The 144179-nt window shown below is 43.3% G+C and overlaps 2 protein-coding genes across 4 annotated transcripts; both read left to right on the top strand.

The window, feature by feature from the left end:
• The first annotated feature begins 7094 nt into the window (after positions 1-7094).
• SPRYD7 (SPRY domain containing 7) lies at positions 7095-17509 on the top strand. Of its 2 annotated transcripts, none has more exons than XM_005287116.5 (5): positions 7095-7281; positions 9950-10066; positions 11168-11334; positions 13501-13603; positions 16527-17509. In XM_005287116.5, the coding sequence occupies exons 1-5, from the start codon at positions 7176-7178 to the stop codon at positions 16622-16624; spliced, it is 591 nt and encodes a 196-aa protein (XP_005287173.1). In that variant the 5' UTR covers positions 7095-7175; the 3' UTR covers positions 16625-17509. The 2 variants fall into 2 exon arrangements, with proteins under 2 accessions (XP_005287173.1, XP_065450074.1); XM_065594002.1 differs by lacking the exon at positions 7095-7281 and adding an exon at positions 7391-7626.
• A 42754-nt stretch (positions 17510-60263) lies between these two features.
• Positions 60264-143953, top strand: KPNA3 (karyopherin subunit alpha 3). Of its 2 annotated transcripts, XM_065593992.1 has the most exons (18): positions 69287-69513; positions 71761-71873; positions 78395-78439; positions 110134-110223; positions 110496-110525; positions 110616-110668; positions 110757-110852; positions 114862-114947; positions 120361-120447; positions 120834-121003; positions 122364-122408; positions 124223-124354; positions 128389-128517; positions 133265-133369; positions 133499-133570; positions 133663-133825; positions 135351-135445; positions 141392-143953. In XM_065593992.1, the coding sequence occupies exons 3-18, from the start codon at positions 78398-78400 to the stop codon at positions 141488-141490; spliced, it is 1494 nt and encodes a 497-aa protein (XP_065450064.1). In that variant the 5' UTR covers positions 69287-69513; positions 71761-71873; positions 78395-78397; the 3' UTR covers positions 141491-143953. The 2 variants fall into 2 exon arrangements, with proteins under 2 accessions (XP_005287175.1, XP_065450064.1); XM_005287118.4 differs by lacking the exons at positions 69287-69513; positions 71761-71873 and adding an exon at positions 60264-60600.
• Positions 143954-144179: the final 226 nt, after the last annotated feature.

Here is a 144179-nt window from a genome sequence, read left to right as displayed (position 1 = left end):
GTGCCCTAAGCAGAAGCACAGGTAGGTTTGGTACCCTATGCAATTGAGGCTTTTCTCAGCACTCTTCCAGATGTCCATGGTGAACAGAGACATGTAAAAGTAGGGGGGCTTCTGGGAGGGGTCCAGTTTCTCAGGTCTCTTTTTGAGGTTCTGCTCATCTTTGATTCATTCTGTCTCCTTGTTGGAATTGGTGTCACAAGCCACCAGAGTCACGGTGTCCTCTTCAGGATCCTGGTAGATGACCATCCTGGTACCCAAGTTCACCCTTCTTCCCAGGCAGACAAAAACCAGCTTTCCTGCTTACTCAGCTGCTGAAGTCCAATCCCACTATCAGCTTTTCAGAGCCAGTCACTTATTTGTATTCAATCAGCTCACACTTGTGTCCAGAGCCAGCTGAGACTCAGTGCCCCTGTCCCTGAGGAGCTGGTAAAGTTCTCTAAACCTTGCCTGCTTTTCAAAAGCCAGCAAAGTGTTTCTGGCTGAGGAGGCTCAGATATCCAATGCACTAACTTACTTGCTCTTTCCAGCCAGTTCTGCTTTGAGCAGGAAGTCTTTCCCCTATCGCTGTGGAGCCAACTGGGCACCGTCAAGTTCATTTCTAAGTCACATTTCGTAAATACAAGTGATTAGCCTACTTAGCAAATGTTTCCCAGAGCAAAAGAAGGGGTTAGATTTAAAAAAATTAATCAGACTGCCATTTATATTTAAACTAAATATTCATATATTTCATATTAGATTTTTTTCAAAAGTCTTCTCTGATCTTTCCCTGCCAGTTTTGAATAATTATCTCGTTTGGGTATTTGGGGAAAGATCTGGTGGACAGATCTGATCTCTCCGTGAAAGGTGGATGAGTTATTATTCCTGATATCCAGTTAAATGAAAAAAAACAAATCTAAATCCTGTGGTGACCTAAGGTTCTGAAGGCTACCTGATTGTCAACATTAAAAGGAAGCAACCAAATCTCATTGCAAACTTACTATGTTATTAGGGCGTGGCTGGCACTCATTCAGGTACAGGCATTCATTTTCAAACTGAGCTCAACCCTGTGTGTGCGTGTTCAGTGAGCTGCAAACATCCACTTCCAATGGAACCAAAACCCTGGTCCTACACTGAAATGAACAGGTAAAAGAGGGATAGGATTGTGATGCAGGATGCTCTCTCTCCCCAATTCTCAGATCTGTCTATCTCTCTCTGTATATACACATTTGCATTTATAATTGCAAGAGTCTTGGCAAGCTGATTACATATTATGCAGTTACACACATTTATAAATGGCAATTATTCTCATATTTACAGACTGTGTATCGCATGCTCTGTTTAGTTTAAGGAAGGTGGGGAGGACCCCAATTTCCATAGCATGAGGGAGCACAAAATTCTTTAATCCAGCCCTGGGGATGTTCCCCTTCTCGACTCAAGTGGATAGTCAGCATTTGAGGTTCTGTGGGTGATCCAGTTAGGAGCAGAAACTAGTGATAGTCAGGTCTTTCTTTGAAGCAGTATTGTTTATTTACAAAGAATGCACAAAGTCCTGTTTCTCTGAATGAGGAGGGAATCAAATAGCAGGAAACAGATTCTTTTGCTCACAGCAGCAAGAGCACTCTTTTCAGCCTGCACCCTGACCCAAAACAACTCTCCCCAGTTTTCTTCCAGAGTCAGCCACTACACTGGGGTTTCAGGTGCTCCTTCAGGCTGTCTCTCTCTCACTCAGGCCTGGTCTACGCTAGGAAATTAGGTCAGTATAACTGTTGCTCAGGGGTGTGAGAAATCCACACCCCTGAGTGGCGCAGTTAAACCGACCTAGCCCCCAGTGTAGACAGCACTGTCAGGGCTTGTCTACACTTAAAGTGCTGCAGTGGCGTAGCTGCACTGCTGCAGCTCCACCACTGCAGCACTTCAGTGAAGACACTACCTATGCCAACGAGAAAGGGTTCTGCCATTGGCGTAGGTAATCCATCTTCCTGAGGGGGTAGCTAGGCTGACAGGAGAATTCTCCCATTGACCTAGTGCTGTCTACAGTGGGGGTTAGGTCGGTTGAACTGCGTCTCTCAGGGGAGTGGATTTTTCAAATCCACAAATAAATGCTGGACATATCCGCATAACCTGTAAAAGTTTAGGAACAGGGGACTCACTGCCTTAAAATATAACTATTTTGAGATATATTAAAGTTGCTCTTAAATTCTAGTTGTTTTAGGCACAGTTTTGAGCAAGATGACATTTCACTTCATATTTTAACTAAGGAGCTGGATGTGGCTGGCATATCTGGTCCGGACCCATCAGCTAATTTGTGCAATGTGTATTTTCTTTATCAACATTGTTTTAATACTCACTTTAAAAAAAGTTGATATGTAACATTGTGCTGCACCGCATGAGTTACATTAGTTGCATCACATTATACAGTGCAATAAAATGTCAAAGGCGCTTTCCAGGTGAAAAGCCATGAGATGACTCATCAACTGAAAATCATGAAAAGCCACAATTTCCCCCAAATTGTGGTTTGGAGCTAAATATAGCATTTAAAGAAAAATATTTTTTTAAATAACCGGCAGTCTGCAAAACACTGTAGATCAGTTGTTCACTACAAAAACCTCTTATTGTTATTGGAGATAGTGCTGTGGATGTTAAAAATATCTTCACTATCTGCAGGTCACTGGTATAACCATATTGTTGTTTTTATTTATTTATTGTTTTTTTGTATTGTGATCATGCTAGGAACCCTGGTTACAGACCAAAATCCCACTGTGCTAGGTGCTGCCTGTTCTAAAGCTCTAGATTTTTCGCTACACTACTTAAGTATGGGCCTGATCCAAAGCCCATTGAAGTCAACTGTGTTCTTTCCATTGACTTCAGTGGGCTTCAATCAGGTCCTCTGTCTCTTGAAACATTTCCAAAAAAGCCTAAGATAGAACCAGATGTAAGTGTAAAATGTCTACTGTAGTTTAGATTACGCTAAAGCTGCATCCTCCGCACCCAGTCATTCCAGCTACAATGGACCTAATCCAGCTACCACTGATTAATGGGAGTTTTGCCACTTCCTTAAATGGAAGCAGAACTGGCCCCAAAATGTGGTAATCTATTTCTGAATAAAGTAACAGGTATAATAGACAATTCCTTTTCACAAGCTCCATGCAGCTATCTATACTGTCTATTAATTTGAGCAGTCCTGATTCTCTTTTCAGTTAGACTTGTGTAAATCAAGAGAAACTCCACTGAAGTCAACAAAGTTAGGCAGTGAAAAAATGATGCAAGAAGAGACTGAGGTTCGTAGAACTAAAATTGACTGTGGAAGACAAGTTCTGGGGGATGCATTCATAAAAGCTGGAATAAATGACTAAATCCAATTGATCGGGCACCCATATTGTTTGGTTTAAGAAACATTTAATCTTTTTATTTTAAGGAACCATTCTTGCCTATATAAAACAATGTGGTGTAGGTTCTGTACTCTGCTAAGATCCTTTTATGTCACCTCACGGAGTGGAATAGCAAATATCCCAGAGCAGTTGTGGCACAGGGTTATCTAAACTGATTTCTTGCATGCAGAGAGACAAGGGAGGTGAGATAATATCTTTTGTTCGACCAACTTCTGTTGCTAAGAGGGACAAGCGTCTTCATGCATGCAGTTGGGAGTGGCTGGATTGGGATGGGGAGTGGCTGGAACACACCAGTTATTCTGAGCTATCGAAGAGCTACTCTAACTTACATCAGGCCGCATTGGCCCCTATAGCAGCTCAAAATATTGGAAGTGCAGTATAGAATCTGGCCCTATGTCTTCTTAATGTTATAGTCATCTGCTATTTTAGTCTGAATGCCCTGCATTATACTGTTTCCACTGTAGTGAAATATGTACAGCTGAGAGATTGATCTACTTATGACCATCATGAAACTGGATGTATATCTCATGAAGACAGCTGGCTCCAGCCCCTTGGTGGAGCAGCTGTATACATCACTCTGCTGTGACATTCCCCTCCCCCTAGTAGAATGGCCTTCTGTCACTAGGGGCCCACACCTAGGGCCCAACTAAATCAATCCCTCAGTATTCATATGCTAGGGTACAACAGAGGACAGAACATGCTACTCTGAAAATGCTAGTCTAGTGACCACCTTTGGCCAGATTGAGGACATTGACTAAAACATGGTTCGATCCTGTTCGATCTACAGTAAAAGACTGATCCATTTTTTAACGTTTTGTGCTACTATTTTGTAACTCAATTCCCCAGCAACTCTCTGTAGTGTAGATGGGCCTAAACTGCTAATGAGGGGAAAGAGAGAAACCAGTAGAAAAATGCAAACGCACTGGGAACACAGAAACAGATGTAAGGCCCCAGCAGATTGAAAACATGCCCACTGTCTGACTAGATCCTAGAACACTTTCTGTTTGGAGGAGTCTGATATTTTTTTTTTTTTTTTTTTTACTTTTCTGATAAAAAAAGAGAAATGTGGTTCTGATTACTCTGAGCAGTGAATAACTGACCAGTGAATTTCTAAGTAGGATTCCATTTTCACATCGCCCAATACAATGTTGTGAAAAGTTAATTGACATGATGTCTACCATCTGCCAAAAATATATATATTAAAAATAGTAGAGAGGATACTGAACATGATTTTAAAATGTGAAACACATGCTGTACATTGTTGTCCTATCAGCGATCAAGTTCCTGGCATGTATCATGAAGTTATTAGACTTGTGGGGTTTTTTTTAAGTAGTCATTCACTGTGATTATGTTTGACTTGAAGAGTGCAGTGTTACAACAAGTGAACAAGAAACTTAGGCATTATTCTTCAATTGTTAGGGAAAGGAGTACATTTATGATAGATTATTCAGATGGTTTAAAATTTTTCCTTCCCCCAAAAAGAGAAATAATTTCTGAAAGGAATATTTCTTACAATGTCTTTAATTTCATGACAACCTAGCAACTTAGAATGCAAAAAATATTTCTAGTGTCCAAGCATGTAGAATGCACATTACAGGACAAAGAGAAAGACAATGGCTCAGCCTCAAAGAAATTACAATCTAATTTTAGATGTGGCATGATGGCAAAGAAGGTAATGAAAAGTAGGGAAAGAATTGGTGAGGTCGGACAAGGGTTATGCTAATAAGATTATGTGGTTATGTATATCGTTAGAGGATTCAATTCAAAGTTTTTATTTTCGTTTAAGTAATGATGATTCTTGAGTCACTTCCTGTGGGCATCGCAGAAGTGAGTCATAAGGAGAGATTTGAATAAGCACATAGTGACTTGGAAGACCAGAAGTGGGAGATCAGTTCATGTGAAAGGGTCACAGTGGAGAAAGACAAGGAGAAGGTTCAGTGAGAATCAAACAAATGAGGCATTGTTGATAACTTTAGATTCCTGAAGTTTTTAACTACCACTGGTGTTCCTGATCAGCAAAAGTACATAGGATATTACCTAGATATTGCCATACTAGATCAGACCTTTCTGCAGCAGAGGCCAATTCCTTCGAAGGGTGAAAAATATCTCATCGGCCAATGGTGCAATTCTATACATTTGCAGAGACATTCCTTCCTTCCTGACCTCTGCTGCTCTGAAGCATGAGATTTTATTAGCTCATTTTAACATGTATCATAGGGTTGGCCACAGGAACCGGCCTCCACCACAGGGCCCTCGCTGTGGGGACCGATCCCCCTCTCTCTGCCCTGATTGGGCAGGCTCTGCATCAGCTCCTCCCAGCGTGGCTCTGCAGGCAGCAGGCGAGTCCCTGGAGAGGGGGGAATTAGCAAGGGGGAGAGCAAGCGAGGGGGGGAGAGGAGTGAGCAGAGGGCGGGGCCTTGGAAAAAGAGGCAGGACAGGGGGCGGGGCAAGGATATTCAGTTTTCAGCTATTAGAAAGGTGGCAACCCTAATGTACCACTACAGTTCTTATTATTAGTCATAAAATTACCCATCCCTTGCAAAAATCCTGAGGTGCAATTGATCTGTTTGGCAGAACGCAGCCAGGCCCTCAGTACCAGCTACGTGGTAAAATGAATGTTACCCTACAACTCTGGGGTGTCATTGGAAAGATCCTGCAAGGGGTCCTGTGCCCAGAGCGCCCAGGGATGGTCAGAGTGCTCAGCACCCTACACCACTGGGTCAAATGCTTGTTACTGTGAGGGACTGAGCTGGCTTGCGACTGAGCGTGTAGAAAACACCAGCCAAGCCCACGGGCGGGGAATTATATGGGTCCATGGTGACCATACTCCAGGAATATTCAGGGTCTGGGGGCCCAGCCCCAACAATGTTCGGGGCTGGGTCTCTCCCCGGCCCCACCTGCTGCCCCTGCATGCCTCCTCCGGAGCATCTCCCAGCCACCACTGGCAGCAGGGCTAAGGCGGCTTCCTGCCCGGCCTTGCTCTGCGCCTCTACCGGAAGCGGTTGGTGTGTCCCTGCAGCCCCAGGGGGGTGCGGTTGTCTCCGTGCACTGCCCCCACCCCGAGCACCAACTCTGCAGCTCCCATTGGCTGGGAACGGCGACCAATGGGAGCTGGGGGTGGTGGTGCCTGCGGACAGCGGTGCACAGAAACCTCCCTGCCCAGGAGCCGCTGCCAGAGGGGTGTGCTGCTCACTTTTGGAAGACGCCTGAGGTAAGCGCCTCACCCTCTCCCCAACCCCCTCCCCCCTGTGGCACCCCAACTCCCTCCCAGAGCCTACACCCAACCCCCCTCCTGCACCAGCCCAAAGCCGGCACCCCAACTCCCTCCCAGAACCTACACCCCAACCCCCCTCCTGCACCCCTGCCCCAGCCCAGAGCCTGACTCCTCTCCCCTCTTGTACCCCAACTCCCTCCCAGAACCTACACCCCAAACTCTCTCCTGCACCCTAGCCCCCTGCCCCAGTCCAGATCCCGCACCCTAACTCCCTCCCAGAGCCTGCACCTCAACTCCCCTCCCACACCCCAACTCCCTCCTAGAGCCTTATGCAGGTGGTGGGGGGGGTAGGACCTGGACCCGTTCTGGGCTCCACCAAAAATTATACAAGCCTCCGTGCGTGTGGCCGGGCTGCAGGCTGACAGGGCACCGCAGTCCCAGCTTCGCGCGCGCCGAGTCCTCCCAGCCTGCAGGGGGCGCGACGTCACCCTCCCTGCGCCCCGTGCGCTCTGCTCGCCGGCTGGCCGGCCGCCTCCTCGCTGCGCGCGAGCCGCCAGGCCCGGCCCGGCCCAGCCCAGCCCAGCCAGGGAGCGATGGCGGCCTCGGTGTTCTGCTGCCTGCGCTGGTGCGGGGACGGCGGCGCCGGGCACATCCCGCTGAAGGAGATGCCCGCGGTGCAGCTGGACACGCAGCACATGGGTAAGGGGGCGCGCGCCCTGCCCCGGACAGGGACCCCCGCAGCACGGGCCGGGGGACGTGTTCGGTCCCTCCAGAGCCGGGCCGGGGGCGCTGGGTCCGGTCCCCCGCCCCCGTGTTTGATTTGCTCCAGTTGCTGGGCTGTTTCACTGAGCGCTCGGGCTCGGCCAGTCTCCCCAGCTCCGGGGCGGGGTTGCACTTAGCCCTCGCCCCATGATCGCCAGGCTGCCCTCGCCCCTCTGCCTCACACCGGAGGGTCAGCGAGCACCAAGTGTCACCGCCTAATGCAGTTTGACACAACAGCAGCTTTAGCCAGGGTTTCTTCGTGGTGTGAGATGGGGGTGAATAGTGAGTGTTTATGTAGCACCTTAGATCCATGATTATTATTATTAATTGTAGGGTTGTGGTGCTTTCCTGGCAAATAAAAGACAAGGTGCCCCTGCTTTGAATCTTACCATTTATCTTGTTTATTTTTTCAGTTACTATATTGTGCCTATTGGATGTCTTTAGTTCCATGTACATGACAACATTTAAAAAACATATGTCATGGTGATTTGTTAACGGGGCTAGAAAATGATATTTAGAAGAATTTCCCCCAAACCCTGAGGGCTATCCCCGCTCAGATGACCCCATTAAAGAAGAAGCCTGACTGAATAGTTAGGTTTTATAGTATTCCACAAAGGTGACCACACTCAGGGTCTATCAGATCAACAAGGCACCAAATTCCACAGTTGATTTGCTTTCACTGAGAATGCCCTGTCCCCAGATGTGCCCAATCTGGAGACATTCAGCTTGAGTATTTATTATTATTTTACATTTATATTGCAGTAGCACCTAAAGGCCACAGCCAGGTTGGGCCTAATTATGCTAGGCACTATACAACTATATGACAAATGACAGTCCCTCCCCAAAGAGCTTACAGTCCAAAGTGATCTTAGTTATATAATTGTGAGGTTATGGCACAAAAAGAAATGATCTCTTAAGGCACACAGAGCCTAATAAAAGACTTAAGTCAAAAACAACACCTTGTGTTTCATTTGGAAAATAATTGGAATTCCGTAATCTCTGAAGTACTTGTGTAATATGATCCCAGCATGAAAATGTTGCTAAATAACCAGGCAGCAGTATTCTGCTCTAGGTTTAGTTCTAAAGCTTGGACTATAAACTGCTGGTCTACTAGTATGATTATGTTGGTTGGGAAGTGATTATTTATTTATTTATTTGCTGACATTGGTAATGGTACCTTAAATTACCCTTCCCATATGGGAATAAACTATACCAGTATAAGCCATTTTTTACTGTTATAACTGTGTCCACGCAAGGGTGTGTTTGTTGCGTTAACTATGTTAGTATAGTTAAAGCAGTACAACTTTTGTGTGAAGACCAGGGTGGAGTGGTCTTTCAGTGTAGTCCTACGTAAAGGGCATTGCAACAAACCAATTTAGAAAGGCTTACTCCTTGCCAAACAAATATTTAAAAAAATCCTCTTGGCTACAAAACATCCAGGCATCCTCAGAAATTATTGGACTGGCTTTTGAGGACTCTGTCTTGTCTGTGCCTATGCTGACAAATGCTTATTAGAGCTTTCGAGCTAAAATCTTCCACGGGAGAGTGTAGAATTTAGCAGTTCAATGTTACGTTGTGTGTGCTGGCAGGTACCTTTTTAAAGGAACCTCACAATCAAACCCCTTAAAAGGAATCTTACTATTGATTAATTCTTGGTGACCACAACTCATGAAAAGCATTCTGTGCCTATCCTTCAGTTCCAGACCAAGAAAAGGAGGTGGTTTAGAGAGAGGCCTGAGTCCTGCATCCCCTTTCTCATAGTGAGTGTCTTTCTAATTAAATGATTGTAAGCTATGCTGCTGGGATATTTGAGGAAATGTTGTAATCAACATGTTGCCTTAAAACCTGACAGGAGAAATTAAAGAATATAGATTTTAAATAGATGAACTTGTCGTAGAAATTTCTGTCTGTTCCAGCTGAGGAATAAGGAGAGACGGACACAGCTAATCAAGCAAGGAGCCCCGGGAGGGATGATCCGTTTATTTCAATTGCAATTGGGTTCAAACTCATAAGTCGGCAAGAACCCCGAAAACACTTATACCAAAGCATTATATTCAGTTGACTATAATAATCTATCGCTACATAATTGGACAAAATTTGGTATCATTACCATACATAGTTAGCAAGCTACATGTATCTGCTCCTCTTGTGACCCCTTATTGTTCATCTACTTGCCCCTCCCCCTTGTGTTATTTGCAAACCAAGCAATTAGTTATCTGCAGGAGGCAGGCACAGAAAGTTCCACTGTCTCCAGGTTTGGAGTTTGGTTACATTTCCTCTCGAAGGAACTTCCTGAGTTAAGACTATCTATAGCTAATGCTGCCTATCTCCCTTCTTCTTTCTCCCATGTGTACGTGACAAATTTGCCCCCTGCCAGTTAAGTAGAATAATTTTATTTCAAACTCTAGCTGAGAGATGAACTAGCCTATAAACACATCCTTTCTTTACTTGAAAGCACTGCACAACCTAATTCTGATAGATTAATGAAGCTCTTACTTGGTTGAAAGAGAAAATAGTTCTTGTTGTTCTTGGGGTTTTAATGGATATTTCCAAACTTAAAAAAACAACATTTTTTGAAGTTTGTGTATTTTATTTGTGTATGCAGGAACAGATGTCGTCATTGTCAAAAATGGCAGAAGAATATGTGGCACGGGGGGTTGCTTAGCCAATGCACCTTTACATCAGAACAAGAGCTATTTTGAGTTTAAAATCCAATCCACAGGTTAGTTAGCAAAATTATTTTCTACTTTAGATTGGTATTTGAGATTTGACTACAAGCAGGCAAAGCGTCTGCATCTTTTGGTAATTAAGTGCACTGCATTTTTGGATTACTACAATGAGAAATAACACACTTTACAAATATCAAACTTTTGTAAGAAGCTAAATTGTCATCTTGTAAGAAAGATATGTAATTTTTCTCTTTTGCTGCTTTGATTTATTAAAAATAATGGTAAACGAAATTACTAGAGTTGCCAGTATTAAAACACTACCATGTTTGAACACTCTTGCGTATATGTTTTTTCAATAAACATAATTTAGAGCTACTTTCTGCTAAATTAATTAATATTTATATCGCATTATGAGCATGTAAAATACTGTGTATATAGCTCTTGTACTTTTTGTCCAATAATATTTACTATCTGTCTACATTTATTTGCTATTTTAGAACGTATCCAGATTCTTCTCCTTTAGCTTCTTGCGGGCCATTGTGGGAATGATTCTGTGTTTAGAAATGCAGCAGAGAACTCGCAGCTTGGGGGTGAGGGGCTTAATGTGGTTTTAAGCCACCTTTGTGTCCTCCCAGTTCTGGGCTGCTTCCAGGACTGAAGCACCCCCAGCATAATTTAGACAGCCCCAGGCTGCCGTATGAGCTGCTGCATTGTCTGAAATCACTGGTGTGTATATTCTGTGGCCCTGCCCCCGGCATGGCCCCTATGCCAAGGCTTGCAACTGAGTCCTCAGAGACATCCTTTTGGTTATCTTCTGCAGTTCCTTTGCCCCAGGAATCCTCCCCTGGTGAGAACTGCTGCTCTAGTCATTTTGTGTAATAACTGGGTCAGAGTGAGGGCTAAGACTTTTACCCCTTAGTTTTTATATTGATGGCTAATAAAAGAAAAACACTAAGGTACAGCATGTTTTGGAAGGATATTTTTAAGTCGGTCTCAGCCTAGTGAATGTAATTGCTAATGCTTTTCAAATTAAAATTCACTTGTGATATTGCTGTCATTGGGGCACACACTTGGAATATATCCCTTATTCTCAGTCTGAGATTTCAAAAGAAACAAACAACAGTATTCTCAGAATATCATTATCATATTTTCAGGAGTTTGGGGTATTGGAGTTGCAACCCAGAAAGCAAATTTGAATCAAATTCCACTTGGTCGAGATGTGCATAGTTTAGTGATGAGGAATGATGGAGCTCTCTACCACAACAACGAGGAGAAGAACAGGCTGCCAGCAAACAGCCTTCCACAGGAGGGTGACATTGTGGTGAGTTTCCTTAGTTCTTGTTAATGTAAATTTGTCACTGTGTCTGAATAGTTCAGCAATCGATGTTTCTGGGATTTTCCAAAGCAGGTTTTGCTGTCAGCACCGATGCAAGGCAAAAGGGAATACAGTGAACCCTTGTTAAAGGCTAGCTTTCCATGCAAACAAGCAAATTAAACACAGAATTTTATTGAAGCCCTGAAAAGTCAATATCTGATAAAAGGATTAAACCTATTAAATTAATATGCTTACAGTGCATCAGAAGATAATATTCAGTAGGTATTGACTTGTAAAAAAATGTAGGCTTATTAAATGAGTATTTCTAGTATTTCATACTGAAAAACATAGAACAATGCAACCCTTCAGAATTGTAATCATTTAGTAAAACACAGTTATGTATTTATCATGAGGTCTTGTGCTAATAATGCACCCTAAGTTAGGCATGTTCCTTTCTCACTGTCTTTTCTAATCCACCTCACTAGCAGGGGCATAGTTGGAACAAAATTTGGCTCCAGTATTTTTTGGGGAGTAATGGGTAGAGGAAAGGTCAAATATTCCTTACTTCTCTTCTCCCCAACTATCTCTCCCTTTCATCGATTTTTCCATCCCCACACACCTTTTCTGGAGAAGTGAGATAGACATGAAGGGGATCATACCCTCTTGCCTGCCCTCTTGTTCATCAGAAGTACACTGGCCCTTTAAGTGTTTGCTCTCCTAGCCTTTCAGTTCAGCTCCCACTATCCTCAGATCCTTATGCTGTCTTCCTCCTAGGCGTGGCAGCAGGCCCTTACAGAGTCCAGTCTTCCTGCTACCTCATGGTGTGCAGGAGGAAGGATACCCATTTAGGCTGGCAGGTTTTCCCCTGCAGTCTCACCTCAGTCCTAAAGAGGTTTCTAGTCCTTCTCCTTCAGTGGCTTCCTGCCAGTTTGCTGCTGATGCAAGGTAGTCTTGTGCCTGGATTGCTTATTTCAAGTGTTGCAGGTCAATTAGCCACACCTGGGGAAGTAGCTATTCTGTCCCTTTAGCCCTTAGTGACTGTGACAGAATGGATTTTATATACCCCATCACAATAGTGCTTCATTGCTACCCACTGCTACTAGGGTTGATGAATTTGCTTATAAACTTGACAGGGGGCTGTCACCGTAGAGATCCCAAGCTCTTTGTGGCTGGGCTTCCCTGTTCAAAGATGTCCCAGAATGCACTGGAGATCGAGATGAGGTTGTACCCAGGGAGCATAAGAGCTCTTTGTTGGTTAGCAGGCAGAGAGTGGCCCTAGCAGCCTTGGAGGAAGATTTGTAGCAATGGTATTGGGATAAAGGGGGTTTATTTTTAGCCAAGCTGGGATACAATTTAGAAAAGGGAGAGGAAATTAGACTGGGGATAGGGAGAGAAAAAATTGTTGGAAAGACAATTGAATGAATGAGAGGGACTTGGGAATCTGTATGGATCATGCTCCCTCTCCCTCCTCAACACTCCTAAAATATATTTAAAATTACCCTGTATATTTAAAGGGGTCTACTGTATTACTAGTTTTTTAACATTATTAGAATTTTTTTTTAAATACACAGAAGTGATCAGATTAACATTGTTTCTAATACCAACTTTTCCAATATCTTTTATTAATTGCTGATGTTTGTGAGTTTCATGTACATAGATTATTGCCAGGTGTGTGAAGTTTAAAAAAAAAAAATCCCCTGCTGAGATGGTTTGCTTGAAAGAGAATCTTGCTGTGTTGCAGTCTCTTTAAAGGCTCACTCAATCTATTTAGTCTGCAAAGCTGAAGTTAAAACACTTGAAGGATAATAAGTAATAAATGCGTTACTTTGCTAACTGCCTGAGCTCTGTAAATTCACGATTTGAACTATGTTGGTTAGCTTCTGTTCGTCAAATAAGTCGATTGTTATTGCTGCTGTCCCCTGATTGGCTAAGCCTGCAAGCACTTCTGGTGCTTGCGAGTTCAAATATAATTAAATATTCTTAATTATTGACTTTTTAAGTGTCCGGAAAAATGGTCTAGTGAGTTCTTTTAGGAGACTGTGGTTTATGCCATCATATTAGAAACTGCCCATTGTGTTCAGCTAGACTAGCTGTAAAAAGAAATAGTAGTAAACATTCTCACATGTATCAACTTGATGATCTTATGTTAATATTTCCTACTTTGCCTTATAGGGTATTACCTATGACCATGTAGAATTAAATGTATATTTAAATGGAAAGAATATGCATTGTCCAGCTTCAGGAATCAGAGGGACTGTCTATCCTGTAGTATATGGTAAGTTGGGTTCTCAAACTTATTCAATGTGGTCAATCTTAATAGCAATATTCTCTCAAACCACCTATCCTACTCCCAATGATGTGGCTCACCTGTCTTCCCAGTCACAATCGAACAGTATCCTTTGGCAACTACAGCAATTGGTTATGGAAAAGTAATATTAGGAAAGTATCAGTATATATTTTGCTTCTTTCAATGCAGTTTAGTAGCTGGAAACAAGGAGTACCACCACCTAGCTGTGGACCACCAGTAATGGGTCCACAGATGACAGCTAGGGAATTACTGCAGTTAAAACAAGTCATGTAAACATACTGTCAAATCATCAGGTACTGATAAAGCCACACAAGGTTTTGCTGACTCACCCGCAGATAAATGGGTTAATCCAATTTCTCTGTGAAGTTTGTATTTATGCCCTTTCTTGCTCATGCAATACTAATGCAGTAGCATTTCAATTTTTAAGTCAGATTTGGATAGGATATACATTTTTATTATTTTTCATTTTTTATAGAGATATAAACTTTAATGTGGTAGCATCTTCCATCTCAAAATACTTCACAACTGTAACAAATTGATACCAAATGTTATATAAAATCATTTCACCTCTCAAAATGCAGCCATCTCTACAGTGAATCATGGCAACTGCATTGACAAAATACATTAGCACAACAGTTTTGAACAGGAAACAAATATCATATCCAGTCTGCTTAGGCAGCTTAAGAAAGAATGTATTAATTTTGTGAGTTGGAATTTGGCCACAATGTGAGTTAACCCTACCTTACTAAAATTCCAAGATACTCTTTGCAAATCCTAGGTACGTAGGAATTCTGATTGTCTCATCTGAAACGCTGCACCTCTGCTTGCACAGTGCCTCATCCCACCCTGCTGAGGGATTGGTTCAGTACTAAGAGAGAAGAGTACCACTGATTGAATCCCCAATATTACTACTAATATTTTTTTGTAAATCTCTCATCCAAGTACTGACCTATGCCAAACTTGCTTAGCTTGTGAGATGTGACAGAACGATCGTACCAAGTGGTATGGCTGTTTATTATTTCATTTCATATTTCATAATGAACTGTTGGCACGTTTCTGTGTCTGTCTAGACACTTTCTTAATACTACGCTTTCTGAATTAAACAATCTAAATTTGCTTTGGAAGTTCTGAATGTTACAAATTCAGGTGCCAATTTATCCCCTTTAAAACTGTTACAGTGAAGATTATTTCATATTGTCATTTTGTGTTATTTACCACATGGTGGCATTATTACAAATGGTTGCACAAACAGGAATAAAATACTTGCCACAGTTTTATTCCTATGAACGTTGTATTATTGGGATTCTGGCTGCCAGATACCACATTGGTGAGAATGGGAGAACAGACTTTTGTTAGCTACCTAACACGTCATCTTCCCTTTGCTTTGGAAATGGAGTTACAGTGGAGAGAATTTAGACCTCGGGAGTAGGTAGCTTTCATAAACAGTCTACTTGCTGCAGCAGGAACTTGGTCTCCCTGGTCTTCTGTACCTTTTTTTTTTTAACTTCCTCCTCCTTTCTCCATGCCTAATCCCACACCATTGAAGTTTTAGGCTTGGTTGTGAGGTGACTTTTTATTACCAGACTCCCTCTACTGTCATCATCCTTCAAGAGCTGACATAAATTTCCAAGAATTTCCATGTTTCACAATGGATTAGTTTATTGCTGTAACACCTGATGATTTGCAAATTACATTCAGGTGACACCTCCATGTTATAAGTTACAAGTAATAAAACCCTTAATTTAATGCTATGTATTCATAGGCATATGAAAGGAGAAATTACTCTCCACCATTTAATTTATTAATGTTTCATACCAGAATCTTAGAGATTTTTAAAATAGACTCAGTACAGAAGGTAAATGACGTCATGTTTGGGAACTTAAAACACAAGTCAAATTCAAAGTTGCTTCCTTCAGCAGCTGTACCCTGGGCACATCTGCACAAATATTAAAGTATAAAGTCAACACCACATATAACAATAAAAGATAGTACTTGTGAGCTCAGTTAAGGCTGCTGTGGGAAAAAACGAATATCTTGACTTCAGGATATCTAAATTCTTGACCAAAATATTGTTTTTTGGTTTTTGTTTTGTTTTGTTTTTTGGGGGGAGGGGATTGGCATTGATATACTGCTGTCACATGAGGTGTGGCTTAGAGGAATGTTTCTTTTAAAGACTCATTAACTAAATGGATCTGATTTTCTGAAGAGCAGTGCTACACTGTGTATTATACTTCACTAAAGCTGCACATGAAGTATTGCAGGAGTTAATGATCTGTCAGAATTTCCATTTTAATCCTCTAATCCTCCACCTAGAATTAGGCAGAAAGTCTCACGGCAATATTATTGTTTTGAAAAATACGGATTTATTTTTAAAATCCAGGTGTCTAAAAATAACAATCAAGCAGGGTTCTGATGTCATAACCTAAGCAGATGGCTTGACACCAAGCAGGGGAATGGGAAGCATGCCATAGAGATGCATCCTCTTTCATGTCTCATCATAACCATGCTTGGCCTGTGGGCTTCCAAAGTAGTGGAGGGGAAAATGTGGGCCCTAGAAGTTGAGGAGAGTTGCTTTAAGGCTTATTAGCATGCTCAGTAAAATAAATAGCAACATTTTCACTGATTTCAGCAGAGTGCTTTGCAAATTGTAGGAAATAAACTTGTTTTGGCCTGCTTGATTGTATTCTAGGATCTTTTCTACAGATTAACCAAGAAGATCTTATTTATCTCTACTGCATGGATGTAACTGATATATTGGAGAATATCCTTTGTGTTTCAGTCATTGTGAACACACAATGTATTGATGTATATAATCTAATTTGGTGTAATGTAGAGTCAAAATAAATGCTGTTCTCCTCTAATTATTTTTCTCTTTGCTTCTGTCCTACAGTTGATGACAGTGCCATCTTGGATTGTCAGTTCAGTGAATTTTATCACACTCCTCCAACAGGGTTTGAAAAAATACTCTTCGAGCAGCAAATCTTCTGAACGTCCTCATACTGAAAACTTGCACCCCTACACTGTTACAAAGCCTTTGCCATCTTAAGTAAAGCTTCACATTTACCTGTAGGAAACACATCTGTATTTTTTAGTAAAGTACTTGTGACTGTTGTCTGAAGAACCAAAATGTTAACTGCAACACCAGAAAATTGTGTTACAAATGGTAGATTTTGACAACCATTTTGTGATGTGAAAATCAGTGTTTTGGGGCAGTTTTTTCTGATTTGTATTTGATGTAAATGGAAACTAAAGGGTATAATTGCCACAGTATTAAATGAACTTTTGGTTTCAATTTGAGCTTTATAAAGGAAATAGTTCATATGTGTGACAGTATGTTTCCATAAAGTTACAGGGTAGATAGTTCTCATTGTGATTTTTCCTATTCCTTCCCTCTCAGAAGTTATGTACCTTGTAAAAAGAGAGCACTGTGCTAATAGTCTGTTTGGATTGCAATGTCCTTGTTCTGCACAATGACTAATGATACGATTGGCAGCTAGATTTTGTTTTTTCTTTTGAAACATGTAACCTACCCATTTCTAGTTGTTAAACAGCTAATATTCCTATTGAGTTTATATAAATCTCATAGCTTTTCATTTGCTTTAAGGGTGACAGAATACTTTTTAGTAACAGTCAAAGTATTATTTTCTTGTATGTAAAAAAGCAAACCCAAACACCAGATGTATTTATGAAGACCATCATGCTGTGTTACTCTGGTGGCAGATTGTTTAACTGTGATGTACACAATGGCAGGGAAGGTATGTTGGATATTACGATGAATCTTTACATCTAAACTGTAAATCAGATTATTCTTTATGGAATATTTTATTTAAATGTTTTTTTTCTGGAACCAGTAATAAAATGAATAATGATTAACATGCTGTTCTAAAACGTGATTCCGATAACTATAAAAGATCAGGTGATTCTTTTCATGTATGCAGTATGCTTTCTAGTCATATTTTTTGCAAAGAAAACCTTTTTGTATATCCTGATGTGTGTGTGTGTGTGTGTGTGTGTGTGTGTGTTTAAGAACTTTTAGTAAGATATTTTTTGGCTGTCCATGGACTAACGCATTTATATGATGAGTGACTGCTGTGATGCCTTTAAATATTTGAGGTTCTTTTATTCTGAACTTTTCAAATACAGCTGACTTTCTCTGAGCCTTTCACTTCATAATTTTCTGTATTTGTTTAAAGACTTCTTCTTGGCCTCAAAAGCCTAGCTTTTTCTTTACCATGCTGTGATCTCCCAGTGCTGAAATTGACACAGCAACAGATGATACCATAATACAGAGCTCCTATTTGGAGCATGTTGTCTCTTCTGTAGTATAGTATAAGATTAGGAATATTTGGGGATTGGGATGAGAATGGAGAGGGTTAATGCTCTTCCCCTGAAACTTGCAATATTAGCCACTGTTGGAGGCAAGTTCCAGGCTACGTGGAACGTTCTTTTGGGGCATGACCATGTCCTTGTGCCATATATGAGCTGAAACAAATCATGATGCTTCTGTAATCAAATTTGTGAACTCTTGAAATTAGAAATGAATCTATTGGGGGAGGAGTGTTAAATCTGGGGAGGGGCGTGTGTTCAATTTCCCCTCTTGTTGCTCTTCTTGAGTAATGTCTCCGTGGTCCTTTGTGCCATGTGAAAGAACTGAAAGAATTTGATATGGAATTAAACTTGCTGGTATTCTTGGGGGAAGGGAGAAGTATTTAAAGAAACTATAACCACTGTATCTAACTTCAAAGAACAAACAACTAAAAATGTATTTTTCATTTATTAAAGAATACTTAACATACAGGAAGCTGCCATCCTGAGTCTGATGTAGAGTAAGACAGAGAATCCAGGTTCTGTTTGAAAGCACAGAGAAGACAGTGGTCTTCAAAATTGTGAATTCTACTTTTATAATGTTTTGATAAATGTAAGTGTTTAAATCAGTTGTTAATTTTTTTGGGACAATTTAAGAGTTTACTCTTACATCTCAAAGTTGCTGATTTCCCATTATTTTAAATGGGATGTGAATTTTCTGTCCTATTGTACAATATGTCTTTCCTTCTCTTATAAAATAACAGCTCATCTCATTGTAGACAGACATATTGAGTCTCACTCGAATACCACATGAAGTAATGGAGAACATTGCACTTACTGTTTATGAATCTGTCAATATGTAGAAAGAGTGCACTTTTTACCTGCTAACAATAATCTTAAAGTACTTTGAACAAGTGGATGATACTGTTAACCCATTTTACAGGTGGGGAAAGAGGCACAGAGATTAAATGATTTGGCCAACATCTCATAGCAAGTCAGTTGACCTAGAAATAGAAGGATGCTTCCAGTCCTATGCCTTGTCCAGTGGAATGGGCTATAATGGACGTCTTTAAAAATTGCTCTGGTAATCAATTTTTAATAATAGTTAGCTAAATATTTACCAAGTAGTAAAGGTGTTAACCAGAAAGAATCATAGTCATTTTTAATTGAAAGTGTTAAGGCTTTTCCATTAACTATTGATTGCACCCGTGTTTGGTTAACCTTTGAAGGTTCTGACATAGACAGCCTGCTGTAGCAATGTGTAACACTTTATGATGTACATTTTCTGGTCCTTGGCAGCAAAATTTGTAGTCAATAGGTCTGGGCATCAGCTACTAAATAGGCTTCCCAGAGCATGTAATCCAGTTTACATGTTTATCAGCAGCGTTCTTATTTATACAGTACGATGGCTGTGTATGGTATTTTGCAGATAAATAAAATGAGGCTCCTATTTCAAGGATCTTAAAATCCAAATTAGACAGCATAAAGCTAGGAAGGACGAATGAGGAGAGGGTGGGAGGACAAAGATTGTAACCATGAATATCAGGAGATATCAGTGTTAAGTATGATGATCTAGATCTGATACAGTTGTTTGCAGTGAATAATTCAGTTGAACCCCTGTGTCTCTTGGTAAATTATCCATGATTTGATTTTCACAAGTTTACTCATTATTCAATGAAAAGTTTATGCAAATATACTTCAGCCTCTAGAATTTGTTGTTCACACTGTTCAATGGGTCTTTCCAGTCCCATGAGTGCTGCTTCTCCTAAATCCATACAGAGCCTTCAAAGATGGCTTTGCAAACCCTCTGGTGACAATGCTCATGTGAATATATACCTGCATGAGAATATATGCAATATTTTCCCTTTTTGTAAACTTACTTCACAAAAAAAAACAAGGAAAAGAGATCTGAATATGATTGATGTGAATTCTTGAATTTTATTTAAATGAATGTTTATATTTTTGCGGTGTTCTCAGCTCTCCTATCCATCCACACTGTGTTGATTCCTCTTTTCATAGCTGCAATTGATTAAACTGGAGATTGAGATTACAGGAATTCACAAGAGAACATACTACTCCTCTGTACTTGTATTCTTCTGCATTTCTTTACATATCAGCTCACTGTAGACTGAGCAAAGTCACAAATTATCCAGATCCATATGCATTTTTGATCTACCTACAACTGTAGTTGCCATTCCTTTTGGCTTTGTATTAACTAAAAATTGAATTTAAATTTACATTTCCTTTAGTTTGTTTAGGAAAATGTTGAATAATAGCTGCAGTTTTGAAGTGAGGATTCATTAGATAATATTTTGGTCAACCGAAGATTGTGGAAGCCCACGTAGCTGGAGCTTTCATTTGGCATTTATTGATAAGATTTTATACCTTGACCACTTTATCCGGAATGCACTGCTGACTTGCCTTTGACAAGCAATTTTCACCAACTCAAAAGTTTATTTTGATCCAGATACCTGTGTATTTTTGGCATAAAATACTCCCTAACAAAGCTAGTGAAACAGTTATCCAGTGTAACATTTTTTCACTCATGAAAAGAACACAAGTGACCCAATTCCAAATTCAGATGCTTTAAGGCTGAAGGGAATTTAGATTTCCCAACAACAGAGATTTTAACGTGCTACTCGCCAATTGTACTGGAGCATCTAAGAAATATGACTCAATCTTTGTTTCTTGCAGCTAGGAGCTCTTTTCTGCTAAACTGCCAGAGTTTTCCATGGAAGTGACTTGGCATCCACTCTTGCTTGCATTGTGAATATAATCTTGAGTTAGATTGTGTGCATGATTCAACCATATTACAACTTCTCTTAATTTGTCCTGGAAGTAGAGAGCAGTGATGTTAGATTTATTTATACAGCCTCTCATAAGAACGGCCATACTGGGTCAGACCAAAGGTACATCTAACCCAGTATCCTGTCTTCCGACAGTGGCCAGTGCCAGGTACCCCAGAGGGAATGAACAGAACAAGTAATCATCAAGTGATCCATTCCTTGTCACTCATTCCCAGCTTCTGGCAAACAGAGGCTAGGGACACCATCCCTGCCCATCCTGGCTAATAGCCATTAATGAACCTATCCTCCATGAATTTATCTAGTTCTTTTTTGAACCCTGTTATAGTCTGGGCCTTCACAACATCCTCTGGCAAAGAGTTCCACAGGTTGACTGTTGTGTGAAGAAATATTTCCTTTTGTTTGTTTTAAACCTGCTGCCCATTAACTTCATTTGGTGACCCCTAGTTCTTGTGTTATGAGAAGGAGTAAATAACACTTCCTTATTTACTTTCTCCACACCAGTCATGATTTTATAGACCTCTATCATATCTCCCCTTAGTTGTCTCTTTTCCAAGCTGAAAGGTCCCAGTCTTATTAATCTCTCCTCATACAGAAGCCGTTCCATACCCCTAATAATTTTTGTTGCCCTTTTCTGAACCTTTTCCAATTCCAATATATCTTTTGAGATGGGGCAACCACATCTGCAATATTCAAGACGTGGGCATACCATGGATTTATATAGAGGCAATATGATAATTTCTGTCTTATTATCTATCCCTTCCTTAATGATTGCCAACATTCTGTTCGCTTTTTTAACTGCCGCTGCACATTGAGTGAATGTTTTCAGAGAACTATCCACAATGACTCCAAGATCTCTTTCTTGAGTGGTGGTAGCTAATTAGACCCCCTCATTTTATATGTATAGTTGGAATTATGTTTTCCAATGTGTATTACTTTGCATTTATCAATATTGAATTTCATCAGCCATTTTGTTGCCCAGTCACCCAGTTTTGTGAGTTCCTTTTGTAGTTCTTTGCAATCTGTCTGGGACTTAACTACCTTGAGTAGTTTTGTATCATCTGCAGATTTTGCCACCTCACTGTTTACCCCTTTTTCCAGATCATCTATGAATATGTTGAATAGGACTGGTCCCAGTACAGACCCCTGGGGGACACCACTATTCCTCTCTCCATTCTTAAAATTGACCATTTATTCCTACCCTTTGTTTCCTATCATTTCACTAGTTACCAATCCACGAGAGGACCTTCCTCCTTATCCCATGACAGCTTACTTTGCTTAAGAGCCTTTGGTGAGTGACCTTGTCAAAAGCTTTCTGAGAATCATCTGAAGTGTATCTCATACTAAAATGCTGGAACTTCAGAAAATAATGGTTATTCACGAGAGATTTAAAGGGACTGTAAAGTTCCTTGAATCTTCTTATACCACAGCCCACCTCACTGATCACAATGAAGGATATCAAATGTCTAAGCAGCTCTTCTTTCTTGTGACTTGGGCTACGTCTTCACTACCCGCCTGAATCGGCGGGTAGAAATCAATCTCTTGGGGATCGAATTATTGCGTCTTGTCGGGACGCGACAATCGATCCCCGAATCAACGCTTGTACTCCACCAGCGCAGGTAGGAGTAAGCGTTGTCGATGGGGGAGCTGCGGAGGTCGATTTGCTGCCGTCCTCACAGCGGGGTAAGTCAGCTCAGATATGTCAAATTCAGCTGCGCTATTCGCGGAGCTGAATTTGCGTATCTTAAATCGACACACACACACCCCGAGTGAAGATGTAGCCTAAGTGCCAGACTTTAGGACCTTGTGGGGAGATGCAGATCTATTCTGCAGACTCATCTTGGCAACCAGATCAGATAGGTTTCTCAAGCTCCAACTCAGGGCTATAAAAGGCTCTGAGAGAAAGCTAGGAAGTCTGGATGGAGAGTAGGGAAAAAACAGCTCTGGTAGGAGCCAGCTCAGGAAGAAATTAGGTGCTAAGGTCTTAGGCTTTTACATATATATAAAGATTTGTAGCATGCCAGATTTGGTGGCTTCCCCAGTCTGATGCCTTTTGTAAAAGCTCAAGATAGCACCATTGCTTCACCTTTCTTTCTTGGTTAAATGAACCGCCTCTAAAAAACACAATTGAGCCTCATTAGTCTCAAGATCTTTTCGACACCTTTCGTTTTGAAACTTTTGTATAGGAAACTGTTATTTGATGTCAGTAATCTATTGTTTACTGCCTTTAGTCCCAAACTTGTTCCCATTGTGAGGGAGGATGGAAAGGGAGCTAACCTGGGGCTTGGGAGACTCAGGCTGGGTCTACACTACCCGCCTGAATCGGCGGGTAGAAATCGACCTCTCGGAGATCGATTTATCGCATCCCGTCGGGACGCGACAATCGATCCCCGAATCGACGCTCTTACTCCACCAGCGGAGGTGGGAGTAAGCGCCGTCGACAGGAAGCCGCAGAGGTCGATTTTGCCGCCGTCCCTACAGCGGGGTAAGTCGGCTGCGATACGTCGAATTCAGCTACGCTATTCACGTCTGTAGTGTAGATGTAGCCTTAGGTTCAATACTTTGCTGCTCCACAGGCATCCTGTGTGTTCTTGGACAAGTCATTTAGGCCTAGATTTTAAAGGTATTTACATATGGCTTTGCTCAGCATTGCAAAGTCTGAGTGACTTAAATGTCTGAAGCCCATTTTCAAACACAGTTTAGTACCCTAAGGGCTGATCCACACTGGGGCGGGGGATCGATCTAGGAAACGCAACTTCAGCTACGAGAATAGAGTAGCTGAAGTCGACGTTTCCTAGATCGAACTAAGTTTACTTACTGCGGGTCCACACGGCGCAGGCAAGCTCCCCCGTTGACAGCGCTTCCTCCTCTCGGTGAGCAGGAGTTCCGCAGTCGATGGGGGAGCGCTTCTGGGATCGATTTATCGCGTCCAGATGAGACGCGATAATTCAATCCCAGAAGATCGATCTCTACCCGCCGAATTGGGCAGGTAGTGTGGACCTAGCCTAAGTCTCATTGACTTTCAGTGAGACTTAGACTTCTGAGGGATGTCTACACAGCAAAGAAAAGCCCACGGCTGGCCCATGCCAGCCAACTGGGGCTCAGACTGCAGGGCTGTTTCATTGCTGTGTAGATTTTGGGGCTCAGGTTGGAGCCTGGGTTCTAGGGTGTGGGAGGGTTCCAGAGCTTGGGCTCCAACCCAAGCCCAAAAGTCCACAGAGCAATGAAACAGCCCCGCAGCCTGAACTTGAGTCAGCTGGCATGGGCCAGCCGTGGGTTTTTCTTTGCTGTTTAGACGTACCCTACATCATTTTTGAAAACAGAACTTTTAGTCCTTCTGTATCTCAGCTTCCCATTTTACAGATGGGGATAATAACACTTCCCTACCTCACAGAGATGTTGAGGATAAATGTATTGAAGATTGTGAGGTGCTCAGATACTACAGTGACGGGGGGCCATGTAAGTACCATAGTCTGTTTTGTCACTGACTTCTTTGGGAGGAGGATTGGGCCCCTGTTAAGCTGTTTCCCTATTTCAGATCTAGTTTAACTTAGACCTATTTTTCCGGCTACTTGTAAATTTATACTTCACCATCTTGTATTAAAGCAAGGAATGTGCCTATAATTTTGTGAGTGTGGATTGTTCACTCCAAATTTACTGGCTCACTTAGTAATTTGCTGTGGTGGTGTTGCCATTGATTCTCGGATATGAGAGAGACAAGATGGTGAGGTAATATCTGTTTTATTAAAGCAACTTCTGTTGATGAGAAAATAAGCTTTTGAACTCCACAGAGGTCTTCTTCAAGTCTGGGAAAAGTAATCAGTGTCACAGCTAAATCCAGGGTGGAACAGATTGCTAAGCATAAGGAGTTAACACATGTTGCAAGAAACCATTCAAAATCTCTTGCATGCACATATGGTATCTGCAGAGCAACGTTCTATAGATACAGTTGTAAGTCTATTAGCCATTACAAGGCTTCCTCTGTGATATTGTGTATATCCTCCAATTCACTTTTGAATCCATATTTGGGGCACTGCATTATGATGTGTTTGACGGTTTGGATGTTCACACCACAGTCGCATGAAGGGGAGTTTTTTGATTTTCCACTAGGGCATCAAGTACTTGCATCTTCTATGGCTTGTTCTGATGTGGTTCAATGTGGTCCGAAGTCTGCATGGCAGGTGGAAAGCGGGAGGGCAGCTTGTTGAGTTAGTAATAATGTGCTTGTTTGGAATGGTAGACAAGATCCAGATACTTTGCCATTCCTTGGCCAGATCCACATACATGAGGTGGTCACATGGTGGGAGGGATAGCTCAGTGGTTTGAGCATTGGCCTGCTAAACCCAGGGTTGTGAGTTCAATCCTTGAGGGGGCCACTTAGGGATCTGGGGCAAAATCAGTATTTGGCCCTGCTAGTGAAGGCAGGGGGCTGGACTCAATGACCTTTCAAGGTCCCTTCCACTTCTAGGAGATAGGATATCTCCATTAATTTAATTTAATTTATGGTCCATAGTGATTTTTGCAATTTCAGGCATTGTTGGGGTATATTATTCATAACCTGCTGGATGGGAAGTTCGGGGTAGTCGTCGGACTCCTCACTGTCAGTTTGTAGCTCAAGGAGTAACTCGACTGCCATTCATGGCATGCTGGTGAGACCCATCAGCATATTCCTCAGCAGTTTGGGATCCATTCCCGCAGACCAAAAGGGAAGACAGCGCGTGCAGTACAAAGAACGTTGAAAGATGGTACCAAATGTGGATGGAAGCACAGGGATTGCTGGGATGCGAAGCGATGCATCATGGGGCATTGGGACAAACAGGGCCCAGAATGCCCGCACCCCTCTCCCCCCTTCCAAAAAGCCACAGCCAGTGGCGTAGCCAGGATCTAAGAGCAGGGGGAGCAAACATAAAGAAAGGCACACCCCCCCTTGGCTCCTCCTCCAGCTGCTCCGAGCCCCCCCCTTGGCTGGCTCCTCCGGCTGTGCCGCCCCCCCCCCCCCATTGGCTGCCGGCCGCCATGCTGCACCCCCCCTCTCGCTCTGCCTCCTCCGGCTGCGCCCACCACTCCCCCATTGGCTGCGGGCCGCCCTGCTGCGCCCTCCCCCTCCCTCCTCTGGCCGCCCCGTCCCCATGGCTCCTGAGGCTGCCAGCCGCGCTGCGGGCTGCCTTGCTGCGCTCCCCCCCTCCTCCGGCAGCAGCTGCCAGCCATGCTGTGCGGGCTGCCATGCTGCGCCCCACCCCCCCTCGCTCTGCCTCCTCCAGCCACGCCCACCGCCCCCCCATTGGCTGCCGGCTGCGCTGTGGGCCGCTTTCTGTGCCCCCCCTTGCTCCTCTGGTTGTGCCACCCCCTCCCCATGGCTCCTCCAGCCATGCTGCCCCCCACTTGCTAGCAGGAGGTCAGCGCCGGCCGGTAGGCGCGCCTCTTTTTGAAAATGTGCTAAGGGGTAGCAGCTGCTTCCCCTGCACCCTACTAGCTACGCTACTGGCCACAGCACCAGAACGGGCAGCTGCCCATAATGCACCACTCCCAGTGCCGCAAATGTGGCTATGCCAGTGCGCTTGCAGCTGACAGTGTGAACACAATGCAACGCTTTCCCTACTGCGCTTTCCGAGGGCTGGTTTAACTCACAGCACTCTACATCTGCAAGTGTAGCTATGCCTGTAGCACATTAAAGGCAGCAGCCCAGAGCATCAACGATATTTAGGTTCCTAAGTCCTATTGAAATCAACAGAAGTTTGGGGCCTGAATACCTTTGCGGAACTCGGCCTGCATGTCTTGTCTACATTAGACTTTTCAACATGTTTTAACACCTTAGGGCTTGTCTGTGCTAGAAAGAGTATAACTATACCTGCCACTCCTCCTAGTGTGGACAGAGCTTATACTGGCAAGAGTTCTTTCACCGGTATAGTTTATACCAGCTCCCTAAACAAAATAAACTATAGAGGCAAAAAGACTTTTTGCCAGTAAAACTGTGTCTACACTAGGGCTTTTGCCAGCATGATTGTCAGTTAGGCGTGTGATTTTTCCTCTCACACACTCCTAACCAACACAGCTATGCCAGCAGAACTTTTAAGTTTTTATCTAGACTGAGGTCTGGTCTAGCTATCTGGTCTACTCTTAGGCCTGGTCTACACTGGGAGGGAATCGACCTAAGATACGCAACTTCAGGTATGAGAATAGCATAACTGAAGTTGACGTATTTTAGGTCGACTTACCCCGCGTCCTCACGGCGCGGGGTCGACTGCCGGAGCTTCTCTGTCAACTCCGCTTCTGCCTCTCGCCGCAGTGGAGTACAGGAGTCGATGGCAGAGCGATCGGCGATTGATTTATCGCGTCTACACTAGACACGATAAATCGATCCCCACTAGATCAATCACTACCCACTAATCCGGTGGGTAGTGTAGACGTACCCTCAGTGTTTGTGCTGGTTTAACTGTTGAGGTATTGGGTGCAATTTTTTACCCAAATAGGACTCTACCAAGTATATAAAGCCTAAGATGTCTTGAATTGGTATAGCCTATTCCCCTTCCCTTATGGAAATAAACTATAGTGGTAAAAGTACTCTTATACTGGTATACCTGTCCACTTGAGGGGTTTGTACCACTAAATATTGGTATTGTTAAAGTGGTACAACTTGTGTGTAGACAAGACCTAAGGGTGTTTATCAACAGGAACAGTACAATCCAATAAGGCCTGGTTTACATTTAAAACTTAAGTCAATATAGCTACAGTGCTCAGGGATATGAAAAATCCACATCCCTAAGTGTCATTGTTACACTGACTTAATCCCCAGTGTAGACACAGCTAGGTTGATGGAAGGCTGCATCTATTAACCCTTAAACTCAGGGTCTGAGAGATACATATTGCTTAGCACAGGCCCTCTGTACAAAGGTGAATTTTACCCTGAAATGGCTCTAGTAATATCAGTGATAATGCATAAAGATCCAGGATTCTATGTGAGTATTTTTTATTTAAATATAGGAATGATTTTCATACAGTGGGCTACATGCAAAGAGGAAGCTATTTCTTTCCCCTCATAACTGCAGCAAGTAAACAGCAATCCTGTTGGCTTTCTGTGCTATACTGTTTGCACCTGCATTTGCAAACAACATTGCGGTTTTCATCTACATTTTAACAAATATTTCTAATCACAATGACCAAACTGGGATAGTTATAGAAAAATATCCCTTCATAAACATTACATAATGCTAGAGGAGAATCTTCTTAATTGGCACTCTGATGGAAAGTGAAATATCCAAATTAAGAGATGTGCCTGATAATCAGTGGTTTGTGGGAATACATTGTCTTGGGAGAGATCACTTTTTTATTTCTTGAGTCACTTTTTAAAAAAGCTTTGTAGAAAACATTTAAGAACTATATTAAGGTACAATCAACTCATTTAGTACTCCATAATAGAGCACTGACACAGCCTGAAGTGAACAAAGGACCCCACTGTAGGAAATGAATCCCAGCAGATGCTAATTCACACCTGTAAAGTGCTGTGAATAGAGTAGTGATTGTAGAATTCTCCCTTCCTTCTCCCTCTGATTGACCATTAAGGGGTTGAACAAATTTGTAGTGATAGCAGCTTAATGACCCATTGAGGAAAGCTTTAAGTGGGAATTGATGCAGGAATGGAGAACGAACAAGGGAAATATGATGATTCAACTCCTGAAGCAGCATCAAGAAGCAGTCTGGCTATAGGGGCCAGGGAAAGTGCTAGTGGCTTTGATTTTTGGCCCCAGCTACGCTATTAATACATCTGTGTTATACAGCGCAGTTCTGCTTCTACAGTGTAATAGATGTAACCATACTTAAGGAATCTCACGAAGGCTTTGACATAGCAACTGTGTTTGTTCCAATTGTACTAACTCTCTCCTAGCTGTGTGTCCAGCCAATATGTGCACACTGGGGGTGTGTAAAGGCCCTTAACTGGGCCTCAATCCTCAGAAAGCCCCAGGTGTGCTTACATCAAAGAGAGGCTCAAGGCATCATTTTGATCTGAATACGGAATCTCCCAAAGCTCCGGGTGTCCAGATGCAGGGGCAGAATTGGGCAAACATTTTCAGACAAAACCTCTTTTTGCTGAAAAATGCAGATTTGAGTTGACAACCACATTTTGTGAATTCGTGTTCAATTTGCCAAATTGTTTCTGTCAAAACCACCCCTAACATGTCAAAAAAGAATTAAAAGGTTTTGTTTCAACATTTTCAAAAACAAAATATTTTGATTATTTGATTCAAAATTACTGTTTCAAATTTTACTTCAATTTTATTTTGAACAGTTACAAAAAATCAAAACCAAAATATTTTATTTGATCCTGAATGAAATTTGAGACTTTTCAGTTTGCTGAAAAAATTTAAACATTTTCATTTTGAGTTGACAAATCCCCCCACTCTTCCAGTTCAGCCAGCAACCCGAAAAATCAGTTATTCTCTTAGCTCTATTACAGGGGTTCTTATCTCCAGTTTTTAGATCGACTAATGAACACCCATTCTGTCAAGTGTTACAGCTTATGCTTGTACATCAACCTAGAGAATTCCCGTAGTTAATTTAAAAAAATCCCAAGTAACTAGCTAGCAATTTTCATATAACACGTGCTCCAATTAGCAACCCATCTCTTTGATCTAATGTAGTTAAGGTAGAAAGTGGGTGGGTGTACAACTTGTTGAAAAACCATACTACCATACATAAAGTAGTTATCAATGGGTCACTGTCAGATTATGGGGCTGTATCTAGTGGGGTCCCACAAGGGTCTGTCTTAGTCCAATACTATTCAATATTTTTATTAATGATTTGGATCATAGAGTGGAGAGAGTGCTTATAAAACATACAGATGACACCAAGCTGGGAGGGGTTGCAAGCACTTTTGAATTCTAATCCCGTTTCCAAAGAATTGTGACAAATTGGAGAATTGGTCTGAAATCCACAAGATTAAATTCAATAAAGACAAGTGCCAGGTACTGCATTTAGGAACAAAAAAAATCAAATGCACAACTACCAAATGGGGAATAACTGGCGAGGTGGTAGTACTACGGAAAAGAATCTGAGCATTATGGTGGATCTGGGGGTTATAAATTGAATATGAGTCAACAATGTGGTGCAGTTGCAAAAAAAAAAAAAAAAAAGCTGATATTCTGGGGTATATTAACATGAGGTCTTGGCTACACTTGCAGATGTACAGCGCTGTGAGTTAAACCTGACTTTATGCAGCTGAGTAGGGAAAGCGCTGCAGTCTGTCCACACTGACAGGTGCCCAGCGCACTGTCGTGGCAACATTTGCGGCAATTGCAGCGCTATTGGGAGCGGTGCATTATGGGCAGCTATCCCACAGAGCACCTCTTCCCATTCTGGCGCCGTGGGTTGTGGGAAGAGGGCATGGGTGCGGGGCATTCTGGGTCCTGTCCCAACACCCCGTGATGCATCGCTTCGCATCTCAGAAATCCCTTTGTTTCCGTCCACCTTTGGCGCCATCTTTCAACAGTTTCTGTGCAGCGCAATCTGTCTGCGGGAAATGGAGCCCGAACTGCTGAGGTGTATGCTGACTTATCTCGCCAGCACGTCACATTTGGCTGTCGAACTATTCCTTAAGATCCAAAGTGACAGTGAGAGTGAGGAGTCCGACGATGCTATCGAGCCGCGTAACGCATACGACATGAAATTGCTTGTGGCATTCACGGACATGCTCAGCACCGTGGAACGCCGCTTTTGGGCTCGGGAAACAAGCACCAAGTGGTGGGATCACATTGTCATGGAAGTCTGGGATGACGAGCAGTGGCTGCAGAACTTTGGGATGAGAAAAGCCACTTTCATGGGACTGTGTGAGGAGCTCGCCCCCACCCTGTGGCGCAAGGACACGAGATTGAGAGCTGCCCTGCCAGTGGAGAAGCGGGTGGCTATTGCAATCTGGAAGCTGGCAACTCCAGACAGCTACAGGTTGGTCACAAACCAGTTTGGAGTGGGAAAGTCAATCGTTGGAATCGTGTTGATGAAAGTTTGCAAGGCCATTAATCGCATCCTACTCAGAAGAACCGTGACTCTGGGTCACATGCAGGAAATAGTGGTTGGCTTTGCACAAATGGGGTTCCCTAACTGTGGAGGGGCGATAGATGGGACACACATTCCTATTCTGGCACCACCCCAGCTAGGATCCGAGTATGTTAATCGGAAGGGGTATTTCTCTATGGTTCTCCAGGCACTTGTGGATCACCGTGGGCATTTCATTGACATTAACACAGGCTGGCCCAGAAAGGTGCATGATGCACGCATCTTTCGGAACACTTAGCTGTTCAGGAAGATGCAGGCTGGGACTTTTTTCCCAGAGCGGAAGATCATGGTAGGGGAAGTCGAAATGCCCATTGTGATCCTTGGAGATCCCACTTACCCGTTAATGGCGTGGCTCATGAAACCCTACACAGGGAGCCTTAAAAGCAGCAAGGAACAGTTCAACTACAGGCTGAGCCGTTGCTGAATGACTGTGGAGTGTGCCTTTGGCCGTTTAAAGGCCTGCTGGCGATCTCTGTAGGGGAAGCTGGACTTGGCCGAAAACAGCATCCCCGCGACTATATCCACGTGCTGTGCCCTCCATAATATTTGTGAAGGGAAAGGTGAAAGCTTCACTCAGGCATGGACCTCTGAGGTTCAACACCTGGAGGCTGAATTTGCACAGCCAGAGAGCAGGGCTATTAGAGGGGCCCAGCGTGGAGCTGCAAGGATTAGGGATGCCTTGAGGGAACAATTTGAGGCTGAAAACCAGCAGTGATATCTGGTGCCCTGCACGGGAGTGAAGTGCAGTAGTTCCAATCTTTAGGAATCAGTGTTTGCTAAGCAGACAAGCAGACTTGCAGTGCCTGTTTATTTCCTGGGCTAAGGAGTCTTTTACTTTATGCAATAATAAAGAATGTTTTCAAAGCCAAAAAATCCATTTATCGAAAAGAAAAAAAAATATTTATTGAAAAGAAACAAGGGGGTGGAGTGGGGAACGGTACAATCACAGATTCACGTATGTCCTGTCTGGTGTTCTGTGCAGTGAGTGCTGCACTTCAGGATAGCTATACTGCATGGTGATGGGGGTTGAGTGCAGAGGATAAGGGTCGTGGTTTTCAGGGCTGGGTGGTGAAGATACTGGTGTTGGAGACAGAGGGTGGCGTGAAGAACACAGAAGTTGGGGAAAGTGGGTTGGAGGTGACAGTGGGGCACAACGGAAAGAGTTTTGGGACAAGGGCTGTAGGGGGGGGGATGGCGTTTGCGGTACTGCTCCTCTTTCTGCATGGCTACGAGCTCCAGGATAACGTCTGCTTGGCGCTCCAGGATGCTTATGAGCCGATCCGTGCTTTGCTGCTGGTGCTCTGTGCTTTGCCGCCGGTGCGCTGCGTATTCCTGGTGGATCCTGCTTGCTCTCTCCCTCCAGTTCTGTGCTTTCTCATTCTCTTTAATAGATTGCCGCATCACTTCTTGCAGCATGTCTTCTTTGCTTTTTCACCGTCTCTTCCTGAGTCTTTGCAGTCTCTGAGCAGGCGATAAGAGGGACGGCTGAGGTCTCAAGATTGATGCTGCTGTATAGGCAAAATGCAACATTTAACAGAGGCAGCATTGTTTATACCAGACAGAGTAATGATTTCCCCCTCACACAGAAAACACACAGGGTCTACACAATTGCATAATTTTCCCGTCCGAAACAGAGCACACATATCCCACGGGAGCCTTAAAATGGTGAGTAAGGGGGACTGATTGTTTCAGGGCTGCACTGTCCTCTGGCTTTCTGTGCCTTGGGGAGAGCCAACAGCTTCAGGGGACACCTACACTGAACACTGTCCCAACATTTTCCACAGGAGTTCGTCCTGGATGATATTTCGCTGCTGAGGGTGACCTGGGAAGCAAGGGAGGGTCTTCTACTGCAATGCGGCTTCCGCCCTGACCCATATGCAGCTTGCCTGTGTGCAGCAATGGTCCCCCCGCCCCTCACGGCACAGTGGCGCAGACACGTTAGCCTGGCTGGGACAAGGACCACGGTGGCTTTCCCGATAAACCTGCGCAAGCACATTGCACACGTTCTGGATGAGACATTCGAGGAGATTACTGAGGCCGATTACCGCGATGTGATAAACCACATCAATGCACTATTCCGCATCTAGACATGCATGCCTAACCCTCCTCTCCCAAAGAGCCCGCACCGAAAAAATTCTTTCCCGAAAAAAAAACGCTTACCGGGAACCTGCTCTTCTGTTTGTCCTCCACCAAGTACTGGCTGCTGTGACTGGCTACCTTCCTCCTGGCTCGAGAAGAGCTCCTGGCTGCATGGCTCCAGGGATTCCGGGGTGTCTCCATCCGGCCCACCATCATCACTCCCATTTTCCTCCTCCTCCTCTTCCTCCTCCCCCCCACACCCACACCGGCTCTGAAGTGTCCATGGTGGCGCTCGGAGTGGAGGTGGGGTTAACCCCAAGTATCGCATCCAGCTCTTTGTAGAATCGGCAGGTCGCGGGGGGAGCACCCGAGCGGCTGTTTGCGTCGCGGGCTTTGCGGTAGGCACTCCGCAGCTCCTTCACTTTAATCCTGTACTGTAGGGCGTCCCGGTCATAGCCCCTTTCCATCATGTCCTTTGATACCTTCCCGAAGGTATCGTAATTCCTACGGCTGGAGCACAGCTGGGACTGTACAGCTTCCTCCCCCCAAACACTGATGAGGTCCAGCAACTCGCCATTGCTCCATGCTGGGGCTCGCTTGGCGCGCGGAGGCATGGTCACCTGGAAAGATTCGCTGATAGCACTCCACGCCACGCCGGGCTGAGCGAACAGGAAGGGGATTTTCAAAATTCCCAGAGAATTTAAAGGGTGGGTCACATGGTTGGTTACCTGAGGCCAGGGCAGTAGAGTTTGAACTGATGACCAGAGTGGCTGGAATAGGCATTGTGGGATACTGCCGAATAATTCTGGAGGCCATTCACAGCGCATTGGGCGGCCACACTGGCGCCGCAGCACTGCAGCGGCAGCGCAATACTCGCTATTCCTCTCGGGGACGTGGCGTACATGCAGCGCTGCAACCATGGAGATACAGCGCTGCAAATGCCTTGCCAGTGTGGATGGGGAGTGAGTTACAGCACTGGGGGCGGCTTTACAGCACTGTAACTTGCAAGTGTAGCCAAGGCCTGAGTGTCATATGTTAAGGGCTGTTATAAAGAAGACAGTGATCAATTGTTCTCCAAGTCCATTGAAGGGAGGAGAAGTAGTAATGGGTTTAATCTGCATCAGGGGAGATTTAGGTTAGATATTAGGAAAAACTTTCTAACTGTAAGGGTTTCTAAGCTCTGGAATAGGTTACAAAGGGAGGTTGTGGAATCGCCATCACTGGAGGTTTTTAAGAACAGGTTAGACAAATACCTGTCAGGGATGGTCTAAGTATACAGCAGGGGTCGATAGTCTAGACGCGATAAATCGACCGCCGAGCAGTCTCCCGTCGACTCTGGTACTCCACTGGAACGAGAGGCGCAGGCGGAGTCGACAGGGGAGTGTCAGCTGTCGATTTACCACAGTGAAGACACCGCGGTAAGCAGATCTAAGTACGTTGACTTCAGCTACATTATTCACGTAGCTGAAGTTGCATAACTTAGATCGATTCCCCTCACCCACCCCCAGTGTAGACCAGGCCTCAGTCCTGCCTCAGTGTGGGGAAGGAGGGCTGGGACAGGATTAGATAACCTCTCACGATCCTCTCCAGCTCTACATTTCTATGATTCTACACCTTCAGGAACAAGGACAGAGTAAGTAAATGCAACAATACTGCTAAACAAATAGGAACTGTCTCTTTACATTGTGGCAGTTAACATGTATTGATTCATTCCTTAGGCTTGTAGACAATATAAAGCTTGCTATTTATAAATGGACTGTGCCATGTAGCCACTGATTATCATTAGACTAATTGAAATAGGACTAAATAAAGCTCCTACTCTGTGTCTGCCTGTGTGCTGTTTATCAATAAAGAACTAGTGTTCCGTAATTTCTTAGTACTATATGCTTCTTTATCACAAAGAAGTCTGCCTTATTTATTGGTCTCTCTCTGGTGACTAAACCAAACTGCATGAACAATGCATGAATTTACTTTCCTGTTTGTCTTAAATTTGTTAAAAAAGCAAACTCTTTTTCCATTAATTGCAGCATATTCCTTCAGCTTTGCAATTTCAAAATGGAAAGGTTGCTTAGGGGACAGCATAGGGATACGTATAAATCTGAAAATACATTGAACTCAGAGGGTGAAATAAATAAATACTCTCTCTCCAAGACCTGTAAAGTCCTTTCCAGTAGGACAACCTGAATCTCGCACAAGCTGCATCAGTGCCCGCTCTGTACCACAGATTCTAACATATGCAAAGTAACAAAAACATACCAGCAAACCACAATGGCTCTAGTACTTCTAACTGCCATCTTCTCCTGTTGCCCTCTCTAGTGTTCTCAAATATTTATAGCACCTACTTCGGCTCAGTAGCAGAGAAGGTCAAGAATTCTTTGATTAAACATTTTTTTGTCAGGAAATGCCAGTTTGTGACAACTGAAACTTTTTGCGTCAAAGGGTCTGTTTTAACGAAACTTTCATCCAGAAGGATTTCTCAGGTCCAGAAGAGAAGTTCTACTCAAATCAGGAGTGAGTGGGTGAGAGCACCCGCCAGCAGTTAAGGCGCACACCTGGGATGTGGGAGACCCAGGTTCAGGTCCCTGCTCCAAACCAGGTAGAGCAGAGACTTGGATCTCTGTCTCCCACATCCCAGGTGAGTGCCCTAACCACTGGGCTATTTGTTCTTCTGCGGTGTCTGTCTGTCTCACTCACACACACACTTTTCATTTTAAAAAATCTATTTCATTTCAATGTGCAAAGAGAAAGAATTCAAAAATTTTCCAGGGATAGGAAAACCGTTTTCCACCCAGCTCTACTCATTAGTTGGCATTAGGAATGATAGCAGCTGACCCACCTCCCTGGTACCATCAACTCCCCAAGCTCCCCTCCTCCCCCCTCCCCCCGCACACATAGGCACAGCAGAGCCTCGTGTGTGAGGTCCATGCTAGAGGGAGCAATGGGCAAGCCAAGGCCCTGTGGAATTTAGTGAGTTTTGTCAGCAGCCCCCCTAGAGTCTCAGGGCTCCTACAGTCAGGTGGGAGTCCCTAGTAGTTCAGCTCCAAAGGAGCAGCACTGACAGGGCCTGAGCCAGTGTGGGGTAGAGGGCCTTTGTGCAGTTGGCCCCCCTGGTCTCCCAGAGATTCTCCAGCATCTCCCAGTTTGGGAGCAGGCCCTGGACCCTTTTCCATGGGAGAGACTTGGGCAGGACAACATGAGGGAAATATTGCTGAGGTTTCTTCCCCAAAAGCTCTGTCCTGTGGTTTTTTACGTGGTAGGGAGAGATCTGGCCCCTTGTCTTATTAGAACAGCTGGTGCACCATGGCATTCCTACTCCTCTCTTCTGTAAGTTATCATTACCGCTGGAGCACCACCACCGTACATGGCATCCTCTCATCCAGGGGTTCTCAAACTTCATTGCACCGTGACTCCCTTCTGATAACAAAACTTACTACATGATCCCAGAAGGGGGGAACCAAAGCCAAAGCCCAAAGGCTTGAGCCCCAGGTGGGAGGCCTGTAACCTGAGCCCCACCACTCAGGGCTGAAGCCCTCAGGCTTTGGCCCTAGGTGGTGCAGCTCAGGCTTCAGCTTCATCCCCAGCAAGTTTAATGCCAGCCCTGATGACCCCATTAAAACAGGGTCACAATCCACTTTGGGGGCCCGACCCACAGTTTGAAAACAGCTGATCTAACCGGTGAGGTGTGGCAAATACCAAGCAGGTCCCTGCCCAAGGAGCTGACATGCTAAAGACCCCAATAATATCTCTCCCCCACTTTTATTTTTTAAATAAACCACTTTGTGCCTCAGAGTAAAAGAATGTACATTGCATGGAGCCCTCCAGCCAGCCACGCATACCCAAACCTGTCAAGTCTGAGGTTCATTGACTGTTAGAATATGTGGCAAAACCTTCTACTTCTCCTGCTGTGTTAGTCTCATCCTCACCCCTAAACTCCTCTGCAACTTTTGCCGCTGAAACCTCCACACAACATTTGCAAGAGGCATTGAAAGCTTCCCTCAAGGTGGATTAAAATGATGCAAGTCAGATCTCGCTTTCCCTTCCCCACACTGTGGGTTCTAAAAACTGTCAAACCCTTTTCACCCCAAACAAAAGGTGTGTTGTAGCACTTTGAAATGTATTAATAATCTAGACTGATAATTAAAAAAAAAATATTTGAGTCACTCTTTTTAGCACAAATAAGATGTATTCCAGCCTGCCTCTTTGTGGCATAAGTGATGTGGTCTAGAATGTTCCTTAGTGTTCTGTTTTCTTTTCTCTAAAATAAGTTCTTTGGACCAGATCCCCTCAGCTAGTGTAAACTGGTGTGGTGCCATTGACTTCAATGTAACAACACCAGTTTACAGCCTCTGAGCATCTGGCCCTCCAATTTTATTTTGGTTTCAGGTAAAGTTATCCATCCCCATCCTTACCTTGGCATGAAAACAGTGACTGCGTGATGTATTTTATCCCATATGTTAAAATAATTGTATTTATGTATAGGGCTATTGGCATGAATGCTGCATTTCAAAGAAGGTGGGAAGACAAATGACCACTTTCAGAACGGAGTCTAAACCTGTCTACACTGCCACTTTCAGCTAAAACTTTAGTTGTTCGGGGGTGTGAAAAAACACACCCCTGTGCGACAAAAGTTTTAGCGCTGAAAAGCACCAGTATAGACAGCGCTTTATACTGGGAGCTAAAGCCACCACCGCTCGTTTGGGGTGGGTTTTTGTTTTTTTTAAATCGCCGGGACAGATCTCCCCGGCGATAAAGCGTGTCTACACTGCCCATGTCACAGCACCACCACGACCGCGCTGTAACGTAGGCCATGTAGACATACCCTAAGATGGGGTAATTTAGGTCTTCTTCTGACCTCTCAGCATCTAATTAACTCCTGTTTAGATTCCCTTAAGCTCACAGCCACTTACCAACATAGAATTTATACCCCCTTTGCATCACTTCCAAATTTGGCCTATTGAATCTCAGAGCATTTAAGCTAGTGTAATTCACATGATGAGGGGCCAGAAGAAAGAGGTGAAGCTGAAAAGCAAGCAACGGACAGTAAAAAGGTACATATTAAAGTAGGCACAAATTACTTTTATGTACATCTTCTTCTGGGTCCTTAGCATGTCAAAATCAGAAAAGCTAAGGCACAAGATGGGTTACGCCTAGCAAAGGCAATAAGAAGAGGTTCTATAAATACATTAGGTGCAAGAGAAAGACAAAGGGAAAAGTAAGGCCTCTACTTAGTGAGAAAGGAGAGCTAATAACAGATAACATCAGGAAAGCTGAGGTGTTCAACGCCTATTTTGCTTCAGTCTTCACTAAAAGGGTAAATTGTGACCAAATACTTACCACAATTAATATTAGCGGGGTGGGGGGTGGGAGAGGAATGCAAGCCAACATAGGGGAAAAAACAGGTTAAAAAATATTTAGATAAGTTAGATGTATTCAAGTCGGCAGGGCCTGATGAAATTCATCCTAGGGTACTTAAGGAACTAGCTGAAGCAATCTCATAATTGTTAGCAATTATCTTTGAGGACTCATGGAGGATGGGTAAGGTCCCAGAGGACTGGAGAAGTGAAAACATAGTACCTATCTTTAAAAAGGGGAACAAAGAGGACCTGGGGAATTATAGATTAATCAGCCTAACTTCAATACTTGGAAAGATACTGGAACAAATTATTAAGAGATCAGTTTGTAAGCACCTAGAGGATAATAGGGTTATAAGGAATAGCTAGCATGTCTCAAGAACAAATCCATGCCAAACCAACCTAATTTCCTTCTTTGATAAGGTTACTGGCCTAGTGGATGGAGGAGGGGAACTGTACAAGTGAAATATCTTGATTTTAGGAAGGTTTTGGGGACAGAGCCAGATGACATTCTCATAAGCAAACTAAGAAAATGTGGCCTAGATGAAATTACTATACAGTGGATGCAAGACTGGTTGAAAGACTACTCAAAGAATAGTTATCAATGGTTTACTGTCAAACAGAGGATGTATCTAGTGGGGTTCCACAGGGGGTCTGTTCTGGGTCCAGTACTATGCAATATTTTCATTTAGGCCTTGGATAAATGGAATGGGGAGTATTTACATAAAGCTGGGAGGGGTTGCAAGTACTTTGGGGAACAAGATTAGTATTCAAAAGGACCTTTATAAATTGGAAGATTGGGCTGAATTCATCAAGATGAAATTCGGTAAAGACAAGTGCAAAATACCACCCTTAGGAAAGAAAAAAATCATATACTCAAATACAAAATGGAGAATAACTGGCTAGGCAGTAATACTACTGAAAAGGATCTGGGATTATAATGAACCACTGATTGAATATAAGTCAACAATGTGATGCAGTTGCAAAAAAGACTAATATCATTTGGGGGATATTAATAGTGTCTTATGTATGACATGGCAGGTAATTGTTCTGCTCTACTCAATACTGTGAGGCCTCAGCTGGAGTAATATCCAAATCTGGGTGCCACTCTTTAAGAAAGATATGAACACACTGGAGAGAGTCCACAGGAGAGCAACAAAAGTGGACAAAGTTTTAGAAAACCTGACCTATTAAGAAAGGTTAAAAAACTGGGCATGTTTAGTCTTGAGAAAAGAAGACTGATGGGTGGACCTGATAACAGTCTTCAAATACGTTAAGGGCTGTTTTAAAGAGAACAGTGATCAATTGTTCTTCATGTCCACTGAAAGTAGGACAAGAAGTAATGGGTTTAAACTGCAGCAAGAGAGATGTAGGTTAGATATTAGGAAAAGCTTTCTAACTATAAAGGTAGTTAAGGTCTGGATTAGGCTTTCAAGGGAGGTTGTGGAATCCCTATCTCTGGAGGTTTTTAAGAACACGTTGGACAAACGCCTGTCAGGGATGGTCTAGGTATACTTGCTCCTGCCTCAGCGCAAGGGACTGGACAAGATAACGTCTGCCGGCTGGAGCTGAGCCCTCGCCAGCTTCGGGACAGAGGGGGAGTGAGTCCGGGGCCTCAGGGTGGAGAGTGGGCCAGGCCATGGCCTGAGATAGGGGATGCATAGCCTCCCCTGGCCTTCGATATCCGCCGCTCACGTTAATAACATGATAAAAGTGCCCTGACTGGTTAATAACTTAGATTCGTTATTAAATCACATGTTTTAATATGTGCTGCAAAGAGCTGCAGGAGACACATTAAAGAGCCAGGTGCATCTCAGGATCCTTAGTCTGAGTATCACTGATCTAGTCCAATAGCCTGTCTCTGACATTCATCTGAAGCATCTGGTGCTGACCAAAGTGCAAGACACCCTGCAATAGGCAGATGTGGGATAATTTACCTCTAGGAAATTTTCCTCCTAGCCCCCAATAATTAGTGCTTATGCCCTGAGGCAGGAGAATTTATTTCCTTTACAAAACTCGTTGTTTTTAAATATATTACTGTTTTATCTGGGTATTCTTGTTATTCATAGAAATGTCAGATCCTTTTCTAAAATCTGCTAAGTTCTTGGTTTTAATGGCACATGTATTTGCATGTGTCAAGGTGGGCTTTTGAGGGGGGAATCAGATTTTGGTTAGAGCTGGAGTTTTGTGTTCTGCTGGCAGTTTAATTTAATGTAATTTATGGCAGGGGCACTTAGAGCCTTTAATAGATGTCCACTTCCACCACCACCCCTTTTTTTAAAAAGTCTAAATAAATCAATTTCCAGTGGCAATTAGTGTCACAGACTCCTTGTGTGTTGTGTGAAAGTGTATTTCTTTTCATCAGTTTTGAACTTGCCAGTTTCACTGAGTGTCCCCTTGTTATCGGATGATGAGCCAGGATGAACAGAAGATCTGTCTACCTTGTCCAAAATGCATGTGGCCACCTGGACCCTTCTCCATATGGGCTCCAAGAGTAGCTACCACTTCTGCAGCTGGACCAATGAGTTTTTGAGCAAAAAGTCTAATGTAGATACCCTCTAAGCATCAGAGCCAGGACATAGAGCCATGAATTCCTGCTTCACAACACACTCATCCCATACCTCTCTGATACCCCAGTGACATAGACAAGATCCAAGGGCTCACTGGGGGAAAACTGCTCACGCCAGAAGTACCTGCTTCAGTTTCTATACTAGAGCAAGCCCATATTGTACATGTACAAATGGAGGTATATTTACAAGCCACTAGCAGTTGCACAGGAAGCCAGCTGTTTCTCCCAGGGGGTTTGCCAAGATCCCTATTGAATTCTAATTCTGATAAAGGTCCTAATCTAGTATCGTGAATCCCAGGGACAGGAATACCTGAATGTGATTGGGCAGAAATTCCTTTCTCTCAGCTTCTTTGGACTGAGGGAAAGCAGCTGAACCATAATGGTGGCTCAGCAACTAAAGCCAGGTGGTTTCTTTAACCTTAAAATAAAACCCATGATGGGAATGCATAAGAGGTCTAGCTAGGTCAGAGAGGGAGTTGGTATGTCATGTTACAAAAGGTAACTGCTAATGAGAAGCAAAGACTGAGTGCTAGAAAAAATAGACTTTGCTATGGAACATGGGTTTGTTTAACTGCATGAGAGAAAACAGAGCTGGGGATTGTAGACTATATTTTAATTTTAAAAATGCTGCATCATGAAAAACTAAAAATAAAACCAGGAACATGAAAGGCTTTTTTAGCCTTGAACTTCTGCCAAATGAGTCTAGCCAGCTAGGCTGACCCCTGTCTTTCCTCCCAAACCTGCTAGTGTTAAGACAAACATTAGAACACCCAATAGTCAGAGAGGGAGGAAAACATAAGAAACAAAATAGCTGTCTTTTGCAGTTTCTGTTTTCTGAAGCATAAAGATATATTAACTAGAATGTCCTAAGTCTATACTCCCTCCCAAAGAGAGAAGCAATAAAGAAATGCTAACAAGTGTGTCGTAACTCCACTGAACATAGATTTGTTCTTTTCCAATTTCCCCCCATCTTTAACACCCATTGAGTTCTAAGTAGCTTCATATTTTCTGAAATTTCTATGCACAGTCTGCAATTATGACTTGTCTGGCAATTAACTTCCCTTTACAGCTCCTCATTAGTGGTGGTGAAGATTTGAATTCTCATACTGATTCATGTGGCATAAACTTAGATAAAACCGTTTGGAATGATAAGCTGCCACTAATGGAAAGTACTAATACTGGCCCAAATAGAGGTAGGAGGCAACAGTAATTAATTGTCCCCTCAGGATTGCCCTACCTTGCACCCTATTTGCCATGGGCCCTTGCAGCAGCTGGATCCTAGGAAATCCTTGGCCAGACCTTCTCCCTCCACAGCACACCCTGAACATGTCCCTTGCACTGGGGCTTCTGTGAAGGGAGGGAAATTTAGAGTATGCAGCTCTCACTCTGTACCTGATGGAAACAGTTCTCTATCGGGAACTGTAGAAGGAGCACTGTTGCTTCCCAACCAAGCTCTTGAGTGTGATGCTACTGTGGCTTGCCTCAGTTTCCCCCTCAACAAGGTAACAATGAGGTCACTTAAACAGCTGAGTCATGGAGAAGCAAGACATTTGACAGCAGTATATCTCCCTTTAGTTAAGCCTCCTGAAAAGAACACTTACGTGTTGGTGGTTTAAAGGCTCTTATCTTAGAGCCCAGATAAAACAAATTCCAACAACAAAAGTCTCTGGGTTCCAACTTCAGCTTCTGCTGCTGTTCAGGAAGTGGAGAAGCCTGAGGCCTTGAGAGCTCTGCAGTCTTCCCACTGCTTGCTCAGGATCATTCTCAGGCCTCCCTACAGATAGACCTTTGCAGTCCACTCAATATCCCTGCCCTAGAGCACAGCTTCTATCTACCTAGTTCAACCTTCCTGGCGCTCCCCTCCTCTAGAACTTCCTTTCTCCTCAGGAGCTTTTCCAACTGAGCTCTCCTAAGGGCAAGTTACACGTAAAACGCTGAATCATAGAAGATTAGGGTTGGAAGAGACCTTCAGGACATAGGCACTGCATTTTAATTTAATTTTAAATGAAGCTTCTTAAACATTTTAATAACCTTATTTACTTTACATACAACAATAGTTTAGTTATGTATTATAGACTTATAGACAGAGACCTCCTAAAAACATTAAAATGTATTACTGGCACGCGAAACCTTAAATTAGAATGAATAAATGAAGACTCGGCACACCACTTCTGAAAGGTTGCTGACCCCTGGTCTACACCATTCCTGATAGACATTTATCTAACCTACTTTTAAATATCTCCAGAGATGGAAATTCCACAACCGCCCTAAGCAATTTATTCCAGTATTTAACCACCCTGACAGTTAGGAACTTTTTCCTAATGTCCAACCAAAACCTCCCTTGCTGCAGTTTAAGCCCATTGCTTTTTGTTCTATCCTTAGAGGCTAAGGTGAACAAGTTTTCTCCCTCCTCCTTATGACACCCTTTTAAATACCTGAAAACTGCTATCATGTCCCCTCTCAGTCTTCTCTTTTCCAAACTAAACAAACCCAATTCTTTCAGCCTTCCTTCATAGGTCATGTTCTCAAGACCTTTAATCATTCTTGTTGCTCTTCTCTGGACCCTCTCCAATTTGAGGATACTCCAGTTGAGGCCTAACTAGCGCAGAGTAGAGTGGAAGAATGACTTCTCGTGTCTTGCTCACAACACATCTGTTAATGCATCACAGAATCATGTTTGCTTTCTTTGCAACAGCATCACACTGTTGATTCATATTTAGCTTGTGGTCCACTATAAGCCCTAGATCTCTTTCTGCCGTACTCCTTCTTAGACAGTCTCTTCCCATTCTGTATGTGTGAAACTGATTGTTCCTTCCTAAGTGGAGCACTTTGCATTTGTCTTTGTTAAACTTCATTCTGTTTACCTCAGACCATTTCTCCAATTTGTCCAGATCATTTTGAATTATGACCCTATCCTCCAAAGCAGTTGCAATCCCTCCCAGTTTGGTATTATCTGCAAACTTAATAATATAATAAACTTTCTATACCAATCCTTGTTCTGTTATCTGCTACAACTGAGAACAGCCGAGCTCTATCCTCTATGGAACACCCCCGCCCCCTTCAGGCAGTTGAAGGCTGCTATAAAATCCCCCTCACTCTTCTCTTTTGCAGACTAAACAAGCCCAGTTCCCTCAGCCTCTCCTCGTAAGTCATGTGCCCCAGCCCCCTCATCATTTTCATTGCCCTCCGCTGGACTCTCTCCAATATGTCCACATCCTGTCTGTAGTGGGGGGCCCAAAACTGGACGCAATATTCCAGGTGTGGCCTCACCAGTGTCGAATAGAGAGGAATAATCACTTCCCTTGATCTGCTGCCAATGCTCCTACTAATGCAGCCTATAGCGGGGCAGTTGCCCTGCTCCTGAAAAAGGTAGGCTGATCGGTGTGGCTGCAGCTGTGACCACTTTGCCAATCAGGCCACAGCTGACCCTGATAAAAGGGCTGAGCAGTGCTGGGTCAGCATCTCTTTCTTTCTCTGGAGAGAGAAGGACCTAGCTGTCTGGGTGTACAGGAGGCTGGGGAAGAGCAAAGGAGCTGGGGAGCTCTAGCCTGGCAACTCCTGAGGCTTGGTTAAGGCCTAAGAAGGTACTGGGGCTGCAGAGGGGCAGCCTAGGGATAGGCAGAGACAGCTGGTCCAACCCCCTTGCCAATTATGAGTGGCCATTATGGACTGCAGTTTGCCCCAGTGAGCGGGGACTAGATGACGACTGGCAGTAGCCACTGAGGCAAGGTGGAGATAGAGGGTTGGGGTTTCCCAGGGAGGGGAGACCCAGAGTGGGGGTACTGCAGAGGGCAGAACCTTGAGGTAAAGGGCACCGGGGTCTTGGAGGGACAAGGGAGGTGAGATACTGGCCTGCAGAGGGCGCTCCAGGCTGGACAAGAGCTAATTCCCAAGACGACCAGCAGGTGCCGCACTGTTGAGTCTCTCTTTGCTACACAGCCCAATATGCCGTTAGCCTTCTTGGCAACAAGGGCAAACTGCTGACTCATATCCAGCTTCTCATCTGCTGTAATCCCCAGGTCCTTTTCTGCAGAACTGCTGCTTGGCCAGTCAGTCCCCAGCCTGTAGCGGTGCATGGGATTCTTCCGTCCTAAGTGCAGGACTCTGCACTTGTCCTTGTTGAATCTCATCAGATTTCTTTTGGCCCAATCCTCCAATTTGTCTAGGTCACTCTGGACCCTATCCCCACCCTCCAGTGTATCTACCTCTCCCCCCAGCTTAGTGTCATCTGCAAACTTGATGAGCGTGCAATCCATCCCCTCATCCAAATCATTAATAAAGATGTTGAACAAAACCGGCCCCAGGACTGACCCTGGGGGCACTCCGCTTGATACCACTGCCAACTAGATATTGAGCCGTTGATCAATACCTGTTGAGCCGATGATCTAGCCAGCTTTCTATCCACTTTATAGTCCATTGATCCAATCCATACTTTAACTTCATGGCAAGAATACTGTGGGAGACCGTATCAAAAGCTTTGCTAAAGTCAAGATATATCACATCCACTGCTTTCCCCATAGCCACAGAGCCAGTTATCTCATCATAGAAGGCAATCAGGTTAGTCAGGCATGACTTGCCCTTGGTGAAGCCATGTTGACTGTTCCTGATCACCTTCCTCTCCTCCAAGCGCTTCAAAATGGATTCCTTGAGGACCTGCTCCATGATTTTTCCAGGGACTGAGGTGAGGCTGACCAGTCTGTAGTTCCCTGGGTTCTCCTTCCCTGCAGCTGTGCCGCAGTAAGCTTAAGCGAAGATGCTCCTATGCCAATGGGAGAGCTCTCCCGTCAATGTAGTTAATCCACCTCCATGAGCAGTAGTTATGTCAACAGGAGAAGCTCTCCTATCAATGTAGCACTGTCTATATGGGGAATTTTTCCACCCCCAGCAACACAGTTATACCAATATAGGCCTGTAGTGTAGACCTGGCCTCAGCCTTTCATCAGGCCCAGCTGCTCCTTACTTAATTAACTGCCTTCCAGCTAGTTAGGGAGTTAACTAGTAGGTCAGTGTTGGTTCATTCTCTTCAATGGAGCCTGTCTCCAGTAGACTGGGCATCTGATTCCCTGTAAAGGGCCAGCCCTGTGACAGACACAAATGAACTGGGGCCCATTATGGGTGGTCTTCTGAACTGAGTAGGTTGCAGAAGGTTCTGGATACTGGCTACGCAGCTGGGAAATCTGTTTATGAAACACACCGTCTTGCTGCAGAAAGGTATTCTAGCGAGTTGAAGAACTGCCAGGGTGGGAGAGGGTAAAGAGAACAGCTCATGCAAAAGAACTCCCTATGCCACCTACACCCCAGAACCTATATCTTGGACCTGTTTTACCGTCCCTCCCCAGCTACATTGCCTTTAAGACTCCCACAATCCTAGGGATAAAGCAATCCCCTTGCACAGCCTACATTTTAACGCCCCATATTTCTGTATTTTTCTTGTAGCCAGAAAAGTGAGTTGAATATATATATTCTGGGTATCCATTAAGGTAAACCTCACATGCTTAACAGTGTATAACATAAAGACCAATGTATAACAATGGATTGTTTTAATTTCAGAATTTTCCCTCATTCTGCCTTATTTTCACTCCCAATATTTATTTTATTCCTGAAGATGTCAATATTGAGAGAGCCAAATAAAAGATCAAAATATGAATTAATAAATGCAAAACGACTGTAATTGCAAATAAGATGAAAAAGAGAATAAATAGTGTTCTAGAAAATTATTTATAATAAAATGTTTTTTGTAGGAAATAGGCAATTAAATTGATCGTTCTAATGGCAAAGAGATTATGTTGGTTGAAATTAGTATATCCAGATTCGAAAATATTTTCTTATCAAGTGAAATAAACTCACAATTTGCTGAGCAATGTGATGTTATCCAAACAGAGTTTGGCAGGAACAATGGTTTGACGATAACTATTTTCACACAAACAGTGCCATAAGAGTCTGAATTTGAACTTTTTGAATGAGTTATGTCATCCCTATTTTTAGTGATTTCTGTACTTAAAGTTCTTTTCACAAATCGAGAGGAGTTCTAACAAGATTTGACCGTGACATTATTTAGGCTTATGTTTTCAGATCATACACTGAGTCTTAGGCCAGCTCTACATACCAAATTACTGATGTAACCAAAAGCGTGTTTTGAACTCAGTTATACAGACTGAGACACAGACTGGCTAACCTAGTGAGGAGGGCTTTAAACTAGGACACAGACTGGCTAACCTAGTGAGGAGGGCTTTAAACTAGGACACAGACTGGCTAACCTAGTGAGGAGGGCTTTAAACTAGGTTCGACGGGGACAGGTGAGCAAAGCCCACAGGTAAGTGGGGAACATGGAGAACGGGGAGATGGGTCGGAAACGAGAGGGAGTGTGGGCTATATTGGCAGAGAGAAAGGAGGGTCAGGACAAAACTGGGAGGAAAGATCAAACCAGTATCTTAGATGCCTAAATACAAATGCAAGAAGTATGGGGAATAAGCAGGAAGAACTGGAAGTGCTAATAAATAAATACAACTATGACATTGTTGGCATCACTGAAACTTGGTGGGATAATACACATGATTGGAATGTTGGTGTGGATGGGTACAGCTTGCTCAGGAAGGATAGACAGGGGAAAAAGGGAGGAGGTGTTGCCTTATATAGTAAAAATGTACACACTTGGACTGAGGTAGAGATGGACATAGGAGACGGAAGTGTTGAGAGTCTCTGGGTTAGGCTAAAAGGGGTAAAAAACAAGGGAGATGTCATGCTAGGAGTCTACTACAGGCCACCTAACCAGGTGGAAGAGGTGGATGAGGCTTTTTTTAAGCAACTAACAAAATCATCCAAAGCCCAAGATTTGGTGGTGATGGGGGACTTCAACTATCCGGATATATGTTGGGAAAATAACATAGCGGGGCACAGACTATCCAACAAATTCTTGGACTGCATTGCAGACAACTTTTTATTTCAGAAGGTTGAAAAAGCTACTAGGGGGGAAGCTGTTCTAGACTTGATTTTAACAAATAGGGAGGAACTCGTTGAGAATTTGAAAGTAGAAGGCAGCCTGGGTGAAAGTGATCATAAAATCATAGAGTTTGCAATTCTAAGGAAGGGTAGAAGGGAGAACAGCAAAATAGAGACAATGGATTTCAGGAAGGCAGATTTTGGTAAGCTCAGAGAGCTGATAGGTAAGGTCCCATGGGAATCAAGACTGAGGGGAAAAACAACTGAGGAGAGTTGGCAGTTTTTCAAAGGGACACTATTAAGGGCCCAAAAGCAAGCTATTCCGCTGGTTAGGAAAGATACAAAATGTGGCAAAAGACCACCTTGGCTTAACCACGAGATCTTGCATGATCTAAAAAATAAAAAGGAGTCTCATAAAAAATGGAAACTAGGACAGATTACAAAGGATGAATATAGGCAAACAACACAGGAATGCAGGGGCAAGATTAGAAAGGCAAAGGCACAAAATGAGCTCAAACGAGCTACGGGAATAAAGGGAAACAAGAAGACTTTTTATCAATACATTAGAAGCAAGAGGAAGACCAAAGACAGGGTAGGCCCACTGCTCAGTGAAGAGGGAGAAACAGTAACAGGAAACTTAGAAATGGCAGAGATGCTTAATGACTTCTTTGTTTCGGTCTTCACCGAGAAGTCTGAAGGAATGCCTAACATAGTGAATACTAATGGGAAGGGGGTAGGTTTAGCAGATAAAATAAAAAAAGAACAAGTTAAAAATCATTAGAAAAGTTAGATGCCTGCAAGTCACCAAGGCCTGATGAAATGCATCCTAGAATACTCAAGGAGCTAATAGAGGAGGTATGTGAGCCTCTAGCTATTATCTTTGGAAAGTCATGGGAGACGGGAGAGATTCCAGAAGACTGGAAAAGGGCAAATATAGTGCCCATCTATAAAAAGGGAAATAAAAACAACCCAGGAAACTACAGACCAGTTAGTTTAACTTCTGTGCCAGGGAAGATAATGGAGCAAGTAATTAAGGAAATCATCTGCAAACACTTGGAAGGTGGTAAGGTGATAGGGAACAGCCAGCATGGATTTGTGAAGAACAAATCATGTCAAACCAATCTGATAGCTTTCTTTGATAGGATAACAAGCCTTGTGGATAAGGGTGAAGCTGTGGATGTGGTATATCTAGACTTTAGTAAGGCATTTGATACAGTCTCGCATGATATTCTTATCGATAAACTAGGCAAATACAATTTAGATGGGGCTACTATAAGGTGGGTGCATAACTGGATGGATAACCGTACTCAGAGAGTTGTTATTAATGGTTCCCAATCTTGCTGGAAAGGCATAACGAGTGGGGTACCGCAGGGGTCTGTTTTGGGACCGGCGCTGTTCAATATCTTCATCAACGACTTAGATATTGGCATAGAAAGTATGCTTATTAAGTTTGCGGATGATACCAAACTGGGAGGGATTGCAACTGCTTTGGAGGACAGAGTCATAATTCAAAATGATCTGGACAAATTGGAGAAATGGTCTGAGTTAAACAGGATGAAGTTTAACAAAGACAAATGCAAAGTGCTCCACTTAGGAAGGAAAAATCAGTTTCACGCATACAGAATGGGAAGAGACTGTCTAGGAAGGAGTATGGCAGAAAGGGATCTAGGGGTTATAGTGGACCACAAGCTAAATATGAGTCAACAGTGTGATGCTGTTGCAAAAAAAGCAAACATGATTCTGGGATGTATTAACAGGTGTGTTGTGAGCAAGACACGAGAAGTCATTCTTCCGCTCTACTCTGCTCTGGTTAGGCCTCAGCTGGAGTATTGTGTCCAGTTCTGGGCATCGCATTTTAAAAAAGATGTGGAGAAATTGGAAAGGGTCCAGAGAAGAGCAACAAGAATGATTAAAGGTCTTGAGAACATGACCTATGAAGGAAGGCTGAAAGAATTGGGTTTGTTTAGTTTGGAAAAGAGAAGACTGAGAGGGGACATGATAGCAGTTTTCAGGTATTTAAAAGGGTGTCATAAGGAGGAGGGAGAAAACTTGTTCACCTTAGCCTCTAAGGATAGAACCAGAAGCAATGGGTTTAAACTGCAGCAAGAGAGGTCTAGGTTGGACATTAGGAAAAAGTTCCTAACTGTCAGGGTGGTTAAACACTGGAATAAATTGCCTAGGGAGGTTGTGGAATCTCCATCTCTGGAGATATTTAAGAGTAGGTTAGATAAACGTCTATCAGGGATGGTCTAGACAGTATTTGGTCCTGCCGTGCGGGCAGGGGACTGGACTCGATGACCTCTCGAGGTCCCTTCCAGTCCTAGAATCTATGAATCTATGAATCTATACTGGTACTAAGTCCAGTGTGGACGCTCATAATTTGATTTAATCATGGCTTATATTGGTTTAGTTGAGGGCAATTCCTTACGGACATAAACTAAATACACACAATAGATATATATGGAATTAAGGGGGCCCTCACAAGACTTTGCACCAGTTTAAATAAATTTAAATACACTCCTTTAGTTAAACCACTGCAATGTCTACGTGAAGACCAGGCCTCCAGCCCCAGTCCTACAAACCGTTCAAGCAGCCAGGCCTCTTTGCCTGCATGGAGCAAGTGTAGGATCAAGGCCTTATTGAGGTGCACAAGGCTGTGTGGATGCTCTCATTTCAATTTAAATCAGTTTTATTTCTGTTTTGCTATGCTTACGCTACTGAGCCTATGTCGTCATAGCTCCTTAGTGTAGACGCATAGTACGCGGAGAGAAGGAGTTTTTCTGCAAGCTTAAGAGGAACATTTCGCTGAATTATGTTAGCTACGTTGACAGAAGTGCTCTTCTGTTAACATAACTGTGCCTACACTGGGGTTTTTGTCACCATAGCTGTGTTACTCGGGGGTGTCCTTTTTTATACCCATCACCCTGGGCGGCAGGTGAAGCTTCCCCTTGGGGAGACTAGCCCCTGCCCTGACTCTTCTGACTGAGGCCCCACCCACTGCTCTCTGCCCCCCTCCCCATGGTCCTGGAGGGTGCAGACGCTGAGAGCTCAGCTCCAGCCAGGGTCAAGCTCTCAGCCCTGGGCCAGGACCGTGGCAGAGCTCTCAGCCCTGGCCAGAGCTTCAAGCCCAGAGCCCCTCCCCATGGCCCTGCCCCCATTCTGCCACCACTCCACCTCTTTCCCCTGAGGCCCTGCCCCCCATTTGCTCCTTTCTGCCCCCCACCCCCGCTGAGGCCCTGTAGTGAAGCAAGACTCAGTGGCGCGGTGCCTCCTGCTGGTTGTCTTGAGAATTAGCTCTCCAGCATACAGAGCGGCTTTTTTCTAGGAACAGGGTAACTGCCCCGCTACAGGCCCCAGCACTGGAAAAGCTCTGGGCTACAGCGGAGAGTTAAAGCTCCTTCAGCCCTGGGGCCCCCAAATTGGCGGGGGCCCATGAAGTAATCTGCCACTGCACCTCCCCCCCGCTCCCCCAGCAGCACAAGATTTGGGGGTCTTAGTCTCCCCCAGCCTCCATTATGCGCCGCCCATGCCCATCACCAACATAGCTATGCTAATATAAGTTTTAAATATGGACCGAGCCATAAGAACTGGTTTAAGCTAAACTGCAATAAGTCATTCCTAAACCAAAACTAGTGTCCACATAGGGGTTTGCTCTTATTTAAAATCATACTTTTGGTTAAAACAGTGCAATGTTTTCATATAGGCAAGCTCTTAGTGCCTTATCCAGCCCTACTCTTTCCTGTCTGCTCCCACTCAGGGACATACCCCTCAATTAAAATGATCATAAGACTTTCGTTTATTTAAATTTATCAAAACACAATAAAGGTGCCTGTCCTAAGCTCCGGCCACATTTGACAATTAAACATAAAAATCTGCCAAGTAACCAATGACGAAACCTGCAGCAACTGACCAGCCCTTACAGCAAAGGGAAAAAATGTATGGGGAAAATATCTCACCCTCCCAAAAAATTAACTCGCAAGCAACATCTTCCCAAATGACTACAGGTGTCAGATTGCCTTGGGATCCCTTGGCGATTTTATGAGATTACTAGTCAAGGATATATACACACTACAAAACTCTGAGCTAATAATAGATATATATGGGTGACTGCCAGATATGCAGACTCAGAGTTACAGAAAAGACAAGAGCTCCCAGATAAAACTGGGGGTGTTTCAGAAGAATTTGGGACATACTCTAAGGTCCCAATCATGCATTGGGCTCCGTGTGGGCAGAGAGTTCTACCCATGCTGAGCTCATTGCGGGATTGGGCCTAAATGACTGACAGATGGCTTGAGATTGGTACCTTGCACCAAGTGTGGCTACCTCATTTAGGACTTGAGAAAAGAGATAATTCAGATTCAACACAGAGACCAAAAGAACATACATTTCTCCTTATTATCGGTAAAGTCCAATTCTCAGTGTATACTAAAGATAAAAAATGACTTATTTAAGTTCAGTGGCTGGAATGTACTTACTTATGTACTACTTTTTGTCTGTGATGATACTCTCTATATGGAAAAAATTAGAAGTATAATTCTTGATGATTTTGTATAACTTTGTCACTAACCAACCTAAAATAAACAAAAAAAAAATGCTTTTAGAAAGCTTATACCATTTCCTGTTCTTGTTACAACCATTTGCCACTTTTTGTCCGAGATCCACTGATGTTTTCTATGCACCAGAAGAGGTCATCATACTGCAATTTATTCCTTGGTAAATTCATCTAAACACAAACATTGTCAATAGTTCCCTACATCAGCCTCTAGAGGGAACTCAGTCTCCAAAGCCAGGCAAAATTGTGAAAGGGTTTTGTCATGTAATTTAACAACTGCTATTGTATGCCTGTTCATTTAACCCTTATGTCCTATACTGCAGGAAGAAGGATGAACAAATTTAAGACATTGGCATTATGTACACTACCGCAATCTTCAAAGACACCCTCATCTCTTTACAAAAATTGAATACATGATTCATGTCCAATAACGCTAAACTTTATATATGCTACTTTGTTCATTGAATCTACAACATATAAAAATTCATGGGCACTGACGTGTGTGCATATATATTAAAACATTAAAGTTAACAGGAGTACAATGAACCTATGTTCATTGCTCAAGGAGGATGACTTACAATGGTTAGGGGAAGCATGCCTTTGAATTTCCTGCCTTTTCTGAGATTAAAAATCTCAGTTGTAGAGTTGCATAGTAGTCACTTACCTTGGACACCAGTCCTGAGCTTAAAGTAAAAATCTATTCAACTTTGTAGCATATCAAGAGCCTGCTAATTCTCTTGATGGTTGAAAGAAGGAAATGCTGCTGGTGGTGGCTGGAGTATCTTCACGCCTGTAAATGTGGCTTCTACTGTTTGGTAGCAAGGGAAGGCAACACTTGAGTCAAAAGGCAGAAGAAATCAACAATCAGAAGACTCCTGCTATAGAGAGCAGAGACCCTGAGGCCCACAGACAGCCAGGAGGAGGAAGGGAGACAAAGGCCTTCTCTACATGGGAAAATGCACCAGTTTAACTTAAATCAGTTTTTAAATATAGTTAAGCCAGTGCAAAAGACTGAGTAGACACTCTTTGAATCCTTCCACTCACTGGCTTCTCCTTCTCTATAGCATCAAACATTCACTTTCAAGACTCTTCACAGTCAACCCCCACCCTACCTATCATCTTCTATTCTCTCTAGAGCTGTCAATACCCGCCTCCAACTGGCCTGTGATGCCAGCCTCAACTGCTCACTTGTTACATTTTCAAACATCTTCATGCTTTCTCCCAGGCTGCCCTTCACACCTGGGCGGTGCTCCCTGTAAAAATCTGCAAAGACACCCACCTTCAAATCCCTCCTCAAAACTCTCCTCTGCTGGGATGCCTACCAAAAATTTGACAATGGTTAGGCTGCCAGTGTGCAAAGAACACTGACTGTCACACTAAGCAGTGCTGTCTCATTGTTTCTTTGTAGTCTTCCGTCTGTCTGTACCCATCTGCTATCTCTTCTCTTATACTTAGTTTGTAAGCTCCTTGGGGCAGAGACCTTCTTTGGGATGTGTTTGTACAGCACCTAGCACTATGGGGTCCTGGTCCATGATAATACAAATTATAAATAATAGCCATAATTTTTCAGTTTAATTTAAACCTGTTCCTGGTCAATGTAAGCTAAATCACTCTTATGCTGAAATAAGTTTCCACACAGGGGTTTCCACCTATTCTGCTCTATTGGTTTAAATTCACATCTTAGGTTATACCAGTGCAAATTTCCTGCTTAGATAAGACGACAGAAAAATCACACTTCTGACCCCCAATAAGATCTGCATGAGTGATCTTAAAAAAATTCACAACTGCTCTCACTGCGAAGAATCTAAGGATAGGTCTACACTTACCTCCAGGTCCGGCGGTAAGCAATCGATCTTCTGGGATCGATTTATCACGTCTTGTCTAGACGCGATAAATCGATCCCAGATCAATTCCGGAAGTGCTCGCTATCGACGCCGGTACTCCAGCTCGGCAAGAGGAGTACGTGGCATCGACGGGGGAGCCTGCCTGCCGCGTCTGGACCCGCGGTAAGTTCGAACTAGGGTACTTCGAATTCAGCTACATTATTAACGTAGCTGAATTTGCGTACCTTAGTTCGAAGTGGGGGGTTAGTGTGGACCAGGCCTAACTGTAATGAAATTGACAATATGTGCACTCCTAATATCTGGGCCAGTTACGTCTTCTAAAATCCAGTAATCCAAATATGCCTTTTAAAAACTAACTACATGGACTTTAATTGGATTCTTTGTTTAGCTATCCTTCAATCTGTTAACTCCCTGCTGTCCAGAGAGCAGTTGGCAGGATTAGGGCCTAAATTAGATTTAAAACAGCATGGATGACAATATAAAAAGGACATGGTAAAACAAGGTAAACATGGAAGATCATGCCATACTATTGTGTTTGGATGTATTCTGTTACGAGCACTTAAGTTTTAATTAAAAAAATTAATGCTTGGGACAGTGTCCAGAAAGAGGGCTGAGGTGGATTTAACAATTATTTTGAAGGACAGATAAAAGACAATGCTTCATAAATGAGAAGACAGTAAAGACAGTTCAGCAGCTGACCTAGGTCTAAGAAAATCCCACCGCTAGCTCTTGGTTTTTTTAGCCTTAGGCATTTATTATTGTATCACTTCACACTAGATAGTACTTTTCATGGGGGATCTCTGTGCATTCTTTTGCCATGCACCACACTGGCGTACCAAGTAGTTTTTGGTGCTGTGGACTAGTTCAAACCTACCATTCTGACAATTATTCAGATTGCTGTGTTGTTACATATGCCTATCACCATGGTCTCTGTCACAGCTGTGAATGACCTTTGTGAAGCTTTCTTACCATTTAATCTTCTCTTTTACACATCTATGAGAAATACAACTGTATTTAGAATCCCCTTGAATTGTAATTCAGGAATTAAGGAGAGCCTGTGCCAGGCATCTGCCATATAATTAATTGTTCCACAGCCTCTTGCATTCTTTTTGGGCATAAACTGAAATCCAGATACTAAACAATGTTACTACTATAAATGATTCTATACATATTTTTTAATAATAATTAACTAATGAAATTACAAGCCCAAGGAGTGGAGGTATATGGAGCAAATAAATTAAATCTCAGATATTGACTTTTACTTATTGAATATAACAATTAGAGCTCTATCAAATCTACAAAAAAAAAAAGTTTGTATTTCACCAATTCCCTCTCACTTGGGTATTTCTAAGGCACTGTGGTTTCTAATCACCTACATGGAGATGATTCATACTTTTGACATAGATGTGAAAGGTTAGATCTAAGAGGGGAATATGTCTTGAATAACATGTGGCCAGCCTTTAACTTCTAATAATCTAGGAGGAGTTCACTCCGACTTCAGTATCCCCAAATTATAGTTATGGTGATCTATACCAAAGTAGCAATATTGATACCGAAGGAAATCTACTAGAGTCTGAGACCTAGAAATAAAAATCTTAGCTATCAAATATGAGACCTTTGTTGAAATTAAGTCTCAATCTTTTGAATATTTATAGTAAACAGAGGTGTTTTATAATGTAATTTTTTTTCTAGCAACCCATCAGGTTTATAGCCATCAGTCAACTCAGATTGTGCATACTGAGAGTAGAAAGATCTCCTGCATGACTGTCACAAATATAACCTTGCTGTTATCTTTTGAAGCGTAGATCATTGTTATCTCTTCAAATACAAGGAAGTCTTTTTCTCTTTACACTGATTGAACTGTACCAAAGATTTACCAGGTATTCTCTATACAGCTTTTAGATAAACATTTTTTTTATTTAAGTATTTAACAAACTGTTACTTATTATCAGAGACAACAGAAAGGCTAATGGAATGTTGGCAAAGCCTGTGACAACTTTGTGCCAAATATGTGAAATTTATTTAAGTGGGGAGGCTGGATTTTCATTTTCTATTCTACTTGGCCTTACTCTTATTTTGAATTTCTGAATGCTGAAAATGTACCTGGTGCTGGACAGCCCAGAAGAGAGAAAGGAAGTTTAATATTTAAATGGACAAACAAAATGATACTCCAAAACAGTGGAGCAGGGTAAAAGTATAATGGTACCAGAATGTTTTTCTTAAAGGTGACCTGCAAAGGAATTTTTAAAGATGGAGCTTGTACCTCTGTTTGCTTCTTTCATGATATATAAAAATGGTATGAAAGATTTTTTTTTTTTTTACTGTTTTCCCTCCTCTGCTTGTTTTGTACTTTTGGAAATATCAGGAATATCAAATTTGGTCTTCTGTAGCTTTGCTGGACAACATCCCTGGGAAGTCTCGGGTGCATATTCTGATCTCTAAAACCTTAGTTTATTGGGGTGAAGGTACTGAATCTTTGTGCAAAATGTTAGTCACTGAAGTTAAAAAGATGTTAACAAAAACAAACTTTAAAGATTCTAAGGGCTCTTCTACACATAGTTTTGTTATAGTTTAACTACATTTGTATTTTAAAAAAACAATTTGAATTAAATCAGTGCAATCACCTATTGGGGACACTTTACAGTGGGGGTGGGTCACACCCAATTTAAATCAGTTGTTAATGCCAATTTTGTTAAGTAGAAAACTATGTGTAGATAAGCCCTGAGGGGAGGGGGGAACCTCCTACCCCCACCCCCTCTCAGTTGCTCATTCACACACTTGATTCTTGTGATGTCATAATTTTATTAGTTCTATGGACATAGTTTTCCAGCCTTGACACTGTGTTTCCTATTCGCATTATATTTGATCTTTTACTTAAAGCCCCAGCAGCTAGTGACAAGTGTTGAAGTGAGAATCACAGCTTTCATTAAAAAAAAAAAAAGTTTCTAGCCTTCATGGTTGTGGAGAAAAGCTTAAAAATACAATCTGAGTGCACTCCAGAGGTACTAAAACAGGCAAGTTCTTATAATAAAAAGCAAATAGGGGACTCCCTTGAGCTGCTCAGGTCCCTATGCAATTGCTTATTCTGCTTATGCTTAGCGCTGTCTGTGACTGCATCCTCACTGGTGCTGCACTTCCCAAGGGGTGTTGCTAGTATTACTAGGGGCATTACCCACAGTTCTTTGTACTACAGTGAGATAAGCCACTTTATGATTCTTCCTCAATGAATTGTGGGATAACTTGTCTGTCCTTCTGGGCATGTCGGAGGACTTGTGGGAAGGTTTAGCAGGATAACCAACAGGAAGTGGTTTAGCCTGCATCCTCACTGCACAGGTTTTATCCTACAGCCTCAGATGATCCAGCTAGCCTGGGTTAAAAGCACCACTAAACTTGGGTTAAAGGTTGTGTGTGTGAATGGGAGGGGTTTGGAGCAACACCCAGTAAGACCCCGAGTTAACGCCACAGTGAAAATCTACTCTTAGATTACACTTTGCTAAGAAAACTAACATTTATAGAATTCATGGGGAAAGTGTATGAACCTAATACCAGCTATCATTAGAGAGTCGTTCAAAAGTATTAGTGCAGTCCTACTCCAAAAAGTGACTATGTACAATGGTATCACCTTGCTCAACAGATCGGACAATGTAGAACAGATCCCTGTGTGTGTTTAAAGAATAGCTGCATACCTTAGTGACTGAAATAAAACCCTGGTATTATAAGGACTTATGTATGTGCCTAACTCTATGCAAATGAGTACAGCCATTGTGTTCAGTCAGAATACCTGTGTAGATAGGTGTTTGCGGATAAGGGCTTAAGATTTGACTCCTTTTGGAACTGCAGAACCAACACAGTTCATAAATTCAAATTACAATAGGTTTGAAAGTGAAGTGTCTTTTCTGCTGCTGGACCACATTTTGTGTGAATCCCACAAAACCCTGTGATTTGTGACTTCAGAATCCAACCCTTTTTGTCTGTCCAACCTTTTATAAACTGAAGTTGCTGAGACTAGGAAATGTTGTCCTCTATTAACAAACAAACAAAATTAGATGGAATATTTGATTATTTGCAAGTTTTAAATAGGCAGCATTGTTACCATGGAATGTCTTTTCAAGTGAGCTGAATGTTAGGATATGATAGCTATCTCAAACTGTGCTTGACACATACTAGATATTTGTTACTTTAGACATAATTGGACTTGAGTTTACATCCGAATGAGATGCAAAAGGGGACGTGTGCCTTGTTCCAGATTCAAACAACACTGCATCAGCCATTCTCTTATAATTTTCTCTGCAACCAAAAAGGCTAGATTTATTCTTTTTAAAGCTTATTCTGGAGTAAATATTTAAACCTATTTGTAGAATGGAAGTTATAAGAATCTATCTTTATTTTTAACACACTTTTTGTGTAATCTTGTTAAGAGCTGTGCAGCTAAATGACCTCAGGCCATGTTATAGATTTCACAAGCCAAACAGGGTCAGGTGTTCAGGTCAATATTTGCATGGGAGAGCCACCAGGGGAAGTCCAGGGTTTTTAGGAAGCTGTATTGATGATTTTGACCTTGTCCTCTCTACAAAAAGGTGCGTTTTTACTCAAGTTAAAATCCAAATGAAGGCAAGAAACTTGACCTGCTAAGTGCTAACTCATGTGAAAACTACAAATTGCTCTGTCTTTCTTCACTAGGATTGTACCTCAAGTTAGTTAACTCAAGGGAGCTAACTCCAGTTAAGAACACACCATTTTTCTATAGTGAAGATAAGGCCGTAGTGGGTAGCCCTCTCAATGGCTACACTAGGAAAAGAAGTGTTTCTTTAACATGTATTAAAATACTAGCATGGACAAAGCAAGTTGTGATTTTAACAAGTTAGCTTATCAAACTTAGGGCTAACATCATCCATTAATATGTGTTAAAACCGAAACTGGCCTTGCCTACACTAGACTTTTAACATGTGTCCTTTTATACATGTTAAAGTACACTTTTTCTCCTAATGCGAACATGACTAGTGAAGAAAAGGCCACAGTTAGTTCTGAATGGATGTCTCAGCATGGTGTTGATTAGGGGTTTGGCAGCAGAAAAGCAGCACATGATGCTTCTGGACATTGATTCAGTTTATGATGATTCTGAAAGTATAAAACTAGTCCAATACATACATATAGTCTGTTTTTTTGTTGCTTTTGTACTGAACAAATAATACTTTGCTTTATGGAGGCTATTTTGTCATTGTTTCTCATTGTCATTACACCCTGAGGGAATAAATTTAGAGGCAGCGGACCTAAATCAGACCGGCTGAGGTAATCAAAGCTGACACATACGGGATTGCAACCCCAGATCTGTTAGTGGTGGAAGTGGATGATTCTACTTTGAGGCAGTGATGGCCTGAGACCCTGAGTGAGTGGGTCACTTGAAACCAGGAAGTTGCCAATTAGCCAAGTAACCGACACAGATACATAGCTTGAGTCACAAGCAGTGTTCCCAACTCTCATGGTTTTATTAAGTCTTGCACGCACTCTTTGGGGTTTGTCTTAAAGCTGCAGCGCCAGCACCTGGACTCAGGAATACAGGACAAGCTCAGTTTTCATTTAAAAAATGTTTCCAGCTTCCACAATTGCAGAGAAAAGCCTGAAAAACGTGCCCCAAATGCCCCAGAAGGAGAGAAATGCAGAGTCTAGGTTGAGTGAGCTAGAAAGGAGACATCTAGACTAGACATGCTGCCTGGATACTGGAACTAGAAGTACCAGGGTACTGCCACACCCACTGGCTTGAAGTGGTTTCCATCATATACAGGGTTTATAGTTTGGGTCAATGGCTCTCAGCACCCCCACTATACAAATTGTTCCAGCGCCCCTGCTGCACTTGCACATGCTATAAAAGCCTGGCATTGGCACAGACAGCTGCAACTCCTCCACCTCCACAGGAGACCGCCACGCACAGCGCGCCCTGTGCGTTCCACCGGCAGAGTGGGCTGGGCGACACATAGCGCGCCACAATGCGGCTCACAGAGACTACAAGACCCAGAGTGCAACGCGGCGTACAATCGCGAGACTCCAAGCCGCATTGCATGCCGGAGCCTGTAGTCTCCGCCGCTCGCTACCGCAATGGATTCCGCGTTATGCAAATTAGGCGCCCCTCTAATTAGCATAAAGAAGGGACGGGAAGCAGCAGCAGCAGCCGCAGAAGCAGAGCCGGGCCTGAAGCATAGGAGGCGTGTTCTATAGTGTCACGTGCCTCGCGAGCCGCGCTCATCGTCACTCAGCAACGGCGCGTGCCCCTGCTTTCCATCCCCCCTCCTCGCGCTCGTCACGGAACGTCCCTTTCCCCCCGCCCTCTCCCCCCCCTCCCCGCGAGCCGCCGCCGGAGCCGCCTCGCAGTAGCTGGGAGCCGCCGCCGGAGCAGCTATGGCCGACAACGCCGCCGCCGCCGCGGGCCTGGAGAACCACCGCATCAAGAGCTTCAAGAACAAGGGCCGCGACGTGGAGGTGAGTCCGGGCCGGGCCGGCGGGTCTCGCTCCCGCCGGGGCTGAGCTCGGCCGCCGCTGCCGCCTCCTCCTTCTCCACCCCCTCCTCCGCCCCGGGCGGGCTCGAGGGGAGGGGCCCGCACCCCGCTCCGAGCTGGGCGGCTGCCGGGCCCGGCGGGGGCTCGGCGGCGGCGCAAGGAAAATGCCTCCGGGTTTTTCTTCTCCGTCATGCGGGCGCGGCCTGGGGAGGGAGCAGCGAGCCCGGCAGGGGGTGCGCGGCCGGCCGCCTCCCATCGCCGCCCCGCCGTGGGCCTGCAGCCTCCCATGGCGGCCGCCGTCTCCTCACCCCACGGCGGGGCTGAGATAGGGGAAAGTGGGGAGCTGCCGGGCTGGGGGCTCGATCGCGCCGCTCCCCGCCCTGGCTTGTTCCACATGGGGCTGTGTGAGGGGCCGGGCCTGCCTGGGCAGGCGGCGGGATGCGCCAGTGTCCGTGTGGCCCCCTCCTCGCCCGGCTGACCAGCTGCCTCCTCATCTCCCTGCCTGATGCTCAAAGGGATCGGCGGCGCTTGCATGGGCTGGACAATGGGGCTGGTTGCCTTTTGTGCCACCCCTTCGGGTAGTAACACCCCTTCCCCCAAACACCCAGCCGCAGGTCCCTCGCATGTCGGCGGTGGAGCTAAAGGCTGCCATCTATTTCTCTCTCAAATGTTGTAGGCCTGCCTAGGCCGGGCAATAGGGGCCAGTGGCGAAACTGCAAGGGCCGCTCCCACACTCAGTTGAGTTTTTTTTATCGCACACATTTTGATGGTCGCTAGCTTTCACTCCCAATTCTTGTTTAAATCCCCCAATCTTTAAAATGACACGAGAAGATTCTTGAAATGAAGGCAGTAGCTTAGCAATGTAGATCTGTTAAGAGTCTCCATCTACTTACATCAGGCAGCACAGAGGGATAGCCATAGCCTTCCTTAATCCACTCTCCAAATCTGAAATGCTGTCTCTTTTAGGAAGGTAACTGAATCCCCGAGGGTATTGTTTAGGTATTTTGACTCCACTACCCTTCAGTACTGTGGGCACCTTTCATTGTAACCACTATGGAAAAGAGGAGAAATTCTGACGCCTGTTATTTTTTAGCTAAAATAATGAGGAAAAAATCTCTCTGAAGTGAAAGCTAATCTAGGATGAAAAAGGGAATGGTGAGCCTAAATATACTGTCAATTACGTTTTGACTCCATTTGAGGGTGTTCCTCAATTATGTTGCTGTATTTGGTGATTATAGTATTTAAATAATCTGAAATAGACTTTGAATTTACACTCTTTTTAAGGTAAATTTTGAATTGGGGCAGAATTCACACCTTTACTACTATTGTTTGGGTGGAGACAGTTCACAGACCTAGTTTAACAGGAATCATGTCTTTGTAAAGATGACATTCACAATGTAAGCTAGTCTTATCTTAATTTCTTTTCAGGTTGGTGGTGGTAAATCTCCCTTGCACACAATGCTCTTTCTATGGGGAATGCAATCTTTTTACAGAAAGGTTTTCTCTCTCCATTTTTGGGAGACAATTTAACAATGATAATTAGATTAGCCAAAAATGTCCCACCCTTACACCAAGTAAATTGGCTTCTATCTTTGTTTTTTTCCTCTTCATTTTCAGTCTTGGGCTGTATTTTTTGTTTGCCTCTTCCTCTGTCCTTTTCTTTCTCTCTCCCTGTTGCGAATACTGGCTTTGCTTCAGCAGTGCTGAACTTAAGCTTCTGCCTTCCCAACCACTGGCCTAACTGATTGAAGAGCAAAGCAGGGGCAAACTGTGGGTCCCCACATAGCATAATCTGATCTGTCATCTAAGCTGCCTGATATGCAGATGTGTTTGAAACTGGTGACTACTGAGCTGAGGGGATTTGAGGGCTTGTCTGTATGGGGAAATTGGCAGGCATAGGAATAGTTATACTGGAATAGCTATAGTGGAGTAACTCCCTCGTGGACATCCTATTCTGGAATAATTACTCTGCTTTGGAAGCATAATTATTTCAAAATACAGTCAGGGGAGTTGTACCAGAATAGCTGTTATGGAATAATTATTCTGCTATTTCTATGCTGAACACAATTCCCCTGTATAGACAAGCTCTGAAGCATCTTACTTTCCAAGGTGATGGGTCACACTGCTTAGCACTTGTCAAGCCAAAGGATGCATCTATGCTAAGAAAAAGGGTGCTTAGCTTAAACCTGGTAAGGAAACCTGTTTCAGCTCAGCATTGATGCCCAGACCTCAAAAATATTCTTCTTGAAAGGAAAAGTATAGACTTATATAAAAGTTGCACATTGACCCAATGAGTTTAAGGTTAGAAGTGTGTGTTAAATGAAATGTAGAATCTGATGGAAAACAAAAAGAATCAAAATCATAGAACATATGGCTTGTTTTGAATATCAGTAACTTTGGTGGTCATCCTTTTTCTGCCTGTCCAGAGTACCCATCTTGCAGTAAATAGTAGCGATATCCTTTTTAATAGCTTTACCTAGCTAGCTATTAGGTTGTCAGAATATCTAGGAGATTATTTTAGAAGAATAGTCCTTGTTTTGCCCCAAGACATTATGTACTTGCCATCTGGCGATGCTAATGGATTGAGCTGTTTCTGAATAAAAGGTACTGTTTTTTACAGGGATGTTCCATTGATTTAATAAAAAATATGCTATACTGGGCAAAGCAATAGAGCTCTGTGTGGGACTAGCGTAGAGCCCTGCAGCAGGACTGGGGGGATATCCCGCAGGACCCGCTGTTATAGTGGGAAAGGGATTAAAAATAGTACCACAAAGGGGTCTACAAAGCAGTTGCCTCCTATAAGATTGTGGATCTGGTAACTGATATGGTTGAGAATTATTTGTGCTTTGGCATTTGTACTACAACAGAGATGTCCTTCTATTATAGGAGATGCTTTAAAAAAATTTAATGTTCATTTCTGTAGATAACTTTAAGTAAAGAATATCTACTAAAAGCATGATCTAAACTGTTGACCAAAATGCTCCATAGCAATTTATCATCTGTTATTTGACGGTTACTGACTTCTTTCTGCTAACCAGGCTTGAATTAATGTAGAGTATATTGTTTAAGTAACCATCTTCCTTTAGCTTCTATTCAACTAATATTATTGAATATTATAAAATCACTTTTGGTCAGGTACAAAATGTTCTGGCAAACCAATATACTTATTCTTTTCTTAAATTGTAATTAACATTGATATTTTCACCACCTGGGTCTGCTATGCTGTAACACCACCTTTTCTTGTTATAACCTGAGTGGTCCTTACATTTTTTTAAAGGGAATAATCCTTCTATATGCAAAAAGACTGGTTCTGTTGTACAGCAAGGCCAGGTCTTTGAAAGAGAGCACAGTGGGACTTTGTGGTATTTTATGTACTACAGAGCCAAGTTTTGCAGTGCCCCCTCTGTAGGAGAAAAGGAAAGGGGTATCTTGGTGAGCAGTTGTGTGGCCAGTGGATTCATGAACTATACAGTTCACTGACCCCAAAGGATGGGCCACTGGACTGCCCTGGTTCCAGACTTGGGGAAGAATTGTCTCCCTATCCCTGTGCTGGTTGCCCGCATACACAGCTAGCCAGTCTACTCAAGCTGTGCCCGTGGGATCAGAATTTCAACCTATGTGTAGTATTGTTAATATCTCAGAAGTGGTCCTTCTAAAAAATGGAATAGTAGTAGTCGAACACCAAATTGTAATCATGAAATTAGCTTATGTTTTATAATCAATGAAAACCCTTAATTGTTACTTCACAGCTCAGTTTGTACTTTTTAAACATTCTTTGCAGTTTTAAAATCTATAGGAAAAGACTCAGATTTTCAGTTTCTCAGTATATGAGCAAATGCATGGGCCCTGCCGGTGAGAGCTTACAGTTATGCAACGCTTAAGTTGTGTAAGCCTTTTATGGAGTTTGTAAGGTTGCTATTTAAACTGGGTATGTCCTATAAAGGCTCAAAACCACTTAGGGCATGTCTACACTACAAGCATTACAGATGCAGCGCTGCAGCTACTCTGCTCTGGTGTAGACACATGTTACAGCAATGGAAGGAGTTTTTCTTCAGTCAGTACCAAGTTGAGTAATTGAGACCGCTGGTCAGGGAAATAACCCACTTCCTTCCCTGACAAACCAAGGGATGCACCCCACCCATGTACTTATTCGCTGGCTACACCAATACTGACGTGAACTCTAATACATTCTGTGTGTGAGCCCACTTATCCACCGATGTCTTAAACTCCCGTGCCCCAATCTGGGTCTATGCTGGTTATGTACTATGTATGTATCTCGTGAACCTTGTAACGGATACTTGTAATCTATCATAACTCAAGCCTGTCCCCAGATGTACAGTACCTTCCCTCTTACCTTGTGTAAATTTGATTTTAAATATTAACTTTAATAAAATTTTTATATCCACCCCCTTAAGAGGTAGTAGCTAGATTGACAAAAGAATTCTTCCTTCGACCTAGAGGTTTTTATACTGGGGCTTACTTAAGTTGACCCAAGTTTTAGGTGTAGGCCAGGCCTTGTACTAACGAAGTAATAAAGTACAAACTGTGTTGCTATATTTTAAGTACAATCAAACCTTTTAATTTAGAAAAGCAGTTATAAAAAAATCAAGTTGATGCTGAAATTGCAACTAAATTGACTTTAAAAAAAATGCAATTTGATGTTGAGGTTTCTAGTTTGCTCTCTACCTGCAACCTCTGCACCTGTTCCCTCAACCCTATCCTGTCCCACCTGCTAACTTCCCTCACTCCTGTCACCCCTTTCCTGCCCTGCCTTGACTTCGTGCCTGGTTCTGGTCTGTTACACTCATATTTTTGTTTAGAGCCATAAATAGCACCCATGCAAAGTCTCATGGTGTCCTGCCAGTTATTTAAAATTACAAATCACACGATTGCAGTCAGCTTACCCCTCTACCAACAAGCAGTCATAAATAAAAGAACCTACGAAAAAGAAAACTGTTAAAAGAAAGTTATGTAGGTTGCAAAGTTTAAAAAAAAAAAAAAAAAAAAAAAACCCCTCCTACCCCACGGTCAGGAAATGCATGATCTGCAAGGTTGCCCATTCACCCTTGTGTGTCCATCCTGCACACTGTATGTGAGATGGGGGGAAAAGTATGTGATCATGTAATTAAAACTGTTACAAAGCATTACATAAGAGGCCAGAATTAAGGTTGTGTAGGCAACTATTTTAAGGCATTTCCTAACTTTTGAGAGCTTGACTTTGCAACCTAAATTTGTGTAACTTTGGAGATTTTTAAAATGTCTCTGCCTTTCTCATACACAACTGTAATACCCCAAGTCATGAATCAGAAGCATTTGAACCTTAAACCTTCTGCTGTGCAGCACAGGTTTCTACCACTTGAGCTACATGACTGGCTACATTAGGTTGTAGCAGGAGATAGCTACTTTCCCAGGGAGGGGGAATGAGCCACTGGTGTTATGTCTTGAGTCTGGGGGTAGGAGTGAGCAGGAAGAGATTGGTATGGCTGCATTTGGGACTTACAGAGGAGCCCAGCTCAGTACTCTCTCCCCCTACCTGGAGTTCAGGGAGTTCCTTTTTCATACAGTGGCCCCAAAAAGGGGCTGGATTCCAGGGGCATGGGAGTGTACCCTAGAGTAGTTAAGCACTGTAACAGGTTACCAAGGGAGGTTGTGGAATATTTCTCAGACCTGTTTGTAAAAACCTCCAGTGACAAATACTTGTCAGGGATGGTCTAGATCAGGGCTTCTCAACCTTTCTTTCTGAGCCACCCTCTTCTCTCAACCTTTCTTTCTGAGCCACCTCTTCTCTCCCCCTCCCCCCCCCCCCCCCCCCCCCCCCCCCCCCACACACACACACTATATATAAAAAATCCATGGCCCACCTGGTTTTCTACATATGAAAACCAGGGTCTGCGTTGGGGGATAGCAAGCAGGACAATTGCCTGGGTCCTCATGCATTGGAATCTGAATGGGGCGGGGGGAGGCAGGGGACTATGGTCCTCCCACTTTTTGAAAGTGGACGGGCCTGTTCTGTCGACTTTTCACCCCCACCCCTCCTCTTCCCCTGGAGGTCCCAGGCCCGCAGCTGGAGCGTGCGTGTGTGTGCTGCAGACCCTCTACCTGCCTGGGGGCCAAGAGCAGCCCTTGGCCCGTGTCTCCACCCCACCTCCCCCTGTTCCCTGCCCACATGCAGGGCAGGTGGAGGGTCTGCGTCTCCTGTCAGCTGCCTGGCTGCGCGGCTCTTACCATGGCCAGGCTGCGGCTCCGAGGCCCCGGCCAGAGCTGGTTGGGGTAAGAGACGTGCTGGCAGCTATGGGGAGCTGCGAACCCTCCATCTGCCCTGGGCGGGGGCCCAGGGGCAGGGACACAGGCCAGGGGCTGCTTTCAGCCCCCCCCCCCCCCCCCAAGCAGATGGAGGGTCTGTGGCTCCCAGGCTGCTCTGGCTTGGCTGGGTGTGGGGCCTCAGGCAGAAGGGGCCCTAGCCTCCCCCCACTTTTGGGAAGGCTCCACCAGGGCTGGCCTCATGCCGCAGGTGCCCCCCACGAAGCTACATTGTTTAGGCTTCAGCTTCCCACCTGGGTGGTGGGGCTCAGGGCCCGGGCTTCAACCCCATATGGCAGGGCCTTGGCTTTCTGCCCTGGACCCCAGCGAGTCTAATGCTGGCCCTGTTTGGCAGCGCACTGAAACCTCTTTGTGGCCCCCAAGGGGGCCTTGGATCCCTAGTTGGGAACCACTGGTCTAGATAATACTTAGTCCTTCCTCAGTGCAAGGGTGTGGACCAGATGACCTCTCATCCCTTCCAGCCCTACATTTCTGTGATTCTTTCTCTCTCTGCCATTGTTCTTACGGCTCTGGTGGTTTCCAGGTGTCCTCAGTGTAGTGTCTGTTGCAGCTTTGGCAGCTGTATGGGCCCAGGTCTTTAGAATGTTTGCTCATGTTCAGTTATTTTGGCATGCTTCCAAAATTTTCCTGTTGATGGGGCACTGTCAGTTTTTTACACCTTATTAGTCAGCCAAATCTGAACAGAATTTCATGCAGTAAATGAAAGGTATATCTCTAGACCCAGGCCTTTTTCTCTGCCAAATTTCAAGAGCCTTCTGCAAGCAGTGGAGATGTTAAGCCCTTCTAAAAAGGGTTGTAAGAGTATTTTATAATGGAAAGTGTTAAGCAAGTAAGTATTGCTACCAGTTTCCCATATAACAACACTCCCACACATTGGCTAGTGCTTTTCACTTGCCCTGATTCTTCTCAAAGGCCAGATGAATCAAATGGGAAGTGAGCCATGAAAGCAAATTGTTACTATTTTGGACCCATGGAAGGAGGGTGTTCCAAGATCTGGTCTCTGTTATGTTGAGGGGAATGTAGCATCATTACTTCAGCTGATTGCAGCTGATACAGTACATCCTCGGAGAGAGCGCCTGTCTCGTGGTGTTCCCAGGGTAACCAGTGTAGATCCCAGAGCACAGGTATCATGTGCTTTCTCTAGGACAAATTGTCAAATGAGTTGTTGGTGTTGAGGCCAGAAGTGGGGTGAGAATGATAGGAAGGGAAGTTGTCTGGGGCAGTAGCTGTCTTCTAGGTCAAGGGTTCTCAACCTTTTTCTTTGAGGCCTCCTCAACATGCTATTAAAAACTCCACAGCCTACCTGTGCCACAACTGGTTTTCTGCATATAAAAACCAGAGCTGGCATTAGGGGGTAGTAAGCAGGGCAATTGCCCAGGGCCCCATGCCACAGGGGGCCTCGCATAGCTAAGCTGCTCAGGCTTTGGCTTCAGGCCTGGGTGGGCTGGGGGAGATGGGGCTTTTGGCTTTCTGCTCTGGGCCCCAATGAGATTAATGCCACCTCCACTTGGCAGACCCTCTGAAACCTGCTCGCAGCCTACCGGGGGCCTGTGACCCCTTGTTGAGAACTGCTGTTCTAGGTTACTTGTCTGTGAAGTGTCTGATACTTGATTGGGGTTCCTCAGAGCTACTGTAATAACAGTATAAGGTACAGGCTGGGGGAGAGAAATGGGCTCTGGCTGGGCTTTTCCACACCTTACTGCTGTTAGGGGGAAGTCTCTGCACTTGGAGCTGCTGGCTCCACCTCAGCAGGTGTTGGTTTACTTCCCCCAGTTAATGTGGCTAGGGTTCTGGGATCACATGCCCATTCTTTCAGGACAAGTAAACTTTTCCAACCACTTTGAAACTTTTGATGCAAGTACAGTGTGGCTACTAAAATACAGCAAGCACAAAATACCACCTAAATGTTGCACAGACATTTGTATTACATGAGTCAAATTATTTGAGCATTTCTCATCGAATCAATCACCTTTCACTGAAAATTTATTTCCCCGTATTCCATCACTTCTGTGGCTGTTTTTGATAGCGACTTGAACTGCAATTCTGTGTCCATTCTTTTTTACACTGGTGATTGCCAACCTACTGAACAAATGGTTCTCTGAGATTAAGGGTAATGTTAACTTCCACCAATTGTTATGTTGCCGTCTGCACGCAGGCTTGGTTAGTTTATAGACTGCCTTTGCAACAAGATCTCAAAGGTTATACTTTTAAAGAAAATATGGAAGCTTTGCAGTATGGATTTACTCAAAATTAATAAAAAAAATTCATTGTTGGGTTCCATATTGAGTAATTGATATATCCTTGGGATTTGACAGAAAAAAATAATTTGAAAATCTCTTATCTTCACCAGTAGTAATGTTTTCATGGTCCTGATTATGCCTTCAGCACCTGTGTAATCCTTTAGTCTGCAATGGGCATAATCTGAAGGCCAATGGAGATCCGATATTACTGTGATACCATGGAAGAAGGCTGGCCTTGTGGTTAAGCTTGTGGACTGGGACTCTGGAGACCTAGGTTTCATTCCTGCTCTGCTATAAACATCCCTTGGACAATTCACAATCTTTCTCTGCCTCAGGTACCCATCTATAAAATGTTATAATAGTACTTCATAATGCCCCTATGAGGTATAGAGTATAAACACAGTAATAATTGTGAGGTGCTCAGATACTACAGTTCTGAGTGTCCTACAAGTACCTAGATAGATGCCTAGTGTGGGATTGATGGACGGCCTCTGAAGGCATAGTCTCAATACAGTAAGGGCTTGTCTACGCTACTGCGCAGGGTCGATCTAAGATGCGCAACTTCAGCTACGTGAATAGCATAGTTGAAGTCGACATACTTAGATCTACTTACCACGGTGTCTTCACTGCGGTAAGTCTACAGCAGACGCTCTCCTGTTGACTCCACTTGCGCTCCTCGTTCTGATGGAGTACCGGAGTTGACGGGAGAACACTCAATGGTCGATTTATCACGTCTATACTAGATGCGATAAATTGACCCCTCCATTGGATAGTATAGTATGTCGATCCGGCCGGTAGTGTAGACAAGCCCTTAGATTGAATAAACAAATCTGTGGCCAGAATTTGGTATAATATCTTTATTACTGGGGATCCATGAGATGGAAAAAATACAACTTGACTGATGGAGCCTAGGATGAGTCAGTGGGGCTGGCAGTTAGAAAAACATCTGTTTGTTAGCAAATTGAAGGAATTTGATATGGAAATCCAGTGAGACAATGAATATGGAGTCCTGTAATAACTCTTCTAGTCACTCTTAGAATAGATCCACCCTTTAAATTCTGCAGAGAACACTGGCTAGAAACATGCACCACTGACAGAAGGAGGGCAGCGTGGACGTGAACAACTGTAGTAATTACTGCGGTGGCTGTAAGTTGACCTAACATAGGTTGACTTAAGTTTATAGTGCAGATAAGACTTTAGACTCCTAAGTCTCAAGTGCTTTTGAACATAGAACTGTAAGTATCCAACCCATCCCCCTTCTGCTTCAAAATCCACAATATAACCAACCACCCAACCCATACCACCGTATTCACCTTCCATCCTAACTTTACCAACTAAGCACCTGAATCTGGCTCCTGCTCTGCTAGTGTGGCATCGGGAAAGAGGTTGAGTTTTAAGGGTTGCTTATTCTCTAGGTGTTCTAGTTAGTTAGTGATGGGGGCAGGCTGGGCTGGCACAATGGTTACCATAGTCTCCAGTTCTGTTTATATTGCAGTGATGGGAGTCTCTCATTGCATTACAATTCAAGCTTCTTGGCCTTCTGGCTAAGAGAGGTGAAAACATTTCTAACCTAAGACTACACCTTGGCTTTGTATAATCTTGATCCCCCTTGCAAATGAAATGATGGGGAAAATTGTAGTTAAAAAGGAAACCAATTTTAGTTACTGCCAAATAAAACTTGATTTTATGGACAGAATTTAAATTCGATATTGAGCCACCTTTCTGTGTGCAATAAATGCAATTTTAATTTATTTAATAAAATAAAAAATTCCTTGAATCTTTACACCTCTTCTCTCTCAGAATGACTAATGAGGTAATATCTGAAGAAACAGTTGGTGGCTACTTTAGATACTTAGGCTTGGTCTACACTAAACCCCCAAATCGAACTAAGGTACGCAACTTCAGCTACGTGAATAACATAGCTGAAGTCGACGTACCTTAGTTCGAACTTACCGCCATCCAGACCCGGCAGGCAGGCTCCCCCGTCGACTCCGCGTACTCCTCGCGGCGAGCAGGATTACCAGAGTCGACGGGGAGCACTTCTGAGTTCGATTTATCGCGTCCAGACAAGACGCGATAAATCGAACCCAGAAGTTCGATTGCCTGCCGCCGAACCAGCGCGGTAAGTATAGACAAGCCCTTAAAAAGCAAAACTTGTACTGTAGCCAAAATGAAGGCAAGTGTATATTCCAGAGGCCTAGAATTCCTATTCTGTAGTCCCTTAAGCATAATCTTGTATGATTTAGTAAAGTGCCCATGTAGGATAATCTAAAATGAATTTTTGAATATAAAGTTTGAATACTTTGAACAGCAGTGGCACAAAAAACTTTCTGAATTTGATTCTACACTCAACTACAGTACATGGCACCAGGAATAGTTATCCTACACTAGTTTTAAATGTTTGAAACTGATTCAAATAACTGTCCAAACAGTTTGGCTGGTCAGTGTGGATGGGATCAAGCTTTTTGTATACAAAGTTGGTTTTGGAGTGGGAAGGGTTGTTGAGTTCTTTATTCTGTGCCAGGACATTGTTTCTAAACTTGATTTGGTCCTATCTCCAGTGACATACATATTCTATACAGGTCTGTCTCATCTTACACGGGGGTTCCGTTCCGCGGTTAGCGCGTAAAGTGAAAACCGCGTATAGCCCAAATTCCATTGACTTCAATGGCAGGCAAAATCGCCCACACTACAGGTATAGTATTAAAATTGTTTTTCCTCTTGTTTTTGTGTGTTTTTGCCCACTGCGTAAAGTTGAAATCGTGCATGTTAAGTGCACGTAAGATGCGACAGACCTGTACTATAAACTAACATCTTCATTTTTAGATTTTTTTTCTTGTCATAATTTCATCTCTAAAAACCTTATTCATTCGTGTTTAAAGATTCAATAAATCTTAATTCTTATCCAAAACTTCAAAGCAATTTGTTTTCTGTGTAGGCCCAGTTCATAACAAATTTGCTTATTTTTTGGATCTAATGTTGTGAAGTAGGAGTAATTAGGAAATGCTAGTGTTGGAGACCTGGATTTAAAGCTGGTTTGACCTAAACAGGTTATGTCAGAGTAGGATTGTTAGAAGTGACATTTGGTCTCAGCATTCATTCTAAGGACTCTTTCTCTCTCTCCCCCCCCCCCCCCCCCCCCCCCCCCCCCCCCCCCCCCCCAACTCTGGCCGGGGTTTTGCTGATAGAAAACCTTTATATAGGGTTGCTTTGGGTGTTCATTAGAAAACCACAGACACAGTTGGTGAGCGCTTGTCCTTTGACCACTGCGGCTGAACATTAGTCTCCTATACTTTTTTCCTGTAAAGATGAAGCCACCTGGGAACAGCGTCTTGCTGTTTTGATGCTTGCTGAAATAGTTGGTAGACCCTTCAGACTTGTATCCACTTGCAGCTGTTGCTATTGTGGATACAAAGATAATGAGGGATATAAACCGATCACTAACTGAGGGGAAGTCAAGAAGAAATTTTCCTTATGAACAGGTTACTTCATAATTGTCCATTATGAGGTTCTTGTATTTCCCGCTGAAGTATTTGGTATTTGTCCACTGTTGGAGGCAGGATACCAGACTAGAAGGAACACTAATCTGATCCTGTATGACTGTTTCTATGTTTTTGTGTATATTCTCTGTGATGACCAACAAATGTCTGCTGAAGATTGTTTTGCCAGAGATTTTTAAACCTGATGTTTGAAGATTTATGTAGGACATTGTCTTGGAAAGGAAGTTTCATTTATTTTAAGATCTAGTGAATTTCTTGATATACCATCCTGTGTGGCTTTTCTCATCTTAGCATTTTTTATTTTTAATAAGTATTTATTTAAATTTAATTTTCCTCCACTTGTTAGGTTTGACTTTAGTAGCCGTTACTGACCTTTTTTTAGGGGAAGTGGGGAAGTGAGTCTGTTTTCGAAGGAGGTAATAAATGAACACACATGAGGGCTGTCAAAACAATGTAAACCTTTAGAGCCTACACGTCCACTCAGTCCTACTTCTTATTCAGCTAATCGTTAAGACCAATACATTTGTTTACATTTACAGGAGATAATGCTGCCCCCTTATTTACAATGTCACCTAAAAGTGAGAACAGGGGTTCGCATGGCACTTTTGTCACCGGCGTTGCAAGGTATTTATGTGCCAGATATGGTAAACATTTGTATTCCCCTTTGTGCTTCGATCATCATTCCAGAGGACATGCTTGCATGCTGATGACACTCATTTAAAAAATGTCTTAATTAAACTTGTGGCTGAACTCCTTGAGGGAGAATTGTATGTCTTCTGCTCCATGGTTCTACCCACATTCTGCCATATATTTCGTGTTATGGCAGTCTCGGATGCTGTCTCAGCATATGTTTGATTTAAGAATGCTTTCAGTGCAGATTTGGCAAAATGCAAAAAAGGTACCAATATGAGATTTCTAAAGATCTTTACGGTTGAAGAATCTGAAGTGCCTTCCAAAATCTGAGAGGGATGAGGTGTGAAACATGCTGGCGGAAGTCTTAAGAGCAACACTCCTATGCAGAAACTACAGAACTCGAACCACCAAAAAAGAAAACCAGCTTTCTGTTGGTGGCATCTGACTCAGATGATGAAAATGAAGGTGTCAGTCTGCACTGCTTTGGATTGTTATCAAGCAGAACCCCGCCTGTTCTTACACTCAGGTGACATTGTAAATAAGAAGTGGGTAACATTACATTTACAGGAGAGAAACAAATGTGTTGGTCTTGATTGGCTGAACAAGAAGTAGGACTGAGTGGACTTGTAAGTTCTAAAGTTTTACATTTGTTTTTGAGTGCACTTATGTAAAAAAATAAAAATTCTACATTTGTAAATCGTGCTTTCATGATGGAGATTGCACTACAGTTCTTGTATGAGGTGAATTGAAAAATACTATTTTTATTTACAGTGCAAATATTTGTAATAAAATAGAATGTAAATTATGTTGTATTATTGATATATTTAAAAATGTTGGAAAAAAATCCGAAAATATTTATTATAAATTTAAATTGGTATTCTATTGTTTAACAGTGCGACTAAACCTGCAATTAATTGCTACTATTTTTTAATCTCTCCATTAATTGCAATTGTTTGATAGCCTTAACATAAATATATTTATAGTGCAATCAGGAAGGCGTAAGGGGTTCACATGGAGATCTTCACATATAGTACTGGTAAATCCAGTATGACTTTTCAGTGAAGGTTAGCTCTTGTTGTGCTATGTGATGGAACTTTGACTAAACAAACACAATTAGTGGAAATGGTAGGGAAGGACTTTTGTCAGGCATGTTTCATGTCAGGTTTTAAAGCATATCTAGAGATAGGTTTTCTGGAGGACAGGAATCAAACACAAAAAAAAAAAAATCTGGTGTGCTTAAATTTTTTTCTTTATCTCCATGCCTTCTTTCATTAAAGTTCCTTATCTTGCTGAAGAAAATGCTAAAGAAATAACGTAAGCAATGTTAATTTCAACATCTATTTTTAAGACTGCCTATTTCAGAGCTTGGCACCTCACTGTTAATAAGTTTTCGTATTAAATCTTAACATTTTTATAGGTAGTTTGTCCATAATAGATACTGAATCGGCAAAAGAAATCTTATTTCTTTGTAATATTATAAAATGTCATATGAACTTAACTACCAATTAAGTGCCAGTTCATTTAGGATGTCATCGCTGTGCTGTAACATTACTGTTAATTTAAATGTGCAATATTGTGCCATGATAGCACTTGGTGATTAGTTTTTTGCCTCAGTGTGCCTGAGGCAAGCAACTGTAGTATGATGCATTAGTACGTGATGCCTTGTGCAGTGTGCTCAATTGAGAGACGCTGGGGGATATAACTTTGTTTGCATCACTGTCGCTATGCTGAATTTCCATCTCCGAAGGTGCAGGATCTAATTACTTTACGCTTTCATACATTTTTAACTTGTCTTGGCAGTGGCTCTGATAAAATAGAACTATGACCTACTAATGAGTGGGAGAAAGTTAGTTGTAAAATAGATTGAGTTCAAAAATGAGCCACAATCAGTAATTTTTGGAAATCTGAGAATTGCAGCATCTGTTACAGGAGTACTTGGTCCCTAAGTTTCTAGTATGACCATGTATGCACCCACCTTGTAATCAACTGCTGTCCTCCCATCCTGGAAGCAGGGGATGTATGACTTCACCAAGAACCTGTCATAAGGACACCCCCTACCACTTCATGAATTGGTTCTTGCACTCCTCTGTTGATTGGGGTGAGAAAAATGTCTTGTCTTAAGAAAAAGTTTATGGTAGGTATAGAACAAGTGTGTTAAATCATACCTCTGCTAAACTGATAGCACCTCTGCCTCTACTTCTACCTTGTAGGTGTAGTGCTAGGAGTATGGTATTCAGACCATGGTACTATCATGATTCTAGCACTGAGAGGGAGGATCATATTAGTAATTTGAAAATAGTTACACATTAAATTACTTCCTTTAATATTTTTATTTATCCTGAATCTAGGACTTTTTAGGAAGCTGCTATTAACTCATTGAGTATTTCCAATCATGTTAATTTGAAGCAAGCATAGATAAAATTTTTGTACGGATGTCCCCTTAAAAAATAGTGTCCTGGGACAAGAATAGGCCAAACAAGAATTAACCATACTGCTTTTAAAATCTGTTCACAGGAATAAACTGCAGACTTTTTCATTGACCTGTAGTTCAAACATTTGTATTAAAATTATACCTCTACCCCAATATAATGTGACCCGATATAACACAAATTCGGCTATAACGTGGTAAAGCAGTGCTCTGGGGGGAGGGGGGGTGCTGCGCACTCCGGTAGATCAAAGCAAGTGCGATATAACGCGGTTTTACCTATAATGCGGTAAGATTTTTTGGCTCCCGAAGACAGCGTTACCTCAAGGTAGAGGTGTATATGTGGAGAGATCCAGGTTGGTTCAATTGCAAATAAGTATGCCATTGATACATATTTATTGCATTGTATATATATATTTTTAAAACTGTCAATTATTAAATTAGCTTAAATTAATTTTTGTAATGAGCACTACATATGTTTGTATAATCAAATCTCCTTCTGGATACTTACCAAAGATACAATTGGTAATTCACTAAGTAAGCATGCATATGTTTAAATATTAAATCACATTCTTCATTTAATACACTAAAGCACAGTAAAGGAAAGACTTACTGAAAAAATACATTGTATAACAAATTTATATTGTATATCCAGTTGTGCAATATGAGGAAAATATTTCAAATGCCAGTATTTCATTTTTTTTATTGTAAGTACTGTATGTTTAAAAGGAGCAGTATACCAATGTGGTGGTGAACAGAAGACTTCCAACTCTTTAGAAAGGTCATCACAAATTACCTACCTTAAATGTGAAGTATGTTTTGCATTTTCCCTTTTTTTTCCCCTTAAACAGTGCAAGCCTCTCTTTCAAGGCTTTGGATAGCTTATTTCAAGAACTGGTATAATTTCTTGGAGTAGACTTCAAAATTTTGATGTAACTAGAAGTTTTAGAGACTGTCCACTGGCTAGACTTCTGTTTGATTTCTTATGACCTGCCTGTCAGTTAACTTCAGACTCCTAGTTTAGATTTTTAAGGTTTTCCTTCTTCTGTGGGAAGTATTATGTTTGCTTTAAAAAAAAATTAAAATGTAGTGAGTAAACTAATATTTAGGTGTAAATAATATCTCTACAAGGTTCTAGGTCCCCAACATACAATTGGTAGTATAACAAAATTTCTGCATCATTAAAATCATATTTCAGACAATAACTCAGACCAAAAAAAAATCCTTTCCACACTATCTACAAAGTCTAATTTTTAAAAAAGCCTGAATTTGGTGGTTTTTAATAAAAACGGTGGATCGGAGCAGGGTAAGGACCAAGTTCCAGAGTCCTGGAGCTCTCATAGAGATCACCTTGCCAGTAACCACACTTAGTGTTTTTGGGTTTTTTTTTTAAAAGTGGTTCCAACTATGAGCATCTCAGCTGTAGCAGTATAGCACAGGAAGAAGGGCAGTACCTCAGAACATGCATTGTTTGTGGGGAAACCAGGTCAAAAGTGCATTTCATGTTGAATCAGAAAATGTTGAGGTTTGTGGTTGTATTTATTGTTGGGGTGATGTCATTAGTATTGGGCAAGCCTGTAAAAAGGCCTTGTCTTTCTGTGCACATGTTAATTCACTTAGATAATTGTTACATGGATCCTGATGGTTGAGGCCTCCAAGAATGAGGTGGAATTTTAGGTGTTGTGGACAGAGACCATTTAGATCCTTGAAGATCAAGATCAAGAATTTGAAAGTGATGTCATTGTCAATAGAAAATGGAATGAGCGAAGTACAGGGACTTTGTGCTCTTGCTTACCACGTGGCTGAGGAGGTACCCTGCTGCGTTCTGCACCAGTTGCAGTTTTTCGAAGTTGATGCTTTCAGATCCAAGTAAATTGTATTTCTGTAAACTAATTAGAGGATGCAAGAGGCAATATGATGATCAAAGATGGGATGCAATCTTTAAGCCAGCTGGGATAATAGAATGTTTCTCAGAGATGTTGCTATGAGGGCCCAGCATCAGTGAGGAGTCTAAAAAGACCCTTAGATTGCAGTCTGTCTTGACATTTACAGACATACAGCCTCCATTGGCACTGTGGTAAGCTCTTCAAAGTGCTTCCCTCTACCTACAAGCATAACCTGTCTTAAGTGGGTTAAGCATCAGCCAGCTCTTCTTGTCCATGTGCTGATCTCAGGCAGATATTGGGATAACATGGTTACAGATTTACCTGTATATGGTTAACATTTGAACTCATGTAGTCAACTTTTTTCCCGGTGGTTACACGTAAATATTTATAAGACCAAAGAGAACTGAACCTTGTGGCACTTCACAAGGGAGCACTATATTAAACTATTCAAAAAGCTTTCTATCCTTCAGTGTACTTTCTTTTCTGCCTTCATAATGAAGCTTTTACCATATTTGTGAGGTATTTTATCTTTTTCTTTAACCCTGTGGTTCCCAAGATCTGTGGTGTAGAAGATTCCAAAATTGATTAAAGCACCTCTCAGTTATAAACAATGTACACTAAGCCCTCTTCTGTTGTAGCTTTCTGTGAGCGGCTTCATTTTAAATGGCTTAGGAGAACACTGTTTACAAATCCTTGTATGCTGTTTTTCTTCATATAATTATTAATTAAATATATATATATTTAATCTTGGGTTTTTTTTTTTGCTTTTTAGACAATGAGAAGACACAGAAATGAAGTAACAATTGAACTGCGGAAGGTAATTTGATCTGCTTTTGCTTATCGGCTGTACATTTTCTTAACATTTTCTAGTGTCTTCATCTATTACTATTGTTGTGTTTCTACTACAAGCCTGTATTCAAGGCCCCATGTCCTATATAGAATGTTAGGCTTAAATTGTCTTGTGGACTCTAGAAGCATGAAGTATTTCTTCACTTCCCCACTCCCTCCTAGTCTTCTCAACCCCATTGTCTACTTTTAGCTCAGCTTAGCTTAGTCAACATATAGCCGTTGCTGTGTGTATTTAATTTGGAGTAAAGTTCAGTTTAATACTCTGTGAGCTGAGGGGTGAAAACATTATTTACTCTGCCACCAAATTTTCAATGTACTACTCCCTTTTGCATTGCAAAGTATTGTAGAAGCTGTCAAGAAGCTGGAAGCTTGAAATCTTGGAACGGAGCAGTTCTGGCACTTCAGAGGGTGTCTTGTTTTTTGGTTCTCAGGCCTGATCTACAGGACTTATGCATGACCTGTGTCAACCCTAACAGTCCTCCACCATCTGTCCCACAATACCCCATTCCCTGCGACAGTGACTACTCCGGCCACAACTGTAAACTATGCTTCTCAGGAGTCAGAGACTGGAAGCCACCATCCCCCCCCTCCCACCCATACCATTTAAGCTCCCCCTTGTGTTGTGTGTGTGTGTGTGTGTGTGTGTGTTTGGTTTTTTATGCCATTTCCTGATTGCACACCATGGCAAGCACATCTAGCAGCTCACCCTTGTGTGCAACCGCCCAACTGACTGTGGTGGGTCCATGTACTAGATGCAGTGCTGCCTGCAGTAGACCGGAGGTATAGGAACTTCTACCTGTGGGAAGAAGTGGTTTCAAGCACAGCTATAGACCAGTTGTAGAAACATGGACATCTATGAACAGATTGCATTTGGGATGCCGCCCAAGGGGTATGATGGGAATAAGCAACAGTGAAGCATGAAAGCAAAGGAACTTCAGTAGGAATATCACAAGGTCAGGGAGGCCAACAATAAATGAGACGGTGACCTTACAACAAGCTGCATACCATTCTTGTTGGAGACAAGTCAGCCCTGGGGCTGGTATTCTAGGCAGTAAAGGAGCATAGAGGCCTGTACATATCGATGAGGCTCATTCACAGAGCCCAAATATTAGCTCCAAATGTGAAGAGAAGTCTGAGAAGGAGGAAACTAAACATCACTCCTCAAAGAACAGCCTAAGGCCTTGTCCACACTACAGAGTTGTATCAACACCTTAAGCAGACAATAACAAACTGGTATAATTACATCACTTGTACATGTTCACACTAAGCTCCTTCTGTTGGCAGAGCGTGTACACACTTGGTGCTCTAGCATTGACAGTGAGAGCAGTGCACTGTAGGTAGCTATCCCACTATGCTTCTATGCCACCTTCTAAAGCTAGGAGTTGTGGTAAGGCAGAATGGATCTTAGTGCATAATGGGTGTGGACTCAACGTCCCATGCAGTTCTTTCTGTCCCAACATTCCATGGGCTTCTGACTGCATTTCATGGCATTTTTCAATGGCCTCTGTTACTATGTGCCTGTTATATCTGTCTGAAAGGATGGGTCCTCCACTGCACTTTACTGTTGTGACCACTGTTCTGAACACATCACAGAGGGTCATGCAGTGTATCATGAGCACACAGTCTGAACAGGAATCAGAGTTGCCTGACCTGCTGTGTGCCATAGAAAGAAACACCAGATTACTTTAGTCGTTCATGGAGCAGCTGAATACTGTGGACTATCGCTTTTGGACTCAGGAAACCAGCATTGAGTGGTGGGATCCCATCATTATGGAGGCCTGGGATGACAAGCAGTGGTTGTAGAACTTTTGGCTGCGAAAAGCCACCTTCCTAACTGGCGGAGCGATAGATGGCACGCATATTCCAATTTTGGCCCTGGACAGTCTTGCGATGGAATACATCAATAAAGGGGGTACTTCTCTATGGTATTGCTGACACTTGTGGATCACCATGGGCGTTTCACTGACATCAATGTGAGGTGGTCCAGGAAGGTGCATAACACAAACATCTTCAGAAACACTGGCCTGTACAGAGAGCTCCAAGCAGCAACTTTCTTTCCCGGCCAGAAAATTCCAGTTGGGGATGTTGAAATGCCCATAGTGATCCTGGGAGATCCAGTCCTTACTCCCATGGCTCATGAAGCCTTACATGGGAAACCTGGACAGCAGCAAGGAGCACTTCAACCATAGGCTGAGCAGGTGCAGAATGACCATGGAATGTGCCTTGTGCAGGTTAAAAGCACACTGGTGCTGCCTTTATGGCAGATTAGACCTAAATGAGAAAACATTCCCATGGTCATAGGAGCCTGTTGCAGCTCCATAATATTTGTGAGGCTAAAGGTGAAAGGTTTTTTTTCCCTCTCTCCTCTCCTCTCTCTCTTCCCCCCCCCCCCCCCCCCCCCCCCCCTGCCCCAGGCTGGAGTGCGGAGGTGGATCGCCTGGCTGCTGAATTTGAGCAGCCAGATACCAGGGCTGTTAGAGGGTCACAAGCGGAAGCTATTCGAATCGGGGAGGCTTTGAGGCAACATATTGATGATGAGCCCCAGTAATGTCATTTCATACAGCCCTTTAACTTGCTGCCTTGCATGAAAATTGTGGTGATTCATGACTAGGATTTTTAGTCAACAAATGATCAAACTGCCACTATGTATTACTACCAGCAGCAACCACCACATGTAGGAGACAGATTGGTTATCTTTCAAAGAGTTTTTTATTAAATACCAATTAACACACACAAGACTTAATGGGAAGGGAGATAATAGTGCTGGGCAGTGTTGTCTCATAACTGTGTAAGTCAAGCTATCATTTTGGAAGCTGTCCAACGGAGTGGAGTGAATGGAGTACCGAGAAGTTCCAGGAAGTTGCAAGGAATGTTTGGAAGGAGTTTGGGGAGGGCATGGAAAGCAATTCTGTATTGGCTGCAGGAGGGGGCTGAGCACATGTGTTCTATCTGGGGCATGATTAGGGTCTTCAACATCTGTTTGCTCCTCCATCACTTTTATCATTCGCTCCTAGCCTTTAACTATGCACTCCTCACACTCCTTTCTGTCCTGCAGGGTCTTTTTCCACTTTGTTTTTTCAGCCTCCAGGTATTGGAGCATCTCTCGGAACATGTCCTCCTTGTTCCATCTTGGTCGCTTTCTTATCTGGTGGAGGCACTTGGCTGGAGTGTTGGGGGTTCCCTCCGAAGGTCATATCTGCAGTAGCATAAGAAACAATACGCAGCAGCATGATTGTTAGTTCACGCACAGCATTGAATCATAGTGAAATACACCTCTTTTAACATACCAATCACTTTCTCACTGTCCTTTGACAAGCAAACATCTTGGTGAATGCCCTGAATATGGTGAGCTCGGCCTGGGCATTCAGAAAGGGTCAAAGTGGCTTTTAAGGGGATCAGTGCAGGTGACTAAGGACAATATTGTAAATTCTATCACCATTTTCCACAGGCGGGGGTGATTGAAGCCGATACTTTGCTCCTGAGTAAACAAGGATGCATCTTCACAATTGCAATTTCAGGTCCGGTCCCTATGCTGCTCACCTGTGTGCCGCTTTGGTCCCTGCAGAAGTGATTGCTGAGTGGTGCAGGAAAGTTTCCTACAGTGGGGGAAGGGACAAAGCAGCTCTGCCAAGGAACCTTCAGCAGAGGATTGGAGAGTACCTGGAGGAAAGTTTCCTGTAGATCTCTCTGGAGGTTTCCCATGAAATCTCGGTGTGTATCAACGTGCTGTTCTGCCACACTGCTTAACTGCACAGGGGATATGGAGCACACAGAAACACAGCTAGTCTTGCACATTTCTATCCCTTCACCCGCTTCTAGAGTATGCAGAGCAAAGAACATCTCTATCTCATATAACCGAGCAGCATCAATGCAAAAATATAATTTACCCAGGACTCTCGTCTCTTACATCATGCGCACCAGAGACGGACTGCTGGGACTGGCCAGACCCTTCCAGAGTGGGAAAAGAGGTCCTGACTCACCATGCCACCAGACAGCTGTGACGTGTGCACCACCTCTTCATCTATGACTTCATCCTTGGGGTTGAGTCCAGTGTCTGCTGCCTGCTGCCCCAACGAAGTATCCACTTGGCTTTTGGTGGTGGAGGTGGGGTTGCTGCTAAGGATGGTGTCCAGCTCCTTATAGAAGTGGCAGGTCTTTGGCGCAACACCAAAGCAAGAGTTTGCCTCCCTTGCCTTCTGGTAAGCCTGCCTCAGCTCTTTTATCGTCATATGGCACTGCATCATGTCCCATTTGTGGCCCCTCTCCAACAAGCCATGAGAAATCTGCTATAGGTATTGAAGTTCCTACAGCTGGAGTGGAGCTGGGACTGCACAGCCTCCTCTCCCCAGTGCCAGCAGATCCAACAACTCAGATGCGTTACAAGCGGGAGAGCATTTGCTGCGTGGAGTCATCATGGTCAGCTGGGAAGATGTGATGTGAGCTCTCCATGCTGTGCAAACAGGAAGTGGAATTTCAAAAATTCCTGAGCCTTTAAAGGAGGAAGGGCAGATGTCTGTGTACCTGGGTGCAGGGGGAGTTCGAACTGCTGACCAGAGCGGTCAGGATGGGCATTGTGGGATACCTCCTGGAGGCCATTTATAGCAACATAACCAACCACAGTGTCTACACTGACATTTTGTTAATCTAACTTTGCCACAAAAAGCTCTACACCTCTTGTCGAGGTGGTTTTATTTTGTCGGTAAAGCAGGAGAGTGTTGTTGGCAGAAGTAGCATTGTAGTGTATACATGGCCACTGTTTTGTTGACAAAACATGACTTTTGGTCTAAGTCCTTGATCAGATAGGGAGTGAGACCCCCAGTGCCAGCCTTGGTACTGGTCTCTGCAGCTGAGCTCAGCAAGGGCCCAAGATACAATTTGGAGGATTTTGGATCACCTCCAGAGACCTTCACCATGCCAAAGAAATGACTGGCACTGATGCCATATCACCTTTACAGCACTGCCATTCAAAGAGGAGATACTCTGTGCCATCCTTTTTGCCTGCATTGGACAGAGATCCTCTTTCTGCTTTCATAGTGACCCGAAGGATGGCACTAAAAAGCCCTTATTTAGAGTCATGTCCCAGAATGGGGCAGGAGTGGCACTGAGGCAGCCACCCTCAACCAAACCAGTATCCATGGACATGTCACCTTGCTCATGTTGGCCTTACTGGAATTGTTATGCATCCAGGAGCAGATCCTTTTCCTATCTTTCTAGAAAGAGTAGATCATGTTCAATGACATTATTAATTAAGCTGCCCACCCAAGAACCACATAGCAATGAAGGAATTAGAGCAACCCTTGTCTTTCTCCTCAGTGCATGAGAGAGTGACACCAGCCCCAGATCTAGCAATTGATTACTTTAAAGCTTTTTAGGATCACCTGTATTGCAGAGACCCTGCATATAGAAGCAATATTTATATACTCTCAATTTATAGTCTCTCAATGTCTTTGATATTTTTGACAACCATAATGCGAACCAGAATTGCCCTCCTTGTTAATGAATAGATCCTGCAACCAGCCAAAGGACTGTGGCAAATATCCCAGACACTCTTCAGTCCACTTGGAAAAGAGCAGAGAAGAGATGTCAGGTGCCCCCAAGGGCTTTGAACACTTTTATGCCTATCCAAACCCATGGTTGTCTTGGCAGGACAGGAAAAAATTGTTTCCACAAAAGGAACACTGAAGGACAAAGACCCCCAATGAGTTGTATCTTTTTTTTGAATGCAAGGCATATTCATCAGCCTCACTCTAGCTCCTGTTGGCAAATTACCAGGGCTGATTTGCCAAATACAACTTTCTCACCTGGGAGAATGCAAAATCAAGCAATAGAACAGGGAGTTCAATTCTTACTTTATTTATATATATATATATATAGAGAGAGAGAGAGATCTCACCTCCTAGAACTGGAAGGGACCTTGAAAGGTCATTGAGTCCAGCCCCCTGCCTTCACTAGCAGGATCAAGTACTGATGTACTGATTTTGCCCCAGATCCCTAAATGGCCCCCTCAAGGATTGAACTCACAACCCTGGGTTTAGCAGGCCAATGCTCAAATGACTGAGCTATCCCTCCCCCTTAGGGGGGGCCATTTAGGGAACTGGGGTAAAAATCTGTCTGGTCCTGCTTTGAGCAGGGGGTTGGACTAGATGGCCTCCTGAGGTCCCTTCCAACCCTGGTATTCTATGATTAAGGAAAGCGAGATGGTTGTGGGAATGTCCCTACTAGCAGCCTCTGATACAGGTGTACAGTCCATGGCTGTCACTATGCCATAGACCTCATGGCTCTAGGAATCTGGCACACTACCCAAGGTACAGGCCTCTATAGAGGACCTGCCTTTCAGGGGAATGGAGCTCTTCAGACAGAAAACAGAATAATTATTCCACTCCCTTAAGGACTCAAGGATAACAGTGTGGTTCTCAGGGATTTAGATTTCAGCCCCACTATACTAAACATTGCAAGTACCATCCCTAACAGAGGACACTGTCCTACTCTTGGGGACACCAGAGTACCCAAAAAAAGGCAGCCTAGGTATTCCAGGGGATGGCCATCTTCCACCTCCTCTGCTAACCTGGGCTGCTTCTGAGGCAGCAAATTTGACAGGAGCATTTAGTCACACTGGAGCCTGGACCCACTTTCAGGAACCATCTTGCACTTTCTTCTGGGCCTTGGTGGCCATCATAGCTGACAAATGGACCCTATATATTTCTACACATTACTCCCTACCTGCCCCCTTCCCTGTTCTTTTTCAGGTACCCTTTTCACAAGAGCCAATGGCAAACAGAAGTGACTTTATTGCTTCATCTAGGAGCCAGAGAAAAGAGATCCACTGAATACAAAGACAGGCGTCTCCGGTTTCTTATCCTGAAGAAAAAATAGGGACTTTCTTCTCTTCTAGACATGAGGAGACTGAACAAATACATATGCTGCCTCAAGCTAAGCCTACACTAAGTTAGGTCATCCTAGCTATGTCGTTCAGGGGCGTGAAAAGTCCTTACCTCTGAGCCATGCAGTTAAGCTGACCTAAGTCCCAGTGTAGACCATGCTAGGTCCGTGGAAGAATTCTTTCATCAACCAGCTACCACCTCTTGGGGAGGTGGACTAACTACAGCGACAGGAGAACCTCTCCTGTCACTGTAGTGAGTGTCTCTGCTTAAACCGCAACAATGGCACAGCTGTAACACTGAAATTGTGCCAGTGTAGCTGGTTAAGTATACACATAGCCTCAGATTCAGGATGGCAATGCTTACCTCAGTCATCACATATCTTTAGGCTCAAGACTTGTAAATTGAGAGCCATGAACCAAACACAGGCTTCGACATAGCCATCTATCTGGGTTACCGGAAATACCATAGATTCATAAGGGGGGTCCAAATATTACCAGTATAAGGTACTGCCATTTGGTCTTTTCATAGCCCTGAGTTGTCAAAGTGCCTAGTGGTAGTAAGGGGTCAATCTCAGAAGGAAGGCCATTCATATTTACTCTTACCTTGATTGATTGATTGCAGGCACAGCCCAGGAGGAAACGGCTGCAAGCCTGTAATATGCCCTTTCTGTTCTCTCACCTGGGTCTCCTGGTGAAATATGAAAATCCTTCTCTTATCTATCACAGTCAGTAGTTCAGAGGAGCCTTGACCATGTCAAAGAGCATACCTGCCTGAACATAGATTCCTGTCAATGCAATCACTGTTAGAATAGAAACATACTTGACTATGCCAGTGCTGATTGTGTATGGGGCTGTTCAGCTGTTAGTATTACTCGTGGGGGAATTCTGTGCCACTGTTCACGCGCAGAATTTGTCCCCCACAGAAAAATGACTTTGAAAGGGAAGCCACAAGAGCAGTCATTTGACCCCTCCCAAGCAGTATGTTTCAGGTGCCTAAGACATCTGGCAGAGAGGTAAATCACTGTGGGACTGGGGAAGACCTGGCTGGTGGCTCCTACCATACACCAGGCTCAGGTGCTAGTCCCGGCTGGGCTGGGGAAGACAGGACTTCCTCTTCCCCTATGGCATCTGGGGCTATGTCAGACCCACCCCCAGATTTCTCCCTTGGCTGTAGGAAGCTCTGCAAACTCCCTCACCCCCCCATGCTTCCTGCACCTATCTCTGCTCAGCTGCAGGGGGAGGGATCACTGTACAAGGAGCTGCTCCCCCATCCACCCAACCCCCATGCATCTAGATCCCCTCATACCTGGACCCTCCTGTCCAGCTTTACCCCCCCTGCACCCAGACACCCCACTCCCCCTGAACCAGGACTACTCCAATGAGGCAGCCGGATCCCTGCCCCACTACTCCAGCGTCTGGCCCCCCTCACTATTTCCCCCACATCCAGATCTCCCTGCTGAGCCCAACCATCTTCACCTGGCCCCTGCTGCAGCGTCCCCTTACCGCTGCACCCAGAATCCCCCAACAAGCCCCTGTGCATCCAGATCCCCCCTGCCCCTGGATCCCCCACAGAGCTGCCTGTACCCAGATTGCCCCACACAGAACCCTCTCAACACACACCTGGATCTTCCCACACTAGGCTCCTCCACACTTGGATCCAGCCTTGCTGAGCCTGCCTGCCCACACTTGATGCACCTGGCATGGAGGGGCAAGGCCCTGGGGTGTTTCTGGGGCAGGCCAGGTCCTTGTGCTGTGTCAGGGTTGGGTGCAGCCTCACCGCTGAGTCCATGTCCTGGGGGGAGCTGCACAGTGATTTCTCACCTCTGTGCAGCCAATGGCTTGTGCTCCCCAGTGCCATGCTGGAGCCTCCACATTTATTTGACAAAATTTGCAGAATTTTAAAATATTGTGCGCATAATTTTTTTTTTTTTTTTTTTTTGGTGCAGAATGCCCTCAGGAGTGTAGTATGCACACACATGATGCTGCTTTTCAGATTTCACCTGCAGTTGCACCAACTCTGTCTCAGATTGGTCTATTCCCCAGCAAAACACCAGCCAAGTAAAGATGCGGTGGTTCCGCCTCATGTCATCACAGAGCTGAGATCACAGAATCATGGAAATGTAAATCTGAAAAGGGACCTCAAGAGATCATTTAGTTCATCTGCCTTCCCTCCCTCCCCCCTCTCTCCCCCCCCACCACTGAAGCAGAACCAAATATATAGTCTGGCAGCATAATGTAGTAAAATCTTATTCTGTGGGCAAGTTAGAGATAAAAGGTAGGGGAGGTAATTTGATTTGTAAAAATCTGCAGAATCATAATTTCAGTGCTGTTATCCTCTGGCATGGCAGGGGGCCTTGCTGCCCCTCTGACTCAACTCCAGGTCCTCCCAATTGATGAAAATTTTGATAATTGTGTAATTGGAAATGAGACAAGTTGGGTATCATTCAAAAGCCCTTCCTCTCACAAACACAATGGTACCAAACATGACAAACCTAGAATAGTTACACAGATATATATTTGAAAAATATGTTTGTTTAAAAAGCCACATTTTAAATTATACTTTAACATAGAGATCTATTGCTTACATAAGAATTCACTGAGCTTCAATAAGCCTAGGGAAACTAGCCTTGACAGGTATGTCTGAAAACATTTGTTAATCAGTCTGTCTAGGGCAGCACTGCCAGATACATTGTCACACTGATCCCTGTCCACCCTGCACTTGCTGGCTGCAAGCCAAACACTGCAGGGAGGTGAGTCTCTAGTCTTTGCACCTGAGCATTTGATTAGCTGAAGGATTGATTTAGGAGCGCATGGTATTTCACACACAACTGGTGTGATCAGTCCATCCTTCAAGATCCATCCATGCTTGATAGGAGAGGATAGTTTTGATCTTTCTATTGCCTGAGGATTTGCCCTTTTTATAGTAGGTATAAGTGCACCCCTTGTCAGTGGGAATTTTCCTCCATTTGTCTGCTTTGTGGAAAACATCCTCCAGCGTAGCTCTGCATAGTGTTATAATTTTGGTCTTTAAATGGTAAACTCTGCATACAAACACCCCCTATTCAAATATGACCTCGTCAGTAACTGTCTGTTGTTCTGAGCACCTTCAGAGTGTGGAGTGTGACTTTGGAGGCTAAATCAAATGTCTTCCAGTAAAATAATTTGGTCTTTCCAAAGTTATTTGTAGTGGTATATATTACACGTATGTAGCACAGTTGTATGTGTTGGAAAGTTGCCTTTCACTCAAGCCACTTGCACATGAGGCTTTGCAATAAAATGACAGCCTTGTTCTGTGTTTGAATACGGTCATATTTGCTGGTGATGAAATCACCATGACCACCGATGCACTATTTAAAGTTATAGTACAGGTCGTGGAATTTTTTTTGTCAAGTTTGGCATCAGCTATGGATCCCTGCAACTCCCATGTACTGCAGGACCAAATGCTTTTCCATAAAAATTCAGCAGCTGCAAAGAGCCTTCATATTACTGTTGACATCAGCACTTTTTTTGATAGTGCCATGTCTTTTTTGCAGCTTTTAAGGACATGCATTGTGATTCATTTCTGCAGCTAAGATTGCTAAAAAGTACATCCATATCCCACAGTTCATCTTCAATAAGTGCTTTAAGAGCCTTTCTACTAAGCATTTGTTCCTCGTCAATTCTGTTCAAAGCACATATTTCTCTTAACTTCTGCTTCAGCCGTCACCACTACTTTCCCATTCATTAGAGCCTCTGTGAGGCAATTTATGAACTCCACAGTTTGCAGCAGTAAAATCAGTATTTGTTTCTGTTGCTTTTACCTGTTGACGTAACGCATTAGACATTGTTAGTGTATCACTCAATATATGTCATATGGTTCGAAATCTTTTGGGTCAATACGGCTACTTAATTTTTAATTTCCATGAAATGTTCTCACTAAGAATGACTGTTTTCATACAGTTTCTCGCTTGTCTCTTGTTGAAATTGTGCTTAATGGATGCCTTCGGGATTCTGGCTTACTGTGGAAGAAGCAGCTGTTTGTCTCAAAATGCACGCCATGGGGCCTAGTATAAGGCGAGTCTTGCCCATGGCTGGCACTTATGCCAGCATCTTCAATTTTCTCCTGATGCTCATTAACCTTGCCAAATTCCCTTTCCGGGAGCACTTATAGCATGTTAGGTGCCACAGAGCATTGTGTTTAACCAGGGCCTCTATGGCGATATTTGCCAAAGATTCAGCTACTGTTGGTACTCTTCATCTCCCCATTGATGTGTAAAAATGATAAAGACTAAAATAAAAACCAGGACTTTATTATAAATTACTTTTGGATTGTAATTATGGTACATGAAGTATGTTATGCAACTGTGCATAGCATTTGTAGTTGGAGTCCAGTAATGTCTGGCGGGATGCTGATGTATTAATCAGTGCCTCATAACTCCTTTTTGCATAATAAAGATAATCAGTACTGCTGAACCACTTCTTTTTTTTGCCAGTGATGGCAAATCAATTTGAAATACTCCTTTGATTTGTAGTATTCTGTAGCATTAAAAAACTTAATAAAGTATCCTTTTCTGAGCATTGACTGATAACACAGTATTGTCAGTTGAGGACCAAAATTTAAATTTGTACGGGCTGCATGTTTAATATGTCTGTGTTAAAGTATAACTAAAATAGAACATAATTGTTCTAGATTTGTCATGTTTGGTACCATTGTATTTGTGGGAGAAAGAGCTTTTGAATGATACCCAAGTCAACCCATTTCGGACTGCATTGTATTGTCAAAATTTCCACCAACGGAAGGATCTGGAGCTGTGAGCCAGAGGGGCAGCAAGTCCCTTGTGCCACACCCTGGAGGATGACACCATTGAATTTATGATTCTGTAGATTTTTACAAATCAAATGACAGAAAGGAAAGAGTGGTCATTAACTTGCTCACTGAATTACACATGCTCCCAGTCTACTACCCGTGATGGGTTTGTCTAACCCAATGTTTCTCAACCTGCAGGCTGCTTGCGGCCCAATCAGCACACAGCTGCGGGTCATGTGACATCCTTAGGGTAGTACAGGTAGTTTATATATTGTGTGGATACGGCCCACATAACGCAGAGAGCTGCATATGCAGCCCACAATGGTAAAAAAAGTTGAGAACCACTGGTTTAACCTGTTCTTAATAACCTCCAGTGGCAGGGATTCCAAAATCTCTCTTGGTTAAACTATCCTAGAACTTAACATCCTAACTGCAAGGGTAGTTTTTCCTAATGTTCAACCTAAATCTCCCTTGCTGAAGACTAAGCTGATTGCTTCTTGTCCTGTCTTTATTGGACATAGAGAACAATTGGTCATATCCCCTTTATAACAGACCTTAACATACTTGAAAACTGTTATCGGGTCGCCTCTGTCTTCTCTTTTCAAGACTAAACATGCCCAGTTTTTTAATCTTTCCTCATAGGTCAGGTTTTCTAAAGCTTTTATCTTTTTTGTTCTCATCTGGACTCTACCCACTTTGTCCACATCTTAAATTGTGGTGCCAAGAACTGGACACAGTATTCCAGCTGAGGCCTCATTAATCCCAAGTAGAATAGAACATTTAGTATTTCTTGAGAGTTGGTCCCTAAATGTATTCCAGTTTAATGGGACTAAAACGGGGGCGAGGGGGGAGATAATCTCTACCCAAGAATTTTAAAGGAACTGGCACATGAAATTGCAAGCCTAATAGCAAGGATTTTTAATGAATCTGTAAACTTGGGAGTTGTACCCTGTGACTGGAGAATTGCTAATATAGTTCCTATATTTAAGAAAGGAGAAAAGTATTCTGGGAAACTACCGGCCTGTTAGTTTAACCTCAATGTATGCTAGGTCTTGGAACAATTTTTGAAAGAGAAAGTAGTTAAGGACTAGAGGTAAACTGTAATTGAAATAAAATACAACATGGTTTTAGAAAAGGTAAATCATGCAAGACCAGCTGATCTCATTTGAAAAGATAACTGATTTTTTTAAACAAAGGAAATGCATTTAATACATGGGACACTAGGTGGGGAGAGCTCTGAGGGCATGGCTACACTTGCAGACGTAGAGCGCTGTGAGTTAAACCAGCCCTCGTAGACCGCAGCAGGGAAAGTGCTCCAGTATGTTCACACTGTCAGCTGCAAGCGCACTGGCGTGGCCGCATTTGCAGCACTTGCAGTGGCATTGGGAGCGGTGCATTATGGGCAGCTATCCCACAGAGCACCTCTTCCCATTCTGGCGCTGTGGCTTGTGGGAAGCAGGCGGAGGGTTGCAGGGTATTCTGGGTCCTGTCCCAATGCCCCGTGATGCATCGCTTCGCATCCCAGCAATCTCTGTGCTTCCATCCACATTTGGTGCCATCTTTCAACGTTTTTTGTACTGTGCGCTCTGAATTCCCTTTCAGTCTTCGGGAATGGATCCCGAACTGCTGAGGAATATGCTGATGGGTCTCACCAGCACGTCATGAATTGCAGTCAAGTTACTCCATAAGCTAAAAACTGACAGTGAGGAGTCTGACGATGTCGACTCGCATAACGGTTACGACACGGGATTGCTTGTGGCATTCACGGACATGCTCACCACAGTGGAATGCAGCTTTTGGGCTCGGGGAAACAAGCACTGAGCGGTGGGATCACATTGTCATGCAAGTCTGGGATGACGAGCAGTGGCTGCAGAACTTTGGGATGAGAAAAGCCACTTTCATGGGATTGTGCTGAGCTCTCCCCCACCCTGCGGCACAAGGACACGAGATTGAGAGCGGCCCTGCTACTGGAGAAGCGGGTGGCTATTGGAATCTGGCAACTCCAGACAGCTACTGATCGGTTGCTAACCAGTGGAGAGGGGAAGTCGACCGTTGGAATCGTGTTGATGCAAGTTTTCGGGGCCATTAATCGCATCCTGCTGAGAAGAACCATGACTCTGGGTAACGTGCAAGACATTGTGGCTGGCTTTGCACAAATGGGTTTCCCTAACTGCGGAGGGGCGATAGATGAAACTCGTATTCCAATTCTGTCACCAGCCCACCTAGCCTCTGAGTACATAAATCAGAAGGGGTATTTCTCTATGGTTCTCCAGGCGCTTGTGGATCACCGTGGGCATTTTATTGACATTAATGCAGGCTGGTCCGGAAAGGTGCATGACGCACGCATCTTTCGGAACGCAGGCCTGTTCAGGAAGCTGCAAGCCGGGACTTTCTTCCCAGACCAGAAGATCGCTGTAGGGGAAGTCAAAATGCCCATTGTGATCCTTGGGGACCCTGCTTGCCCTTTAATGCCATGGCTCATGAGACCCTACACAAGGAGCCTTGACAGCAGCAAGGAGCAGTTCAACAACAGGCTGAGTCGGTGCAGAATGACTGTGGAGTGTGCTTTTGGCCATTTAAAGGTCCACTGGCGCTGTCTGTATAGGAAGCTGGACCTGGCTGATGACAACATCCCCACGGTTATAGCCGTGTGCTGAACCCTCCATAACGTTTGTGAAGGGAAGGGTGAAAGATTCACTCAGGCATGGACCTCGGGGGTTCAACACCTGAAGGTTGAATTTGAACAGCCAGAGAGCAGGGCTATTAGAGGGGCCCAGCGTGGGGCTGCAAGGATTAGGGATGCCTTGAGGGAGCAATTTTGAGGTTGAAAGCCACCAGTAATGTTTGGTGCTCTGCACAGGAGTGAAGTGCAGTGGTTCCAATGTTAGTAGGAATCTCTGTTTGCTACGTATGATGCACTGACTTGCAATGCCTGTTGCTTTCCTGGGCTACGGTATCTTTTACTTAATGCAATAATAAAGAATGTTTTCAAAACCAAAAAATTCATGTATTGAAAAGAAACACAACTGCTTGGGAAACGGGGCATGACACATCTGTGCTGTTTGAGACGAAGGACGCTGGTTGGGGAACGGGACAATCACAGATTTGCGTATGTCCTGTTATCATACTCAGCCTTCCTGTCTGAAGTGCTGTGCAATGAGTGCTGCGCTTCAGGCTGGCTGAGATGCATGGTGATGTGGGTTGAGTGCAGTGGGTAAGGGTCATAGTTTGCAGGGCTGGGTGGTAAAGCTACAGGTGTTGGAGGCAACTGGTGTAGATAAGAACCCGGATGTTGGGGAAAGTGGGTTGGCAGTGACATGGGGGCACAAGGGAAAGAGTTTTGGGACAAGGGCTGTGCGGGGGCGGGGGGGCAGAAGTGCTCCACCTGCATTGCTACGAGCGCCTGTATCGAGTCCGCTTGGTGCTCCATGATACTCAGCAGCCGTTCTGTGCTTTGGTGCCGGTGATCTGCATTCTGCTGGCGGACCCTCCTTTCACTCTCCTGACACTCCTGCACTTTTTGATTTTCTTTAAGGGACTGCTGTATGACTTCATGCAGCATGTCCTCTTTGCTTCTTCAGAGTCTTTCGGTCGTTGATAACAAGGATGGCTGGGATCTCAAGGTTGCATCTGTAAGCCAAAATGCAGCACTTAAGAGGCAGCATTGTTCACACCAGACAGAGCAATGATTCGGCCGTACTTAAAGACAAGCACAGTGTATACAATAGCAGAAATTGTCCATCCCAAAGTGAGCGCACATAACCCACAGGAGCCCCAAAATGGTGAGTAAGCCTAGGGGCAAGGGGGACTGATTGTTTCAGTACTGTCCTCTGGGGTTCTGTGCCTTGGGGAGAGCCAACAGCTGCAGGGGGCCGCTATACTGAACAGTGTCCCCACATTTTCCACAAGATGAGTTCGTCCTGGAAGATCTCTCACTGCTGAGGGTGACCTGGGAAGCAAGGGAGGGTCTTCTACTACAATGCAGCATCTGCCCTGGCCCATATGCAGCTTGCCTGTGTGCATCAATGGTCGTCTCTTCTTCCCCCCCCCCCCCCCCCCGCCCGCCAGTCACGGCACGGCGGCGCGGGCCTGTTAGTCTTACTGGGACAAGGAGTACAGTAGCTCTGCCAAGGAACCTGCGCAAGCGGATTGTCCAGTTTCTGCATGAGACCTTTGAAGAGATCACCGAGGCCGATTACTGTGATGTGAGAGAGCACACCATGCCCTATTCCGCATCTAGGCATGCATGCAGCCCTTACCCTCCTTGTCCCAAGAGCCCACACCAAACAACTTCCTTCCCAAAATAAAAGCCGCTTACTGGGCACTTCCTCTGATGTTTGTTCTTCCCCAAGCACCGTCCGCTGCTACTGGCTATTTTCCTCCTGGCTTGAAAACCGCTCCTGGCTGTATGCATTTAGGGATGCTGGGCTGTCTCCCTCCTCCTCAGCACCCTCGCTCCCGCTTTCCTCCTCCTCCTCCTGCCTTGTTGAACCGGGCTCTGAAGTGATCATGGTGGTCTTCGGAGTGGAGGTGGGGTCACCCCCAAGTATTGCATCCAGCTCTTTGTAGAAACAGCAGGTTGCGGGGGCAGCATCGGAGCGGCAGTTTGCCTCGCAGGCTTTGTGGTAGGCATTCCACAGCTCCTTCACTTTAACCCTGCACTGCAGTGCGTCCTGGTCATGGCCCCTTTCCATCTTGTCCCTTGATATCTGCCTGAAGGTATCATAATTCCTATGGCTGGAACGCAGCTGGGACTGGACAGCTTCTTCCCCCCAAACACTGATGAGGTCCAGCACCTCGCCATTGCTCCATACTGGGGATCGCCTGGTGTGTGGAGGCATGGTCACCTGGAAAGATTTGCTGAGGGCACTCCACGCCTTGCTGAACAAACAGGAAAGGGATTTTCAAAATTCCCAGAGAATTTAAAGGGCGGGTCTGATGGTTGGTCACCTGAGGGCAGGGCAGTAGAGTTCAAAGTGATGACCAGAGTGGCTAGAACAGGCATTGTGGGACACTTCTGGAGGCCGATCAGGGTGTCCACACTGGCACTGCGGCACTCCAGCCGGGGTGCAGCAAGTGTTTATGCTTCTTGTGGAGGTGGATTACCAGGAGCGCTCCAGCTGCGGAGTCCGGGTGCTCTAGTTGCCTTGCCAGTGTGGACGTGTCGTGAGTTTGGGCACCCGGGGCTGCTTTAATGCGCTCTAACTCGCAAGTGTAGCCAAGCCCTGAGTTATTACAGAGAATTCTTTTCCAGGTGGCTGGCAGGTGGGTCTTGCCCACGTGCTCAGGGTCTAACTGATGGCTGTATTTAGAGTGAGGAAGGCATTTTCCCCCAGGTCAGATTAGCAAAGACCCTGGGTGGGAGTTTGCCTTCCTCTGCAGCATGGGTCACTTGAAGGTTTCAACTAGTGTAAATGGTGGATGCTCAGCAACTTAGTCTTTAAATCATTCTTTGAGGGCTTTAGTAAGTGACACAGAGGTGAGGGGATCTATTACAGGAGTGGGTAGGTAAGGTTCTGTGGCCTGCAATGTACAGGAGGTCACACTAGATGATCACAATGGCCCTATTCTGATCTTAAAGTCTACGAGAGAATCTGTGTGCCATGTGCTGAGTCCAAAAGTTTTCTCCAAGCAGTGTCTGTTGACTCGCACATGCACAGTATTTCCCCTCGTGCTTCTGAATGAGGGTATAAAGGTGGTGCGGCTCGACACCACTCCAGTTCCCCCTTACAGGCCTGGCTCCACTCGATCTACAGGCTGACCAGGGACCATATTGACTCCAGAGTTATCGTGTCTTCAGAAGTGCTTGCCTTTCTTGCTTGGTGGTCCAGTGTGTCCAAGGTCTTGGTGAGAACCCCCTTCACCCTTCTCAAACTGAGGGCCACCATTGTGACTTATGTCTCCCTTACATGATGGGGTGCCCACCTGGACCACCACACACCCCAGGGTACATGGACACCATGAGAAGTCAGACTGCACATAAATTTGCTGGAGCTTGAAGCAGTCCACCTAGCCTGCAAGTGTTTCCCCAGTGGAGGGATGCTGTATCTTCATGCACCCAAAGACAGTATGGTTTATGAAAGGCTTGATCAGAACCCTCCCACTGGTCATCAAACCCATGCTCCGCTGGGACTTTAACCTCATCCTGTGAACTCTCATAGGCTTGCCCTTCGAACCTATGGCAACGTATGCCATGACCTACCTCTCCATGAAAGTGGCATTCGTAGTAGCCATCAGTTTGGCCAGAAGGGTCAGTGAGCTACTGGCCATTATGACAGACTCGCGTCACACAGTATTCCACAAAGAGAAGGTCTCCCTGCTGCTACACCCCAGATTCCTCCCGAAGGTTGTGTCCAAATTCCATATCAACTAGTTAATTCACTTACCTGTGTCTTTTCTGAAACCCCATGCCTCTCTTGAGAACAAGAAACTACACTTCCTTGACCTCAGATGTGACCTGAGTTCTACCTGCAAAGAACCAAGACCATTAGAAAGTCTCCAAGGCTCTTTGCTTCCATAGCAGAAAGAGCAAAGGGCTAAGCTATAGCCTTACAGGGAATTACTAAGTGGGTCTTGGGATGCATATTGGAATGCGGTAAAATAGCAAAACTTACCCCTCCCAGGGGTCTTAGAGTGCGCTCCATGCGAGCGCAAGCAGCCTCTACGGCATCTTTATCGGACGTCCCATTTCAGGACATTTGCAAAGTTGCAACTTGGCGATGTATCCACGCGTTTATGGCACGCTACGCCCTGATTCAAGCGTCAGCTGTGGATGCAGCAGGAGGAAAGTCTGTATTACAAACTACTCTGCTACCAGCCTCCTTGCACCAACCTCCGCACTGATCACTGCTTGCAAGTCACCCATGTGTAGAATATACACTCAAAGGAGAAGAGGTTACTTACTATAACTGGAGTGATGCACGGTCCCTATGTGTATTCCACTATTCACCCTCTTTTTCCTCTTCTTTGGCCTTGATAACATTGCAGTAAGAGGAGGAACTGGAGTGGTGTCAACTTGCACTACCCCTTATACTCTTGGTTGCTAGCACGGGGGGAGACACTGTGCATGGGTTGGTCAAAGGATACTACTTGGAGAAAACTTCTGGACTCAAGCATGTAGCATGCATGTGCACCCACAGGTGGAATACAGGTAGGGACCACACCTCTCTAAGAACCTCCAGTTATAGTAAGTAACCTCCTCTTCCGTGTCTTACATACTATTCCCCAAAATAGTAGCCTATTTTTGCAAGGGCATCACATTGTTGGCTCATATTCAATTTGTGGTTCACTATAACCCCCAGATCCTCTTCTGCACTAGTACTGCCTAACCAGTTACTCCTCATGATAGTGGAAGGATCCCAAGAATGTGTGGGGAGGGATGCAGTTCTCACCCTCCACTGTGAAGACTTTAATGGTTGGAGAGCCCACATGAACAGTCTTCATATGCAAATGACTTGGTCCCGAGAAGATTTGGGGCTCCAAATCAATGTCCTGGAGTGCAATACTATCAGGCTAGTCTGCATTATTTTCTTCCTGTTCAAAATTCTACAGGAAGAATCTACAGGTAGATTGTGATGGAAAACATCTCTGTGATGCACTGCTACATCATCAAGCGGGGGAGACACGCCTGTCTGATTCTGTCAGGAGGCCATCAACTCTGGACATGGGGCTACTGACCTGGGATAACCAGGTAGTTCATCTCGTGGAAGTCCGCAACAAACAAACATGAAGAGATCCTCAGCACACTGTCTGTAGCCAATCACAAGTGGTCCCTATGAAATTCTATGATACAGCCCAGATTTCATCATAGAGGGGTTCCCATGATAGACCTGTTTGCCACCCAGGATAATGCCAAGTGTCCGTTTGTTACATAGGGGGCATGAGCCTGGGATCATTGCCAGATGCCTTCTTTCTGCAGTGGAGTCCTGGATGCCTTTATGCCTTTCCGTCTATTTCCCCTGATAACCTTGGTAACTTCCAAAATCAAGAAACAAAGCCACTATTATTCTCATGGCTCCATCCTAGATGAGGCAGTTTTGGCTGACAGACCTGCTGCAGATGTCCATTTAATTGCTGATCCTGCTCCCAGACTGTCCGGACCTGATCTCTCAGTACCACAATCATATACTCCTGGCACTTGACAGCCTGGATGTTGGTTGGTTGAGTGCCACACATGGACTGCTCCAGACATGTCCAGGAGATCCTGATACAGAGCAGGAAGACCACCACCAGATAACTTATTAATCAAAATGGAAGAGCAACTGATTTGGGCAAGTCAGCAGCTCCTGAACCCCATGCAAGCTTCAGTACCACAGTTCTCTGAGTACTTGCTGCATTTGTAATGTTCCAGCCTGTTCAGTTCTATTGATTCATCTCACAGTGAACTTGGCTTGCCATCTGCCTGTGCAGTTCTGACTTTCATCCAATGGCATCAAACTTCCTCAAGGCCCTGTTAAATGCTTACTCACCAGAGAAGCTGCAGCTGCCTGGGACATCAGCATCATCCTCTTGACTCATGGGCCACCCTTAAAGCCCATTTTTAGAGTGCTCCTAACTTATTTTTACTCTGAAGACTCTTCCTAGCTGTGGTTGTTTTAGCCAGGAGAAAGAGTGACTGCCGAATGCTTATGGCTGTGACCCTCCATACATGACACTTCATAGGGATAAGGTGGTGCTTAAATTTGGTGTAAGGTTTATCACAAGGTGGTCTCTGAATCTGATGGAATTCCATCAACTTGTCTGTTTTCTTCCTGAAACCTGACTCTTGGTCAGGGGAAAAGTAGTTACATACAACACTGGGTGTCAGCAGTATGTTACATTAATACATTGACAGAACCAAACCATTCTGTCTCCCATTTTATTTCTGGCTGTAGCCGGCTGTTTGGAGGGCCAGGCCATCTGATCACAAATAATATTTAAGTGGATAACACAGTGTATCTTGCTGGGTTACCACTTGACTGGTGTACCTCTTTCATTGAACATCAAGACTCACTCCACCAGAGTTCAGGTGATATCCTTGTTCTGCTTCAGGAATATACCAATTGAGATCTGCAAAGTGGCGATGTGGAGTAACCAACTGACTTATCAAGCTTTAGGCCTTGGACTTAGCTACCAAAGCAGATGTCAAGTGTGGGAGTGGTATGACAATCTTTCTAATGGAGCTGATACTCCCCATGCCACCATCCAGGAAGGGTGCTGCTTGCCAGTCACCAACAGTGGAATGTAAACTGACAAGATACTCAAAAGAAGAACACGGTTGGTTACCCTATAGTAGTTGAGGCTATTCAAACGGTTGTAATCACTGTGGATCCCACAATCCATCTTCGCTTTAGCAATTCTCAGCTACCATGGCATTTAATTGCAAGGGAACTGAGGGATTATCCTGGGTGCTCCTCCTTTATCGCCTTGCACAGGACCATGAGGTGTCACAAGGCCCTTTCATGGCCTCAATGGACATTGCTGTTCAAAATAATCTGATCTCGTGCATGAGATTCACACTAACAACATCTGGAAGAACCACAGCTAGTGCAGGGTATGTAACTGTTTTGTTGTTTTCACATCCAAAAAACAACTATGCACCCTACAAATAAAAAGTGATTACCATCACCAGTTTTTTGCAGGCTAGAAAATAGATGTCTCTGCTTCCATTAAATTTAGATACTCCATTTTCACTAAATTCTTCAGCTGTTTCTAGTCTGGTCCTCCTAGTTTTTCATTGGCTGTTAACACTTGGAGAAAATTAGGTCCAATTTTCTCCTAAATATATAATTTTCTTTAAACAGTTGAATGCAATCCTCATTCCCAAATTAATAAAACTAATGAATGTAAACACTGTTGGGGAGACTTTCACCCAAGTTTTGAGTTGGGTCCTGAGACAGGGAGAGGTTTAACCACTTTTGTATCTCCATTACAGCCCAGAATTTGGGGAGCAGCCCAGAGTAGCCAGAACACACTGCACTGTGCAGCCATGTTCCCTTCTTTCCCAGGGGGCACAGCTACACTGGGGGCTGTGTGGGAAGATGGCATAGGGCTCTGTGTCAGCCCTGAGCTAGTGGGGTAAGCCCTGAACTTCATGAGATTCCCTGGTGAGGAAACCTGTCACTGGAGTGGCATAAAGGAGACCGATCCAAGCCTAACAATCCACAGCTTGAGTTTTGAAGGATCAATTTTGCAATAAAACAGAATCCGTTACCTGGTTTTCCCTTTCAGTAAACTTAATACAAATATGTTATTAATATTGTTTTCTGAATTCTCAGATTTTAGTTTATAATTTCTTGAATCAAAGAACCCAAAAGAAATCAGTATCTAAAGAAAATTCTAAAGTTGTCTCCCAATTCTTACTTCCTTTACATTTTCCTGCATACAGGTTATGAAACAAAACACCTACTTAAGTGCCATTGAAATCAACTGAGGGCTGGTTTTGAGAATAGATGCCTACTTTTCATCCCCATCATGTGCCTTTTGCTTAACGTCCTCCAATTCAGCAAAGCATTGTGATTATATTGGGATATTGGGGCCTTAAACTGGAGGCACACAGAGGGGATGAAAAGTAGTGCTATTTTCTTTACGATATTCCTGTATGTAAACCTATATATGTGTGTGTGTGTGTGTGTGTGGAAAAAGTTTCCGTTGCTGAGTCTGTGGTTCCTTTTCTGTGATAACTGGCAGCAGAACTAATTAAAGATTAGAATATTGGGGCCCCTTATAGTTTGTCCTCCTCATCTCTTTGCATCTTCTGACAAGGACAGTCACGTCCGAAGTTGGCCAGAAAATGTTTGGAAGGTTGAGTCTTAGTGTAGCCTACTTCTCTGCCTTGAGGTTAAGCTTGTTACAGCTTCACTGCTTATGTTTCTTGTAGTCTAAATGCACTTGGACCTTCCTGAGATGGTGTTATGGTTGAGTGTACAGAAATAGGAATTCTTGTCTGTTTTGCCTTTTAATAAAATATATAATACAATAAAATTCCACTAAATGGTATTACCTCATCCACCTTGTCTCTCTTAATATCCTGGGACCAACAAGGCTACAGTAACACTGCATTCTACATTTCAGTCACAATGGCCTTGTATACACTGCTAGTAGTTGCTCTCTTGTAGGCTAAGAACATAAGAATGGCCATACTGGGTCAGACCAAAGGTCCATCCAGCCCAGTATCCTGTCTATTGACAGTGACCAATGCCAGGTGCCCCAGAGGGAGTGAACCTAACCGGTAATGATCAAGTGATCTCTCTCCTGCCATCCATCTCCACCCTCTGACAAACAGAGGCTAGTGACACCATTCCTTACCCATCCTGGCTAATAGCCATTAATGGACTTAACCACCATGAATTTATCTAGTTCTCCTATAGTTGTTGCCATAGGTGAAGCTGTATGAGTGTTGACAATAGTAGGGAATTTTTGCAAACTTTCTTTACTGTAGATAGGGCCAGTAAAGGCTGTCCCCATGAGTTTTTATGTGTGAGGTATAGAGTAAACTATTTTTTGTTGCAATGGTCAGGGAGGGGGGGAGGCTAAAAATAATGTGTTTATAATACAGCAGGATCTCACCTATGGAAGCTTTAGTTTAGTTTCAGGAAATATTATGAAAGAGCTACAATTAGCACCAAAATTTAAGTTTTGCTTGGAAGGCCTTGCTGCGTGTCAGTTTTCACAGAATTGTAGTCTCTGAAACAGAAAAGAATTACTGGCATGAATTGATTTTTTCCCCCGTACCTGCCTCTACTTCCATTTCCTCCTATCTTCGCTTGCTGTTTTTGATTTTTGTTAAAGTTGATATCTGTCCTTCTGACCCAGCTTCCTCCGTGAGTTTATTTTACTTTCCGGGAACTCAGGGAAGTTGCCTCTTTTGTGTAGGAGTAGCTCATGGTGTTACCAATCAAAAGTTCAAAAATCACAAGCCTGACCTCCCCCCAAAATCATGATTTTTTTTCCCCCCGAAGATTATATTGTGGGTCTTTTTATAATTCCCCTTGCTCAGCTTCAGTGTGAATGTTGCACCCTTCCCAAATTTATAAAATCTTATTCTGGTCCCCCCGAAGGAACTCTTGTGTTTGCTGGAGCCCGGGAGGGGAAGCGCCCACCCTGGGGCACAGGGTCTGGAGGCTGCCCAGCAAACCGTGAAGCCGCTAGCGCTCGGGCTTCGGGCAGCCCCCATGCCTCCGGACCCTGCACCCCCGGCCGGGCACTTCCCTCCTGGGCTCCAGCTGCTCTGCTCCGGCGGCACAGGGTCCGGAGGTAAGGGGGCTGCCCGAAGCCGGTAGCCTTCAGGCAGCTTGGCTCTTAAACAGAGCCGAAGAGTCAGGGGAGAAGTAGAGCAGCTGGACCGGGAGGGGAAGTGCCCGACCCGCGGCTCGGGGTCCGGAGGCAAGGGGGCTGCCCAAAGCCGGAGCGCTCGGCTCTTAAACAGAGCTGAAGAGTCTGGGGAGGAGCAGAGCAGCTGGAGCCCGGGAGGGGAAGTGCCCGGCCAGTATTTTTCCCAGACGTGTTCGGCTTTTTGGCAATTCCCCCTGGACGGGGGTTTGATTACCAAAAAGCCAGACATGTCCGGGAAAAAATGGACGTATAGTAACCCTACTTCAGTGCACATCTGGTCTTGCATGGTCAGGGGTTCTTGATCCCCTTCTCCTATACCTGGGCGGGTAACTGCAATTGGGTTCTCTTCTCTCCCTCCCTAGGCCTTGTGGAGCAACATCAGGTTATTCATCCCCCTCTTCTCTCTCTTCCCAGGTCTGAGGGAGGACAGCTCCATGGGTTCTTCATCCTTTCACTTTCCAGTCTTGCTATTGCACAGAGGGGGAGTGGAGGAGCAGAGGGCATACTGACCCATTTTTCACAGGCAAGGGGAGGAGCAGAGCTGCATTGAGCTTTCTGTAGCTTCTTCCTCCTGCCCCTCTTATGAACATGGTCTTAGCTGCTCCCTCTTCCCTCAGGAGCTAAGAAGTTTGGGGGTAGGGGAATGGCCTGTCTGCCTCAGGCTGCAGCCCTGATTGGATTGCTCTTTCCTAGGAAGCGGGGAAAGCAGCCAGTCAGAAGGGTTTTTTTTTTCTTCTTCTCTCTTCCCTCCCCCCCCTCCCCCCCCATGTGGCTGGAAACCACATGAAGGTCAGAGCTGCTTGTGTCCTCATGGGACTGGCTCCAGCAGGAGCCAAAATTTCATTATTAATTATGAAATTGTGAGAGTTGGCAACACAGTTCAGGTGCAGTTCTCTATTGCTGAGGATGCAAAAGGGAGATGGCCTAGTGATCTCATGGTAGTACGCCAGAGTTCAACAGCAAGCTTGATCCTTTGGTCCCCATGAAGACAGAAACTGAGAACACTGTGGCTTCAACTCCAAGCCGCTTTAGTGCCTGTCTGAAGCAGGTTGAAGGAGCAACATCGGACTATGGAGAGAATTCTAGAACTGTCCCGGCCCATAGAGTTTATTCTTATGCAAGCTCTTTAGGATGGGAGAAAGGGCACCTGAGAAGCCTACCACCCCCCCTAAATGATCTGTCCTTGCCACTGAGCAGGGGAAACAGCCTTCCCAAATCAGGTCTTTCATGCTGCTCATGATTCACGCAAGCAGTAGGAAAGACAGTTACATTTACACAACTCAAGAATTGCCAAGGCTGAAACCAAGTCAGCGTAGTATTAGTATCTGCTTAAAAGGATATAAGCAAATGCTTTGTCAAAAACTAACTCAGCCAAAGAACAGCACCATAGTCATCTGTTGCTTGCCTAGTGTAGAAACGTTTGACACAAGCCTGTACGTTGACTCAGTCCTTTAGTTTGTGCCTAAAATGGCTTGTGTGCACAATGCCCATTTTTAACATTTTCACAATTAAACCTCACAAAGAAATTTAAAACACTCAGGGCCTGTTTGCACTATAAGAACCACCATGCTTTTGATTGTCTCTCATCATAGGGCCCTTTGCTGTGGCAGACAATTTTGGTAGGTGGATGGTTCTTGTAATGCAGATAAAACCTGACTGCTAAATTGGGGGTTCTAACCCTGAATTATAGCCTGGAGAGAAATTAAACTGTTAGTATGTTTGTGAAAACTGTCCTGGGCCTCCTGATTTGTGTTTGGCATGTATACAGGTTATGCTTTCCAAAGCACAACTAGCCTGGTTCTTGAAGTAGAATATGGGCCTTCTAGCAGTAGTGTCACATGAACTGCAAAGGAAAATAAACTTACGCCTTTTACTAAACCTCTGTGATGGATAAAGATGGGTTTTTTCAGTCCTGGGGCTTGTTTCATTCCCTGGTTGGAAAAGCCTTAACATACTGTTATTCCCCCATCCCAGTTGAGGAGTGGGAAAGCTGTTCTGTTCATGTACAACTTATGATGTTGTTTAACTTGAGTTGTCTAAAGAATCCTTCAACCAAAGAAAGGGAAATAATGGCATGATTTTTCTAATGTAAAAATCAAATACAGAAAACATCTAAATAAAATCAAGCCTGAACTATCTTTATGCATCATAAATAGGCAATAAGGGCATAGTCACCATATCCAGTAAGGTGTGTATAACTGTGACAGGATCCATAGGGTACAACCTCAAACTGTGGGACTTCTGTTCCCTCTTAATCTTCTAGTCTAGGCTGGCTCTCACAATGCTTTGCTCTAGTGACAAAGAGCAAACACCTCGAGGTGCAATTATCACTCAGCCACCAGCATGCAGTAGCTCACCCAGCTACATTGCATAAACACTCTCCAAGCCACTCATGAACGATACGCCGGGAAACACTAGTAAGTCTCCCAAGCCCCCAGCCTTGCACCAGAAATACACCATCGTGCACTGCTCAAGACCTTCTTTTGAACAGTGCAAACTTATTAATTAGTTCACCACTTTGTCAAAGGAAAATGGACATGAATCAGCCTTTGTAAACAGAATAGATTTCCCACGCACTTTTGATAAACTCACTGGTAAGGATAAAACATTAAAATAAGTTTGACTACAGAAAGATAGATTTTAAGTGGTAAGCATGAAAGGTCAGAGTTAGTTACCAAAGAAAATAAAAAGTAAACATGCAGGCTAAATCCTAAAACTAAGCAGTATTTACATCAAGAAGTTTCTCTCACCCCACTGGATGTTGCAGGTAGGTTACAGCCCTTAATATGCAGGCTTTCCCTTTAAGCCTGGGACCAGTCTCCTCAGTTCTAGTCTCTGTCTTCCCAGCATTCTTGTTGCCGTCAGTGTAAATGGGGGAGGAGAAAGGTAATTGCATGATGCAATTTTCTCTTATTTTATACCCTCAGTCCATATGCCTGGAAAATACTAGCCCAGGCATGTCCTGGTGGGCCTTGCTAAATCAGGATATGTCTGTACTGGCAAGTTTCTGCACAACAAGTTATACCACTTTTATTAAAACGCTGGAATTAAACAGCTGTTGCATGTCCACACTGTGCTTCTAATCCACATTAGAAGCTCTTGCAAGGGCAAAGAAAGCAGTGCATTGTGGTAGCTAGCCCACTGTGCAACTGGCCGCAGGGTGCTTTGGGAAGGGTTTGCAATGCCTCATGGGGCAGGCACAGCATCACATGATGCAGGTTTCCCAATCCCATTGTTCCATGGGCATCCTACTACATTGCCAGCTGCTTTTCAACTGAAGGCGGGGGGGGGGGGCAGAGTGTGTAACAGGGAGTGTGTGTGTGTATGGGGGTACGAGGGGGGAGACTGTGTTTTGGGGGATAGAGAGTGTGTGCATGCTGTCTTGTAAGTTCAAACAGCAGCAGGAAGCAACCAGTCTTGAGGCAGGAGGAGGGGGAAACCACAGCCTCCGTCCCCAGCTCTCTGTACAGCAATCTCTCTCTCTCTCACATTCACACACACACCCCCTCTCTCTATCTCTCTCTGTGTTCAACAGTAGGAGCATGCCACATTAATGGTTTGCTTTGTGTCCCAGAGCAGATCAGCACAGCATGCAATGGCTGTCAGAAACTGAGCTTTGAAAGGAGAGGGGAGCATGTCTCCAGGGCAGCCCAGTTCAAAACAAGAACACTTGAGGGATTATGGACACTTTTGGAGGCCAGTTGATTGCTTTCTGCACTGTAATGTGTTTACATTGCCAATATAGTGCTGGAGCCTCTGCGCTTTAAGGCTTACCACTCTCGTCAAGGTGTTTTTTTGATAACACTGCAACTGAGGAGTTTCTGCACACTAAGGGCTTGGCTAGACTAGTGAGTTACAGCGCATTAAAGGAGCCCCGGGCGCACTAGCTCACTACCCGTCCACACTGGCAAGGCACGTAGAGCGCTCTGACTCCACGGCTAGAGCGCTCCTGGTACTCCACCTCGGCGAGTAGAATAATGTTTGATGCGCCCCCACTGGAGCACCCCAGTGTCAGTGTGAACGAGGTGTTGCATTACTGCGCTCTGATCGGCCTCCAGAAACGTCCCATAATCCCCTTAAGTCAAGTGGCCACTCTTGTCATTGTGTGTTGGATATGCCCTTTGAAAGCTCTGTTTGACAGCCGTCATGCTTATCTGCTCTGAGACAAAGCAACCATTACTGTGGAATGCTGTGTGTGTGTGAGAGAGAGAGAGGGGGGGGGGAGAGGGGGAGGTCTGCTGCTTTCTGAACTTACAAGACAGCATGCTGACATGCTCTCAGCCCCCCAAAAACCCACTCTTTTTCCCCCCACATACACACAATACACTCCACTCCACCGCCCCATTTGAAAAGCACATTGCAGTCACTTGCATGCTAGGATAGCTACCACAATGCACTGCTCTCTGTGGACGTTGCAAGAGCTGCTAATGTGGCCACGCCAGTGCGCTGTCAGTGTGGACAGATTGCAGCGCTTTCCTTACTGCGCTCTACGAAGGCTGGTTTAACTCAAAGTGCTCTACATCTGCAAGTGTAGCCATGCCGTAAGCGGCGTGGTAGTGTGTACACCTTGGGAGTTACTCCACAGAAAGCTGCTTTACTGCACAGTAACTTGCCAGTGTAGACAAGGCCTCATAGAGTTGAGCAATCCCCATTGTGTGATGCTTGTGCAACTCTCTTACAGAATTGTATATCTCTTGTTTACAACTCCCTTGCTGATTAATGGTCATTTAACGCCCACCTGGGTGTGGGTCACCTCCTTTGTTGTCACTGGAGAAATAGCAGTGGGTGACTCCTAAGTCACAACATATTTCAATAACAACCAGACAGCAGAATCTCATAATTTCTTACACACTAATGATATGCATATTTTGACAGAACAGTGGGTTTCAGCACATCATGACCTTTCGTATGATATCTTATAAGGCATGCTTTGTATGAAATATCACAATCCTATATGAATGATGAATATGGGGGTTACAGGGTGCTCTTTTGAGATATAGTGTGACACCATAGCAGATGATAGTTTGGAGGGGAGAAAGTGTCTTTCTTTAATTGCTTGCATAATGGAGAATCAGAGTTTTTGTAATTAAGACAGTGTAGTTTGCTTTTTAAATGTTTTAACCCAAAATGAAGATGGAAATATAGTACAGTTGCAGGAAACTATGCACAGAACAAAAGATAGACCATGTCTAAAATAACAACAAGGAGTCTGGTGGCACCTTAAAGACTAACAGATTTATTTGGGCATAAGCTTTCGTGAGTAAAAACCTCACTTCTTCGGATGCATAGAGTGAAAGTTACGGATGCAGGCATTATATACTGACACATGGAGAGCAGGGAGTTATTTCGCAAGTGGAGAACCAGTGTTGACAGGGCCAATTCAATCAGGGTGGATGTAGTCCACTCCCAGTAATAGATGAGGAGGTGTCAATTCCAGGAGAGGAAAAGCTGCTTCTGTAATGAGCCAGCCACTCCCAGTCCCTATTCAAGCCCAGATTAATGGTGTTGAATTTGCAAATGAATTTTAGTTCTGCTGTTTCTCTTTGAAGTCTGTTTCTGAAGTTTTTTTGTTCAATGATAGTGACTTTTAAATCTGTAATAGAATGACCAGGGAGATTGAAGTGTTCACTTACTGGCTTATGTATGTTACCATTCCCGATGTCCGATTTGTGTCCATTTATTCTTTTGCGGAGGGACTGTCCGGTTTGGCCAATGTACATGGCAGAGGGGCATTGCTGGCACATGATGGCATATATAACATTAGTGGATGTGCAGGTGAATGAGCCCTTAATGGTGTGGCTGATGTGGTTGGGTCCTCTGATGCTGTTGCCAGAGTAGATATGGGGACAGAGTAAGCAACGAGGTTTGCTACAGGGATAGGTTCCTGGGTTGGTGTTTCTGTGGTGTGGTGTGTAGTTGCTGGTGAGTATTTGCTTCAGGTTGGGGGGTTGTCTGTAAGCGAGGACTGGCCTGCCTCCCAAGGTCTGTGAGAGTGAGGGATCATTTTCCAGGATAGGTTGTAGATCGTGGATAATGCACTGGAGAGGTTTTAGCTGGGGGCTGTATGTGATGGCCAGTGGTGTTCTGTTATTGTCCTTGTTGGGCCTGTCCTGTAGTAGGTGATTTCTGGGTACCCGTCTTGCTCTGTCAATCTGTTTCCTCACTTCCCCAGGTGGGTAGTGTAGTTTTACGAATGCTTGATAAAGATCTTGTAGGTGTTTGTCTCTGTCTGAGGGGTTGGAGCAAATTCGGTTGTATCTTAGGGCTTGGCTGTAGACAATGGATCGTGTGATGTGTCTTGGATGGAAGCTGGAGGCATGTAGGTACGTATAGCGGTCAATAGGTTTCCGGTATAGGGTGGTGTTTATGTGACCATCACTTATTTGTACTGTAGTGTCCAGGAAGTGGATCTCTTGTGTGGACTGGTCCAGGCTGAGGTTGATGGTGGGGTGGAAATTGTTGAAGTCCAGGTGGAATTCTTCAAGGGCCTCCTTTCCGTGGGTCCATATGATGAAGATGTCATCAATGTAGCGCAAGTAGAGGAGGGGCACTAGGGGACGAGAGCTGAGGAAACGTTGTTCTAAGTCAGCCATAAAAATGTTGGCATACTGTGGGGTCATGCGGGTACCCATAGCAGTGCCACTGACTTGAAGGTATAAGTTGTCCCCAAATCTGAAGTGGTTGTGGGTGAGGACAAAGTCACAAAGCTCAGCCACCAGGCTTGCTGTGGCCTCATCAGGGATACTGTTCCTGACAGCTTGTAGTCCATCCTCATGTGGAATATTGGTAAAGTGCTTCTACATCCATGGTGGCCAGGATGGTGTTTTCAGGAAGAACATCAATGCATTGTAGTTTCCTCAGGAAGTCGGTGGTGTCATGTCTAAAATGTGGAAGAGAGAGTTTTTTCTGTGGAAGAGAATTTTTTTCTGGTGAATAAACAAACTTGGAATAAAAATCTCAAAACTACAAATAAAACATGTTTGTTTGGCATAGTCGAAACCTTTATTTGATTTTTTTCCTCTTATAAAGGTAGAAAACTTAGAATATAAAAGGTAGTAAGCAAGCTGATTAAGCAGACTGTGAATATTTTGTGGATGCTTTAACATTGAAAATGCAGCTTATTCAGAGAAGCTCATCTGAGTAGTTACTAAACAAAGCACTAAGTTGCAGGGTACTGTGTTATAAGTAGAAACTGTTGTTAATGCTGCAGTGACCAGGGTCTATCAGTGCCAGTGTGTTGGAGCATGTTTGTTTACACCTAGGATTAAAATAGATGTAATCAGGATATCTGAGCAGCTTGTAATAGTCTTATTTACAAACTAATTTTAGTCTTATTTGACTAGGACATCATTATTCATTTCTAATTTAAGTGACTGTTGAGGCAGAGCTATGTGTGCTATAAACTCCATGTAAAATATTGACACTTTTTAACTGAAAGGTGTTAACTATCTATTTTATGCAACGGATTGTAGTATTTTGTCATGGTTCACAAGATACATGCTTATATATAGATTCAAATCCATTTTAGCTTAAGACAAAATGAGTGACTTACAGCTGCCCTACTGTCAAATCAGTCTGGAGTTCCAAATCTCTTTATGTAAACAATCTTATGTAAATTATTTTTAAGTGCCTCTGTTTGATTAGTCAGTATTGATAAGCATTAAAGTGTCTTTAATATCTTTAGAACAAAAGAGATGAACATCTTTTGAAAAAAAGAAATGTCCCTCAAGAAGAAAGTTTAGAAGACTCAGATGTCGATGCTGACTTTAAAGCAGTAAGTTGCTTGATTCTGAATCTGCTTCTAAAACTTAGTTTCTTTGGTAGTGGCTAGAAGACTTTTGTTCTGTTATTCACTTGAGTTTGAGTCTTATGTTCATTTTTAAAATGCCTGTAGATGGACAGAAAAGGCAAATCCGAGCAGTTACAACTCCAACGAAGTAGTGGAGTGACACTGCTCACCATTGCTCAAATGTTTAGTCTAGAATGTTTCAGCATTAAATGTAATTTTAGTAATTTGTTGCTAAATGATCTCTTTTTCTTTTCAAGCAAAATGTAACACTAGAAGCTATATTGCAGGTATGTTAAACTTAATATCTTCAGTTTCTTGAATTCAGAATTTAAGGCTCATTTGATGGATTTCTGAATTTGTTTATTTTTGTATTGCAGAATGCCACAAGTGATAACCCTGTGATCCAGTTGAGTGCTGTCCAAGCTGCAAGGTAAAAAAACCCAGCAACATGCACACAGTTGCTACAGAAATTTTCCTTGATGATGTTATTTACTCATCTGTCTTACTTAATTTTACAGAAAACTGTTATCCAGTGACAGAAATCCACCTATTGATGACTTAATAAAATCTGGAATTTTACCAATTCTGGTCAACTGTCTAGAAAGGGATGATAAGTAAGTAAACATTTTTTTTCTTTTCCCCCTTTCCTTAAGTTTTATGATTAAAAGGCAGCACTATTTCAGATGCAAACTTATGACCATGGCCATGTATACTGGGCACAGTGGGACCAAATACCACAGCATCATTGATCTTGGTTGCTGCACTCTTCCCCAGGCTGCCTGTTTCAGCAGCCTACACTTCTGGCTCCCTTCGCTCTTTCTGCAAGGTGGACTTCAGCTCTGGCTCCACTGAACAGTACAGGGAGCATTGTGCTGCTATCTAACTTCTCTTTGAAGGGAAAGCTGGAAAACAAAAGACAGCTGCAGGCAAGTCCCAGCAGGGCAGAGTTCAGAGGGATATGGTGAATTCCTTGGAACACCTTAGAAAAATGCCAAATTGCACAATCACAGAATCATGGAGTCCATGGCTCTGATTGGGGAGTTGGGGCAGTTCATAAACCCTCAGCTATCGTTTCAGACTCTCTTCACTCTCAGGCAGGCATCACTGTATTTGTTTACACTCACTTTGAGTTTTCAAGGTTACTTCTGCAACCATAAATTAGAAACATTTTTAAATGCAAACAGATTTTGGATGCCATTCTGCAGCTGCAGAATCATAGAATACACAAGGCCCTGCTTGTGACTTGCTCAGCAAACCAGCTATTATGGAAATGCCTGGTAACAATTTCATAATTAGGGTTGCATTATAAAATGGGCTATAAGCGCCCATTTTTCTGCAAAAGTAGATGTCCAACTGGTGTGACATTTCACACAGTTGATTTTTGTCCATTTTCTGTGTAGTTTTTTATGGCTTCTTTGTAAATTTGTATAGGGAGTCTTTGAAATTGGGATCTGGATGAAATTTTTCCTGGGCAGTTCTTTTATTGTGATCCATATCTTTTAAAATATTGTCTACAAAATTTGAGTAGGGATATAGATCTGATGCAGTAGGTAGTTAAAAACTTAAAGTTGTAGTTAGGGTCATTTTTAGCTGCTCTTCATGTTATAATTGAAAGTTTATGCACTGTACATACAGACCTGACTGATGGGGAGAATGGGGAACTGAGTGAACAGAAGCCTGATTGATGGAGGTTGGGTGCATGTAAAACCTCCACTAGAAGCCATGATTTACTGTCACTTTCTCGTACAACAGAAGCGATTATGCACAGCTATTGTCTGTTAGCAGATGCTCTTTTAACCTTTTTGTGTCCACAATACCCATTCCTTTCCTACACCACCTCGAATTAAGAATGAACATATCTAGGAAGCTATTTCACAAAAAGCTCCAAGAAGCAGTTAGGGTTGCTACCTGTGCAACATACCTGAAACAAATCAGTGAAAGCAAGGAAATGAAAAGTTAAGTCATCTAATAATACATACCCTGTACTCCTCCAACCACACGCACACATCTTACGATTATCACAACTACCATACCGTTCACTGCAACCTTAATTCTGCCCCCTTGTATAAATGCTAGCCCTCCATCACTCCCTTTAACCACAGTCTACACACAACTCTTTACCAAACTACTACTGTGTATTTGGCTAGGCACATGTCAGATGCAACATGCATGGTCTCAGGGAAAATAAATACTCTATATACACTCATATTCCTAACTGATCCACAGAGCTTCTTTAACAGGCTATATTCCCCTGCTCTTGTTGGTGGAAGTGTGATGGCATTTTACTGGCAATCAGTGATATGGGACAGACCAGTTCTGTGATGCTTTTGCATTACAATGCTCCTGTGACAAATTTGTTCTGAACTTTGTCCTTTCATTAATCTTATCAAATAGGGTCTCTTGTAGGAGTTCGTGTTTTTCTTTTTTTTTTTCTTTTTCTCTCTCTCTCTTTCTCTCTTCAGTGCCATATCCTCTAACACACCACATGCTAATGGTCTTCCATCTCACCATGTCTTGGGTCAGCCTCTTTTTCCTTCAGTCTTGATATTTTGGACTCTTCTTACCCACATAGTTGCCAGGACTGTGTTTATATGACCAGTCCGTCTGTTTGGTCCAGTTATTCTGTAATTTAGTGAGCATAAATGCGCTGTTTATCTTAGGCCATCCAAAGTAGTCCATTTAGAGATGGTTATTTCTAAAAATAAGTCAAAGTTGAAACTGTGCTATGTTTTTTTCTTCCTTTCAGATGTCTTCTTTTTGGAAATAAGAAATATGCAAATGTCAAAAATGAATATAATATATATCTAATACCTTCTAGATCAGTGGTTCCCAACTTTAGCAACCCAAGGACCCCCATTTTGATTTAAAAATTTTCATAGCCCCCCAAGCCGGCTTTTAATTTTCCACAGGGGTGCTCAACCCCTGCTCAGGCCCTGCCCCCACTCCACCCCTTTTCCCAAGGCCTCACCCACGCCCTCACCCCTCTTCCCCAATTCTTTCTGCCCTTCCCCGAGCGCTCCCCATCCCCGCTCCTCCCACCGCCCTCCCAGCGCCTCCTGTACGCCGCTGAACAGCTATTCCGTGGTGTGCAGAAGACACTGGGAGGGAGGGTGAGGAGTTGATCAGTGGAGCCGGTGGCCCTGGACATGACTCACGGACCCCTTGGAGCCGGACAGGACTCACAAACCCCCTGGAGTACCCTCAGGGGTCTATGGACCCCAGTTTGAGAACCGCTGTTCTAGATACTTACGATATTTTACAGTGAAATTACCAACACCATGTTAGCCAATGCAACTGTTTCCTCTACCACTTATAGAAAAAAACAGACCAAACCCCACAATCCCCACTGAAAATGTGGCAAAACCAAGGACCCTTGCATCTTGCTTTCAAACATTCACTCTGTTGCACAAAGAGATTATGGGCATTCCATAATGGGTGTTCTGCTGAGAACAGCCTGCTTCTGTTTCCTCACCCCACTCTACAGGACAAACACATTGAGCTGACCAGCCCTAAAAGACTTCAGTTGCCAGGTTAAAACCTGAAATGGTCTGTATGATAATTTAAGATGTTACATGACAGTTATTTTCTCCCCTGTATTGTCAGTATTTGCTTTAACTGTGTACAAACTCCTGTTTTTGAACCAATCCCCCCCCCCTCCAAAAAACCAACAACATAGGACTGAATTTCTGTAGTGATTTCAACAAGGGCAGGGGGAATTGGAAGAAGTTTGGTTATATTTCTGGTATTTGCTCTCTGGGCCCTTTGCAGAGGCAGCACACTCATCCCTTGGGGAAAGATAATGGACTTTTCCAACTAATTAAGGAGTGACATGGCAGTGGATGGAATCCCTGGCTAGAAATATGGTCGTCAATACAATAAGTATAGCATGTGTGGTGGGGAGGAGTGTTGCAGATCTTAAAGATATGTAAGACAAATGTTGGCAGGTTTTGGAAATGGCAAGTACAGGCCCATACTTCTGCACGCTTGTCACTCTCTTGTCCGACCCCTGTCAGCTCCACAGGCCAATCAGAGCTGCTTCATGTGATTAACAACTGGTCCCATAGCATGTGGAGCAACTAGTGCTCCCTTCCACTTCACTGGAATGCATGGGGTTAGAGCATGCAAAGTCAGAGCAGGCTGTGGAGTAGCAGCTCCTGCCCCTCCACTCCCCACTCAGTGAAGATCCCCCAATGATGTTACCTTCCCCCCAGGCCTCAGAGGGGGACAAAGATCCCCCAGTGCTGGTCTCTCCTCCCTCCCAAAGCTTAGGGGAAGGGGTATTTGTATCAGCTGTGTGTGGGGCAGGCTCCGCAGTGTGTGGATCTGTCAAATATGGGGAGGTGCCTTAGTTGTGGGAGGGACAGAATCAATTGGCTTGTTTTCAGTGGTGAGGAGTAGTAGATGAGGCTTTGGCAAGTATAATTTTTTTTCCCATTCCCTTAAACTTCTCAATTCTTCTGAAATGTCTAGTCTTTTTTTTTTAAACTACACAATACAGTATTAAATTCTGCAATTTCTATATATAGACACAGCTAATAGCTGTAGAGGGCAACCATATAATAGCCTAATGAGCACACTTCAAATTACTGCTTGACTTAATTTTTTTTTTTTTTTTTTAAACAGTCCCTCATTACAATTTGAAGCTGCGTGGGCACTGACTAACATAGCATCGGGCACTTCTGCACAGACCCAAGCTGTGGTACAGTCAAGTAAGTGCTAAAAGTTGCTCATTTGTGGGATATGTGGATGTTGCTGGGTAAAGGTGAAAAGTGTCTTCCATTTGGAATTTTTATATTAAAACCATGAAAAAGAAATTAGCAGAAAGGTGCTAGAAATAATAGTCGTGCTTTTGCTTGTAACCCTTGAGGTATTTGCCAACAATGATTAGCATTAGGAAATTGAGGCCTGAGTATGGAAGTTTGAAGAGTCATCTTATGAGCATCACAGAAAATGTTAATTCTTTGTCACTCTTGAAAAGATATTTCCTGAAATTGAGTGCTATTACTCTCCACAGGACTAGAACCAGAAGGCTTAATGAATAATTCTTCCTACTTTAAAAAGATACTATAAATGTTACAGTTTTAAAAATGCTGTTAAATACAGATAACTGCGTTAGGGTTGCACAGTTGAAGTTAGTCAGGAAATGCAATCGTTGAAGATTTTAATAGCAGCTTTAACATGAGCACATTGTTCAGTTTATCTAGAATTCTTGTGCTCATCATGACATCTTTGTGTTATGTCATAAGCAGTGATATATGAAGTTGTGTATTTAAGCAGAGTAATAAAAATAGGAAATCCATACACATGACAGAGCCTAATTAATGATTTCATATAACTGACCACTGAGAGGCATGAGGGGAACATGTCCTCTCCCAAAATCTGGCTGGATGTCCTGCTCAGTTAATACCTGGCAGGGAAAATGCAAGGGTAGGATCAGTCCAGGTGTCTACTGCACTTTTAATGGGAGTGGAAGGGAAAGTGACTCAGGTGTCAATAGCTGTATTTTGTTTCAGGAGAGCAAATGAGAATGAAAAGTGCAATTGCTGGAGCTTCTGCTGTTTCCACAGGAAGAAAGGGGGAATAAGAAGCAAAACAGCCTCTGAGCTGCTCCTCTTTTAAGAGGGATGAGGAGTGAGGGAACAAAGGGTGCCTTGGTGCTGTTGTAGAAGGAAAGAGGCTATGCTTTTATCTTGCGCTAGCTTAGGTACTGAAGGAGCTAGGAGGCTAAAGGCTGTTGGCAATCAGAAGAGAACACCAGAAAAGGGGCAGTAGCATTAGGGGCCTCACAAAAAGAGATGGGGACTGATTATTTTAAAGAGGTGAAAACAGGGATGATTTTATTGATTTTTAGAGGGGCAGATAATGCATGCAGTGTAATTTGAAAGACAGCATTAATTTTGTTTAGGAGAAGAGGAGAGTTGATTTTTGAGAGGAGATGCATTAACTGGCTTGGTGGGAGAATAAATTTAGAGGAGGAAATTGGTGTGGAGAGATTAATTGAGCTAGAATTTATTTATTTAGGGGGCAAAGATGTGGAGGGAATAGCTGATTAGATGTGACTGAAGGTGAGGTTGAGGGGGGATGGGAATTGAAGGATTTGAATTACTTTCCTGCAGTTTGGCCTGTACCTTCCAGAGGAAAGGAGGGAAGGAAGGGGTAAAAATGGTAACTGTAAGCTGCCCCTCTCTGCCTATCTCCCATGAGCCCAGCTACCCTTTCTGCTGCAGCTTGTGTCTCAGCAGCCATGTTCATTTCTTTCTTTGCATTTTGGTGCGGGGCGGTGGTAAGAGGGTGGTAGCTATATTAGTCTCATAATTAGATATTTTCAACAGACGGTGGTGGTTTAGCCACAAGCTGCAGCTGAAAGGCCAGCCAGGCTTGTGGCAGACAGGATGTAGAAAGGAACTAAGTCCAAGGAGGAGTTGGTTTTTGTTGTTGTTGTTTTTTTTTAAAGTTAACAAATATATTCAGAATATCAAAGAAAAGGTGTTTTTAACTTTCCCTTGTCCTTCCACTAGGAACTGCTTTTCATAGTCAAAAGCATTGCATAAATCCCCCAATCAGTTTTGAACTGTTTTTAATATTAAACTAATGAGAAAAAAGGAAAGGAACATAAACTCTGGCAAGTCAAGTGTAAAAGTATATTTAGGCGGGCAAAAAAAGAATTTGAAGAGCAATTAGCAAAAGATACACAAACTAACAGCAAAAACATTTAAGTACATCAGAAGCAGGAAGCCTGCCAATCAGTGAGGACAGTGGATGATCAAGGTGCTAAAGGATCGCTCAAGGAAGACAAGGTTGTTGCAGAGAAGCTAAGTGAATTCTTTGCATTGGTCTTCATTGTAGAGGATGTGAGGGAGATTACCACATCTGAGTCATTCTTTTTGGATGATAAATCTGAGGTACTATCCCAGATTGAGGTATCAGTAAAGGAGGTTTTGGAACAAATAGATAAATTAAACAGTAATAAGCCACCAGGACCAGATGGTATTCGCTCCAGAGTTCTGAAGGAACTCAAATATGAAATTGCAGAACTACTAACTGGGTATGTAACCTATCTTTTAAATCAGGGGTGGGCAAACTTTTTGGCCTGAGGGCCGCATCGGGTTTCAGAAATCGTATGGAGGGCCAGTTAGGGGAGGCTGTGCCTCCCTAAACAGCCAGGCGTGGCCCCCCCCCCCATCCAACCCCCCCCCCCCCCCCCCCCCGCTTCTCGCTCTCTGTCCCCTGACCGCCCCTGGACCTCCCGCCCCTAACTGCCCCCTGACGCCCTATCCAACCCCCCCCCTTCCTTCCTGACTGCCCCCTGGGGACCCCTGCTCCATCCACCTCCACTGCTCCCTGACCGCCCCTGGAACTCCTGCTCCTGACTACCCCCCGCCGCCCCATCCAACCCCCCACCCTTCCTGGCCGCCCCCCTGCCCCATCTAACCACCCCCTTCTCCCTGACCAGATATGGCCCGCAGGCCATAGTTTGCCCACCTCTGATTTAAATCAACCTCTGTTACCAGATGACTGGAGAATAGCTGATGTGACACCAATTTTTTTTTAAAGACTCCAGAGGCAATCCTGGCGACTACCGGCTGGTAAGCCTAACTCCAGAACCAGGCAAATTGATTGAAACTATAGTAAAGAACAGAATTATCAGAGATCTAGATTAACACAATTTGGGGAAGAGTCAGCACTGCTTTTGTAAAGGGAAATCATGCCTCACCAATCTATTAGGCTTCTTTGATAGAGTCAACAAACATGCAACACAGTTGAGCCAGTGGATATAGTGTACTTGGACTTTCAAAAAGCCTTTGACAAGGTCCCTCATGAAATTCTCTTAAGCAAAGTAAGCAGTCATGGGGATAAGAGGAATCAGTAACTGGTTAACAGATAGGAAACAAAGGGTTGGGATAAATGATCAGTTTTCACAATGGAGAGAGGTAAATAGTGGTGTCCTCCAGGGATCTGTACTGGGACCAGTCCTATTCACCATATTCAAAAATGATTTGGAAAAGGGGTAAACAGTGATGTGGCAAACTTTGCAGACGATACAAAAATAGTCAAGATAGTGAAGTGCAAAGCTGACTTTGAAGAGCTACAAATGGATCTCACAAAACTGGGTGACTGGGCAACAAAATGGCAGATAAATTCAGTGCTGATAAATGCAAAGTAATGCACATTGAAAAACATAATCCCATCTATGCATATAAAATGATGGGGTCTAAATTAGCTGTTACAACTCAAGAAAGAGATCTTGGCGTCATTGGGATAGTTCTCTGGAAACATCTGTTCAATGTACAGCAGTAGTCAAAAAAGCTAACAATGTTAGGAACCATTAGGAGAGGAATAGATAAGACAGAAAATATAATGCCACTATATAAATCCATGGTATGCCCATACCTTGAATAATGCTTGCAATTCTGGTCTCTCCATCTCAAAAAAGACGTATATTAGAATTGGAACAGGTACAGAGATGGGCAACAAAAATGATTAAGGGTATGGAACAGCTTCCATGTGAGGAGAGATGAAAAAGACAGGGACTCTTCAGCTTGGAAAAGAGAAATGCAAGTTTAGAATTTGCAGTGTTGTCAAAAGTGCAGAGAAACAATAAAATCCCAGGATCGCACCTGCAGTTTTTCTCATGTCTCAATGCTAAAGCAGCTTTTTCAAGGATTTTGATACTATTCAGTAAGACAGTTCTCATGCAAATTATCCGAACAGGCTGTTTTCTGTCAGGCTAGACAGAGTATATGCAGTGATTTTACAAAAGGTGCAAGACTTAGATGCCAACTGTGTGCGCTCAGTGATTTTTCAGTTATTACTTCTTCAATTGTCTTTTTCCAAATCTAGTAATGTCGGTAGTCCTCAGAGTTATTTCCATTCCGGGTATCAAACTTGAGCTATTTTTGCTCCAGCGCCATTGAAAAGAAAGTATAGTTAAACTTTACACTTTTTTTGTGGGGGGAACCCTCTAATTTTGTTCTCTAATTACTTAAACAGATTTTTGCAAAAATTCACCTTCTGTTGGAGGGCAGATGTGAAACATTTCATCCCGCTTCTAAAAACACAAAAGTTGTGCTATCGAAAGAAATAACACTTACTTGATCCTCCCCAATCCAGACATGCTGGCTCCGTGTACCAGCAGAGTTATTTGGTTGAGCCATTGATTGTAAAGAAAGACAGGCAAGAATATTCCATTAAAGTAGGACCTTGTGATCCAGGTAGGATTGAATGTCACAGCACCCGAGGGAAGTGAAGTTTTTAGGTGTCAGTGTGTTGGATGTCTCTCATATCTGTTGAGCACTGTTACTAATCTTGAGGCAACTTGAACAAATTCCTTTGCAGTTTGTCTTAACTGCATGGAATTTTTCCATAGATTTTGTTCATTAATCTGTTCAATTTTTTCGGCTTACTACTACCTCGTGTTAAATTATCAAAAATAAAACAATTGTGTCCACTTGGAATTTTTTTATATTGCAAATTTTCTATTTAAAAACACACTTTAATTTTCTTAGCTCTTAATATTTTAATGTTTGTAGTATTTTCTCTTGTGAGTGCTAACTCATTCACCAGCATATTAATCAGTTTTAGTTTGCCCGATGGGTCTACATGATAAAGTATGATAGTGTGCAAATGAAAAGTTTACCATTAAGACTCCTCATGCTTTCAAGGAATGGGTTATGTGAGGGGAAATGGATGGCTCAAGGGGAATAGTACCAATATGAATTCTTAAAGAGGTGGTTTTTCCAGGTCATGGTGTTGAGGCACATTGTCAAGGCAGCATGGGAAGCTTGTGTTTCTGCTCTGGTTATGCACCTGTTTTTTGGGTAAATAGAAGATCTCAATTTCCAGGACACTGGACTTTGTACCTTTAACTTAAAATTTTGTTTAAGTGTATTGACTCCCACCTTTTGGGAGGGGAGCTTAGGTGCGGGGACCATTGTTTAACATTTGGTTGTTTTCTGAAAGGAAACATTTTTGAGAATTTATGTATATTTCTAACTTAAACTGTAAGGTCTTAATGTCAGGCAAAGTTATGGAATTATATAAATTTTAATAATAATAGACTAAAATATTGTGTACAGTTTCTTCTATGTTCCACTAACAGGGTCGAATCTTTTCATTGTATAGATGCAGTACCCCTCTTTTTGAGACTGCTTCACTCACCACATCAGAATGTTTGTGAGCAAGCTGTTTGGGCTCTTGGAAATATTATAGGTAAGTGCTAACTGTCTTTTTAAAAGTACTTGAAATTAAATCAGGGGACATATAGGAATTTTAGATTCTAACTTTTGAACATTGGCATTACCATATGAGACTATGTTTCCTCTATATTCTCTGGTTTCATATAATTTTCCACATGGCAAGAATCCATATGTATATACTAATTATTAAGTTTGGAGAGTTAGTGACTTCATTTGCTATAAGAAATTTTAATATAAATTTTATGCCTCCTAAAATATTTTTATTGAACAGCAGCTTTTGGTACTAAACTTCTGGTGAGGAAACATAGAATATCAGTATCCCAACATAAGTCATTGCATACATTTCAAGGTTTTCCATCTTTAATGTAATTTTTTTTAAAACAATTTTCATTTCTGTAGGTGATGGTCCTCAGTGTAGAGATTATGTCATATCACTGGGAGTTGTCAAACCTCTTCTGTCCTTCATCAATCCCTCCATTCCCATCACCTTCCTTCGGAACGTCACATGGGTCATTGTAAATCTCTGCAGGAATAAGGACCCCCCACCGCCTATGGAGACAGTTCAGGAGGTAAATAATTATAATAGGACTGATTTTTACACCTTATCTCTGGGCTACAGGACAGTTTTTTTTATGCTGCTGTATGTGCTACAAATTAATGCATGTTTTATGATGCTGCCTGGTATTAATTACCAGTTAATAAAAGTATCAAAGTGTCTATTTATGTAATCTAATTGGAGGTTATAACTAAACTAATTATACCATTTGAGAGTGTGTATGCTGACTAATTAGTCTTTGGAAAATTTGTTGAAATAGACTGTCGAAAAGCGAAGACTGTAGAAAGTGTTAACTTGAAGAGTTAGTTTAATTTGCAGCATTTCATACTTTCACCAAACAAGAGACTACTACATACAAATAGCTATTCAAATGAAATTACTTTTAATTATGTGAAATGTAAGTAAATAATTAAGTGGGTGTGTCATTTTAATATATATTTAAGTTTTGAGTACTTATCAAAATATATAGTGTCAGTGATATGTCCCCATTTTAAAACTGAAGCACCTGAAAATACTTGACTGCCCAGATATAAAAAAAATACAGACTTGAAGACCGTTTCGGCCAATCGTAAAAAGAGGGATGCTGGTTTACTGTGGGTTATACTACCAACCTATTTAAAGCTCTACTTTGTTTAAAAATATATTCTGATGTCTATAGTCTTTTTGAAGCAGTTTGAAGTATCATTTTAGTGCAAAATGAAGTATGATGGAACTTCAGAATTGAGAGACTGTATAAGCAGAACACTTTTTTGTTTAAAAGTGAGAATTTACCAAACAAGGGTTTATGTATTGTAGTAAGAGTGACTTTGCTTTGGCTCTACACAAATGCATGTAAAAAAACATTTTATTTTGATCCTAGTAACTTCCCAAACAAGTGGGGGTTTTGTTGTGCTTACATTTTTACTATACCTGGTAATTTTAAACACAAGCTTTCATAAGTAGTATAGGTGCTGGAACTAGGGGTACTGCTGCATCCCCTGGCTTGAAATGGTTTCCATCAAATACAGGGTTTACATTTTGGTTCAATGGCTCTCAGCACCCCTGATAAGTAGCTGGGAAAATCACTAAAATTTATCTTTGCTCTTAAGTTTGCTTATATTCCCTGAAATTGTTCTCTTCTCTCTCACTACTCCTTTAAAGTATAGCATTGCTGCAACTTTATTTTGCATTTGTACAAAATTCCTGCAAAATATTTAATTTTTTTATGACGTTTGAGTGAATGCCATCTGTTAGGAAACATACGTGTATAATACATGAATAAATCCTCAAACCATACTGTTCTACATGTTCTACTCTAACTTGCTTTTACACAGCTGATGTTACTTTGTGATGGACAGGTGCCACTATAATTATTGATAGTTTATTTTTTTCAGATTTTGCCAGCATTGTGTGTTCTTATATACCATACAGATATAAATGTAAGTAAAAACAAGACAAATACCTTAAAATTTTGAGTTTTGGGATATTTTTTCTTTGTTTCTCTAGAGACAAAAATGTTTGTGTATTGTATTTAAATAGTAAACTTGTTTTGTACGTTAACCTGAGTATAATTAAGTGAACACACTACTGTCAGTATTTTCATAATAATAGATTCCGGTCATCAGGAGAGTAAAGGGGGAAGCACAAACACCATTTCTGAAATTTAGAAACCTTTTTACCCTTTACATAGTAACTATATACACAAAAGTTAGCTATTTAGGTTGAAATTTGTGAGATGCCAGATTTACATTTGCCTGTGCTCCCTTAATTCTTCCTCTTGATTGTCCTGTTTATGAAATGTATTTTAATGTGTGTATTGGAGGGGGTAGGTCCAAGGCTTCCCCTCCTAAGGTCAACCCCTGAGGGAGAGGGGGGCAGAGGGCCCCATGCCTCCCTCGCCTGTGGGTACCTCCCCCGAAGCTCCCATTGGCCACGGTTCACCGTTCCTGGCCAATGGGAGCTGTGGGGGGCGGTGCCTGCAGGCGAGGGCAGCGCGCAGAGCCCTCCCCTCCCCCAGGGGCCACAGGGATGTGGTGCTGGGCGCTTCCAGAAACGGCGCAGGGCCCACTCCGCCACGGGGGGCAATCCCACGGGCCAGATCCAAAGTCCCGACCAGCCGGATCCAGCCCGCGGGCTGTAGTTTGCCCACCCCTGGTCTGGGAGGTGGTTCAGCAGTCACCTGCACAGTGTGATGTGGAGGTGCTGCTACTGTTTTGATAATGGACCTGGCTCTTTTGAATGTTCGTTTTCAGTTAATGTTTTAGCATGTTGTCAACATTTCTATGGAACACAAGTAAGAGATGGGAAATTGTGACTTCACAGTTTATAACTTAACCAAACCTAAACAGAAATTCATGGGTCAAAGAAAAAACACCTTTCTAGTTCTGTAAGATTTCTCAGCCAATTTTCAAAGGTCGTCTGCAAGCACTGGAGAGGTGAGAGCTTTTAAAAACAAAAGTTTGCAAGACTCTCTTTAATGGAAAGTATTAGGCACCCTAAATAATAGGGATCACTACCAGCTCCAGCTATAATATAAATAATCTCTTTTCCAGAATAAACCCAGTGTATTAATATGTATGTATATATATTCATGCATCCTTCAAGATTAGGATTAAAGTCTCTGTGTGTTTACTACATTCACTTATTACTGCAGTGTAGCAATCTCAAATAGACTGCAGTAGCTGTTTAAAAGCACCAAGTAACATTGCACAACAGTTTAGAACAGGACTTGAATAAGACTTCTTCTAACTAAAATTGCAGTTAGAATTTTAGATAGGAATTAGACTAGTTCTCCGACTCAGTGCTCAACTCTTAAAACCAACACATGGTCTCTCTTAATATGACCATAAGGCAACTTCTGTCTTAATCAACAGATAGTAACTCCAGCAGTAATCCTCATCACCTAGGATTTAGGATTTCCTTGATTGTCTTCCATTGAAATACTGACCAGGCCCAACTGTACCCAAAAAGTGTTTTGTTTTTTTTAATTAACCCCCCTCCCCCCCCCCAAGTTTGTGACGAGCACATGTGATGCATTTGAACTATTGATGGAACAAATGACCATCTGTTTAACCATTGTAGTTGCCATCATAACATTCTAGCTAACTGTTTCTCCTGGTAGCATTTCTGAGCTCTTCCTATGGCTAAATTGCATGCTCTTTTTTTAAAAAGACTTGTGGAGTGTTGATCACACAATTCAGATGCAGTCTTACGCTCAGTGTATAAGCTGTCTGTTCTTTTCTGCTTCCTGCAGATTCTTGTGGACACTGTTTGGGCTTTGTCCTACCTAACAGATGGTGGTAATGAACAGATACAGATGGTCATTGATTCAGGCGTTGTACCTTTCCTAGTTCCCCTTCTGAGCCATCAGGAGGTTAAAGTTCAAGTAAGTCTGTTTTTTTATTTCATTGATAATAATTAAACAGGTATGTTAGCAACAAGAAGAAGGTCAAGGAAAGTGTGGGCCCCTTACTGAATGGGGGAGGCAACCTAGTGACAGAGGATGTGGAAAAAGTTAATGTACTCAGTGCTTTTTTTGCCTCTGTCTTCACGAACAAGTTCATCTCCAGACTACTGCACTGGGCAGCACAGTATGGGGAGGAGGTGACCAGCCCTCTGTGGGGAAAGAAGTGGTTCAGGACTATTTAGAAAAGCTGGACGAGCACAAGTCCATGGGGCTAGATGCACTGCATCCGAGGGTGCTAAAGGAGTTGGTGAATGTGATTGAAGAGCCATTGGCCATTATCTTTGAAAACTCATGGCGATCGGGGGAGGTCCCAGATGACTGGAAAAAGGCTAATGTAGTGCCCATCTTTAAAAAAGGGAAGGAGGAGGATCCAGGGAACTACAGGCCAGTCAGCCGCACCTCAGTCCCTGGAAAAATTATGGAGCAGGTCCTCAAGGAATCAATTTTGAAGCACTTAGAGAAGAGGAAAGTGATCAGGAAAGTGACCAGCAGGAATTCACCAAGGACAAGTCATGCCTGACTAGCCTAATTGCCTTCTATGATGAGATAACTGGCTCTGTGGATGAAGGGAAAGCAGTGGATGTGTTATTCCTTGACTTTAGCAAAGCTTTTGATACAGTCTCCCACTGTATTCTCGTCAGCAAGTTAAAGAAGTATGGGCTGGATGAATGGACTATAAGGTGGATAGAAAGCTGGCTAGATCATCAGGCTCAACGGGTAGTGAGCAATCGCTCCATGTCTAGTTGGTAGCCGGTATCAAGCGGAGTGTCCCAAGGGTCAGTCCTGGTGCCAGTTTTGTTCAATATCTTCATTAATGATCTGGAGGATGGCGTGGATTGCACCCTCAGCAAGTTTGCAGATGGGAGGAGTGGTAGATTCGCTGGAGGGTAGGGATAGGATACAGAGGGACCTAGACAAATTAGAGGATGGGGTCAAAAGAAATCTGATGGACAAGTGCAGAGTCCTACACTTAGAATGGAAGAATCCCATGCACTGCTACAGACTAGGGACCGAGTGGCTAGGCAGCAGTTCTGTAGAAAAGGACCTAAGGGTTACTGTGGACGAGAAGCTGGATATGAGTCAACAGTGTGCCCTTGTTGCCAAAAAGGCTAACGGCATTTTGGGCTATATAAGTAGGGACATTGCCAGCAGATCGAGGGATGTAATCATTCCCCTCTATTTGGCATTGGTGAGGCCTCATCTGGAGTACTGTATCCAGTTTTGGGCCCCACACTACAAGAAGGATGTGGAAAAATGGGAAAGAGTCCAGCGGAGGGCAACAAAAATTAGTAGGCGGTTGGAGCACATGTCTTATGAGGAGAGGCTGAGGGAACTGGGATTATTTAGTCTACAAAAGAGAAGAATGAGGGGAGATTTGATAGCTGCTTTCAACTACCTGAAAGGGGGTTCCAAAGAGGATGGATCTAGACTGTTCTCAGTGGTACCAGATGACAGAACAAGGAGTAATGGTTTCAAGTTGCAGTGGAGGAGGTTTAGGTTGGATATTAGGGAAAAAAAATTCACTAGGAGGGTGGTGAAGCACTGGAATGGATTACCTAGGGAGGTGGTGGAATCTCCTTCCTTAGAGGTTTTTAAGGTCAGGCTTGACAAAGCCCTGGCTGGGATGATTAGGTGGGGATTGGTCCTGCTTTGAGCAGGGGGGTTGGACTAGATGACCTCCTGAGGTCCCTTCCAACCCTGATATTCTTTGATTCTATGAATACTTTTAGTAAGTTATTTTCCATGTGTCCTGGAAAAAAAAAAATTTTTGTTGAGTGGTGAGACTAGCATTTACAATCATGTTAGTTAATTAGATTTAAAACTGGATCCCAAAGGCAGTGTCCCTACTAGGAAAGAAGGCATGTTTTTGAAATGTGTTACTATCCTTGTGTAGATGGGGAAGCTTGTATTTTAATGTGTGTATTGGAGGGGATCAGTCCAAGGCTTCCCCTCCTAAGGTCAACCCCTACTAGCTAATACAAATTGCCATGTCTGCACTACACAAACCTAAAGTGGGAGGAGGTGATGGTAAGTAGTGAACTGGGGATGTAGTGAGGGTGAGAAGTCATGTTGGGGGATTGGGCCATGCTACATTAATCCAAGGTTTTTGGTATAGAAATAGGTCTGTGCAGGTCACTAAAGTCTTGTTGAAAGATCTGTCAGGCCCTAGTTTAGTTGTAGGAAACTCTTCAGATTAAATTGTTTTCTAATATGTAGATATTTTTAATAGAATTTCCATAGCCGTCTATTGAAGGTATATGTACAATCTCCTGGTGTGTGACCTTTGTGTAAAAAAAATGAATACAAGTTGTGCAAGAAATGATACCCATTAAAATGTCTTCCATTGAGTGGTTGTCAACTTCACATTCCTTTTTAAAAGTATAATGAGACTTGTGGTACCAAAATATTTTTTGATCAATTAGTATTTTTATGTTTCGTCTTCTATAATCTGTAATGCATTTTTATCCAGTCTAATCTCTTTTACTCTTGCCTTATCCCTAAAATTTCAGTCTCTTTTGTACAGTGATGTCCTGAGACTCTTGGCTTCTTATCAGTTCTGCTGCTCTCGTACTTGTGTTGATTCTTCTTTTGAGCTTTCAAATCCCAGACACCTTTTTAATTTTTTTTAAATTATTAAAAATATTAAATTATAACAAAACAGATCTTCAGATAGCCACATTGTTAAGTCTTACAAATGTTCTATGGTAGAAAAAACTTCAAGTTGATGAGAACTGAAGAAAATAAAAGTAAAACTTGAACATGTTATGTATATATGATATATGACACATAGTATTCAAACATTAATTTACCATAAGGAATATATAATGAACAATCCCTAAACTTCACTCTAATCTACAAAGGTTTGATAGATAATTTAGTAGGGCATCAGAAAGAGATTACCTAAAGGGTCTTTTCTCTCTTCCCTCCCCCCCCCCCCCCAATCTATTTATTTAACTTTGAGACTGTTTCTAGCCATTGTTCTTGCAAGGGCGAAAACCTTCAAGTTTTCCTGAATTGTAATCCTCTGTTATTTGGTGCATGTATTACCTTGGGTATAGGAAGAAGAAGAGCAGGTGCTGTATATGCTGATACCTAATCCTGGAGATAAGAATGGTTATTTTGGGACCTTTGAGTGCCAAAATAAACTCAGATGCTATAATCCTCTTTAGTAAGGAAAATTGGTATTTCCCTGTAGAAGGTAGGGACCCAATCTAGTTTAGCCAGGTCAAAAATGTGATGAAATGAGAGGATCTTTAAGATAAAATTTTCACCTTTAAAAATTTTAGTACTATGAAGCCATGGTGCAAAATAGGACCTTTTTGTGGTATCTGTATGCTTATCATGTTTCTTAGTTCTTATTTCCTTTGGCTGTCCTGAATTTTTTTACTTAAAAAAAATATGAGTATTTTGAATATATTGTCAGTTGTGAAACATTAATTACTTGACTAATGAATAAAGATCTAGAGCCTACTGAGAGCAATTTGAGAGTCAGTACTTAGTAGGAAGGGGAAAAATGGGGAGTTCTTGTAATGTTACTGTAGCACAGATCTGAGTTGAATAGCTGTCTGGGGAGATACAGAAAAAGCATGGGAACATTAAATGTAACTCAAATCAGACCTCTTAATTAATTGGTCTTCTCAGTCATCTTCTTCTCTTTCAGTTTCAAGTTCCTTAATCTTTCTTTTTAATAACTTTGAAATCTCGCACTCTCCTTGACTTCTGATGGAACTTTTTCACTCAAGAAAATATTTGTACTCTGCCTTTTCACTTTGCGGAGAGGTGGTGCAAGAACTCCACCTTGCTCACTCTCAGCATATTGCTGAGCCTGGTTTTGAAGATACAATGTTAAATTATATTTCAGGAAATGACTGGCTTAAAGGAACACTATCATGGTTTTTTTTAGTTACAATGCATGCAGTAATGTCTTATTACTTTCTTTTCTTCAAATGTAGACAGCAGCACTGAGAGCAGTAGGCAACATAGTAACTGGTACTGATGAACAAACACAAGTTGTTCTCAACTGTGACGTTCTCTCTCACTTCCCAAATCTCCTGACGCATCCAAAAGAGAAGATAAACAAGGTATATTTTGGTTTTATTTTCATTTTTGTTTTGTTTCTAGGTTCACCTTTTAGGTTGACAAAACAAAATATCTCTCCTTTTGTAGCACGTGGCAAGCAGAATTCCCAACTACTTTTTATTTATTTTATTCTTTTTAACTTTAGGGAACAGTTTAAAACAGTTTAAAGCCTTCCATTAATAACCATGTCTGCATAGTGGCCACAAACTATTCTCTTTGAGATATGATTGGCAATCCCACTTAAAGGGACTACTTTAATAAGAGCGGAAAATACTGTCTTTTCAGATAAAAATGTTGCTTCTGTAAAATTTTACAGCATATAAATACCAAAGGTGAGTACATGTAGGAGAGATGTGGTTGGAACTCCTCTGCTTCAGACCAACAGTGAAAGCAATATTGAAACCTACACACTTTTTTTTTTTTTTTTTCCAGTTTTCACTCCTGGCAGACTTATTTATATAGTGCCAGAGGTGTGCACAGATTTAATAAGACTGTGTGAGCTGGTGGTCTGATCCACCAACTGAGGAAAATTATACTCACTCAAACCAGCTGCACAGATCTAGTTCCTTTTTCAGGGCTTTCTTTATTAATTTAGAAACAAATGTAAAGCAACCCAAAACAGATTTACTTCCCAACAGGGCACAGTAAAAAGATAAAAAGCTATCTCCAGAGCTTCACAGCCCTCCTCAACAGAGGCTTCCCGTTGTGTGCTCTTGCTCGCTCTTCGTGGTCCCCTCCCCGGGCCTTCTGCCTGACACATGGAAAGGCATCTCCTAGCTCAGAGGTGGGCAAACTAGGACCCGCGGGCCACATCCGGCCTGTGGGACCGTCCTGCCCGGCCCTGGAGCTCCCGGCTGGGGAGGCTGTCCCCCAGCCTGTCCCCCCTCCCTCGCAGCTTCAGCTCCCCGTGCCGCCAGTGCTCTGGCTGGCTCCGGCCGGGCTCTGAGCGGCATGGTAAGGGGGCAGGGGGGAGTTGGATAAGGGGCAGAGGGTCCTGGGGGGCAGTCAGGGACAGGGAGCATGGGGGCAGTTGGATTAGGGGGTGGAGTCCTAGGGGGGAGGTTAGGGGCGGGGGGGTCCCAGGAGGGGGCGGTCAGGGGATAAGGAGCTGGGGGGGGGGTTGGATGGGTTGGGGGTTTTGAGGGGGTCAGTCAGGGGGCGGGAAGTGGGAGGGGGCAGATAGGGGGCGGGGACTAGGCTGTTTGGGGAGACACAGCCTTCCCTACCCGGCCCTCCATACAGTTTGGGAACCCGATGGTGCTCTCAGGCCAAAAAGTTTGCCCACCCCTCTCCTAGCTCCTTGGGAGAGGCTGGGTCTCTCCTATTTGCTCTTCTGTTTAAGAGGCAGGAAGCCTTCTATCCAGCTACCTCTAGGGCACATGACTAGGAACAAGCATGTGACCTGAAACTACTGCTTCCAGGTGTAAGGGCCTGAGGGCTGTAACAGGCATACAGGGACACACACATTGGCTCCAGTGCCCTATTGTACATCGTATCTGTTTCAAGGATCTAAAGATACCTATCCTGTGATCTAAAGATACCTATCCTAAGTGTAATCTTAGCATTGAAATACAATACTTTATATCACTATATGAGAATTGAGTCATCTGCATTGCAGTTAATATTCATAAATAAGTATTATCACTTTCAGTTGAGCCCACAGGAAAAGCAAATGTGCCCTTCAAAATATTATAATTACTAGCCTATCACTCATCCAGCACTATAATATTTGCTCCGCCACCTTCCCAGTTTTGGCTCTCTGGAAAGTTTTTACCTATGCTTATTTTTGGCGATTTAAAGGCAGCTACTGTTTGAGTAGAATCTCTGTTAGTTCCGCTAAGATGGTTTTCTGAGCCTCACTTGAAGAAAGGGAAGGCCATTGTTAGTAATTGCCCAACATAAGTGTCATTTTAAAGGGAAGATGGGGTTTTCCTTTTTTGTGGGGGAGGAGATGGAGGTAGAGTGATTTTCGTTAAAGGGAGAAGAGAGCTAAATGCCTTCTAGAAGCCCCATTTTTATACCAGGAATAAATCATACCCTCTACTGCGGCATCTGAGGAGCATCCTGAGGCTTCTGACAGCAACTGGCATCCTACCAGCTTCCATTGCAGGATGTGTAGAGCAGAGAGAACCCTAAATGTTGACCACTAGTGCCTACCAAACCATTAAAACGTCTCTATATTGCTTAAATAGTCTTCATGGAGAATGGAGAAAGTGCCTCTGCTAGGATGGGAGCAGTTAGTTTCCTGCCGATCAAACATCCTGTCTGACGTTACTCAGTATGCAAACTATCTTCTTCATGGGAACAGTCACTCGGGCTCTGAAATCCTATTCCCTCCCACTGAGACAGGCAAGGTCACTCCAGCTTCTTCACTTCATATAGCAGAGCACTCTTGTGAAGCACTACCCGGAGGAGAGCAGACCTATTGCCTTCTGCCCAGCTTCCCTTTTCCTGTCACCGCCTTTGGTGCTTTCAGGGGGATATGGATTCCTCTGCTTTGAAGAGAAGGGGAAAGACAGCCTGTGCTTCCTTTCCTCTCTCCTTCCAGCTTTGTCAGTGGGCTTCCCTGTTGTGTGTGCAGGAAGTGGAGAAGTTAATGGGAGGAAGTACTCAGAGCCGTTCCTATGCTATGGTTACTTGTTTGTTTAGGTGTGGGTGGGGCAGTTTGTGTTCAGTAAGCGCTGCCTCACCCCTCTTTGATGCCCCCTCCACCAAAAAGACAGGTGAATGGAGGAAAAGCTTCCTGTCTTTCAGGATACATACACTTACTCCCTCCCCTGTGTTATCTGCAGAGGAGGTCCCCTGGTGACTGCCCTCTGCTCCCCCTAGCCCCTGCCAGTTGCTAGGAGCCCTGAAGGAGTTCTCTCTGACATACAGCTGCAGTTGCTGGGCTGTATCCTACTACTTTCTGCTCCCAGAAAGGACTCTAGGAGCTGCTTCTTAGATGTCATGACAAGGAGTGGGGCTTATTTCTGGGTTTATTTAAAGGGGGTCATAACCCCCTCTTTAAAAAAAAAAAAACAGCTTACATTTGGACGCTAGTAACCCTGAAGAGAGTGAGGCTCAGGATACAGCTGCTCCCAGGAAAGAACCATATGAGCTCGTTATTTTGAGCTTTGAATTATTTTTCCTTTTACAAAAGGACCGTCTGGGAGTGTTCTCTGAATCTGCTATGGGAGTTCTTGGTAACTCTTCCTATATAGCCCTTTTAAAAAAGAACTGTGTGATTTCCTTGAGACTTGGTTCTGCTGCTGAAAAGATAACTGAGCAACATGAGGATTACCTGTCTGCCCAGTGAGGGGGCCTTGAATGAATTGCATCAACACCACTCCCTGGTCCAAGAAGACAATGGAAATAGGAACTGAACCCAGGTCTTTTTTTGTGCCAGTGCAGAAGACCACTACTGACTAAACTATTGGTTATTTCATTTTCTTAGGATGAGGGTCTTCTATTCATTTCTAGTTTTATATGCAAAAATCAGAGATTAAAACTTCTCACATCTGAGTTTCAATAAACAGTATAAGCAAACCCCTCTCCTCCCCCCGCCTCCCAAGTAATTCAAAGCATATTTGAGCTAAAATCTGCAGTCAGGCCTCTGGATTCCCTGACTCAATATAGTTTTATTTAACTAAATTGACAATAAATACAGAAGGTCAGATCCTTAATTATACTGACTCTAGCAGTGCAGAGTTGTCAAAGTGGGTTCAACTATAACTGCAAAATGTACTGGGGGGCCTTAGTGTAAATGAGGCTGGTCCAGTGGATAATGTACTAAGTGTATATTTAAAGTCCCATTAAACTTTATTTTATATTGACCCCTATGTCTTTAGCTTTCACTGTGTTGCAGAATTTTGTATTGGAAACACATGATTGCATTATAGAAGCTGTCTGGGGGAGAGGTGGGGAGCGCTGGATGTTCTAGCACATGGGATAAGACAGACAGAGGGCCACGGGTGTAAGTCTGGCTTTTTGGTACCTAAGTGTGTCATTTGAAGGCCTATATCAGTGATTCTCAAACTTTTGTACTGGTGACCCCTTTCACATAGCCTCTGAGTGTAACGCCCCGCCCCTTATAAATTAAAAATATGTTTTATTTATTATATAAAATAAAAACACCATTATAAATGCTGGAGGCAAAGCGGGGTTTGGGGTGGAGGCTGACAGCTCATGTCCCACCACATAATAACCTCCCGACCCCAAGTTTGAGAACCCCTGGCCTATATAGTTTGCCAAATTGAAACTGCAGTCACAGAAGCCAGATTTACTCTAAAGCTCACTGAATGCCTCTGAGGGCTTGTCATTACTACTTGGACCTAAGTCATAATGTAACTGGTCAACATAGCTTAGGTCAACTTACCTGGTGTCTTCACTGCGCTGCGTTGATGGGAGACGCTCTCTGGTCAACTTCCCTTACTCTTCTCTGAGAGGTGGAGTACCAGGGTCTACCGGAGATGGCTCTGATGTCCATTTAGCTGGTCTTCACTAGACCTGCTAAATCTACCCCAACTGCATTGATTGCAGCAGCATCATCTATCTCCCTGTAGTGAAGACCATCCTTGATTTTTTTTTCAGGGAATAAGTGTTTCTAGGACAAGGAACACATGGTGGAACAGATTGATGAAGAATTGCTGGACTTATTTAATGCTTTATTTTTGTGTCATTGTAGTTCATAGGTAATGCTTTTTAGCCATGTATAAAGACTTAAATTATTTCTAAAGAAAGGTGGTTTCTCATTTTGTCTGATTGTAGGAAGCAGTTTGGTTCCTGTCCAATATCACAGCAGGAAACCAGCAACAAGTTCAAGCTGTAATAGATGCTGGACTAATCCCTATGATCATACACCAGCTGGCTAAGGTCAGTCAAGCTGTCAGTTACGCAAGTTTATCATCATCTTTTTATAAGTCTGACATGGAATATTTGAGTTAATAAGCTTTACAGCTGTATGCTTGCTAATTTTAATGAACTATCAATTTTACCCTTCAGGGGGACTTTGGAACACAAAAGGAAGCTGCATGGGCAATTAGCAACTTGACGATAAGTGGAAGAAAAGATCAGGTGTGTGTGACTGACTTTCAGGCTGTTGTTAAAATGTAGTGTATTGTAAGATTAATCGTATATAATTCTGAAGGCATTTCCCCCCTATTTAGGTTGAATATCTTGTACAGCAGAACGTAATACCACCATTCTGTAATTTACTGTCAGTAAAAGACTCTCAGGTGGTCCAGGTGGTCCTGGATGGGCTGAAAAACATTCTGATAATGGCTGGTGATGAGGCTAGCACAATAGCTGAAATTATAGAAGAATGTGGAGGTAAGATTTTATTTGTTGGGCTTTTTTTAAACTTTTATTTGCTATGGATCACTTTGTCTTCCTTCTTCAGAACCAGTGCAGTACTTAAGGCAGTGTTTCTAAAACATGTCCACCGTGACCACATGTAGCCCCCACCAGATTTTTTTGCTGCCACGATAATCTCCTAGGCAGTGATTTGGGGGGGGAGGGGAGGCAAAGCAGCGGCTCCTCCCTGCAGTGCCCAGTGTTGCTCCTGGATGTGTTGCCTTGGTGTTTGCTGGTACTGCCAACAGGATCAGCACATTGCACTGCAGTCTCCTCAGGGGATCTGGGCAGCGCCTCTGGCGACACAGGGGGCCGGGCAACCACTGAATTCCTGACCCACTTTTCCAGGGGCAGCGAGGCTCAGGCCTTAGCCCCAGGGCTGTGGCAAGAGGTGGTGGCTGAACTGAGGCCACCAAAAAATTTGTTGTAAGAACCCCTGACTTACGGCCATTGACACATGCCACATAACACCAGCAATTGGTCCTTATGTGGTATTTGAATAAGTGGATGAAACTGTCAGAAAGGGAAAAAAAATACATTACCTTGTAGCTATTATAGCTTTTTTCTATTTAGTGAAACTTATTTAGAGTGATTTTCACATTGGCGGACACTTGGTGGCAGGGTGGGGCGAGGACATACTTCCACAGACCAGTGTATTTCAGTAGTAGCTTTCTGTATCTTTTTCAGATTTGTTTTAAAGAGAGCGTTATTTCCACCCAACTCCTGCAGGATCAAGCACAGGCAGTAAAACTCGTGGTTTTGTATCACTCCATTGCAGTGGGAATGGATGTTAGTATTTTGACTTCCCTGCAGAATTAAAATAGAAAGAGAAGTTGGGCTTGAGGTAGCAAGTCCCTGTTAAATCACACATCAGCAGTTTAGATATGATGGCAAGTTAATTTTTCAAAAGCAAGTTAGAGACAAATGAATGTCTTAAAGGTCCCCCCCCCTGTTCAAAAATGAAGTTATGATTTTAAACTACTGTAGCTATGTTCTTCTGTCACCTTGTTTGCATTTCACTCTTGGTATGCTACTCTAATGTGGAACCACTTTTAGCCTGCCAAGATGTACAATGTCTGTATGGGACAAAGGATACATGCTATACAGCAGAAATGCACAAGGTTTGCTTAACTGAGTGCTTCACCTAACTTACATAAAAGGGAATGGATTGCAGCTGCCCTGGAGGCTTTTAAGAACAGGTTTGACTCCGCATCATCATTAAGGTGGGTGGCCTATGGAAGCGGGCTGTGCCAAGACCTGTAGATTCCACAAGCCACACCTCTGTCTTAAAGATGAAAATGACAACTTTGAAAGAACATTCTGGGTCATGTTTGAAAACTAGGCTCCATCGTGACCATCCTTGTACTCCAGTATGTCTTGAGAGGTACTAATGTAACTAAAGACCGTATTTTGTTATGTCTAAAATGCTAACCTAAAGTAGCTACTAACAAACTTCATTTTAACCCGTTGAACGCTTTTATTCCTGCTGTCATTTTGCCAGGTTTAGAGAAAATTGAAGCCTTGCAACAGCACGAGAATGAGGACATCTATAAACTAGCATTTGAAATCATAGATCAGTATTTCTCTGGTGATGATGTAAGTACATTAAAGAATGCTCTGTGTGTGGTTATAGATGTATGAAATGTCTGGTGTGAATGCTTTTGTACTCCATATTTTAATTTTGTAACTACATTGTCAGCTTTACTTCAGTCATCCCCCTTTATGGACATGGGTTGTTCGGAGGATATTTTCCTACCTTTTTCTGTACAGCTTGTCTTAATCTTTTAATTAAGATACTTTCTCAATCTTCCATTCTCCCTCTATGGTTTCCTTCCCTTCTGTGACTTCTTTGACCTGTACCTACTCCATCTTTTTCATTCCTTTCTTGCACCAAGAAACTGCCTCAAACAGACATTGACTAAGACGGGCAATTCATTTTTTGCCTAATAAACCAGTAAAAGCTAGCCCACACTACAACATCTTCTAAAGTTGAAAAGTTTATCATTAGAAGAAAATGTACTTGCAAATCAAGTTTTATATACTTTATTTAAAAATAGATTTATATCAGATATTATGATTAACCCTGCACGGTCCTTAAAAATTGTTTGATGCCAGCAGTTCTCCTTCAGATTACCACGCCAGGCCTCACGTGTCCTGTGTAGAAGCTATGGAACCATTCAGGACAGTAAAACTGTTAAGGGGTGCATGTATAATCCTAGAATTCAGTGCCAAGGAAGAGGTCCCTTCCCCATTACTCCCTCAGTTCCACTCTTCTTATTGGGTTTCGTTCTGTGACCACAAATCTGTTTCAATCTGTGCCAACTATTCCTGCACAGTGAAATCAATAGTTTTTATGGTGATTAACATTTTCTTGGACATTTGTCCTGAGTGGTATTTTGTTATAATTGCAGGTATAGCAACAATTGACTGCTTGGTGATCTTGTTCCTCCAAAATATTAGTTTCCAACAATCCGATCACCATGAAATGTTAGCTCAAGATATGTTTACTCAAATGACTTTGAGGCTTCTTTAGAAGGTCCACTGTGGGATGAAGTCCATCCTGTTGGAGTGCTTGGTGGAGTGAGGAGCTTTCTCCTGGAGATTTGAGTGGATTGCGTCTACAGTCTAAAGTATCTGAGTTGGAGGCCCTAGGACCAGACAAAGAATCCAAGACTTTTGGGTCCGTCCTCTGGATGTAAAGCAGCTGAACTGTTACAAGGAGGAGGGTGAAATTTTTTCCCCCTCAATCTCTGAGGATAGGACAAGAAGCAATGGGCTTAAATTAAAGCAAGGGAGGTTTAGGCTGGACACTAGGAAGAACTTCTTATCTGTCATGGTAGTTGAACACCAGAACAAATTGCCTATGGAGGTCATAGAATCTCCATCATTGGAAGTTTTTAAGAGCAGGTTAGACAAACACCTGTCAGGAATGGTCTAGTAGTTACTACTTAGTCCTGCCTTGAGTGCAGGGGACTGGACTAGATGACTTATTGAGGTCCCTTTCAGTCCTACACTTCTGATTCTGTGATTTTATGCACCTCAGATTATAGGGAATCCTAAGTCACTGTCCAGAGTTTCTAAAAAGTGTGTAAAAGTTCAAGGGATTTGCATGAAAAAAGGCACCAGGATATAAGTCAGTCATATCCAAAGGTTGGTTCAGGTCCAGCCCTGCTTAGTTGCACGCATTTCTTCAAATCCTGGGATGTCAAAAGCAGTTAGGACTTCCTCAGATGCTGGGTGTCTGGATCCTGCACTCCTTGGGCTTTGCAATGGGATTTATTAGTCAGATTGGATCTGTCTTCTAAATAACCTCTTTATTTTCTCATAAAAACAGTCTTTCCTATGTTGGCATCCTTTCTTACTGAGAAATCGCCATCTCAGAGAGGTCTAATCAGTCATGGTTTTGCTTCTGTGGGGAGAAGGAGCAGCCACTAAAGAACAGAGCTGAAGGCTCTGAAGCTGTATTTCTGGCAGTGTTATTCCTGCCTCTAGATACCTTTTTGTCACTCTGGCCATCTGCTGCTGCCCGTGGGAGTCAATTGTTTCAGAATAAGATGTATATCCACCTTCTTGTCTTTTGTCCTCCTTGGGAGTTTTGACCCTCGTGGGCTCCAGCTCTTCCTGATTCAGGCTCTTTTGGAGAGTTGGTTCCAGCAAAAAGGATGAAGGAAAACTGATATCTAGGTTGCCTCCCCCAAAATATTCCATACCTTTAGCAGAGTGCTGTCAGGATAAGAATTTCCATTTCTGTCCTGAAGGATTTGGTATCAGAGTAACAGGCTGGGTGTCATTCATCAGAAGTATTCCTCCCCCCATCTTTGTCATCTGATGCTTCTTTTTATTATTATTATTTTTTATAAATGGAGATATCCTATCCCCTAGAACTGGAAGGGACCCTGAAAGGTCATCGAGTCCAGCCCCCTGCCTTCACTAGCAGGACCAAGTACTGATTTTGCCCCAGATCCCTAAGTGGCCCCCTCAAGGATTGAACTCACAACCCTGGGTTTAGCAGGCCAATGCTCAAACCACTGAGCCATTCCTCTCCCCCCCCCCCCCCCCCTTCCTGTCCTTTCCTCTCCTCTCCTCAGAGGGACCTGAAGGCATTTAGGATCTAGTAGAAAGGATGGCAGCGTCTGACATTCCTCTTGTTTCAGTCCATAGTAAATCATGTGATATTTGACCTTCTGGTGTTGAAGGAGCCAGGTAGTTGTTCCCACAAACAAAGGGCTTCTAGATGCTGTAGAAGGTTTGCTTTAGAATCACCTAGCTGTGGTGCAGTCTGTTTTCAAGGAAACTTGACTCTTGGTGTCAGGTAATTAGGGGTTTAGACTACGACTGTCGATTAATCGCAGTTAACTCACGCGATTAATTCAAAAAATTAATCATGATTTTAAAAATTAATTGTGATTTAATCACACTGTTAAACAATTGAATACCAATTGAATGGATGCAAGGGGATAAGGCTTGGCAGGGTGGGGGTTCTGCATTGCTCAAAATGACACACCTGCACTGCTGGCGAGGGGCAAGTGACTGCTCTTGCAGCTTACCTTTGCTTCCCTATCAGTCATTTTTCTGTAGGGAAGCAAAGAAATCTGTGGGGGACATGAATTCTGCAGAATTCCCCCAGGAGTAAATAGGACACTGAGTCAGTGGATTATTTGTTTTGTTTTTTGGGCAGCTCTGTTATAACTTTACTGGATTTTCAATGTCAGTATGTCTTAGGGTCCTATGTAGAAACACAAAATGAAGCTAGATAACACTCTTCGGGTGGTTATTTATAACAAGTAACTATCAAACCCAAAACAGTATTCTGTCCCTTTTAAGGACTAAGGCAAACAAACCAAGCCCTTTAATAGGTGTGACAAAGTTCCTCCTCTATCTTGGTGGGTCCTGCACTTATTGGCAGATTTTCTTGCCTCAGATATTCACCATGTGGGTTGGGGAACAGCCCAGAGACCTTCCCCTCTGGGAGAACCCACAGTCCAGGTCAATTGGGAGGTTTGGGGGGGGAACCCAGGCCCGCCCTCTACTCCGGGTTCCAGCCCAGGGCCCTGTGGACTGCAGCTGTCTATGTTACCTCCTGTAACAGCTGCATGGCAGCTACAACTCCCTGGGCTACTTCCCCATGGCCTCCTCCAAACACCTTCTTTATTCTCACCACAGGACCTTTCTCCTGGTGTCTGATAATGCTTGTGTTCCTCAGTCCTCCAGCAGCTCTCCCTCTCAGCTCCTCACACTCACACCACAAACTGAAGTGAGCTTCTTTTAAAATCCAGGTGCCCTGATTAGCCTGCCTTAATTGATTCTAGCAGCTTCTTCTTAATTGGCTCCAGATGTCCTAATTAACTGCCTGCCTTAACTGGTTCTAGCAGGTTCCTGATTACTCTAGTGCAGCCCCTGCTCTGGTCACTCAGAGAACAGACAACTGTTCAGCCAGTGACCAGTATATTTGCTCTCTACCAGACTCCTGTACCCCACTGGTCTGGGTCTGTCACACAGGATTACACAAATGAGGAGAAAAGAAGCTATATTTACCTCACCTGCCTGATAGTACTAGGGCTCCCAGCCCAGAAGCATCTTTTTTTTCTTTTTCTTTCCCCACCCCCTGTGGAATGTCTTCTCCTCCCCTTTTGGAGGAGACTGGAGGCCACTGATTCTCTCTGTGCCACTAACTCTACATTATTCCCTTGTAGTTCACTGCAATAGGGCATGCAGGTGTGGTCCTTTTCTTCAGAAACCAGACTAACCCTCTCCTGACTTCCTAAGGGATGATAGACCCCTTGTACTAAAGAAGTATCAACCTTGGTGTGCTGCTTTGTAATGTCTTTGTAGAAGAAGACAGTCCTGCTAGTTGTAGTTCAATCACACTTAACAAAGCATAGTATCAACTCTAAATCCAGATTGGATCCTCAGTTTGGGAAAGTGCTCTTGTTCTTCTTAATTAGCACTCAGCTTTTCTGCTGAGGATTGTCGCTGCCTCTAGCGCTTCACTGGCATCCATTTAGAGTAATAAGCATTCTTATGATGGAGAAAAGTTATTTGCCAGTAACTTGTTCTCCAGATGTATTGCTCAGCAGATCTACAGCCTTTCCTCCTCCCCTCTCTTTAGGAGTTAATGAGTTTCCTGAAGTAGAGAGGGACTGAAGGATTTTAGGGGTCAGCACTCCAAAATCCTAAAGCCTTGTCTACACTACACAGTTTTGTCAACAAAAGTCAGCTTTTGTCAATAAAAGAGTGGAGGTATACATGCTGAAATGCTCCTCCCACCAATGTAACTCCCCTACTGTGCCGACATAATAAAACCAGAGGTGTTGGGCTTATGTTGGTGGTGTTAGGGCGGCGCAGTGTCTGTGTTGATACTGTGAGCTGGGGCAAGAATGGACGCTGTTCCCAGCTGGGAGCCCCGGGTGGCTTCCCCTCCTCTCCCAACAGGGCAGATGGGCTCCCAGCAGGGAGCTGCCAACAGAGCTGAGAGACCGGACTCTCAGCTCCCCACATTCCCCCTCTTAGGTAGGTGGAAGGGCTCAGGGTGAGGACGCACACCACTGACCCAAGGAGGGTAGTGTGGACATCAGTCACCACAGTAATTAATTCAGTGGCTTTAAGTCGACCTAATATAGGTCGACTTATCTTTGTAGTGTTTCAGAATACTGGATCTCAGTGTGTAAACAGTATATGCACCCTCAGATGGCCTTACTGTTTTGAATGGTTCAATAACTCATGCGACATGGCATGTGGCTCCTGAAGTCTGATTTTCAGAGCCAGTACATTCAGAACAAATATCAGCAAGTAACCTTTTCCTAGCATGCTCAATGCTGCTGCCAGTGGACTGTATGCTGGAAATCAGGTGTACATATTGTAATGCTATTAACAATTTTAGCCTTCACTAGAAACAAAATGTTACCTGTGTGCCTAACTTCTAAAACTCTGAGAGGGGAAATTGAATCATGGTTCTTCTATATTAATGGCTTGCATGCTACACCAAGCTTCATTTGTTTCTTTTGTAAAATAATATAGTATATTCAACTGGGAATTTGAGAAGTTTAAAAAATAAATCACTCTGAAATAACTTAAGTTAGAATCTTCAGAATCAAAGAGGAAATACTGATTACTTAAAAAAAAAAAAAAAAAAGACAAGAATTCCTATCGGCTATAGATAAAAATCAATTTAATACAATAGGTAACCCTGAGAAAAGCACAAAACTAGTTTTTAGATTTCACTAATATTGATTAGATGATATAGTAGAAAGCTAAAATTTCAATCTTAATTTTGTAGTTGAGTCTTTGCTGTAATTAAGTGGTAACACAATCAATAAGGATTTGATGCATCTATTTCCTTAATGGCATTAGAACAAAGCGTGATTTTTCTTTTTTAAAAAAAAAGTTATATTGAATTGGCTAAAATTATTAACATTTCACTTTTTAGTAACAAAATATTTCAGTTGGCCAATAATTTATGAAATATTTATGCATCCCTGTATGTTAAATGACTTGTACAAGGTGTTGGGTTTGTATGGATTACTTTTTATTATATCTTTATAGATTGATGAAGATCCCAGCCTCATTCCTGAAGCCACTCAAGGAGGTACTTACAACTTTGACCCAACAGCCAATCTTCAAACAAAAGAATTTAATTTTTAAGTTCAATACAGTGCAGCTTCTCTGTCCCACACCAATACGAAGCACCACCAAATGGCTACCAAGTGAAAAAAAAAAAGGCTCCAAGACACACATGCCTCCTCGTTTTGATGCTTCTAAAGCAAGCCATGTATCGGTCACTTTGCAGTTGCCAAAAGTCACTATCACGTGGACTGTAAATGCATATGCATGATCTCTTAAACTGTTTTACAATTCTTTTTAACAGTCCCAATTACCTTCTTTTTTTGCCTTTTTCCCTGGTGCCACATGCTGACAACCGCAATCTGCAGTTTTGTTAAGAAAATTTCATAGTGGTGGCACATCTGCTTTCCACGGAAAAGTAACTTCTTTGGAAAATGGTGCGCTGTGGATCAAGACACTTTGGTATGATGCATACATTTTGGAAGACTTTACAGGGGCACAGTTTGGTCTGAGCCTCCATCGTCCTCCACAAACATATTTTCATATACTTTATGTGGAAGAATAGATTCAAAAATGCAAGCCAAATGAATTTCATTGGTGAAACTGAAATAAAAGTAACTTACACTTGGCAATTGATTAAACAGTTAAGTTTAAAAAACAAACTACTTCATCTATCAGTAATTGATGTGTGTTCATTAACTGCCTCAGAAACCAGGGTTGGAGAATGAACTGTAGATTTGGACTGGTAAAGCTTTTGCCGTTATACCTAATTTTTGAGAACAGCGAGCCCTATTTGACCACTCACTTCAGCCTGTGTGTTCCTGCTGTTTTGAAGTAATCAGATGCTGTGCATGGTATTTTACCTGAGCTACAACCTGTTATGGACTTGAACTTCTGTTTAAGCTGAAAGCAAGAGTCCTTGACGAGAAAAAAAATCTGTCCAAAACCACGCATTGGTTAAAAAGAATCTTGCTTTCAACTTCCAGTAGTCAGTATATTTCATTTTAAATTGATAATTGGATAAGGTTGATTTATATTGGGTTTAAACTGTGGAGCTTTCATGTTTACTGTAATTTAGTCTTAAACTATTTTTTACTTAGTAACCAGTGCTTATGATGATGTGGTTGGCAACAAACCAGCAGCTATTTAGAAGCATCATAAAAGCTTCATTCTTGGAGTATTGGAAGAGTAATTCAGAAATGAGTCTAAAATGGTATTCACTTGATTTTAAAAAATTACAAGCTAGTTGATGTGTGAGGCTGTTTAGAAGCTGCAGTGTTTCAGCATAAGCCTGATATGCAGCACACATTAAGTAACTTTATATAAGCTGGTAATAGGAGAGGTCATTGCTTTCGGAAAGTTGTCTGGCCCAGTTATTTTCAAAGGGATTTGCTTTTGGTGGGGTGAAGATGAATAATTTGAAACTCTGTAAGCTATCACACAAGCTGGTTTTGTTGCCGTTGTTTACTGGGTGTAATTTCCCAATGCATTGATGTGAAGGGATAGAAAAATCTAAACTAATTTAGTTATTGGATGTGGGTTGTATTTACTGTGATGAAGATAAGGACAGATGCCATCAGAGCTTTGTGGATCAGCTGTTTTTTTTCCACGGATGAACAACACATAGCAGGTGTGCATTCATTAAATATGTATCTGCCAAGGTGGAGCCACTTTAAAGAGCGAGTTGTCTTGTATCTTAAATAGATACAAGCGTATGTTTAAAATGCAAGATTTTTACTTGCTAGATAATCTGTTTTAATATAGTGGTTTGGCCTCTGATTATTTATAGGTTTTATAAATTTTAGAATCAATTTCTCTTTAAGGTGGCTCAGATTTTTCAACTCTTGTGCACATAAAATTGAGTTGAAGTTCATTGTGCCTTTTTTTCTTTTCCCAAAAGTTGAGTTGAAGCTTCATATGGTAACTGCATCCTAGTCACATACTATAGTCTAAAATCTTTAAACTGTGTGGTGTTTGCTAAAACTAAACAATATAAAGTCAAAGTTAGTAAGGTCACAAAGTTTTGTGAAATTAGAGTTCCAGCTGATGATGATGTGAACAAATCTTCCCCCTCTTTATTCTCAATTTAGTTCTCTATATGCCATATAGACTGACAGTTACCCTTTTCAGCCTGCACTCACGATTTTCCTAGAGATTACATACAAATTGAGATTACATTCATGATTTTCCACAACTGTGAAGATCTAATTTTTTTTCTTGCACTCAGTGCATCACATTAAAAGTGAACATCGGAGAACTGAGTAAAGCACTACAAAGCATTTGCTCATTTCTTTCTGTTGTGACCTTATCAGCTTTTGATTGGGATTGCACCATTTCATAGTTAATAAAGGAAACCAAGTATATTGCTGCACTTTTACGTTTTCAGAAGTGTTTAAAAATTGCATTGTTTTTATTATTTTTTTAAACTATCAGTTAAAATAGACTAAAACGTTCTTTCAAAAGAGGCATCTAAATGTGTTCCTAATTTTGTATATGGGCTTAGGTTTTGTAACCAATAAAAAGCTGCTATCAAATACTATAAAACATGCAAAAACTTATTTTGAAAACTATCAAACTGTCTTTTCAAATTGATTTAAGGTTTTTTTCTGTCTTTGACCAAATTTTAGCTAGTAGAACTCCACATCAAAGTTTGAAGTATGTTACTTAAACAAAATAAGCTAATGCAGTGATCTTTGAAACTTTGAATACTGTTCTAATGTGGAGTTTTATATTTGCTATAGAGTTGACCATCCAGTGGAGGAAGGTTGTG

This window comes from Chrysemys picta, chromosome 1 (assembly GCF_011386835.1).
Source record: "Chrysemys picta bellii isolate R12L10 chromosome 1, ASM1138683v2, whole genome shotgun sequence".
Lineage (NCBI taxonomy): Eukaryota > Metazoa > Chordata > Testudines > Emydidae > Chrysemys > Chrysemys picta.
This window is presented reverse-complemented; position numbering and strand designations above follow the sequence as displayed.

Coding starts and splice junctions, on each gene's coding strand:
- SPRYD7 (XM_005287116.5), top strand. CDS start 7,176: ATGGCGGCCTCGGTGTTCTGCTGCCTGCGCTGGTGCGGGGACGGCGGC. Junction 7,282..9,949: donor GCTGGACACGCAGCACATGG/GTAAGGGGGCGC, acceptor TTGTGTATGCAG/GAACAGATGTCGTCATTGTC. Junction 11,335..13,500: donor CACAGGAGGGTGACATTGTG/GTGAGTTTCCTT, acceptor TTTGCCTTATAG/GGTATTACCTATGACCATGT.
- KPNA3 (XM_005287118.4), top strand. CDS start 60,520: ATGGCCGACAACGCCGCCGCCGCCGCGGGCCTGGAGAACCACCGCATC. Junction 78,440..110,133: donor TAACAATTGAACTGCGGAAG/GTAATTTGATCT, acceptor TAATATCTTTAG/AACAAAAGAGATGAACATCT. Junction 110,224..110,495: donor TCGATGCTGACTTTAAAGCA/GTAAGTTGCTTG, acceptor TTTCTTTTCAAG/CAAAATGTAACACTAGAAGC.